Source organism: Ammospiza caudacuta, chromosome Z (genome assembly GCF_027887145.1).
Source record: "Ammospiza caudacuta isolate bAmmCau1 chromosome Z, bAmmCau1.pri, whole genome shotgun sequence".
Classification (NCBI taxonomy): Eukaryota; Metazoa; Chordata; class Aves; order Passeriformes; family Passerellidae; genus Ammospiza; species Ammospiza caudacuta.
In genome coordinates this window covers 2031481-2162123 of record NC_080632.1, presented here as the reverse complement: position 1 = coordinate 2162123, position 130643 = coordinate 2031481, and the positions used below count along the sequence as shown (strand labels likewise).

General features: G+C 41.8%; 1 protein-coding gene across 1 annotated transcript; it reads right to left on the bottom strand.

Moving 5' to 3' along the window:
• Nucleotides 1–36689: 36689 nt before the first annotated feature.
• On the bottom strand, nucleotides 36690–126397 carry VCAN (versican). Its single transcript, XM_058823621.1, has 12 exons — nucleotides 126328–126397; nucleotides 121218–121589; nucleotides 110281–110455; nucleotides 109584–109711; nucleotides 100357–100650; nucleotides 62155–62268; nucleotides 60617–60730; nucleotides 53101–53259; nucleotides 51634–51716; nucleotides 38902–39046; nucleotides 38237–38419; nucleotides 36690–37404 (listed from the first exon to the last, which is right to left on the bottom strand). Exons 1-12 carry the CDS (start codon nucleotides 126395–126397, stop codon nucleotides 37274–37276), a joined length of 1968 nt encoding a protein of 655 aa, XP_058679604.1. The 3' UTR covers nucleotides 36690–37273.
• Between the last annotated feature and the right edge of the window lie 4246 nt (nucleotides 126398–130643).

Here is a 130643-nt window from a genome sequence, read left to right as displayed (position 1 = left end):
GAGCAGGTGCTCGAGGCTTTCTGAAAATTTACTCCACTCATGGTGTCTCAAGCTGGATATCCAAAAAAATAATAATAATAATAATAAAAAAAAAAAAGGCAGGGAGGCCACTGATTAAAAATATCTTGGTCTCGGGTAATCTCTTCAGCGTTTTTTGATGTTCTCTATCCAGTATTGGTTCTACCACTTAAAAATGGAGAACTCTTTTTCCTACTCTACTCTTGCTGACTACGAAGAACTCAGAGGACCAACATTTGTATTTACACCAAGTTTTATAGCTGCCCACTGTTTCCATAATTTAAACGAGGTATAGTGGTATTTATCCAACTAGGACACAACCTGTATGCTTTCATGGATGGTTTGGTGTAGCTATTTTCCCATGGATGTGAGTAAATAAATCTCTTTCCCAGAGTGGTTGTGGCCCTTTTTTAAGACTCTGTGAGCAAGCCAGGGACAAGGTATGGAAAGGGGCTGTAGCGTAAGGTGTATTTTATTGGAGTTCATTCCCACTGAACTCAGAAGCAAATTTCCATCCATCTGGGGATATTTGCATCCTCTGTGTTTATCTGTTCATACTTTACTGATGGAGCAATCTCAGTGCCAAACCCCCTCCTTTTTTTTTTAATCCACAAGGAATTGGATTTTCTCAAAACGGTATCCCTTAGCTATAAATAGAGACTTACTACAGATCGAGTCCCTAAAATCATGCAACCTTTCTTGAACAGCCATTTCTTAAATCCATGCCCATTTCACACATTTTCTCTGGCCATTCAGAGCCTTCTCTGAAACCTTTGGAGAAAAGCAATGGAAATGGAAATAGAAATGTTAAATACCCAACAAGGAAAAGGGTGTGCAAGAGTGGACCATGATCAAGAAGAATACATGTCATTCCTCCATCCAACCTTCAGAAAATTTGAAAAAATGCAAATTATTCCACAGTTTTTCTTCTGAAGTTTGGACAGGGAGGTTGTGGGGTGGGAAAAGCTGTAGAGAATATCCAAGTGATTACCACAGCTAGATCCAGAGTTGCTGTAAAGAGGGGAGCCTTACGTAGCTGGCTCTACCATCCCCAAAGATCTGCTACATCTGGAGGAGGCTGCATGGTTTTCTTATTGCACAGAGGTGAAGAGACCCTCATGAAATTTTTTTTTTTTTTGTACCTCTCCAAAGAAACCCCCCAGAGGGTTTCACCCAGACACAGCATCTTTTTTTTTAATTTTTTTTTTTTTTTTTTGCAGGAATGGGGATTATATTTTGCCTGCATTAAAAAAAAAAACTAAATAATAACGTACACATCCAACCCACTCGTGGGGCTGGCTGAAGTGCCCTCACTGCTAGACCAAAGGCACTGCTGGAAAGGCCAAGCTCAGCCTTTCACCAGCTCTGCAACGCTCTGGAGATGGCTGGTCAGGTCCTAAATCACAGCAATCTCAGGCTTGCTCTTGTTTTTTGCCTTCTGTGTCCACACCTTCCCCGGGCAGGCCACGGTCCGGGCGTAGCATCCCCGACCCTGCCCCGCTTCCAGCATCCCCCAAAGCCCAGCACAGCCCCAGGAGGGTGGCTGAGCAGGCTCTGCACCACCCACCCAGGAGGGCAACGAGGGGTCAGGGCGTCCAGAGGGACGCCGAGCTGACCGCGATGGCCAAATTTTACCAAAACCGCTGGTTTTTTGTCGCTTGTGAGCTGGCGCGGGAGACGCCGCGTGCTCGGGGTGGCGAATCCCGCGTGTGGAGTCACGGGGTGTGGGCTCACACCCGCCGTGCTGCCCACCAGGAGCTCGGTAGTCTAATTTGGGATCAGGCTAGATTTAGGTCTGTGTGTCAATATGCAACGCTATTATAACAGCTGATTGGACAGTTTGGTGAAAACGCGTTCGTATGGGAAATAAAGAATAAGTGTGTAAAAAAATAAAAAAGAATTAGCTCTAATGTAAGCAGGTGTAAAAACCGTATGAAATGTGTATGATTACCTGAGAAGTGGGCACAAATGGACAAAAAGACACGAATTGTATTTATTTTTACAGCTAATGTCTCCATTTCCTTTTATAATGTCAAATGTCAGGATGTTTTCTTATTTTCAACTAAGCTAGCTAGGTGCTTGAATAAAAACTTTGAAAAGCAGCTTAATAACTGGATTAAAGCCTGTGCTATTTTCTGTTCATGAGAGAATACTGTTAGCGTCGTGTTCTCTATCATTATCTTCTATTTCACAATGTATCAGAATTTTAATGCCCGTGAATTAACAACAATTAAATCACATTGTTCTTTCCAATATCATGATTTCTCCTTATTGACTGACCATTCTTCTCCTCCTGTCTCAGAAAACACAAATAGGGCAAATCAAAATACAAAAACATTTACTTTGCCATATTAAACAATATGATTATGAAAGGGTGGGAGGGGAAAGACTACTCTGTGAATATGATCCACAAAGAAAATAAAGAGAAGTGCATTCCAAATCCTTTGGTTTATGCTTCTTTGAAGCATTTTTTAAAGTAGAAGTGCAAGTACCAATTTCTTCTTTGTGTTTTCTGCCATCTTCTAAAATAAAATAAACCATAAATAAAGAAGGTGCTTTTTAAATTATTTTCATAGTTATGGTTGATGTGACACTGCACATCCATCTCTAGAAATTGGATGCAGAACAGCGTTTTGTGTATGAGAAAATTCATTAAATTATTTATATAATCCTCCAGCCTTAGAAATTAAAACACAACAAAAATCTCTCTTTGTAAAGTGAAATGAGAAAAATTTCCAGCATCAAGCAAGAATTAATTATTCAAAGCAGTTGGCCAGCTTTTCAGCTTCTGTAATCACACCATTTCTGCATTCTCTTATTGATCTGTGCCAGAAAGTTAATCCTGAAACTTGCCTGCACTGCACCATTTTGCTGGGAAACACTAATATTCCATAAAGTTTTGGTACTTTGGTAATGTTTAGACACAGGAAAAAAAAGCTTTGGAAAATTTGTCACTCAGAACAAGGGAAATCTGCGTTATCATTTATACATGGTTGAGACTAATGCCCTTTACTTTCCAACAATTTAGTTTTAAAAAAATTTAAAACTTGCAACAGTTCCACTTCACAACATTATTAAAACTGCCTTTTGAATAAACAGTGACTCGGTAGTAAGGATTTTAATTAATAGCAGCAGACTCCCTGCAATGATATTTTGCTGCTCAAAGTAGAGTCACTGTCTTTGTGCTTGGAAGTGGCTGGATTTAAGACTTGATGGAACTACTTCAAAACCAGAAATGTGAAGATTTTCACCCAAACTCTCAGGAAATGATGGAGAAGACTGCCATGGTGCTTAGCCCTTCTCTCATTTAATCAGAAATTATACCAGCAGCTTTCTGTTCAGCAACAGCCTGTCGTCCTTCTTGAAGGTTACTTGAAGATGAATTTTAAACACATTTCTTAGCTATTTTCACTCTTTTTCAGAATTAGTTACGCCAGATTAACAAATAGATCATGGAGCAGAAAAATATCAATGCCAGGGAATTTGTTATATAAAGAGACAAGATTTCTCTGGCCCTCAAATTAAAAAAGAGAAAAAAAGGAAAAAAAAAAACCTTTTTAAAACCAAAAGGAATTTTAAAAACCAAAGCAAATCAAAACAACAACAAAACAAAAAAAAAAACCACAGCCACCACTGCTAACTTAAAATTATTGAATAATAACAACTGAAAAATAATTTCTCTTCTTCCCATGCCATGAACAGTGATGTTCCCTTTAAAACATGCAGGCTTCTGGAAGGCTCCTGAAGAAGAAGGAAAGGCAACAGAAAGTAATAATTTAGTTTCCCATCTTTCACACAGGGTATATTTTGTCTAATAATAATTATCGGGTTGCATATTTAATGTAATAATTTTTTTAGAAAACCCATCCAGATCAATGGTAAATCAAAAGTTTGGAAGGGATTTCTTCTTTTTCTTTGACAAGCCTTGATCTGGAGGAATTTTTTCGGGGAAGGGATCTAAGAATGTCTCAATCCATAAAGCTACACCAGTGTAAACTGCAAAGCCCATCCACTTCTTCAATATTTTGCCAGAGGCAAGCACTTGTTTAACAAAGGGCAGCAGCCCTAACAGAGGCCTCAGCTAATGAATTATTCACTGGTGTATCTTCCAGTGCACCCAGTGGGTATTTAGTGGATTAATTTTTTTGAAATGCCAGCAAAACAAACCGAAAATGGTATTTCTTGGTACTGAATGAGGACAGTTTGGGGTTTGTTCTTTGCTTAAAAGATACATTGTAAGGCATTTCAGCTCCTTACTTCCTACGCAGATATTCACTGTACTTATATACATGATGCTGTTTTTGCTTGCCACTTAATTTCATCCTGATTTAATAGCCGGAAGAAATTTAAGTTCCTTGTTTCCTTTTATGCAGAAAAAGGTCACGTTTAAAAATTTTGGCGTTCCAGCTGAAACACAAGAGAGACAGATTGAGAAACCTTCTTCGCAGCAGAACTGGGCCTGCCTCTTACAATTAATTAGGATAAAACTACAGCATGAAATGAATTCACATTCTGTGTTAGCAAACTTGAGCCATCAGTGATGCTGCACTTCCCTCACTGCCAAGGATGTTTTTCATGAGGTTTTAGCTCTTTGTTAGCACCCCTGGTTTGGAACCTTTGATTGTCACCAGGAACAAGACAATCATGCCTCGAAAAAACCACACCTAGAAAAACCACACCTCAAAAAGCAGAGGAAAGCATGACAGGAGGAAGCCAACAGCATTTCTGTCATGTTGAAATTCACATTTATGTCATTAATGCTCTCCAGTGGAAGAAGTACTTAAAGTGATCACTTGACCCTGCTTAGCCCTTTCTTGGACTAAAACATCTGCTAGCTAAGTGCTTCTAAATGTTTGATTATTACAAAAATAACAGTGATCTCCCTAGTTAGCCAACAATTTAAATGCTGTGCACACAGGTTCAGGTCAGCTACATATGTGCATTTAAAAAAAAATCAGTACAATCAATTGAGGGCAGCTCTGTGGTTTTGAAGTGCAGCTCCCAATGAACTCCACCTTTTTGCCCTTTTGTCTTGTTTAATACAGTTTTTGTGCTTGTGATTTAGGGGTGTTTTTTTTTGGAGGAAACTAAATTTGAAGCTCAGGATGAGGTGGGACATAAACGCATCCCATCTGCAAGGGGAATAGAGCAGCCGGATCCAATCCTTGAGCCCTGGGACATTTTCAATCCATAGCGTGGATTTTTGTTTCAGGGCCTGAACTAAAATGCAACCTGATGGGAAAAAAAAAAGCCCCAAAACTCAACACTGTGCAGGTGCAGATGTGTCTGGCTGTGGCCAGTGCTGAAGATCCAGTTGCTCCAGGCTGGAGGGCAATCCAAAGAGCCTGCTCTCCTTTCCAAGCCTTCCCATGGACAGGTGTTGGGTTTGGGGTTTGATGGCAGTGCTCGGACACTGAGCGCACCTAAAAACACCCCAAAAAATTGTTTTTAAAATTGTGGGGTCTTTTGCAGCCTACCAAAACAGTGATACAAAGAAACAGAAAACAAAACCAAAAAACCCCAAAGTTTTAGAGCTGCTTTTGAGCTCATTGACAGCGTCTGCAAGCTGGCAGCACTAAACTGCAATCATCCCACTTTCATCAAGCCTCCACACCCTAATCAGCTCCAAAAGATCCAGGTAATCTGGTTTCTGTCCGTTCTTTATGGGAAACCAACAAAACATTTCTTTGTTTGGAGATCAGTGCAGCACAGTGTGATTAGCATGCACCCAGCGTTGCTTTTGTGCAAAGCCAGTTAAAATAAGATTTTATGCTGTTACTGACTGCAATCAAGTGCAGCTCAGCTTTACTGCATCAGCTTGTCTCAGGGGAGTTTCTTGGGATATTTAGTTCTGGAAAATAGAGTGCTCAGCACAAAACTAACATTTGGGGTATTTTTAACCCTTTTTTATTTTTGTTTTTTCATTTCTCTGCATCTCAACTCCACAGGACCGCCTTCACCTTTATTAGCCCAAAAGCACATGAATATCCCCAAAATACAGAGCTAAGAAAAAAGGTCTTCAGTTCTCACAGCTTCTACAAACACTTCTCAAGATATCACAGGGGCAGTTATCAAAAAAGGGCCGTGTCAAGGATGGCGCCAGGAAAAACTGACTTTCCCATTTTAAAACATGACCTTCAAGGCTGAACACTTCCAGAAAAGTTGATACCTACCCTTAGAAATTTCTAAAGATAGCATGTAAGTCTCAGTCTTCTCTGCAAAAAGGGAAATAAATTGTAAATAAAAAACTTTAAAAAAAAAACTAGAACTAAAAAACCCAACCCAAACAAACAATAAAAAACAAAGCAGAAAGAAAACCCCCTGCAAAATAAGCACACTCCTAGAATTTCTTTATAATAATTCTTAATCACAATTAACATTATTTATAGAGATGTTAATCTTTCCAATGCATTTTTCAAGGCTAAAGTTTCAGCACTGATGCACAATAGAGATGAATTTGATAATTTTCAGCCAATCCTGTGACATATTCTTTAAAAAGGCTTTTCTTGGGTATGTCTAACTGCAGCAGCAATGCAGTAATCATTCAAGCAAGGTCAACTGTACAAGGAATTCAGTAGCATTTCAAGGGGGAATTTTTTATTTCTCACAGACTAGAAGATTTTTCATTTTATCTACATTGTATTTAATTTAGAAATTTCAGCAACAAGGGGATCGATATAATTACTACTGTGAATTTTCATTTGGATTGTCCTCACTTTTAAAACATAATTGGGGATCAAAAATATTAAGAGCTGAGAAACTTGTCATGGAGAGTCACACAGGAGCTACAGCACTTCTGCTGCCCCAGGTGGGGCAGTAATAACAACAACAAAAAGATAAAATATATAAAATATATAACCTTATGTGTTAGCTTTGGACGCAGATAGAGGATGATTTTGCTTAAAACGCAACTCAAGCAGGAGGAGTTGCAATGAGCAGTGTGGATGAAGTATTTCCCCATTTTATAGTTTTGTCAATCTCTGATGGCTACTGAAGATTAAATTATAAAAACCTTGTGTGTGAGGAAGAGCCATCAAGGCACTCAGCCCAGCCCACAGCTCCCTCATCTGATCTGGTGCTAAGGGGGAACATAATTTTCTGTCTTTTTTTCCCAAAGATCCCATGGAAATTGGGAGCAAAGAGTCAGGGGCAGTCAATCCATGTTGAGGGTCTGAGGATGGAGGTGTCTGAACACAATCCTGCATGCACATGCAGGTAATGCCAGGGCTCTCTGCCCAGGCATTGGACCTGCCCAAAATGCCAAAAATTGCCCAAAAATTGCCCAAAATTGCCCAAAATGCCTTCTTTAGGACTTGATGGAACTGCCTCAAAACCAGAGATGTGAAGACTTTCACCCAAACTCTCAGGAAATCAAGAACACTGCCATTCTCTCATTCTCTCAGGAATTGTACCAGCAGCCTTCTGTTCAACCACAGCCAGTCACAGGTTTCAAGAAGATTAATTTTACCCATTTTCAGCCGTTTTCTCCCTTTTTCAGAAGTTAAAACTTTGCCAAGGTGTTGATTCAAGGCTCTGTGGCTGCTCCTGGATCCCTGGCAGTGCTCAAGGTCTGGTGGAACAGGCTTGGAACACCCTGGGATGGTGGAAGGTGTCCCTGCCATGGCAGGGATAAAGGACCGGATAAAGGATCCTTGCCACAGACATCTTTTATGGAAAATCCTTTCCTTAGGATTGTTCCTCCTGAAAAGCTGGGAGGCCTCAGGAACAAAATGCAAACATTGATTATCTGCTGCTGTGGAATGCAACAGGTGCATCTGGGATTGGGCTCATGTGGTTGTTTCTAATTAATGGCCAATCACAGTCAACTGGCTCAGACAGAGAGTCTGGGACAGAGCCTTTTTTATAATTCCTTTCTATTCTTAGCTTAGCTAGTGTTCTGAGATGAAACCTTTTCTTCTATTCTTTTAGCATAATTTTAATGTAATATATATCATAAAGCACTAAATCAGCCTTCTGAAACATGGAGTCAGATCCGCGTCTGTCCCCTCATCCTGGGACCCCTGTGAGCACCGTCACAGATCCTTTCAAGCCAAACTCTGGTCTGACTTCAAGAGAAATACAATTGAGATTTTGGGGGTCACATCTGGACTTGTCAAGCCTCACCCAGGGCATGTCCAGGACATTGCTCAGTGCAGCTGCTGTGGAGCAGCCCCTTCCTGCTGAGTGCAGCCACTCCCGGCTCAGCCTCCTGCAGAAAAGATCTCTCTCTGCTCAGAGGGCTATTTCAGCAAAAACGGTGAGACCTGGCACCCCACAATCAGCACAGAACCATGCTTTGTGTGCACCTACATTGTATTTGCGGGGAATGCCCCAATGAAGGCAGAATGATGAATCTGACTCCATGTTCTCAGAAGGTTAATTTATTACTTTACAATACTATATTATATTAAAGAATACTAAACTAAACTATGCTAAAGAATACAGAAAGGATACTTACAGAATGCTAAAAAGATAACAGTGAAGAGCCCTGACACAGCTCGGCCCTGACTGGCCAAAGAGTGAAAACAACTCACAGCAGAATCCAATGGAACAATCACCCGTGGGTAAACAATCTCCAAACACATTCCAAAGGAGCACAACACAGGAGAAGCAAATGAGATGAGAATTGTTTTCCTTTTCTTTGAGGCTTCTCAGCTTCCTAGGAGAAAAATCCTGGGCAAAGGGATTTTTCCAGCGAATGTGAATGCCACACATCTAAGGGTCTCCCTTGTGATAAAATTTATGCATGTCAGTGGGAAGAGGAGGCCCTGACCAATCAGCAATTCACATCTGCTCCTGCATAGCTTTTTAAACTTCATTTCCATTACAAATTAAGAAATCATTCCAGTCCAGCTTTCACACAGAAGTCCATCTAGAGCCGTATCCTAAAACATAACCACTTTTATCAAAGCCTTTTCCTGGACCTTATTTAGCAGGCTAAAAATCATATACAGGAAATGTGACTTAGAGTCATGAAGGAGAACTCTGAGATCAAATATCTGAACAGCACTGTGCAATATTTCCAGCGTGGCAGGGATTAAAAGTCCACATTAATAAATCCACCACATCTCCCAAATGCAAAGCAAAGCTTTATTAATCAGAACCCTTCAGTAAAAAAAAAACTTGCTGCAACTATTTGCCATAAAGTTGTAACATTTGCTCTGCTATTCAAGGATTTCCCCATCCATTTGGTAAATGCCTATTTACAAGCATTAAAAACACAAAGCAGTGTGTATATTTAATTTTTAATTTTTTTTTTTTCTCCTCTGAAACTGTGACCTAGCTCACTGAGTGAAAGAAAACCAAGGACTCTCAGGTATTTCTGCTCCACCAAAATTATTCACACCTTTAGCACGGGTGCAGCGGATAAAACCTGAGAGACACTGCGAGGGTCACATTTTCACAGCCCACTTGCCCAGCAACACCCCCAGAGCCACACTTTCATCCCAAATCACTCCCACTGGAGCCTTCTCCAGCTCCTGGATGGACCATTGAGATTCTCAGCCAGAAACGAAGTACCCGAGGCTTAAGTGCTCAGAAAGTAATTTTAATGAGCTATGGTGAACTGAAGTAGCATCTTTACATCTCTCCCAGGCTAACATTGCTTTTCATCCTATTTCCAGGAGTCCTGAGGAGGGACTTTGCTTCATTTCCCTATATGGGTAACGGTGGTGCAGATTCCCAATCTGAACATAAACCTCGAAACGGAATAAAAGGCATTGCCTCCTTTTGGGATATGGACACCCAAGGAGTGTTGCAGCTTACAGAGATCCCAGATAGGGAGGGATCATTTAGGGCTCGCTGACAGCTGCTAATTGGCTAATTACAGTGAGCGATTTAGGGCTGATTAAAGCAGCTAGGCTGGGCTCTGGGTTTCTGAGATAACTGCAGAGTGGTGCTTCAGCACATGCAGGGACTTCACAGAGGGATTGGTGCTGCCCCATCCTCCCAATCTTCACCCCAAACCAGCCCACTTGGGAGAAATGTCCCAGAATGCAGGAAACAAACACCTCTCATCTCATTATTACTGCCCACTATGCTGTGTGTGTTAAGGCATTTTCCTACAGTGCTGCTGTAATTATATTTGCCATTAAAATCCTTGGCACTGCGTTAAATAAAGGATTATATTTGTATAGCATAGGATTATAGTTAATAATATTTATTTAGATAAATAATAAATATAAATAATAATATTTATATAATTATAATCCTATATTTATATAATATTTATATAAATATAGGATTATATTTAAAATCAGTTTAAATAGAATATATTAAAATATTAATATATCCAATATTATATATTATATTTATATATTATATTTATATATAATATAAAATATATAATATAATATATATAATAATTATAAATATAAATAATGCATTTAAATATATAAATATATTTATATAGTATTATTATATATTATTTTTATATATATTACATATAATTGCATATATTACATATAATATATATTATTTATATATTATATTTATATATTTATAAATAATGTATTATTTATATATATTATTTTTATAAAAATAATAATGTATTATTTTTATATATTTTTATATCTATTATTTTTATCATATATATAAAATATATTTTATATATATTTTGTATTTATTTTTATAAATAAAATACCGTAAATAAAGTAAAAATAGTTAAATATATAAATATATATTTAATGTATTTATATTTTATATATCTTATTATATTTATATAAAATATATGTTTGGATAAATAAATAAATAAAATTGATTTGTTTATTTATTTAGTTAGTTAGTTAGTTATATTAAAGTTTGCCTAGAGCCTAAAGTTTTTGCAAAAAAAATTACAGATTTTTTTTGCCAAACTCTTCTGGGACTTGTGTCCACTATACAGGGCCACCATCAAAATAGTGACTTCAGCTGGGATGGTGATGTCAGCATGAGCAGTGAGGCCTTAATTCCCTTGCTCCTCACTTTCTCGGTTGCTTAACCAGGAATGGTTAAGTCAGTGAGCATGCATGATGGGAACACAGTGAAAAACCAGAGTTTCCTCGCAGAAAAAAGCCAAAATTTACTGTTTTTAAAGGATGTTTCTGTCCACTTCCAGGTAAATGATGCATTAAGATGTGTGTCCTCAGTTTTAAACCAGGACATCAGCAGGGCTGGTCCCAGGGCAAGAAGGGTGAAAGAAGGGCAAGAATGTGCAAGAAGGGTAAAGCCAGGGCAGGGACTGTGCTCCAGCCTCTGCTCTGTCCTCCCACAGCAGTGAAACCTACAAGTGGCCACAGGATAATTATGAGGCTTAACCCAAACCAGCACCAGGTCTAACTCCAGTGCTCAACTCAGCTGAATAAAGTTTTATTTATAATCAACTATAAATGCATTTATTCGTTCATTTGCCTTTCCCCAAGCTGAAAGTTGCTAAATGTACATAACATGAAGAGTGAGATGTGCATCTTTGGTGCTCATCCAGACATCATGCTTCATCCCAGCGATGGTGACATTTCCCACCTTGGGTTAACAATTACGGAGCGCTTGGAGACCCTCTCAACACAAAAACCATAGTGTAAAAAGTACAGAAAATTATCCTTGCTGATAATTGTCCTTCCTGAATACTTCCTTCACATCAGCAGCACTATATTCGAAAGAAGGTGCTCTAAAATTTGGCTTAATGCAAGAATTAATTAGTGTAAGGTGAATATTTGGAGGGTTCGCTGGGTTAGGAGGGGATGGCACAGCAAGAGCTGGGCAAACCCAAACCTTCGATGCTGCTAAAAAAGGCCCTTTTATTTCTGAAGCAAGTGCCTGCCCTGTGATCCCTCAAACATCCCCTTTGTGCCTGAGGTGCTGTGCCATTTTTTCCCTCTTGCATAGGGTGTCCTTTCACTATTCTTCTGCTTCTTACCGAGGAGGAGGTGGGCAAGGACAGCAGGCTCATTTAAAGTGCTCTCCCAAGGCAGTGCAGCGTTTCCTCCTCTCCTTTTTTCCAGTGGCTGGTGAGCAACAGAGACAGTTTGTGAAGATGGAGTCAAAAGAAACCTCAGGGTTTTCCTGTGGGGCCGCTTGTTCGGCTCCAAACCCACGGCATCGTGTCCCGGAGCCAGAAAATTTAATGGAAATTGTTTTAGGGTTTTATTTCCTGCCACAGGCCTTCTGAAGCACTCTCAGAATTTTCCTTTCAGGTTGGGCTGGAGCTGTTCTGTATAAATATTTATGCTAGGGTGTGAAGGGGGAATCACCTTCCGCGCTCCACCCAGCAAAAATGTTGGAAAAAATGATGCATTTTTGGTAGTCCATTTCAAACATGTGGACAAGGGCAGCCTTTGACTGTATTTTACTTACTTTCTGGCTGGCATACACTGCAGTCTTTGCCAAAATCAAAAAATACAGAAAATATTATATTTTTTAGAAGCTAAGGGAGAAAATATTTTCTCTCTCCCTCTCCCCCACTCCTTTTTTTTTTTTCTTTTTTTTTTTTTTTTTTTTTCCCTAAGTTTAAATGAACAGCATTCTGTAAAAGTATGTCTTCTGCTCAGGAAGTCAGATCTAGACATGAGGAAAACACTACCCCAATCAATTGAAAGAAAAATGCCTTTCAATGATGTTTCCATACTGGAAAAACAAACAAAAAAAAAAAAACAGGCTGATTCTGTAATGTGCTTCAGCAGTCAGAGACTCCTTTTTTGCCTGTTTCTCTCTGATTTCTCAGAACACACGGGTTAGGGTCCAAAGGGCCAAGCAGATACATTTTCTGGTACAGAAGGAGAAACCAGAGGCCAGTTTTGCACATTTTTTTGAGCTTGAGGTCTGGGGATTCCAGGATCCTTACACTTCTGTCTCCATACTTGACTCTTAACCTGATTTACCTTTTGTTTTCTTTAGGTTGGAACCATCAACTCAATAATTTTGTTGACTTCACCTTCTTCACCCAACCGGCCAAAAGCTCTGGGTCGCAGGAGCTCTCACTAGATAAACACAAACCATGGAACCAGAGAATGGTTTGGGTCGGAAGGGACGAAAAATTTCATTTTGTCCCATTTTTTGTCCCATTTGCCATGGCAGAGACACCTTTCATTGTCCCAGGTATTCCCAGCCCCAATGTCCAGCCTGGCCTTGGGCATTTCCATGGATCCAGGGGCAGCCACAGCTGCTCTGGGCACCCTTCAAAGCAAGGTCACCACTGGCCCCAGCACTCTGGCACCCTCCAAAGTGGCCTTGAAATTGCTTTTCTTTATTCATGGAAGGGGAATTCGGGTCGAAAACTGATAATTGTGGTTGCCAGGTGAGACCACGCAGGTGGCGTTGAAGCCCTGTGCTTTCTGTCACCACGTTGGAGTTTGAGTCTGTCACCACTTTGAGTTGCTGATGTTCAGAATCTGCGGCTGAAACGTAAATTTGGTGAGACACAGTGAGATTCTGACTGAGCAGAGCCATGATTTAGTCCTGTGGCCTTCCTGGAGGACAGCAGAGCCACAACTGCTGCTCTGATTTCTCCCACCAGGCCTGTCCAACATTTTTCCCCTCACAGAGAGAGGGAAAAACACATGCACTGAAGCTAATGAGCAAAAGAATGAATGAGTCAGGATGTGCCTTTTAATTCCCACACTTCATTTATTGGCTTAATTTATTTTTGAACTTACATGGGTAAAACTCTATGCCAGCTCATGCTCATGGTGAGTTTAGATCAGCATTTAAGAACTCGCTTTGGACACATTTGAAACTCCTGTTACGTTGAGTTTATGTTGAATTAGTGACTGACTTGCAGCATAAAAAGTAATTATAATGAAAACCTGGCCATACAGCACCACAGTCTGAAGGCAGGGCTTCACAAAAGAGGCCATTCATTCTTCCCCAACTTATCCACATAAACAAACATTAGGCCAAAAAAATTCTGAAGTATTGTTCCAATCGGGTTGAAACCGATGAGTTTGATGGAGTTTGTCATTTGTGGAAGTCCTCCGTCAGTTTCAATTAATTTCCTAGCCTTTAAATAAAGTCCAGATGACTTCTTAACAAACAGCACTTAGCAAATAATTGGGATAGAACTGAAAGCCACCGGGCGAAACTTGCAGTTCTGTGGAGCCCAAATTCTGCATGAAAGGTAATGGAAATTGTCCATCCTAATTGCAGAGGGCCCTGCAGCCCTAATGGAATTTATGAAGGCCCCTGACATTTCTCAGCTGGAATTTTTCTGACCAGCCCTGGGCTTCTCCAGCCCTATCATGTATTCACAAGGACCAAGTGAAAAATACACTGGAAACCTGTCAGGATTGGGACAAAAGAAAGGGCCTCAATGACAAGGAAAGTCTGCAGGGAGCATTGGTCTCATTAGAACAGACAATGTAGCTGCCTTCCTGCCCTGAGAGTTCCAAAATAAAAGCTTAATTCATTCAATCTGGATCCATGTTGCCATACCTGGTGCAGGCAATTGGAGAACAGCTATTTCTTTGCAATTGCTTTTTGTTTTCCCAACGTGCTGCATGCATCTTGCAGCACAGGGAAATCCTGAGCTGGCACAGTCCAAAATGGAAATAAAAAGGGACCAGGTAGGGGTGGGGATGAAGGTTCATGAATCAGCTTGTTTTATTAAAAAAAAAAAAAAAAAAAAAAAAAAAAAAAAAAGGGAAACAACCACAAAGCTATTCTTGTTTCCAGGAACAATTGAACTTTTCAAACTCCAACTTTCTCACTCCCTTCCTTCCCATTTAGAGAATTCATCCTGAGGGAGGGGGAAAGGCTGCCCATAACTTTTTTTTATCCCAGTCCATTTGGAAGGGCACATGTTTACCACAAACTCATCTGTGTGGTGGTGTCTCCAGATTTGCTGTGCTGACTCTCACACAGTCCCAGGGCTTGTGCACGTCCTTATCTCTCCTGGGCTGCAGATGATTTCCTCCACTGCGTGCTCCAGACAGCTCCGAGGGCTTGAGCAATCCCCAGCCCCGTGCCAAGGAGAGCAGGGAGGAGGGAAGGGGCAGCATTTCACATCCCATTTCACAGCATTTACATCACATTTCAAGGGCCGTCTCTCACAGACTGCTCCTTAGGCGTAAGAGCCGAAATGAGGGGTGTGGGACTGCAGGGGGTCTCCAAAATGCAGAGTTTTGTTCCATCCAAGGTGTCACAGCAGCCCAGGGCTGTGGGTGACAGAGCTGTGCCCACAGCTGTCAGCTCCAGCTGCAGGCAGCCTGGACACCCTTTGGGTTTGGTTACAGTGCATTACAGACTTTTCTTGTGGTTACAGTGCATTATAGACTTTTCTTTTGGTTACGGTGCATTCTATACTTTTCTTTGCTGAGCATCTTAACACAGCAGAACCAATCCATACCTTAACTATTATCTGTAGCCCATCATAACTCCTGTAATTACCATATTCATGTTGCTGTTCTCCAATCACCAAAGTCAGTACATTACAGTTTAAGCTGGAAGTTGTTTTTCAGTTCTCTTGCAGTGGGAAATTCTGAGACCTTTTTTCCACTTGCCACATTTGCTGCCTTGTTTGCCTGTGCTCCCTTTCTGCTTGGTGAAAACATCTTCTTGTTTGGGGTGGGTTTATCCTTTGCTCTAAGCCATAAAACCCCTTCTAACTAACACACCCTTTGCCTCCTTGGTTATCCAGTGAGACTGGCTCAGCAATTCTTTTCTTCTCTATCAAAACTGGCTTCCATCTCTATTCTTCATCAGACTCTACATTTAAAAATCTTTCTACTAGGCACGCATATCTGTGAGACTTTCTTGTCAAACTTTCATCCTTCCCAACACTTAGGTCTGAATTTGTCTGGAGTCAGGAGAAAATGCAGACAAATCTTTCCACAGGGCTCTTGAGGGGTGGATTTTGCTGCACATTTTGGTGAAGAAAAAGCCTTGTGAAGCGGCAACTCTCCTGCTAAGCTGGCTGGTCCTGGAGAGAGCAAGGGAGGGTTTAAATGCAGCCCTAATGAAGCATGCTGCTAATTAAGCAGATCCCAAACCCTTAGAGCTGTGTCCCGGGCTCTAAGGGCGCAGCACTCCACTCTCCCTCACTTTTTTTGATGTTTTGCACAAAAAAAAAAAAAAAAAAAAATGTGTTGCAGGGTACAGCCAGGCTTTGGCATCTCTGCTGGCGTGCATCAGCCTGTCTGGCCTCTCTTTTTTTCCAGGCACAGTGAAAAAAACAAACACAAAATACCTTAAACTAAACACTTTTCAGCAGCTTGCAGAATGACAACACCCTTAAAGGCAAACTCAGCAGAGCAAAGCAGAGTTTCCCAATGAATCCACCCCACAAGCTTCACTTTCCTTTGGAACCAATGGAAGCTCTTCCCAGTTTCTGGTCTCGGTTGGTTGGGATCTCTGCTGTGGTTTGGTCCAGGGGCTGTCCACACTATTGCCATATGAGCATCCTTGAGCCAGGTCTCATGAGCTCTTGGAGGCCTGTAACACACCCAAGGTAGCTCAGCTACCTTTGGAGGCATGAAAATCAGCAGGATGGCTTCTGTTGCAGTGCTGGAAACAAAAAGGTTTAATAAAAGGCAAAATAACAAACAGAGAAAAAGTAGCTTCTCTCCAATTTGCCATCCTCAAATATGAAGTCTCCAAAGTCCTATGAAGTGTCTTTTTCACCTAATCTAAAAAAAAAAAAAAAAACCAAACTTCTAAGCTTCTTTCCTTTTTAAGAAAACAAAAAATAGTTCTGTCACTCCGTCAACAAAAACCACATTCCTGCACACCATCCCTGCTCTGCTCCCCCAAAGCCCCACAGGCAGCACACACTTGTATTTTAACATGTCTGTATTCCCAGGGCAGACTTGCAAATGCTCCAGCTGTGCACAGCAGACTCAAAACCAGCACCAAAACCTGTCTTGGTCTGGGTTTACCTCCTACAGAGCAGTGAGACTCCTCTAAATATTTTTATTTAGACGTCGAGTGGGACACGTGTCCCCGTATACACGTCCCACTCGACATCTAAATAAAAATATTTAGAGGAGTCTCACTACCAGGTGTCTGACACAGAGCGTGAGGGACCCCTGAGCACCATCAGCAGCAAGAACAAAAAATGTCCCTGTGTGGGACAGCCCCACGTGTGCCAAGGTCTCAGCTGAGCCCCAGATGATTCATTGCTCTCTGTGTGTGTGTGACTCAGTTTTCCTTGGCACCTCTGCCTGGCTCCACAACGTTCTGGCTCTGTGGATTATTTCATGAGAAAGAACAGTGGCAAGTCCCCTCACAGACTGATTGGGATGAAGAAAATGAGGAGGGAAAGCCAAGGAGCAAAAAGTGAAACACTTTCCCCATCTTTTTTTGGTGGAAAGCCACGGAGATCTCGATTCCGAAGGAGCAGCTGGTGAGGTGCCACCCACAAAAACGTGGCAGCATTCAGGGATGGGGCACCCATCCAAGGGAGATAGCAAGGGCCACCCATTGGTGGAAGAAAATTTGGAAAGACAGCAAATTCCTATTACTCACACCATCAAATCTGGAGCTTGCAGATATCTTATCTTTTATCGAGTGACTGCAGAACAAAATAAAGAAATCATGTTCTTCTCCTGATCAACACAGCACCAAGGGTTTGGGAGAGAAAGCAACCATGCCACCACCATGGCAAGGGTGGAATCTGGTTTTTTAAACATTACTGCTTTATACTGTCATTTTGATTTTTGAAGATTTTTTAAGCCTTCTGATGTTGACTTTCTTGTAACGAACTTTCTCGCACACTTTCTGTAAATAACTCGTTTATGGAGGAAGAGAAATTTGATGGACTGTAGGCTTGTCCAGTATCATTGGACAGGTGGCACTGTCACTCTCCAGTCCACTGTCACTTTTGAAAATCTATAAATGTCGGACCCAGAAAATAAACTCCCCTTTTTTCACCTTGAGAACAGCAGTGTGTGCACTCATGTTGTTTCCTGTCCTGCAGTGACATTATATTAGCACTGGATAAGTTCACTTCAGCAAACTAAATTCGGGACCTCTGGGGTAGAATGGGGCGCTTGTTTTGAACAAATCTCCAGCCAGTCACACCTCCAGGTGTCACCTGCTCTTTTTCCACAGTAACAGCCCCAAAATGGGCACATCCAGCTGCTCCAGGCAGTGATGTGCAGCACAGGGGACAAGGGACACCAAGTTCCTGACACATCCCCTAAGTTTGTTTCCTGATGGACAAAAACAAGATGTTTTTTCCCTGAGTCCATTAAACTCTTTGGGAGTCACAACTCAGAGTTTCCAGCAAGTTTTCTGTCTTAATTACAAATATCCCCAAGATTCAATGGCGTTTGGCCAAGCACTGTCTGAAAGCCACTCAGTCCTGGGTTGTTTTTTTGGTTTTTTTTTTTTTATTTTATGGTCATGGATTTTAGAGGACTCTAGGTCCTGCCTTAGTCAGACACCTCACCTGGCCCATGGGGAAGACACATGCATTTAAAACAACGAACAAGACCTGAAACACTGCATTTAGAACTCAGGGAAAAGACCTCCTTAGGAAGCGGAGGGATGTCTCCAACACAGCACTTACTCCAGCACTGCTATGGCATCCATTTCCCCCCCGGTCAAAAACATCAGGGTCCATTGCTCAGCTGCCAAATATTCACATGTTAGCTCACAGCATCCCGCTCCAATCTGCACAAAGATAGTGGAAGAAATAATAAGGACTCAACTGTGTAAGGAAAACACAGCAAATACCCCAAAAACAGATCACACTTCCCGCTGCCAAACTTCAAACACCACCAATTTCCCTCAAGGTCTGGGCATTCTGAAGGAACTTGTCAGGAAGATGACAAGCAATAAATTTCACTGGAAGCCACTGAAGGAGCACTTCACTTTTTGGATTGATTTCTTTTGTGATTGCCTCTCACTTGACCAGCAAATCCTCCTCCTTCTTGCAGTGAGGATGCAGAGAAGGGATTGGAGCAGGCTGGATTCTGTGCAGGCTCGATTCAGGCTGAATTTTGCTGTGCACAGCTCACTTGTGTGGCTTTCCTGTGTGTCACTCTAAATTGAGATAACTCGGCCTTGCTCCATGTGGGCTGTTATCAGACATTCATGATCCACATCCACTCTCCTCTGCTGACATGGGTGGGGAGAGGATGGAAGGGTGCTGGGCACAAAATATCCCCGTAGGAATCTTGGAGACTGATTTCTTTTTTTTCTTATTTTTCACTTGAGTGTGAGGGAGAAATTCTGGAGGGCCCTTTGGATCTCAGATTTCAGAGGGAGGATCAGGGGCCATTTGGAAACCAGCAGGAACTCATAAATCAGACAGGAGAGGGCTTTGGGCCTGCAGAGGGGAGAAAAGAGGGATCACTAACCCCTTCATCTTGGATGTTGACTTAGCCTCACTGGCTGGACACCTCAAGATAAACTGCCAGGCCTCTTTTGAAGAGACAGTCCTGCTGCTTGCTGCTTCTTGCCAAGAAATCAGCAAGTTTCATCTGCATCTCAGCTGGAGCTCGCAGCTGTGGTCACAGGAGCCACAGAAATGTCTTATCCCAATTTTTGTCTCACAATTTAGCACGTTGTGCAGCGCTTGATGGTCCCCTTTGCTGCCATGATACAGCTCCTCTGCCTCACGCCATTGCCGTGCGGTGTCCAGGGGTGTCTTCCAGAAAATTCTGTGCTTGGTTCAATGTTTCGAATTGTTCTTCGCCGCCTGATGGGACTGGGAGCAGCTGTGGGCCCAGCAGGATGCTGAGATCTGCCCGTCAGGGTCTGTCTGGGGAAACAGCACTGACCTTCAGGGGCAGCTGGATTTTTCCCTAAGAGGGCTTGGAAATGGTCTGAGAGCCTGTGCTGTGACCAGAGCTCTCCTAATTGTTGGTGAGAGCTGCTCTTCCCAACAGAGAAAAAATGTCTGTGAGGCTCAGGACTCTGCTCAGCACTGCCCTCCCCCAGTTTTTCATCAGAAATATCCAATATTCCTCATTAATTTGGTTTTCTTTTGCACGTACCTGCACAATAATATTAACTTTGAGCAATCATAAATGAACCTCTTTGGTATTTGAGCCCTGCTGAAGTTTGCCTGTTTCACCCACCAGTTCCGTGACCAAGAAATTGAGATCATATTAATCAAATTGCAAAAGAAAACAAAAACAACCAGCAACAGACACACACACACATATAAAAAAAAAAAAAAAAAGGCAAGAATCTAATGAAAATAGCTTCCAGGCATTTCACAGTAAACAAAGTTTAGATAAACAAATTTCACTCTGGAGGAGATTTTAGCTAGCAGAAGTAACCTTTGTCTTGGGGAGAGACCGATGTGTTTGGCACACCCAGATGTTGGGTTTGATCCTCAGCTCAATTCCAGCCCTTCACTCAATGAAAAGTAAAGGCAAAGCTGACTTGGTTTGCACTGAAGACATTCCTCTTGCAGGCAATGTGCAAATAATTGCACATTTCCCACTCTTTGTCTCTTTGACAAGTTTTGAGTGGAGATTGCGAGGGTGCTGCACTGTGGAAACGCAGCACAGATTCACAATTTTATTTCTACAATTTTATTTCTCTTGCAAGGTAAAACTCCAAAAAGCCAGTTATAACAGCAGCCCCATTACCGAGAGAAGAACACTGAATCACCTTCCACAGAAATCCTTTGCTCTACACAAGTGGTGCCTTTGGAGGTTTTTTTTGGAGACCTGTTTTTAGAAGAAATAAGAACCCATGTGAAGGTTGCAGAGGTCTGTGTCACGGACAGAAGAAACTGTGCAGATGCCATTGCTGATAATTTCTGCTCCAAGCTGCCTGCATGCCACTTTACTTGGGTAGAACATTGCAATATTTCTAAAATTAGGGGTCCAGCTTGGCTGGTTCGGTGCTATGCTTACAAAAAAAGTCAATATCAAGGTTTTAACAAAGTCTGAGGCAAAAGTGGGGGAAGAGTGAGCAAAGAAGAAGACATGAGGAGAACAGGAAAGGAAAAATACATCTTTAAAACAAAAAAAAGTATAAATCAAAGTAAAGAAAAATAATTGAAAAGGAGAAGGAGAAGGAGAAGGAGAAGGAGAAGGAGAAGGAGAAGGAGAAGGAGAAGGAGAAGGAGAAGGAGAAGGAGGAAGAAGAGGAAGAGGAAGAGGAAGAGGAAGAAGAGGAAGGAGGAAAAGGAGAAGGAGAAGGAGAAGAAGAAGAAGACGAAGAAGAGGAAGAAGATAAAATAATTGCTATTTTTTCCTAATGTTAGGCAATTTTTTGTTACTCATTAATAGTAGGTTGCATTCAAGCTCCAATGGGGTTTCAATCATGACCAGACAATTCACCAAACCAATGACACCATTCAATTTTTTGGTTTTTTTTTTTTGTAAATTCTAGCTACAAGGAAAGAGTTTTTACAAAAATAAATAAATAAGATTAATTTTATTTCTTCAGGTTAAGAAGAAATAAAACAACTACTATTCATTTAAAAAAAAAAACAAAAAAAATATTTTTAAATATAAAAAGTCTCCATGAAGTTATAAAAAAAAACTTCTCTCCCAAAATAAACTAAAAACAGACAATTCTAAAAATAGTAAACTAACTAAAATGTGAAGTTTTATTTCTTTACATTATCAATAAGGAAAAAAAGGCTATGAGGAGAGGAAAAGTGATCTAAAAGTTTCATTCTAATTTTTGTTACTCTTTGTTTTAATTGCTATTAATAAATTTTTTTTATACCCTTTTAAAATTTTAAGCCTACTTTACCTTTCTCCTAATCATACCTCACAACAAAAAATAAATACACTAATAATCAACCAATGTTAAGCACACCAGGTTCATTAACACATTAAACAAAAAACCTCAAAATTAACAAAATCTCAAATTAACAAACCAAAACCACCACAAACAGGAAAAAACAAAGCACAGCCAAGCTGTTATTATCACTGAGGGTTAGATTTGATGAGCAGTGGATTTCCAAACTGATCCTTAGGCGGTCCCACACGAACGCGACCGCTTGAGCACAAACACAAACTTAATCCAAAATTAATCGGAGCTCTGGCCAGCTGTCAGCAGCCCATGGAAAGGTTGTTTCTCTCCTCACTCAGCAATATCTCCTCATTCTGTGAGTGTGCTCAGGTTTTTGTTGGGAACACAAGAAGAAACTCCCTGGCTGGTGTTTGCCCTGGGCCACCACGTTGCGGTGCCGCTGGCCGTGCTTGTCGCTGCCACATTTTCTGGACAAATCCCTTTGCCCAGGATTTCTTCTCCTGGGAAGCTGAAGAGCCTCAGAGCAAAAGGAAAACAATAATTATCTGATTTGCTTCTCCTGTGTTTTGCTGCTTTGGAATGTGGTTGGAGGTTGTTTACCAACAGGTGAATTGTTTCATTGGGTTCATTTTGACTTAATGGGCAATCAGGGCCAAGCTGTGTTTGGGCTCTGGAAAGAGTCAGGAGTTTTCATTATTATCTTTTTAGCATTCTGTAATTATTCCTTCTGTATTCTTTAGTACAGTTTAGTATAGTATTCTTTAATATAACATAGTATCTTAAAATAATAAATCAGCCTTCTGAGAACATGGAGTCAGATTCATCATTCCTGCCTTCATCTGGGAACCCCACAAATACAAAAGTGGCTCTGCAGGATGTTTTGCTCCAGGAGGGAAGGTGTTCATCCCTAGCTGCCTCAGGAAGAGAAACTCAGGTCTCAACCAGGTCTAAACCCAGTATTTGGGTGAGGAGTAACTGGCAAATCCTGCAGAAAGTCGTGAGTAGCCAAATGGGCTGTTTGCCCCAAGGCTGTTTTCTGACAATTGTGGAGCATGGGTTGAATATGAGTCGTTTCATCGCTGTATGTCTACCCAAATCAAATTCATTTAAAATGTCACTGAATTTACTACAAATGGTATATTTGTCATTTGACTAAAACAAAATAAGGTTTAAAATACAGTAAAGATGTTCAGGTTACTCAAAACGCCTTGGATCTTGGCTGATGATGGAAGAAGGCAATCACCAGAGTACAGCTCTGTAAAATGAGACCTTCCAAAAAAGATCACTTAGTTATAAACCAAATAGAAATGTTCTTCTGCTTCCATTGATCCATCTCGGGCTCCAACACTGCCCTTTCCCAGTGACAGCTTTATTTCACTCCATCCAGTGCACAATTCCCAGGCGCTGGTATCATCACACGCCGGCCATGAATTATTAATTTGATTAAAAGGCTGACATTACTTGGCAGATAAATACATCAGCAGGGCACTCAGGCAAAAGGCATTACTGCCTAGCCCTTCCACAAGGCATCATATCTTAGGAATGACCTTTGTAAAGCCTGGCCACTGAGTCCTGGAGCAAAGGAAGCAGAGCCCAGATCCTCTCAGTGACGCTCAGTAACAGGAGAGGAAGCAAAGGGCACAAACTCAGCACAAGAAAAAAATTTATTTAATTATGAACGTGGTCAAACACTGGGAAACGACGTTCAGAGAGGTTATAAAGTCTCCATAAATTGAAATAATCAGAACTCCCAGTCAGCTTGGTCTGACTGACCCATCCTCAAGTGAGGAGGTTTGCACAGGGTGACTCCAGACGTGTCATCCCCTTCCCCAGATGTTGTGATTCCAACTAAATGAAGGTGTTACCGTGCCACATTTTCAATGAACATTGCAATAATGTCACATGAAGTTTGAATACAAACTCCTCTGGTTTGCTCTTTATCCTCACCTGTTTTTCTTGGAGTAATTAAACCACACTACCTGTAAGTCAACACCTCCTTCTTCCCCCACCAACCAGCTAATTGTAAAAAGTCTCAAAAATTTAAGGTTTCAGCTATTCAAGTCACCATTTTCTCCATAATTCATGACCCTGAGACATTATCTGGGAGATGAATGTGGAAACTGACATTCTGCTACCCTGAGACATGCAAGCCCAACTGTAGTGGCAAAGGTGGTGATTTTAATAGAAATAAGAGACATATCTGTATATATTATGTATATATATTGATTTTATCTGGATATCTGTTGATATGTATAATAAAACATAACTGTCCCCCTGCCCCAGAGTCTCCAAGATGAAGTAATTAAAGGATTGCAAACATGATTCGTGTAATTCTGCATAATTTAGGGTAAATTGAAGGCTCATACTTTAAAGCTTAGACTTTAACTAATAAAACTACTGAACTTTACAACCAGGGGAAAAAAAAAAAAAAAACCCTTAACAGAAGTTCTTTATAAAGCCATGAAATATTAGCTTTTATGACTCTTCTAGTAATTGCATAAAAACTGAGGATATTAATGAAAAGATGAACTATCCAAAGTTAGTCAGGGAATCACTCTGTGTGCAGAGGATATTTATGGTTTATCTGAAGCATCTATTGCAGATTTGGCTTCATTTGAATTTCCTGTAATTGCAGCAAGAGCTGCAACCTTCACCAGCAATCTCCAATATCTGAAAACACAATTTTAAGTAATAAAACCCCACAATTTTAAATAATATTCACCTTCAAATGGCACCTACCATCTTCAAGAGAATTTAAACAAGCCTAAATTAGAAAACAGTCATGCTGAAGTCTGGAGGTCTTGAGACAGAGAGCCCAGACCTCAGCTGTTGGTCCTGTGACAGGAGCAAGGGATTATTTTCCCCTTTGGATAACTCATGGAATGCAAAATTTTTATTTTTTTGTAGCAACCAACCTTCATGGATCTGCCGGAGTATCACGAGTTAACCAATGAGGTGAGGCTGAAAGAAGCAAAAATAAAGTGGAAGAGGAAAAAAAAAAAAAAAAAAAAAAAAAAAAAAAAATCTCTCCTGGCAGGCTGTTTCCCCTTGCAATAACCCTCCTGTGTGTGACATCTAGCGTTGGCTTGCTCTAAGGACAGGGCTCTGAGAGCCCTGAGCGTGCTGCTCTGCAGGAAAGAGGAGTCAGGAGGGCACATTTGGGGTGGTGGCACTGCTGTCCCCCACCAGTGTCACCCCTGGGGGCTCAGGGGGTTGGCCCTGCCTCGCTCCCTAAAGGAAAAAAAAGAGGGGGAAAATCCTGGATTTCAGGGCTCGTCCAGGTCACCCCAGCCGTGCCCATAAGTGCATTATTGTGATGCAATTACTTGATAACAGGCATGAAATTGCCTTGATCCAGTCTAGCAAGGCTATTACTGGTAATGAACCCAAAACAAATTAACCAGGTTAATTTCATTTAAACAGTGAATAAAAGTAGAGCTCACAGGTGTTCTCTGCGCAGTGCAGGCCAGGTCAGTTCATAACCAGAAATCCTAAAGGAAAGGAACTTCCCTGAGTGAGATTTAGTACTCTAATTTCCATACAAATTGCCAGGAATGCCTGAGTTGTGTTTCAGGTCCTTAATTGGGTACGAATGTAATGACCACTGCCACCAAAGAGTCGTTGACATTTGCAACTGAAGCCTTGTCCATTTATTGGACAGGCCCAATGAATAAAGTGCAGAGGAGAGGTTTTTTTCAGTATTGTAAGTAAAAAGAAAACCAAACCAAAACAAAACAAAACAAAACAAAAAAAAAAAACAAAAAAACCCAAAAAAATAAAATCCCAAACAAACCAAAAAACCCCCACTGAACAGAAAGCAAACAATTCTTGTGCCCCTCCATCCTCTGGGTACTGCTGTGAACCCACCCTCAGCTCTGCACCTTCTTTGGAATCTCACCTCTATCAGTTATTGCCAGGGAGAAATTCACAGAATTCACAGGATGAAAAGAAAAAAAAATACAAAAACCACAAAATCCTCAGGAGCCTTTCTTGCTGGCTAGCTGATAGGAAGAAGAAACATGCTTTTAAGCACATGGTTTTTAGTTTCCATTTGAAATGGTGTTTCTAGCTTAGGATTAAATTTGCTATTTTAACCAAGACTGTCAGGGATATATATATTTTAAAAAAAAGGGAAAGGTTATAGGAAGGTAGAGGAATTTTCATTTCTTTCACTGATCTGATTTAGAAAAAGACATTTTTACAGGGCAGGGGGAAATAAAACCTTTTCAATCCTCTGTTTCAACACAAAACTAAGAGCTTCTGGGAGTGCAGTGCTTTCTTTTCCCTCTCAACACAGAAGATATTTAGGTCAAACTGCAAAGCTGTGACTTGAATCTGCATAAAACCAAATTTTTGTGTCCCATCCACACATAAAGAGTAACTTGAAGTCCACTGTGGCTGCAGATCACTGTGGCAAGATCCAAGGATATTCCTCCTCCATGCAGGGACAAAACACGTGGCACATTTTCCTTGTTAAAAAAGGCACAAAATATGAATTCACAGGCCACACGAGGTCACTTTTTCTCACGAGGTGGAAACATCAACAGATGGAGAATTTGAGACTTTTGGGCTGGCCTGTCTCTGCCAGAAGCCAAATCAGAATCGGGGAGAGACACCTCATATTGCAGGGGGGCTGTAACTAATCACAGAGCTAATAAAAATAACTCTGCCCATACCCAGCTACTTACAGGAAATAAAACTCCAGAGGAACAGCAGGGAATCAGATGCCTGGGAAACTAATTTAGAATGTCTTGCCTTATAAAACACTGATATTTAACTCAAAACCCCTATCACAGCCCTTAGTTTGTTGTATAGGATTTTTAAAAAAAGCTAACATAATAACCTTACAGCCTGCGGGCACTAATCTTTAGGTAGAACCTGTTAAATTACAAATCCCTGTAAATCACAGAAATTTGGTTTTCCTTCTTCTCCTTAAATTCACCTGCACAAATCCTTGTCCACAACTACATTTTTATGCTGAAGGGGAACAGTTTTGTGTGTTCTCTCTGTGCGCTTGGGCTTGACCAATTTGTCCTTAAATGGGCCTTGTGTCACTTTAGCAAAACACACGGAGGGGAAGGGAAAATAACCTGATATTCCAGGATTGCTGTTGTGTGAGGACAGGCTGGAAGCTGAGAGGTTTTCATGTGGCTGATGAACAGGAGAAAAACATTCTACCCTCCTCCAAACTGGTCCTGATCTGGTCAGAAAGTCCAAATTTCTCTTGAGATAACAAATGTATGAAGACAGTAAAAACTCGAGCAGCATTTTCTCTGAAAATACACTTTTTAATGCTCTCATCAGTGTTCTCTGCTTTAATAAAGGATACACAGTGCCACCATGAATACTCAAGTAGTGCAGTAGTGCAGGCAAATAATTTTTTTTTTTTCCTTTCAGTTCAAGAAACTTTAACAATTGTCACAATGAAAAAAAAAATTATTTAAAGGCACTGGAGTTTCCTAAGTCAGTTGATGAAAAAATTACTAATAAAAATAAAGTTATTGCTGTACTACTACTACTACTACTACTACTACTATTATTATTATTATTATTATTAGCTACTATTCCAATTATTACAAGTTATTTAAAAAGTGCACACCATAGTTGTTGGTGCAAACCTTTATGCCTCAGATTTGACTTTTGAATGTGTCTGCCTATTACCAGAGAATCTGGGTTTTTTCCAGTGTACTATGAAGACATCAGCATCAACTCTTACACCACAGGCCTTGTAATATTTGAGGGGATTTATTGATTTCCCAAACACTCATCTGTGCAGACTTTCTTAAAAAGCAGAAATGTTCGCCTAGTAATTTCCTAGGAGGAAAAAACAACTTAAAAAGCCTTTAAAAAAAAAAAAAAAAAAAAAACTTTTTATGATTTCCTAGCAAAACCTTAAAAAAAAAGTAAAAATCAGTAACATTCCAGCATTTCCTTGTGTTAACAGATTAAAGGGATTGCTGCTACCATGGGAGGAGAACTGGGAAAAGCCCGACCGGTGACCATGAGGGAAGGGAGAATTTCAATATGTTCCTGGTGGGGGCTGAAAGACAAGGATGGGCACAGGAGCCCCCAAGGCCACTTCTACTTACAGGGAAGATTAAAAAAACTAAAAATTGGCCTGTGCTGGTGGCAAACACTCTCCTCAGGACACATTTTCTGTCCGAGTGTCTGATCTTGCTGATTGTGGTGTTTAGAGCTTCAGCCCTGCCACTCTGAGCACACAGCGTGAAGTCATGGAAGTCCCATCGTTTGTTTTTCACTTCTTATTGATAAATATTGCCTCTGGGCCTCATGTTAATCACACTGCAAAATCACATACTGTGTGGCAACAGGGAATTCTGGAGCAAAGCCTGAAAATCTCAGGTGTGCTGAAACATTTTGTGTTGGAAAGTTGTTTTCACAAGCCCAGATCTAAATGAAGAACAAGGGGTGTGGAAGTTTAAAATCTTGTGAGACCAAGTTCTTTATATTAATGCATTTCCTCAGGATCCTTGGCTGTAGGTATTTCTCTGCAGGATGAAAACATGGCTTTTTGCCATAGCTTGTACACTGATTAGCAATTAGTACAGCCATTCTTTAATCTATTGTATTTTTTCCTTCCTGGCCCTGATCCATGTCAGATCAGATTACGTAAAACTGGTAATGATATAAAACTGGCATTGTAGGCAGCCAAAGCATTCCTGTCAGCAGCTGAACAGCAATATTAATTATCAGTGAACAACAATATATGCTACAGGTCTGCAAGGCATCTCAAAATTCAATCTCATCTTGATAGCCTCCTAGGAATTAAAATTCTCTTAGTTACTTGGGAATCTATCATCAACAAGAATAATATTTAAGATAGTGAATTATCTGTAAAGATAGAAAATATTTCTTCTGTTCCGGTATTTTTCTTCATCTCGAGATTTTGGGAAAAACAATCCTGATTAGTTTTCCCTTTTTCCTGAGTTTTTTGTCTCTCTTTTGAATTTTCAGTAAGTAGTTTTAGTTTTTAAATAAATAATACATGGAAGCAAAGAAAGATTTTTCACGTTCCGCTCCACGAGTAAGACTATCTCAGATGTTAGGCAGCTGCAAGAAGGGTAAAAAACAGAGATACAGTCCCTTAAAATGCAAAAACTTCTGTTCTGCTACGGTGACCCCACTGGCTGTTTCACCCAGAGATGTTTTGCCCTTGGGCACAGGTATATAAGTTTAATTTTCCCTCATGTGTGAAGCTGAAGACGTTGTAATTGCGAATAAAATCCATGTTGTTCAATCCTTCCTGCAGTTTATCTCATTCTTGAGTGTGGAGAGGCTGATCTTGGAAGGACACTTACAAACATCCACCACAACTTAACTCCAGGAAATGAGCTTTTCATTGTATTTCTCCACTCTCTAGCTTCTCCTCACCTACTCATGAATCAGATTTGCAATACATTAATAGATGTGTATGATCTGCTTCTGAAGTTTCTGCAAAATTTTCCCCATTTTTAAGGAAAGGCTGCATAAAACACTTCCTTGTGCTTGAATTTTGTGATTTCACAGATTCAGAGAGGCTGGAAAATCCCTTCCAGCCCCTGGAGTCCCAGCTGCGCCCAGTCCCCACCTTGTCCCCAGCCCAGAGCTCCGAGTGCCACCTCCAGGTGCCACCTGCAGGGCTGGGCACTCCAAACCCCCCGGGCAGTGCCAAGGCAGCTCCCGAGCCCCCTTTCCATGGGGAAATTCCTGCTGTGCCCACCCTGAGCCGCCCTGGCCCAGCCTGAGGCCGTTCCCTCTGCTCCTGTCCCCGCTCCCCCCGGCTGTGCCCTCCTGGCAGGAGCTGTGCAGAGCCACGAGGGCCCCCTGAGCCTCCTTTGCTCCAGGCTGAGCCCCTTCCCGGCTCCCTCAGCCCCTCCTGGGGCTCCGTTCCCTTCCCAGCTCCGTTCCCCTCCCCGGCCACGCCGCAGCCCCTCCATTGCCCGTGTGAGGGCCCGGAGGTGCCGCAGCCCTCGAGGCGCGGCCTCAGCAGGGCCGGCCCAGGGACGGGCCCTGCCCCGCTCCCGCTGCCGCCCCAGGCCGGCACAGCCCCGGGGCCATCGGCCTCTGGGCCCCCGGGCACCCCTGGGCCGTGTCCGGCTGCTGGCACAGGGCTGGCACCCAGGACATGGCTCTGGCTGCCCTCAGAGCCTGGCAGGGGACAGAGACCTGGGCACGGAGTCAGACACCCGGGCCTTCGATTGTAACCCATGGAAACAACAATTACCAACTTTGTTACAAGCCACAAGGGTTTGAGTAGAATTTAGTGACTTTGGCACAGGGTGAAAATGGAGAATTTTGGGGTTTTTAGAATGAGGGTTCAGGAGGCAAGATGGAGGAAACTGGGCCTGTCCTGTCCTTCCTCCTGTTTCTTCATGGCCTCCATCTTCTGCTGGGATGGTGGCACTTCTGGATTGGTTTAAGGTAGAAACTCACCGTGTGACATAGGTGACATGTATTGGGAATTATTGTAAATAAAGTACACGTAGTTTTTAGTATAAAAAGATAATACTGCCCTGAGGGCGGTCACTGTGCTGTGAACAGACCTGCCAGACCTGGGCAGGTCAGAGAAAGAATGTTATAAATAAAAAACAATAAACAACCTTGGAAAGCAGAACTGACGCATCTCAGCTTCTTCTTGGGTCTGGCTGGGAAAAAGAGACTTTCTGACACCTGGGGGTCACCTCAACACCAGAGACCTCGTCACCACAGCACCCCCAGGGCTGTCCCTGCTTCCCAGCCCCTCTGCCCCAGCCTGGAGGGCTCCAGGGGGTTGGAAAATCCTTTCAGTGCAGAAATTGTTCCTTCTCTGAGTGTTATAGAGTGTTGTAATCCTGGACACTGAAAATTTCAGACTTTCTCTGCTGACAGAAACTGACCCCCAAGAGAACACTCAATTGACCTGAGGCCGAGGAGAAGCTTCCAAAATGGAATGATGAAACTGGGATTGTGGGTGTGGAGTTTGAATAGAAGTGTGTAATACCACAGGATGGAAAACTCAATAGTTTAGGGTTTCAGAATATAGTCATATATATAAGGCAAGATGGAGGTTTTAGGGCAGAGACTGGTCCTTCCCCTTCATCTTCTCCTTCATCTTCTTTTTCTCCTTCTTCTCCATGGGTTTGGGTGGTTTTGTGTAATTGGATAAAAAAGTCCTCATTGCAGCCACGAGTGGTTGGTTATTGGGTTAAAAGTAAAAATAACATAGGTGCCATTTCTTGATTAGATAGTTTTTCTTTAAAAGGCCTTGTAGAGAGGGAGAGAGAGGAGGCTCCAATTTAGTTTTGTAAAGTGCTGTAGAACTCACAGCATGTGAGATTGTGATATGGATAAGAATTAATAAACATCTGAGTCTGAACAGAAAACATCATCTCACAATTTAATCCTAACCTTGGCAGAAAAAAAAGCAAAGAATGCAGAAAAAATGTTTCCCTGAGCACAAAGTGTCAGCAGTGGATTTGAGGGAAAGGGGGAGAAGAGGTTTGCATTAGACGTTGGCGCTGCTGTGCCCCAAGGTTAAGGAACACAGGAATAACTCCCAAGGTGACCTCAAAACACTCCACAGGATGTGCAGGTAGGTCAGACTCTGAGCTGTGCTTGCCATAAAACAGCTCAGAGGGGTGAAACTGGGCCTTTCATGTCCAAAATCAAGTGAGTATGTATCTCCTGGTTTGGGGCCAATCCAGCTAGCCAGTATCCAGTATATTGTTAATTTCAAAAGTAGTCTAAACCCCAAATTTCTCATTAATTTTCACATCTGGGGTCTGTTCTTCAGGAAGAATCTCCCAAGAGCAGCACTAAGTGATGCTGGATGTCCAAAGCCTTTGTCTTTAGAAGACATTTTGCTCCAGCAATATCACTTATTAATGATAGTTAATGTTGCTTCAACTTGACAAATCCCTATGTTCACACAGCCTGTCATTTTAAACTCAAATGTTTGAATTTACAAGTGCAAACAGCTGTTCCTAACAATTTTCAAGGACTAGAGAGTGACAGGAAGTGTTGCCCACTTGAGCAAACATGGGCTAAAAGGTCTTGTCTTAAAAAAAACCTGAAGGATTGAAGTAGCTTTTTCTTTAAAAAAAAACCACCTGTCATTATAGAGTGCAAACAAAACACGTTTATAAACTGAAAATGTGAGGAAACCAGCACAACCTGTTCAGGTTGATGAGAGGAAAAAAGTCTTAATTTCCCTCAAAAGCTAAGGGGATCATCTGGCATTTCAGCCTTTTGCCATCACCTGTTTTCAAGCTGCAAATGTCAGCCTAGCTGCAGCATGGTTTGAAATTCACCAAAATCCACGTTTTTGTAACAGAGCACATAGTCCTGTGGAAACGCACTTTTGGGAGGCACAGGGGATGTTACCCTGCCATGTACTATTTTGGAATTTTGGGTCCTTGGTAAGAATTTTTGATCTTTGATAACCCAAGATCCTTTCAATTCCTGGAATTTGGATCTTTGCTAAGGATTTCAGTACATCCGGAAGCTGCCCTGATTTAAGCAGAGGTGGAAGAAGTTCCCTTCAGGAAGAACCAAAGGGATCCCTCATCCAGCAAGCAAACAGCACCATCAGCAATATCTGGTGCTTCTTCCTCCTTTCCCAAGCTTATTAAGAATATTTATTTTGACCAAGTTATGGCACTTGGGTGAGCCCAAGTTTGTTCTAACTCTGAGAATACTAAACTCCTGCTGCCTCTTGCAATTAAATCTTCCATCACCTGCTTAGAAAAGTCAATTTTTTCTTTTTCCTCTTTTTATTTTTTTCAGGCCTGTGGAAGAACAGGGCCTTTAGTGAACACTCAGATCTACCACAGATCTTTTTGTGTGACCTGTGCCAAACCTCTGCTTTCCCCTTTTTCCCCTACCAAGCAGGAACAGTACGTGCAATTATCACCTCGAAGGCTGTAAGAAACACAGGGCCCGCATTCCTGCCATTCTCCTGCTCCCAGAGACAACCACACCATTTGTTCCCTTCCCTAAACTGATTGCCCTGCTGTCTCAGAAAGGGCTTTTACTGCCAGGGGGCTGCTCACCACTGCATGATGTAACTTCCAGAGCTTAATCCCAGCAACCTTGCTCCTCACACTGCTGCATCCATGCAGGACCACCAACAGTGTTTGTCTTCCTTTTACTTTCTCCTCCAACCACCACAGAAATTGGCTGAAGAAATGGCTGCTGGGCCACTTTCAGCTTCATTTCATTTGTCCCACCTTTTGGAAATCTGGAGGCATTTTGGGGTAGTGTCACCAACCCGTCCCTGCCCCAGCAATAAATTCCTCACTCATAGAACTCAAGGTTCTGCTTTTTTTGTTCTGTCAGCATTTACACAGTGACTGCGCCTCTGCTGCACTGACAGCTGATGGCTTCCCCACCTGGAAATATTTATTTGCTATGGAAAACAAAATTTGCCATCAAGGCCTTAAGCTTCCTTCCAGGTCTGCTGATGGAGGGCTGAAATGAGACACCTTTTTCTGGGTGATGTGTCTGTCTTTACTTCTTTTCTCTGCCATGCTAACAGCTTTGGGTGGCCTTCAAGCTTTTGTCCATGTTTCCTCCAAGCACTGTTTGTATCTTTTTTATCATTCATCAGGAAGAACAACATGCTCATGGAGTCCTGCACACATCACTGCTTAAAATCAACAACACAAGTTGTGTGTTTTCTCTGGAAAATAATGGATTTTTCTTTTTGCACCAGCTGCTTCAACTCCCATGGCCCAGGGATGGTCTCTGCTTGTGCTTGGGGCAGAGATGTCACCTACAGAAATGAATAATTTTCTCTTAGAAAAGGGTATCACATTGACCTTAACCATACCCACATGGTGATCCCCAGTGTTCCTCCAGCCACTGCCCAGGCAAAGCAATTTCTGATGCCAAAGCCCTGATGCCAAAGCCCTGTTGGCTGCAAATCCTTTCCACCGACAGCCCCCTGCCAGCCTGCCTGCATCCTGCTGGCCCCTCTGCTGCAATTCCAGGACTTGTGTTTCCTCCTGCAGGGCTCCTCCATCCCCAGCCTGATGAGTTGTTGGGAATGAGAGGAGGCAGGGGATCCCATAAAACCAAAGTTCTGCCATCACAGAGATGTCTCTATCTAATTTCATGAACGTGTGCATCTGTTAGAGTGTAACTGGAAAACTGGAATATGTGCCCCAACCAGCTCCTTCTCTTGCTGTTTGGGAAGGTCTCCCAAAGGAGTTGTCCTGGCTGATTTCTGCCCTGTGGGGTGCACCCCAGGAAATCAAGTGCTGTCAGTGTCTGAAGGGACAGGGGGATGTTTGAAGCAGCACTGGGTACTCTGCAGAGACTGTCATGGGCACGAAAAGGGCAAAATCTGCATTTAGATCGTAGAACCATAGAATAGCTGGGGTAGAAAAGGGATTTAAAGTGTCACCCTGCCATGGCAGGGACACCTCCCACTGTCCCAGTGTCCAGCCTGGCCTCGGGCAGTGCCGGGGATGCAGGGGCAGCCCCAGCTGCTCTGGGCACCCTGTGCCGGGGCCTGCCCACCCTGCCAGGGAACAATTCCTCATTGCCAAGATCCCGGCCAGCCCTGCTCTCTCTCGGTCTGAAGCCATCTCCTTTTGTCCTGGCACTCCAGACCCTTGTGACATCTCTGGTTTTGTCTTCTCTGCCTCCAACCCCAGCATTGTTACCCAGACTGGAGTTCAGGGATGCTCCAGGTGAAGGAATGATGGCATTTGTCATGGCAGCACCTTGGCTTCACAGCAGAGCCACCCCTGTGACACAAGAGGTGTGTGCATTTTGCAAGGTGTTGGTACAGAAACATTTTGGGGTTTACATCAGAGTTATAAAAATTCTCCAGAGCTGAATAAATTGTCATTCCCTGTCTAAATAAACAAGCGTGGGTGACAGGTTTTTTTAGTGTTTTTTTTTTGTCGTTTTTTCTTTTTTTAATGAGGAATGTTGTCAGACCTATTTTATTATGCGTAATAGAAGGAGGTGAAAAAAAATCAATATAAGCACTGCATCTAACCTAATTAAAACTACAATCACAATGTTATCTGAATGTCTTACAACATTGTTAAATCCAACAAGTAGACAAGAAAACAACAAATCTATGCAGGGTTTTTTATACATATGGTGAGAAAGTTTGCAAAGTGTTAAAATATATTTTCTGTTCTGTGTGTTTCTGGTACAAGGAAGTGATGTGTAGATTAGTGTATATTTAATGAACAGAGCCTTGACTTTTACAAGCAATAATCGACTTCAAAACATACAATGTATATCTTAAAATATCCCCTAAAGCTGCTCATATAAAGTCAAATCCAGCACCTACTAAAGTTCAGCCAGCTGACTCTTTGACGCCAGTGGGCACTTGACCAAGCCCATGGTAATTGTGAAGTACCTGACAGTCTAGTTGTATTCATATGAAAAAAATCACATTGCATAGATTTAAACAGGAAGACATGCAATAACAAGACAAGTCACAGTATAGCAAAACCTTGTTTCTTTGGTGAAACAGAAGCAGATATAAAAGTTACAAAGATTTTAGACTTTCATTCACAAAAAAAAAAAAAAAAAAAAAAAAAACAAACCCCAGACATTCACATTATACACTATACAAGATAATAATATAAATAGAGAAAAGTATTATGTGCATTGTTTGGGGGTGAGGGGTGGGGAACCGACCGACCAACACAAGGAGGTCCTGCCACAAGTGTGGGCAGCAGCCCCTGCCTTTCCTCAGGGTCAGGAGATGTTGTCTGACTCTGCTTTCAGCTGTGGCAAAATCACGCCACGGGCAGCTCTGCCCTGTTGGCTGGGCTTCAATTCTTCTCCTTTCCCTCTCTGTTTTTTCGTCCCCATCACAACCCCACGCAAACACAGAGGCAGAAACCTCGCGCCTCTGTGTGTGTGGTTTTCATGTTACTTTAAAAGGTACATCCTAAGGAACTTACTTTATTTTCACGGGGTTTTTTTTTTTTTTAACTGTTATTAATTTTTTTTCCTTTTTTTTTTTAACTTTTTTTTTTTTTTTACTTTTTTTTTTTTTTTTTTTTTTTTTTTGTCCTGTGCCCAAAGGTGTGCAAGGCACTTTGCAGGAACAACAAGTCCTTTCCGTGGAGAGGCCGTTTCAAACGTCACCTCCTACACTCACTGTACACATCCGGGTCAGTGGTGGCACTGACCGGGGCAAGAAATCATAGCAGAAAACTCCTACGTACACGCTGCACCAAACTACAACCTAGAACCAATCTGTGCACACACTTCTTTAGAGAAAGCCAAGATCCTGATTCTTCTGTGGGTCACGCACAGCTCTCACCCATCTAGCCGCCAACAAATTATCCTGTTTAGCAGGAATTTTTGTTCTTCTGGGGAAAAGAGCAAGCTGAACTGAAAGATGGTTCCAAAAGTGGAGCTCAGGGGCTAATACTGCACTGGTGAGCTCTTTGAATCTTCTTTGTATGGGTAAAATAACATCCAATAAATTAAATCAGTATGGCTTACTTCATTTATTTATGTACGCTTCACAGCTGCAGCATTCATACACAAACATTCATTACTTTATAAAAAGATTAAAAAATGGTTATATATACAAAATTATTTACTTTTTTGATTTTTGTTTGTTTTCTACAAAAAAAAAATCCCCCAAACACCAGGTCTACCTCCATTTTAGAATGCAGAGACCTGTAATATAGACCTTGTGGTTAATATCATGAAAGTAAATTTTTTCCTTGTTTCCTTTTTTTTTTTCTCTTCTCAAAACAAACAAACAAACAAACAAAAAACCCAAACAAAAGAAAAAAGTGGCCCTGGTTGATAAAGTTAATGTATTAGCATTTGGAATTTTACAGGCTCTCCTTGTCATACACAACTCCTCCATACAGTCCTTTCTCACATGTGCTGAAGCTGGAATGGAGAGCAGAAAAAATGTTCCATATTGCAGTCCCTAGTTCATGCTTTGTGCCACTTTTATGTGCTCTGCCTAAACTTTTCATCTTATGGGACACAAACTGTACCTTGGGTGGGAATTGGCACAGCTCCCATTTAAAAAAAAAAAAAAAAAAAAAAGTCTTGTCACTTGTGTGTTTATCTTCACCTGATAATTTCAAATTTCAGTCAGTGAAGTCTTTATTTCAACCATTTCCAGCCTAGGTAAACAACACAGAAACAACGTCATAAATGACTGAAGACCTCTGAGGCCGTTCTAACCATAAATATGCCTGAAATTAGTGTGACTTTTCATTTTATATACAGGATTTTAAAAACAACACACAGTCAAACAACATTAAAATCATCTTATTTACATTTTCATTGGTGCTAAAATTGAGCTGTTTAAATATTGCAGAAGGCTGGTACATATCATAAAATGGTCCACACCGATGGCATATAGAAAACTAATAATCTTTATAGGCTGGAAATGGTTTCCTTTTATCCCCATAAGCACTTCTCCTCTTTTTTATTTATTTCTTAAATTTTCTGATAAACACCGCAATTTTTTTATTTTTTTCCTTTTTTTCTTTTTTTTGCAAAAACACGCCGTGAATACTGCAGTCCGTAGTTTCAAAATGATTCGATAATACTCCTATAAGTGATAGAAAAAGGCACAGAAAGTTATGACTTTGGCTGAAATGGTGGAAATCCCCAATTCACCATTTAGCTCTCAGCGCCTCGAGTCCTGCCACGTCCTGATCCAGCGGTGGTAGTGCTTGGATGAGTTTAACGACGTCCCCTTGCCTGATGAGGAGTGTTTGTAGTAGTATTTCTTAGAGTAAGTCCTTTGGTATGTGGAGGCTGCAGAGAGAAGGGAGAAGGAAAAAAAAAAAAAAAAAGGGGGGGGAAAATTTGTTTAAAATTAAGCTGTGAATGGGCCGGCTACACTTCACAACACAGTTGTGTTTATTCCTTGTTAATTAGAGGGTAAACAAATGATTAGCTGGAGCTGTGGCAGTGTTACAGGCATACACACAGTCATTAGCATTATTAGGAACCTGTTGATGCCAGGATTTTCTGACTTTAAAATAATCTTAATGCCTTCTGGAATGATGCCTTAAGATTTTAGCCTTTGTGTTTTTCAAATCCTGTTCTGCTCTAGGGTATAACTCTAAACTCAATATAAAGTGTTAGTTACTGTCTTCATATATTGGTCAGATAACTCCTCTAGGCCTGAGGACAGCCTCAGGCCCCAAAAGTATAAACCAAAGTGAATTGGGGGGAGCAAACTGGGGGTAAATGACTTCATTACCTGAAGCTGTAATTGGAGGATTAACTCCTGAAATGTAAATGGACGAAACTTATAATTGTGTGAAAAACTCGTGACCATTGTCCATCTTGGGTGCAGCCCATGGGAGGCTTCTGACAGCCCAAGATGCACCTATTGAGGGCCTTTAATAAATACCCACTTTATTCTCTTGATCTTGTCTAGCCCCTGTTCTAGGCAACCACTCCAAGGCATAAGTAGACACAGAAGAGGAAAATTTCCATTAGTTTTGGATGCTTGGTGTTTTTCCACCATAATCTGTCCTACCAGACTCGCTCCTCTCTTAAAACACACATTCATTACTTATTAATCTCAAATTAGCCCGCTGTTTCTGCTGTGTCAGTGTTTTTCTCTCAGAGAACTCACGATTCATGCAAGTAATTTTGGGCATATCCCATCGTCCGTTCCCCTGGCAGCGGATGGTGGGGATGTGGCGCTGGATGAAGCCATCCTTGCAGTGGTATCTGATGAGGGAGTTGATCTCATAGCGAGGCTTCATCTTCCCAAAGGTCTTTGCATTTTCCACCACAGGAGGCTGGCCACAAGCCACTGGAAAGAAGAGAGAGCATCACCCAAAACTTCAGTTTGTGAGCCCAGTGTGGGCTGGGACCAGCCTCTGAGCCCTGGCTAAGGAAGATGACGAGGGACCTCAGATGGATTCCCAAAGGAACATCCAGACAAGGATAGGGGGATCAGTCTGCTCTGTAGATCTCCAGTCTTGTAAACCAAAATTAATAGTGTTGGAAATGGGAAAATGGCAGATATTGTGGTCAGTCTTGCCTTTTTGGTTTAAATTCTAAATGTAAATTCAAGCCAAAAGTTGGCATACTCACACAAAGAAACCTAAAAAGCAGCGAAGTTACTACAAGCATTTAAGGAAACTGTCTTTTTTTCAGGGCTCTTCATGTCATCCTCAGTGACATGTTCAAGAGGACTGAAAACTGATGGATCCATCAAGGTCCAGAGAGCACGGTCAGAAGAACTGAATGGCAATTTAGCAAATTATGATTTTGTCACTGTAAAGGTTGTACCTGTTCCTTTCTTGCAGGTGTAAGTGAGGTGGTAATTGCATGGGACATCATTCCACTGCCCATTCTCGTGCCAGATTATAACAACACAGTCTTCTCCAGCAGAAAAGAAGCTGTCTGGCTGGTTTGGTCTCCAGTTCTCATATTGCTGCAGAAAAGAGAAGCAAAACCATCATTCCCAGGGCTGGAGGATATTTACATTAACAAAAGAGCCCATGACATCACCTGTGGCAAAAAGGAATCTCAACTGTTTGATTCAGGCTGGTAAGAGTGGGCTAAACAAAGGTAGATTTAGAGTATCTTCCCACTATATTAAAGACTATCTCAAGGGGAAAAATATTCTGGTCTAACTTCTCATTTACTGTAAACTGATGTGAGGTGAACAAAACAGTGAGACACAAGCAAAACTGGATCCTAAGTGTGTCTAAAACAATCTTTTCTGCATAAATATCATGAAGTATAATGCAAGAAAATAAATATCCCATTACCCTCATTAGAGCACATGTACTAAGTGAGAAATTACAGACTAACTTTCCAGACTTGGATTATTTATGGCATTGGATGATTTCATTCAGTTAATGAAGTCATTCCACAGGGATGACATGCAGAATTAGGCGCAGCATAAGTGAAAGAGCCAGAATTTGGCCCCCAGGACCACTGGAGATTGGTGTTTTCATTACAAATGCTAGGTGGCAGTCTGAGCCCAGACAGCAGCCTCTCAGCCTTAGAAATGCTGATTCAAATTCTGCCCTCTGTTGAAAAACCAGCCTCAAACATCTATGAAAATATATGAATAACAGCAGAAAGTGCTTCTTCAAAATGCACTACATTTAGAAGTAGAAATATGGGTTTTGGTATGTGCAAAACAAGCAAGAAATAAAAACTCACAAAAGAACCTTCAAACCGCTGTGAAATACCAGCACAATGTTATTTTGGGGTGAAAACTTGGGAGGATTCAGTGTGTTTTTACAATCAACCAGCAGGAAAAGTAGCAACACTTTAGTCAGACTGATTGAAACTTGGGCAGCAGTTCTTGTGAGGGGACATGCAGCCTCCTGTCCTGGCAGCCAGCACAGGTGGGACAATCCCTCACTTTGCTCCCAAACAAAGCACAGGAATCTGAGATTTGCATCATGTTATGCCAAGAAAAGCGAGAGAATATTTGGAAGTCACTCCTAATGATTTTTGATTTTCGCTGGGATTTCTGTTGTGTCACTCCAGGAAGAATTTAAGGAAGGATAAAAATAGCTATCTGTAAGAATTGGAATTCACATAAATGCCAGACATTACCCAGGCAGCAAGCCCCTTGTATGGGCAAAATGACACAGTTTTTACAGTGCTTATATTTTTCTCAGTGCTTACATCTTTCTGACTAAATCTGGCCTGTACAAATGTCATAAAAGTTTAGTTCTCTATTTCTTTGTGAAATAACCCCTATTCACTGCCTGGGTGAACACATTTTAGAAATAAAGTTAACAGACCCCACACAAGTAGTATTTATCTTACAATGAATCAAAGTATGAAAGGAAAATGAGTTAAATACTTAACCTTTTCCTACCACGTGTCATCTTACCCATCATAGGTTTTAATTATCCAGGCAATTTAACCAGCACAGTCTGAATAAATTTGTTCTGCACTGAATTTATTACCTCTAATAAAACACCCCCCTTTTCAGCTGGAACTACATTAACTCCATCTCCACTTCTTAGTGTTTAACAGTCCTAAATTACAGTGCACACCAACTAATTTACTCAAGTTTAGGATCCATTAGCTTTCAAGAATGTGTGCATAGATACAAAAATTAAAGAAAACCGTAAGGTTAGTGGCAGAAAGTTCCATCAATAATGTCCTGAGAGCCAAGGAAAGATTTCAGCAAGCCTTGCATCTGTTTTCTGGTGAAAATAACGCTTCAGAGCTGCTTGCTTCCATAGGGATGAGAGTGTGGGAATGGAGGATATTTAGGGGCTGTTGGGGGCGTGTGAGCTGGAGGTGCTCAGCAGCCTGCCAGCTCCCACCCTCAGCACACAGGCTCCATATGCTCTTGCTTGCCTTGCCAAAATGACTCCAAAATTCGTGTTTGCTTAGCTGGCAGGGCTGCAGCGTGGTGGCAGGGTATTACATCTAGGACCTGTGGTTTGTTCAGGAATGTCTGATATCCTCCAGCATGACTTGCTGTTACCTCACATCTGATACCGTCATTGCACAGATTTATTTTGGCTGAGGAGCTCTGGTTTTGCCTGGGTCTGGTGCCAAAATTGCTTAGCAGAGGAAGTTCCAGACTGCTGAATTGCTTTCTTAGGTCCCCACCCAGCCCCTCTGTAGTTTTCCAGTTCCTTATTTAGACACTGATAATGGGACAATGATACAAAGAGATTCTCACAGTTTGAGTGGAACAGGCTACTAGACAAATAAACTAATATTTTGCATTTCTCTTGTGGAATAGATCTTTGCATGAGCATAGGCATGAATCTGGTTTCTACTGGTGTAGATCTGTAGATCTCCAGTAAACCCATATCAGCAAAAAATTAGTGGGAAAAAGCCTTTGGCAATGCTGCATCATTCATAAGACAAAGCCTAAATAGAATCAAATACTTCATGAATACATGGAAGAAAAGTTACTGTAAGGTTTTTAGTCCTTGTCAGAAATATTGACAGTGGGTGATTGCAGAGTGACCTGAAAACCATCACTACTCTGTTCTTTAAGCAACATTACCACAACAGACATGAATTTTTTTCTCTGTATTAAAATGCAAAGCGCTTCCAGAATGTACTTTTCTTGACATATAATCTTAATTATGTACAAGGCACAAAATGTACCTCAGAGGAGCTTTGTCTGGCCACACTCCTGCTCCAGCTGTGGAGAAGGAGGCCCGGAGCAATCACAGAATCTCAGCATGGTTTGGGTTGAAAGGAACCTTTAAAATCACCCAGTGCCACCCCCTGCCATGGCAGGGACACCTTCCACCAGAACAGGTTGTTCCAAGCCCCGTCCCCGTCCAGCTGATATCAAAATCAGCTACATTTTTTTTTTATTCTCTGTTTCTTACCACAACCCATCTTTGATGAAGCACAGACCGCAGGCTCAGGCAGACACCACTGCGCCACCCACTCTGAATAACTCTCAAAACCCTCAGTGGCAGGGTGATTGGGACTTTTCCTCAAGAACCTGAGGTTTCTGTGTAGCCAGGTGACTGCAGGGACAGGGGTTTGGTCCCTTCCTTTGGTCCCTGGGGAGTCTGCCTGACCATCATTTCAGGACGAGAAGTGGAGTTTTATACCCTTTGGGCTTTTAATTTTACTGCAATAATTAGTTGATCTTACTTGTACTTTTTTGGTTTTGTTGTTGAAATCAGAGCCTCCTCTGTCACACTGGATTTATTTGTTCTGGCTTTCTCTGCTCAAAGGCCCTGAAAATTTCCCTGCAGAGTGTGGATGGTCTACGACTTAGAGCTGGAGCCCAGTCGGGTTTCAGCTCTTCAGGCTTCCTACGTGGCACTAGATAATGCACTTGGCTGGCCATCCACAGCCCATAAAACAAGGAAAAATCTATTCTCTTGCCTCACAGGAGGAGTTTGGATATGATGGCTTCAAAAGCCCATGAGGACATTTTATTAAGTTCCACATTTTTGGGGAGGATTTCCTTACATGGAAATTCACAGTCGTGTTGGGTGGTAGGCTGGCTTGTCACATAAAATCAGCTAAAAACGCCAGGACTACAGCAAGAGCTGTAAAGCAGAGAACTTTATTACCTATTCTCATTCAGATGGCTGCTAATTAAACAGAAGGGGCATAATCTTCCCATCATGGACAAGGTCCCACCTTGTGGGAGATTTGTTATGTTAAATCTCAGATAAGCAGCCTTTCTTGACGGGCTCATTTCCTCACTGATGGGTAATCCACTCAGCTCTTTCAGGTGCTTGCACTGCCCAGGTGGATCCAGGAGTATCTCAGCTTTGAGACACTCCTTGGGAAATTTCAGCCCTCCTTTTATCTCCAAAAGGCTCATCAAGTGCCTGAGATCAATCACTCCAAAAAAGCCAACAAGCTTTGTGTTTAAGGAAGCACAATAAAAAAAACCCACAGATGCCAACAAAGCTTTACTGCTTGACCTCGGTATTGTGTAAAGGCCAATAATCTTCTGTACAGGACTGAATCTAGGAAATAATTTACTTGAAATACATCTATTTAGATTTACAGGTCAAGGCTTTCCCTTCTGGGGAAAGGAAACATGTTTTCAGCATGTTAAACTAAGCTGTTTTTACAAATCTGTCTTGGCACTTTTTGGAGGTTGCAGTTGTGATTTTTATTTTCTTTCCTTCTGGCTACTTCCTTATCTGATTCCTCCTTAATGCAAGACTAATGAGGCAAATTAGAGAAAAATCAACAATGGAAGAGGTAGGGACTGGCTGATTGGATACTTTCTGTGCCATTTCATCTCAAAGTGAAGCAACATTTCCTGCCTGGTATTAATCACTAAGCTGAAACCACCACTGCAAACCTTACTATCACCATTTTCTTCTCCTGCCATAGCTCTGATAAGAACAGGAATACAATTCTCTCCCTCTTTTATTTTTTTTTTTTCTTTTTTGCAACACAATAGCAGAAAAAGTCTTAGAAATCTTTATCAGGAAAGCCCTGAATGAATCCCTCACGGTGGGGGTTGTTATAATTGGACAGCTGAAGTAAAAATTACATCTCACTTTCAGTGAGTCTCGGGAATTACTCACTGGCTGAACTTCAACAAGACCAGCACGAGGTTACAATGAGCACATGCATCAGCCCAGGAAACCCTCATTTGTGACTGTGTAACAGCACTGATGCTGTTACAGGAGACACTTGGGAAGTTTAAACAGGATTGCGTTTCTTTTCCATAGGGGGAAAAAAAAAATCAACCAGATTTCTGTGAAGATTTGGCCATGTATGAGATACTTCCATTAAGGTCACCTAGTATTTAAATGCATTTTTACATGGGGAAGACAATAATCTGTCTTACAGTGCAGGCTCTGTTCCAGGAAAATTCCCTCCAGTCCTGCAAAGGATTTTTCTGTTTAATTTTGTGAAAGGAAGCAGAGTGACAGAACTCACCAAAAGCATTCTTGAGATTAAAAACTCCATTCAGTGAGAGTTTAAGCACACACCGTGATTTAAAGGCGTGGGTCTTGCCTGAAGGGGGATGATCACAGGGAAGATCACACGCAGATTCAGACAGATGCTAAAATAATTGCCCGAAGGAGGCACCAAATGTGTGCATAAATCATTGCTGTCATTGCTGGGAGAAACTCAAATCAATTTGAAGACAGCTCCTATATTTAAACCTATCCACAAGTACACACAAAAATCACATGTCGTGATCCTGATATTTTTTTTTTTTTTTAGGTTCTGGTTGAATGGCTTTCCTTTAGCTCCTAATCTGAGTTTTATTTGCATAGGGTTTTGGGAAACTGGCAGAGTTTGGACCAGGCAGGAACCCAACACTCCCCATGACTGAGTCACACTGTGAGCAAGGCAAACTCCCAGGAGGAGCTTTGCTAAATACTTCTGCAAAAGATTTCACTTGCAGGGGTTGGGTTTTTTGGTTACAGAGAGATGGAATGTATTGGGAAACTTTTTTAGTCCCGTGCAGCAGCTTGCAAAAACAGAGAGGGACTCTGGAAAACACACATTCATGTGCAGCTATCCACAAGAAGCGATTTGCAGATTGAATAAGCAGGAAGAGCTCTGCAAAAAGAAATAATTTGGAAAAGAAATCTAATTAATTAAAATTCAGCCAGTGGGGGAAAAAAGTCTACCTGATGAAATTGGAACATAAAATCCCTGTCAGTCCTATAGTTTTGGGAAGAAATGATTGTGTGGTGGAGCAGATTGCTAGGTCTGGGATGTTTTTAAAGCAATACCATGGAATGACGATTTTTTCCACGAGAAGCAGAAAACGGTGAATGGGAAGTGAAACCCCACTAGGTGACGCTGTCTGCTTGCTCCAAAGCCCCGAGTTGCTCCAAAATTATAATTATTCAGAATTACAACTTTCAGTAACTCTTTCAAAGCTAAATGAAGACGTGGACTTTTACCTGCTCTTCACCATGTGTTGTTTTCAGAATTATAGCTTTCATCACACACTGTAGAGTTTAGTTTTGAGGGTATGCTGTGTGTGATGGGCTCTCAGAAGTCACTTTAGCAGCTGAGAAATCACATTAAAAATGAGAATTCCTGTTTGTTTTGGAGTCACATTGACATGAATATATATTAGCAGCACAATGCAAATTGTGTGGGGTGTGATTTAATCTTTTTGTGCACAGCTACCAGGAGAGAGAAAAAAAAAGAAAGAAAAAAAAAAGAAGGAAAATCCTGCACTTTGTCAACAATTACGGCAGGTTTGAAGCTGTCCAAGAATTTTAGCCCAGAGTAAGGAGTAATTTCAGCCCAGCAGTAACAAGTCTCTGAAGTAACTGCTGACCCCCCTGGTAAAAACAAGACAAAACCCCACTTTGTCCAAGAGGCCCTCGTTACGACATCCTGAACCAAAAATATACCTGTCATTAATAACATTATATAGTTCTCCTCCATTTAAACGTGGGTCAAATGAGCATCTTAAAAAGAGGCCGTAATGACTGACTGCAGCGCAGAACCAAAACATTTGGTAGGTTTAAAATCTCCTTCTCCAAGGATCCTGTGGGACATGGGCACAATGAGCTTTTTGTTTGCAGCTGACTACAGCACTTTTTAGTTTGTTTGCTTTACTTAACCCTCAGAGGCAGGCTCCTTCACTACAATACTCCATGACTTTTGAAGGTTTTGGGTTTGTGTGTGTGTGTGTGTGTTCAATGAAGTTCCTCTTTCTGAGAGGGGTGCAGTTACAGATTTGCTCAAGTTAAAGCCTTCTGATTCACCGACCAATAAAGGAAGGAAAAGAGAGGGCTTTGTTTTTTGCCAGAATTAAGTTTCTGGCTTGTTTTCCTTCTTTTTCCTAATTTTTTTCTTTCAATTTTTATTTTAACATACCTACCTAACACTGACAACCCGAGGAACCAGCTTTTCAGAACACAAAGCATAAACACCCCTGTGCTGAAGGGGAGGGAAAAAACCCAAGGCAGGGTCTCTGTACAGCTTTAAAAGTGGCAATATTCCCCATCCCTTTCCCGGCTGGCAGCATTCTCCCAGTGACAGACAATCTGGCCACAGACGCTGGCCAGCTCCTTATTACAGCACTAATCTTATGTAATGGCAGTGAGCTCACCGCCCTACAAAGCACTAATTATCAGCAGCGTTTTCCAGGGGATGTGAAAAGCCCCTCTCGTGGGGCAGGGGGCCCTGGGCACAGCCCCAAGTTGCTGTATGTGCTTAATCCATAACATGAATGGCTCCAAAGGGCTCCTTGTCTGCTCTGCCTGCTCACAAGGGTCCTTAGCAAACACAAAGGGGGAGCTGCCAAAAGCAACACCAGATTTTTTTTTTTTCTCTTCTTCGTTTTTTTTTTTTTTTTGGTTTTTTTTTTTTTTGTTTTTTTGGTTTTTTTGTTTTTTTTTTTTTTTTTTTCCTGCTTGGATGGGTGTGCTTTACAGCTGTAAGAGTTACCATTCACAGAGCTAAGTGAATTATTTAAATTTGATTTTGCTGGTGTATTTTCAAGCTTCCCGTTGTGTCCTCTCTCCCTTTGATCAATTATTAAATGCCCCAGCTGATAATGTAAGTTACGTTGTTCTGTAGTTTGTGTTGCATCACGTTTAAAGTATAAAAAGATCCAAGTAGGCAAATTACTCTGCTCACACAGTTGTGTGAGTGTTTGCTTCCTTCTCCTGCAACACTGTGGTTTTTTTTTCTCAAATGTGTTTGTTTTCACTGCTTAGAGCCGTATAGGTAATTGTGGGGTGAAGATTGTCCTTGGTACATACTCCAAAGTGTTGTTCACTGTTGCAGGAATGCTGGAAGAAAAGTCTAGAGTAAAGTGCAAGAACAATTTAGATTCTGTAATTTTCTCAATGTAAATAAAGACTACATATAGCCATTTTCATTGCGCTGTAGAATGTATATCAGAGGGAAAATAATGTTCTCCCACACCAAAGCCAACAAACAGCCCTATAACTACCCCGAACAGAAGAAAAGCAGAGCTGGCAAAACATGCTCTAAAAACCTTTACATTATTCTCCCCTGCCTCTTGAATCCATCAGTGTAATCATACCTGAAACATCTTGAGCAGAAATTGGCTTGATTTTCAGGAAGTCGTGATTAACAAAGCTCTAAAAGAGCTGGGGTGCTGCAAGTCCTCTGAACACACCTCGAGGGCTGCTCTCGCCACCTTCACTTTTGGGGCAAATTGTCAGAAATCAGGGACCAGGCAGGATTGCCAGAGTTTGCAGCTTCCTGCTGGCGCACACAAGCCCAGGTGATGCTCCCAGGCCGTGTCAGTGGTCACAGCTCTCACTGAACCTGCCCCACGTGTGAGGACCTGGCTTCCCTCAAAGGACACCCTCCTCTTTTTGTGCTGCACTAACACAGCTGCCAGCAACTCCTTCCCCTTCGTACAAAAAAAAAAGGTGCTGCTGTTTTGCCCCAAAAATTGTTTTGCTGCGTGTCTCATCAGCTCCGCAACGTGAATTCCGCGTCTCCCAGCCAACAGAACCACTGAGAAGTTACTTCTTTCAAAAACAGAAAAATAAATAAATAAGAGGAATAAAATTTAAAAAGTGGGCAGGGACATGATATAGATGAGGAAAGATTGTTGCCTGCCACCCAGGTACAAGCACAGCACATCAGAAAAAAAAGCAGATACATGTGAGCAGCCATTGGATCCCTCAGCTTACTGTAATTAAAGCCTATTTTTTTCTGCTCATAAGCTTAGCCAAGGAGCACTTTGAAGATAAATTCTGGTCTTAGCCAAAAAGATCCCAAATTATTTAAAAAATAAAAATTTAAAAAAGGAAGACAAATACAAGCAAATTCATTTGGCCAAAAAAAAAAAAAAAAAAAAAAATCTTGTAATGATAGACCAGTTACCTGAAAACCATTTTCTTTATGCAAAATGCCACCTCAGCTAACAATTAAACTTTAGGGCATGAGAAGTGGGACACAACCACCTTATTCAATTAATTTTGTTCTCTCAAGCCCAGTCTGTGTTTGGGTTGCAGTGGGTATAACAAGCTGAAAATGTGTGTTTCACCAGCAGATGGTGAGGCTTTATCTGCACAAGATTGTGCCATTTTGCCTGAAAGGCAGGAAACTGCTAAGTGGTGCTGAATTAAAACCACTTTACAGTTAAGAAATAAACTTGCCAAATCCCTCTGATATCTCACAGATAATGATGCATCAGACATTTCAGTGAGGCAGATCAAAAAGCTTCCTCAAGGTCTCTGTTCAGGACTGGAACCTCCAATACTGTGATTTAGGAGTGGGCCTGTTTCTATCTATTAGGGTGATTTTTCCTGTCCTCAAAGTTGGGGTTTTTAATGGAAAACAGGCAGACTCAATGCAAATATGGACAAAAGTCACATTGGCTGAGAAGATTTAAACACTATTTCTTGCTTTCTCACTGAATTTGGTTGCATTCACCTCATTTTTCAAGACACCAACATTTTCCTCCAGGAACTCTGAGAGCCATAGCGTGAATTTACAGGATCACTCTCCATCTTTTCCAAAACTTGCTTACTGGCATTATTTTTCCAAGTTCAACATAAATTCTAGTTGAAGCACAAAAAATGTGCACAGGAATAGAGGGGGTTTGGTTTTTGTTGGATTTTTTTTCTGAGTAGTGCTGCTGGTTTTGATGACTTGTTAAGAGTGAGTATTTTCTACAGGAGTGAAAAAGAAATAATTCCAAGGTATCAAAAGTGGCTGACTGTAATTAGTCCACTATTTAGTCCAACTAAACAGTCTTTTTCAGAAGGGCTGAGAGCCTGTCAAGGCTACTTTAAAATCAGTGTAAGTTTCCCAGCAAGAACCTTAATTCTGTATTCTCATTTATAGGCTTTGCCCAAATATCATGTTTAATGGTGGCTGGCTCTTGGCTTCAGTTTGAAAAAAAATCTGGAAAAACACAACTTGTCAGGGGCTGAAAATGTCAAAAAAATTAATGATTTCCTTCCATTGAACCCATTGGTTGGGAAATATTTTAGGTGCAAAGCAAAAAAAAAAAGGTATTTTATCCCTTTTCCCAAAATTGCCAATAAAATATCTGGCAAAAGAGTTGCTGCTGTCAGTGTGCTGCATATTTCTGTCAGTTTCCTTGTGTTGGTGGGAAATGAGTACCAAACTAATATAAACCTTTTTCTGTGTCTCAGTAGTGAAGCCTGTGTTTCAAGCATTCCCAATTCCCAATTCCAGGGGCTTGCTTTGGTTCAGAAAGAAAACTTGTGTGAAAGAGAAACTTGTCACCCACAACATATCTTGATGTTGTTGTTGTTGTTGTTAATTTGCTTTTTCTTTTAAGTACCTGAAGCATCAGAACTGTTAGGGGCTTATTTTTAATCCATAAAACCTCATAAAGTCACGCAAGCATGATTTTTTGGATTGGACCAAGCTGTTATTGGAGAAGATTCAAAGAAGTATCAAGATAAAGATGAATGTGCACCACTTGTAGCCGCACAATCACTCTTCTGATAGTATCTCCAAGAAAACTGATATCAGGGGGATCCCCAGCACACTTAACAAATTTTCCCCCATGCCAGAAGTCTTGAATGGAATTGTGGATAGAGAGTATTTTTTGGAGAGTGCATAGAGCTGGGAAACAAATTTAGAAACAGCTGAATACACATGCACCCTGATACATAAAACAAGTCAAGGCTATTTAAATTTTGGCTATAGGCAAGAGTCACCTCTAAACTCAGAAATTCAATTTAGAGCCTGAGTGTTGGTGTAATAATGCTGATTTTTATGATCACAAATTATGCTAATGAATTTAAAGCCATCATAAATCTTGCTCACCTGGACACCCATAAAAGAGGCAAATTTTCTACCTGCATAGTATTTAAATTCACTGCAATTTTAGGAGGACATCAGGGAAGTAGATTGGATGCGTATATTTAATTATGTTATCATTCTTGTTAATTAGCAGAGAAGTAATAAATCACTGAAATAACAAGAGTGGTTAGAAAGTATGAGAAATAAGTTAAAAGCCAGAGAAAAAGGAACAAATGAGGCAGCTGCTCAGAACCATGGGATCCAGAAACCATATGGAATAAGTTATGAGGAAAATCTATTGAAGCAATGAACATAAATGATTTCAGGAGACACCTAAATTGTTTCTGAAGGAAGAGACAGAGGGAAGTTGTTAAAAATGAAAGAAAAATAAGGTGGAAAAAAAGATCAATAAAAGCAGAAATCTGTTGGACAGATGGTACAACTCTGTTCCTAGAATATCTTAATTTCTTAAAATTGAAAATTACAGCAAAAATATAATGCCCATTCAGTCAGTAGCCTGAATTATAAAAATATGATCTCAGCTCTAATTTTAATTTCCTCAAATTTATAGAATCAAGAATGGTTTGGACTGGGAGGAACCATGGGCAGGGACACCTTCCACTAGACCAGGGTGATTAATCAGTGCCACAACAACTCTGGTTTTGGAATATATAAGCGTTATATATTATCTTATGTATATTTATCTTATTTTACACCTGGTGTCTGGAATCACTAAGGTACCACCCTGAGCCACCAGTGAAGCAACAGAAAGCTTCACCACCATTCCCCACCCCTCTTTGCTGTCACCTTTGCCATGTCCCCAAGAAATGTCTCATTTAAAAGCCACTTCAGAGCACTTTTAGGGTGTGGTTATTTACATGAAATGGCAATAATTGAAGCCTGCCTTGCCCCAGGTGTCTTTCTACACCAGCTGCAGCCACATGGTCTGCAGCAACAACAGGTGTGTCCAGATGCTCTCTGATTTAAAAGTTCACTAGTGGAAGGAAAATAGTAACCAGTTTGGGCTTTTTCTTAATGTAATGTTCTTCACTGGGTGCTCAACAGCAAATAAATCACCTGTTCCTCCTGCAGAAGAGATTATTTTGATTGGGGAAGAGTTTGATCATTTCCTATGTCCATCACCTCTTTGATTTAGGTGTGTTGATGGTGGGTGAAGATGCTTTCCCTCTCCTTCTGCTGATTTTCCTTTTTGTTTTAAGTCAGGAGGTATCAACAGCATCTTAAAATTTTATGGCTGAATTATGGGTTACAGGCCCCCTGAACCAGTTGAGGATGGCTGCTGCAGAGCTGCCCCACAGAGCAGGCTCCAGAAATGCTTGTGAGGCTCCCCTGTGCACCCCAGAGACACAGCAAAGGCAAGATTTGAGGGCCAGATCATCACCCAAAAATGCATCCTGGTGAGGGAGGAGAATTGCCACACACGGCCTTGCGCAAGGCAAGATCACAAACCACCTCCAGCAGAGGCCCTTAAATTACCACAGTCTCAGATTTTTGAGTATTTCTATGTGAAACCTTAGAGAGCTCCCACACATACAATAACAGGAACTGAGAACAAGACCTCAGAGCGAAACCACAAAATATTAGGTATCCCAAAAATGCATTTACTGACTGTTTGCTTGGGTCCACATTTAGCGACAGTGGGGGTTTTTTGGCTACTTTTTTGGGGTGTTTTTTTTTTTTGTTTTGTTGGGGGTTTTTTTGTTTTTTTGGTTTTTTTTTGTTTTGTTTTGTTTTTTTAATGCAGCTTCCCTCACTGCTAGTGGGAATTTGATAAGCCACCACAAAAAGAAATGAGTGAGTGATTTCAGCTCAAAGGCATCTTACCAGTGGGCTGCCATCGGTCCAGCGGAAGTCACGCTCAAACATCTTGTCATTGAGGCCAATCCACTGGTAGTCATGGCCAATACCTGGGGACCAGAAGGGCATTTCCATTAACTTTCCCATAAATGGACGAGGCTTCACCAAGGAAAATAATTTTATGCGGAATGAATCAGACATCCTGTTCTTAAGATTGTTCTGCTCTTTGTGCTAAAGGCTGGTTCAGAGGCTCTTTTTCAGCTTTTTGGTTTTAATTTGGGATGTGTATAAAAATGCAGGTTCTCATCTAAAAGTTTTAAATGACCCTGTCTCTTCACTCCCAGGGAAGTCTACCACAGCAAAGAGAATTCATTTCCTACCTGAGAATGTACAACAGGAAGAAAAGAAAAAAAAAAATTAAAATCACATATTCTAATCCACATTTTTCAAGCTTTGGTTAGGCTGTGGCCATTGTTGTCTAAATTTTACAGTACAACACAGTAGCTATTTCTTTATGGCTAATTATGGTGGCATTGTCTTGATGTCATCATGTGCACAAAAACATGATATGCACAAAATACCTTAAGTCTCCAGAAAAAAAAAAAAAGTTTCAAAAAGTCTCAATGCCAAAACAAAAGTTCTTGTTCTCATCCCTCCCCCCAAAAAGTATTTTCTATTTAACAAATTATAACTTAATAGTGATAGAGAACTTGTATTAACTGCAGAAGTAAACATTTACAACACAAAGTGTGCCTTTTATTTAACATTTTAAAGTATGTTTTAAGTTGGAGATGCAAAAGCTGGGTGGTGAGGAGGAGATCTCACTATCTCTAAACCCTCAGTGATCTCTCTTGCTTAGAGTCACAGAATATCCTGAGTTGAATGGGACCCACAGGGATCATCAGTCCAGTCCCTGTCCCTGCACAGACACCCCAACAATCCCACCCTGGGCATCTCTGGGAGAATATTTCAAATTATTCTGGAGTTCTGGCAGCAAAGGCTTTGTCTTTGCTTCCTGGAGCAAAGGCTTTGCCTCAAATCCAGTTGAACAAAGTGTTGTATGTTTTGAATTTTTTAAACAGCACTTCTGTGGAACCAAATCCACCAATCATCAGACATTTTTCCACCACCACACAGGCAAAATTAAAGGAAAATCCTTTAGTTTTAATCAGAAATCTAGAGCCTCAGGGCTATGCCCGTTCCCTGGGGAGCCTGGGCAGTGCCCAGCACATCCAGGATAAGAACCTAAACCTGCCCTGACACAATTTCAGGCCATCCCCTGAGGGTCTGACCCTGCCACAGGGAGCAGAGATCAGAGATGCCCCTCAGAGGATGTTGGACACCACGCTGAGGCCTGACCTCAGTCTCCTCTTCCCCATCCGAACCACCCGAGTGACCTCAGCTCCCGTCCAGACCCTTGCCCATCTCCTCCTTTGGACACTGCCTGGCACGCCCAGCTGTCCCTGGTGGGGTGAGGCAGAGGAGGGTACGCACGGTTGACGAAGATCTGCTCCTCGTGGGACAGGATGCTGGTGAGGTGTGCTCCCTGCAGGCGGCACTCCCGCTCCGCCGTGTCCCACGTGCGCCGGTGCGCGAAGTACTTGTAGCACTGCCCCTGGAACTTGTGCCAGCCGTAGTCACAGGTCTCCGTGTCTGCAGCACACAGACAAAGCACAAAGTCCCAGTCAGTGCTCCAAAATCAGGCACGTTCGGTCAGTGCATCAACACCAGGCATGTTTGGTCAATGCGCCAAAATGAGAGACACATTTGGTCAGTCAACCAAAATCAGGCACGTTTGGTGAGTGCATCAAAACCGGGCACGTTTGATCAATCAGCCAAAACCAGGCACATTTGATCGATGGACAAAAATGAGGCACATTTGGCCAATGCAAAAAAACGGGCATGTTTGATCAATCGACCAAAACCAAGAACATTTGGTCGGTGCATCAAAACCAGGCACATTTGATCAATGGACCAAAACGAGGCACATTTGCTCAATGCACCAAAACCAGGCACATTTGGTCAATGGACCAACACCAGGCACGTTTGGTCAACGCACCAAAATCAGGCACATTTGATCAAAGCACCAAAATGACGCACATTTGATCAATCAACCAAAACTAGGCATGTTTGGTCAGCACACCAAAATCAGGCACGTTTGGTCAAGGCACCAAAACCAGGCACATTTGATCAATGGACCAAAATGAGGCACATTTGATCAATGGAAGAAAAGGAGGCACATTTGGTCAATCAACCAAAACCAGGCACATTTGGTCAATGCACCAAAACCAGGTACATTTGATCAATGGACTAAAACCAGGCACAGTTGATCAATGGACAAAAATCAGACACATTTGATCAATGGACCAAAATGAGGCACATTTATTTGGTCAATGCACAAAAACCAGGCATGTTTGGTCAATCACCCAAAACCAGGCATGTTTGGTCAATGGACCAAGACAAGAATTATTTGATCAATGGACAAAAATCAGGCACATTTGGTCAATCAACCAAAACCAGGCACGTTTGGTCAGTGCATCAAAACCAGGCACATCTCATCTACACCAAGGGATTTTCTGCGGGACAAAGTTTCAAGAAAATCCCATCTGTGAAGGCATGCAAAATCAAAAACTCATCATTTCAATCTCATTTTCAGGTAGTTCTGCTTGCCCAGTCTCAGTACACCCATCCTTGAGACCTCACTTCCAGGCACTTCAGTTTACCCACTTCCAGCACAAACTGCAAGACTATTACTTATCTAAGGCATATAATCGCAATTGGAAACTTTGTGGATTTCCAGTGATTGAATTAAGCTGAATCTGGGCAATTTCAGGAGGACATCTACACCTGTCACCCTGGATGGATGAAACCCTGGATGTTGGATTGCAGTGAACCTTCATTTCACCAGTTTTCTGAGTCTGTACATGGGGATGGGAATTTTTACTTGCAAGGACAAAGCATTCTTCAAGTCACTGTACTAACTTAAGTTTGGAAGAAACTGATGATTCAAAATTATATGAGGGGAAATTATTGCAATTGTTTAGTCTGCAGAAGCAAAGCTGCAATATTATCTTTCTGAGCTCAGGCCTCCAAATCCTCCTCCAAAACCCATCTTCCTTGATGAAGTCAACTTTAGGCATCAATTTGTTAGGAGGTTTGCAAAGCTGAAATACAAAGTAATGAAATTGCACGTTGTCTGTGCTTGCATGAGGCATGGTGCTGATAAGAATGCATCACAGAGAGGATTCACACCAGCCACTATGCATAGGAGAAATAAACACAAGCCTTGGAGCAGGAAGAACAAGGATTTGACGTTAATTATTCTGTCAAGGTTAGGCAGCTGTAAACAGAATAGATGGCAAAAAAACCCCCCAAGAGTTTCAGTTCTAAGTTTGCTTCTGCAGGGATGAATCACAGGAAAAAATCAGCATTAGTAAGATGGGGAAAACAAGTGTGATGTCTGATTGTGTGACGTCTGAGCTGTGCTCGAGGATGGGAAGGACCCTGCCAGTGATAAGAGGGAGTTTTAGGGAGGAGTGGGAGAAATAACAGGGGAAAGGCAGGGAGTTTGGAGCCATGGCAGATGCAATGGCATCATGAAGGACATTTCAGTGAGAGATTACAGTGTGTTTCAGCCACAGCTATCTCAGCACGGGGATGGCTCGCCCTGAGGGGCCTCAGGATGCTGAGGAACAGAAGCACAAGGCCTGGCCTCCCCCACCCCACACATCCACCAGGAATTAGCCAATTCCCACTAAATTTTATCAGGCCCCTGAGCAAAACGGTGTCTGAAGCCAACTGTTCCAGCCTCCCCAGAGCTATGGAGATGTTCGGGGCTGGAAACTGGATTTCTCATTCTCAGTCAGTCAATGCAGTCCAGTGGTCAATAACATGCTTTGGCCAAAGGGCCTCTTTTTGCCTGAGTACAGAAACAACCAAATATTGCAGTACATGCCAAGGGCTGATGGCTGCAAATATCTTAACTAAGGGATTACTTATCTGTGAGCTGCTACCACCACCTAAAAAAGCAGTTTTTCCCAGCACAGGTTCTTAATTCACAGCAGGAAGAGGCCGTTTCCATACCGACACACCAAATTGTCTATTTTTCAAAAAAAAGGGTTTAAATCCCCCATGACACAAACTAGATTTTACATGTACATAAACAGATTTCAAAGTGCAAACAAAGTGTGCCAAAGCCACGTCTGAGGCTTATCAGAATTTCTCTGACACTAATAATGTAGTCATTGTCTTAAGAGTCTGATATCAAAATAATTTCCCAAAAGCCATCAGTATTGACATAAATGTACCAAATGCAAAGACATAATCAAGTTTAGAGTGATTATGTCCCTTCTATTTCCAGGAAGCTGAGCTGTAGAAAACTGCTTGTGCCTTGAGTCATCCCAGCTATGAAAAAAAGAATGTAATCTACACAACTAAATTGTTAGCTTTTTTATCTTTTCCCTCTTTGTATTCTGTGCGAGGTGCAGGCTGCAGACACAGCTTTAATCTCTGGCATCTAGGTAATTTTTAAAGTTTAGTCTGCCTTGGGCTTTCTAGAACATTTGTTTAACCACACAAAGCTGACTAACAGACCTATGTCCTCTGTGAAGGCACTTAAGATTTTATTATTTATCTTGTTCAGGGACTCCTTTGTCCCACAGGAAACAAGTCAGATAATAACAAGGAGCTGAGAAAAACGTGGCCAGAGAGGAATTCCAGGCTATTCTAATCAAACCTTCCCTGGCCTCTGCTAGGGAAGAAGCGAAGGATTTGAGAGAAATGTGGGGGCAAAGGGGCTTGAAAATACAAAACTGAGAGGACTGTGTTTCCTAAGTTGGATATAATGGCCTGAGCATGAATTATAACACAATTTCTCTTACAAAAAAAAAAATCACACAATTTCTCTTTGTAAGAAAAAAGGTGCCAAACACTGGCAAAAAGTTAAGTAATTTTCTGCACCTGTGTGTATCCCAAATCTAAAAAAAATCCCAAAACAAAACAAACCAGAACTGATGGCTATAAAATACATGATGTTTTTAGATGCTGGAAAAGAGGATTTTTTTGTTTGGGGTTGGAGAGTGGCTGGGGATTCTGGGGTTTTTCAAGGGATTTTGCGTTTGGTGGATTTTGTTTTTGGCATTTTTGGGGGTTGGTTTGGTTTTTTTTTAGAGGAGAAGTTGATAAGAAGAGGGAAAAAACATAGGGAAAGGGAAATTCAAGATGGTAGAGGATAAAAATGCAAACCAGGCTAGTAAAACTGTGGGGGCAATTTCATCTCTGCACAGTTTTGTCCTCAGTGTGCAACACTTTCTTAATGATGAAAGCTAAAAGGGTGACAAAAAGGTAAAAAGGTTCCATATGGATATAAATTTCCAGTACCTTTACTGAACCATTGAATTAGTGTCTCTGAATTAGTAGACACTAATTGCAGGTAAATTTTCTGACCCAACCACGGTGAGCAGAGTAGGTGCAAGCATTTATTGAATGCAATACTTCACATTCATTGTGTACCCAGCCACAGACTTGTGTAACCTTGCTCCAGCATGTGATGAAAGGACTGAAACACTGCTCACCATATTTGTGGTGTTTTAAAACTCATCCAGGGTTTATGACAATTTACAGGGGTTTTCACTGGTGTGTGCAAGGAGTTGGTCTCACAGCTTCTGTTCTCTGTAACTGCAATTGATCGTGTGTAACCACATCCCTTAACACTGCACTTAATAAAAGAGTTCTCAGTGGGTTTGATACATAAATAGGGACTGTTTATTCAATGCTGCTGTCAATAGGTCCATTGTCTTTAAAGAAATTCCAGAAGAGGCTTAAAGGAAATAAAGACTGACACAGGTACCAGAACATAATGAGAGTCTTACTCAGCTGTGAATTTTATCAGTGACTCTCTGCCTTCAGCTAATGAGGAAATGCTGGAGGCCACTTAGCCCCCACATCTTGAGGAGAAGCCCATTTCTTTAGCAAATAGCCAAAATAATCTCTTTTCAGCTGACAGACATTAGTAGGAGACCATCTGTTTTCTGAAATTACCTTTTCCCTGAGCCCTTCTCAACTACCTCAACCCCAACCAACCAAGCCCTGGGAACAAAATGAATTAAATAAGACTGGAGTAATCACAGACATTGAAGCAATGAACCTGGGTTATAAGAACACGTGATTCCTGATAGGGTGGTTAAAACCCACATTTGTTTTGTTTTCAGAACCTGGAAGAGAGCAGCTGGTTGAATTATCCCAAGGAGGCGCATTCGGTTACAAACACACATGTGCCATTTTTGCACACATGTCCAGCTGCAAGCAAGCCAAACCTTAGGCTTAAAATATTCCTTGAGAGCAGGGAGACACCAGCTACAGCAGAAACAGGAGAAAAAGAAAAGGAAACTCTAGCCAGCCAAGGAAGGAAGAGGAAAATCCACAGACGTGTTTGTCCAGTTCTCATAAAGAGAATTCACCCTTAAAATTGAGGCTCAAGTTGCAAGCCTCTACCATTTCCTGAGAGTTGTCATAGGGGCTTTTCACAGAGAGATGACAATGGAAAGACTGATGGCTCTCCCAGAATAAAACTCACACCAAGATTTACTGCAATCTCCTGTCACTCTTTGGGAAAGTGTTTGGGGGATATTTATGAATTTTAAGGGGTGATGTTCAAATGTCAGAAAGTGGCAAGCAGAATATCCATCTTTCCTTTGAAAAGATACAGGTGGTGGGCAAAAGAGGATATTGTCCCTTTTAATCTCACCTGCACCAGAAGTGATGATTAGCTTAACCAAGCTAACAATCTAGTTTAAGGGCAAGCTTCTGAGGGAACTTTCAGCTGCACTATTTCTAACATCTGACACTTCCAGCTCGCTTCAGGAAGATGTTCCCAGGCTCGGATTGCTGAACTCTTTCCACCTGGCAAGAGGAAGGGCTGTCAGGGAGCCAGTTCCAGCTCCCTGAGCCTCAGGACTGATTTGCCTCAGCCTGGATTAGATCACCCAGAAGGTTCCTTTACCTTCACCACCTGCCAGGGCTCGCTGCCGTGCTGTCCCCTGGCCACGTCCCCTCCAAATGCTGACACAAGCAGGACACCCCTGTCGAATATCCCTCACTCCACAGCAGTCCCACAGGGGCATTTGGGTGAAATTCTGAGCTCTGCTTTTCCTTCTGCACCAGGGCAGTGGGTGCAGATGTGGTGACCTCCTACTCTGAGCTTCATGTCCAAGGGCAGTGCATGTTCCCTGCTCCCATTCCCTCCCACGGCATTTTGAATGCTCAGCACTGTGCCTAAGAAACCCCTTCAGCCTGATTTTTATTTTTTTTTTGAAACTTTCTAAAATGAATAGTATATTTGAAATTTAAAAAAAAAAAGAAGTAACGAAATATAATCTAGGTGTGCTGAGCTCCACCTTTCCTGTGGCACTGAGGTGCACATTCTGTCGTCCTGGCTGGTCTTTAAATCTAGTGAGGTCAGGACTGATGCCTTGAAATAAAGCCTGCTTGCCAGACAACCATGTCTGAATCGCCAACACAGTTTTATTTTGTCTGGTGGAGTGGAAATTTGGCACTAAAACCTTTTCCCAAGTCCCAAACCACTGCAGGACTTTAAGTGGAGGAAATTTAAATTCCAAAGCTGAGAGAGCACAGCTCTGGTTCTGATTGACAAAATAGGAAATGTTCCCATTAACCACCTAAAATGCACTCTCAGGTTGGTCATAAAAAGCAGCTTAAAGCTACCATGACACTCAGAGCCACTCGCTGCCATGGATTTGCTGGAATGAAGGGGAGGAGGAAGGGAGTGAGAACATTTATTTCTTTTGGTGTGAAAACACTGTCAATTTTTAATTTGGGTGGCAAGATTCAGAAAGCCTTCTCAAGTTACAAGGTGAGCCAGACTGATGAAAAGGTTAAACAGCAAAAATGCTGAAGCTGATCAGCTCTGAGATTTTTCACCTTTAACAAAGATCTCTACAGGTTGAGCTGGAAGAGTTTGCAAACCACTCTTCACTGAAGCTGAGAAACAAACATGAAAACATACAATATCAATTAAACAAATCCAAAAGTTTAGTTCATTCACCTGTGGCCAAAATCATTCAGCTGAAGGAAAAAGAAAAGCATATTTTCATAAGTTTAGCAAGCACCGTTTCTTTTTCCCATGGAAATGCCTCCATTAATTTTATTGACAGAACAAATGTTGCTACCCTATTCCTCCTCCCACATATTGAGTAAGCATCTTGCACTGCAAACGTTTTCTGTAAATTCTGTGAGGTTTCTTGCAGGCAGTTTTCTAACAACTACAGGAACATGGATATTCAATCATATTTCAGTTGTCCAGCTTAGAAGTCCTTTTACAACCTCCTTGTAATGATAATCCTGCACCTACTTTTCCTAAAAGAATCCCAGAACAAATAATTTTGAAAACTGTAGGATGAAATTGTCAAAGCTGTGGTCCCCACTGGAGGAATATTTAATCTGTCTTATTCACTAAACTATTCCTACATCTCACTGATGCTTTTTGGAGGTGATGGGTTCTGATATGTCCTTCACACCACATATAATTTTTTAAGAGAGAAACTCAGCCACAAAGTAACCCTGCTGCTACTCATTAAGCATCACTACAGTAATGAGACAGCCTCATTTTGTGTCTTCCCAGCAGTTTGCAAGGCAGCATCAACAACAAGGCTTGGAGCCACCTGAAAATTCTTGCTGAAAAGCAATGCCTGAGAGCTGTTGTTTTGACACAGAAATTGCCCCGCGTATCAGTTTATATTTTGTGCATGGCTTCCACTCAGGTTAGCATGTGGGTAGGGCTTGTGCAAAGTGAGAGATGGGAAAACACCCTGAACCACGAGTCAGGGAAGTCTAACAAAAATCAGGAGCTCTCCTCACCGCTGGTGACTTCCCGCAGATTTTTGCCAGATTCTTCCACCTTCTCATTTTTAGGAGGCTTTTCCCTGTTACTCCAGAAGGATTTTTGGGCTGGAAATGGAGCGTGCAGCAGCACAGGTGAGGGAGCAGCCCTTACCTTGCTCACAGAGAGCCCCAACGTAGCTGGGCAGGCAGAGGCAGGTGAAGGTGTTGAGGCTGTCGATGCACGTGGCTCCGTTGCGGCACGGGTTGGACTGGCACTCGTCGATATCTGCACAGAAAACAAAACTGGTTCCATCGCCCGCCCAGCTGCCAGCAGGGAAACGCTCCGCAGCCTCAGCCAGGCTGGTGACTGGGACCAGTCCAGAGCAGAGGAATGCAGCATTGCAAAAGATCCCCGTGGTGGCTGTGGGGGTGAGAGGGAGGAATGCCACGCAGCCTTCTCCGGGTGGAAAATCTGATTTGTGCGGGTCACCCTGGCACAACAGAGATTCCCATCGGCCACCAGGGGCCTTGAATGTGTTCACGAAACTCAAATATTGGAAAACTTATAATGTAGCATTAAACAGACTGCTAATTTCAGTCTGCAGAGCGGCAGGCTCTGGAATCTCATTGGTTTGCAATTCTCATTTCTTTCTTGTCTAATCTTATCGAGATAAGGACAAAACATCATAGCACCCATGGTCTTGCACAGTAAACAAATAGCATGTCTGTCCCTGCCTCCTCTAGCTGCTAAAATGCCTTGTCTTCACATTTTAAATTGGAGCACAAGTTCATTTTATACAAATATTTTCAGCATGGGTTGATTTCGCACAGGTTGTAAGCTAGTGTGTCTCCTCATGAAGAAGATCATATGAAGTTTCCTAATGAGTGCTGTTCCTCTGAAACAATCACAGTGTGGACTTCCACACAGATTTTTCAAACATCTCCATCCAGAAATAGTCGTGGTTCACTCGCTAAAATCTAAGAGAGAAGCTGGACATACCTACAAACAATCAACTAGGAATAATTGCTGCATCATACAGAAGGCTTAAAATATATATATTTCTATTTTAAAATATGCTCTGGTCAAATTTTATGCTGGTCTTACTTGTTCCATTTTATCATACTTTGCCTTCCTTTCTGGAAGGAAAATGGGTTATTCTGAACCACATAGGTGAATCTCTTGAAATCTACAGTCACAGGAGATGCAAAGATGTCACAAGCAACTGGAAGAGGTTTCTCAGCCAAAATTGTTACCAAAATACTAATTTGTACCAAAGATGCATATCTAAAATTTCCTGCAAAAAATTTCAAGTTTGTGTTCAGTTCTCAGCTTCCCATTCACATTTGGGAATATTTTATCTTATCAGCCTTTCAAATAACTATGGGAAGCTCTTAGGGAACCATCCCAAATACTAATGTCTATTTTTTTTATTTATTTGGTGTGGTTTTGAATTTCACGCTGGGAATTGCAGCTCCTGCAGTTAATTTACAGTTCCCTTGACCCCTGTGCGTGTGCACAGATCTATGCACTTTGTGGAGAGAGGGAAAAGGGGAGGGACAATGGGGATCTCTCCATTTAATTGTCCCAAAGTAAGGCCTCGGGGTGAAATTTTTCAAACATCCATGCAACCTTCAACTCTAAAGCACACCAGATTTCACGTTCAAGAGCTTTAAACTCGAGCTGATCAGCAGCAGATGGCACCAGTTTACCTAATTCACACTGCTCCCCGTTGAATCCTGGCAGACAGGTACAGATGTAGAAGGAACCACGAGGGTAGCAGGTACCACCGTTGAGGCAGGGGTTGCTCTTGCACGGATCTTGGCCTGTTAAACAAGGAGGAAAGGGAATTTGACTCCCTGGTTTCAAGGAAATTTTGTGGTTTTGATTTTCGGGAGGAAAAAAAAAAAAATCTTTCTTCATTGCTGCATTGGTGGTGCAGGCTTTACTGTAGTTACAGAAACTCTATTAATGTACTCAACTGCTCAAAATAAGATTTATAAAACAGAAAAGCTGGTCTTCAGGCATCACTACTTTCAACTTAAACAACAATACGGCATTTACTACATTGTAAATTACTCTTGGAATTACTTTTTTCTTTTCACAGCAATTTGTACTGTATTTGGCAGTCATGATACTCTGCTGAGGATGTAGTTTGCATGACATGACAATTAATTATAGCTGAAAACAGTTAAACATATGCAAAATGAATGGAAAATGCTTTTTTCTTGAACAGGGTTAGTTTATGCAGAATGACAGGGTACACAGAACATACTGACTGGCTGCTTATATTCAATCAATCAACCCCCACCAAGTCCTATTTCTTTTCTCACATGTGTGCTTCCCACCTGCCTTTCTTAAAAATACATTTAAAGAATACGAACAAAGGCTCTGAATGCATTTGACTCTGGACTGAATATTAAGATAAAAACTTACCTGCTGTGAAATCCTCGGTTGTTACAGGAGTTAGCGTTTAAATACCATTTCCTTGAAGAGCTTTATGCCTTCCAGTGATGTTTATTTCCACTGAGCTTACATACCTGGGTATTTGCATTTGATTTCGTGCCTAGGAGCACTCACTCACACAGACAAGTCCACACCAAACCATTTCTGAGAGTTAGTTTCTCACAGTGAGAGGGAAATCCTGAAGGCAGCCTTTCTGACAGGCAAAAATAAAGCCCTGGATTTGACAGCTTACACAATAGAGAAGAGAGTTCTGTAAATCTGAGGCACGAGAAAAATTAAGATTTTTTTTTTTTTGGTCATCCTTTCCCAAAGCAATCTGACTAGGATTGACCAAAAAAAAAAAAAATCTATTTTTTTCTTGCAGATTAGAGATGCAAATTCTTCCCTGTCTAGGCATGGGAATGCAGAAGATCCAGCTGAAAGCCTCCAGAAGAAAACTCTATGTGCAAAACTTCAGGGTTATGATTAAGTGAGTAAGGTTTTCACCTCGGAGGTTTTGGAAAGGTTCTGATCCCATCCGTTCAACAGGGTGCTTGTTTTCTGGCTGTTTCACTGAAAGTCACAAATGAAGGGCTCTGTTAAGCACCTTAATGGCATTTTTTGTGTGTTTGCTGTCTGTTTATCCTTCTACAGACTGGACATTTCCACAGAAAGCATTTTCAAATTTCCAGCTAGCTGGATTATTTGAGGAAAAAATAATAGTAAACCTATAAAATCAGACCAGTCCAGTTCTTTCATCAGATGTTGCTAGACAAAATATGAATTGAAGTGATACTACTGGCATCACCCATGTATTTGATGAAATGGTTCCCAATACCATCATGGAAAACAAAATATTGCGGCAAATTATGTCTAAAAAAAGTTCTGTAATTTTTAAGAGACTGACACTGCATCGACCACTTAAAGCTATATGTAGGCTGAAAAGATGATCTTGATTTGGAAAGCTATGTGGAAAGCTGTCTTGTAGGTCAAGAGAAGTTCAATTTTATAGAAAATTCTGATCCTAAGACATGCACTGTTGCTTTCTAGGTCAACTGCAAGAAGTTGAAAACAACCCTTCACAGAAAACCAATTGTGTAAGAACTATCACAAGAAAAGTCACCAGATAAAATCATCTTTTGTAATGTGGCAAATGAAATCACTCCAGCTGATTTCCCTGCCACAACCAACGTTACCTTCCTGCCTTTCAGAACTGGCTGGTTACCTCCAGTCTGATCCAGAGCTCCACGATGGAAAGTCACTGGGCTTGGGGTTTTTTTTTTTTTTTTTGGCACCCCCCCATCCTCTTCCACTTTGTGGGGGCCACAGCCAGGCTGATTTCTCAGCCGGAGGGTGACGAGGTCCGTTGTCACTTCACGAGGAGCTCTGACTGTCACACCCCTCACCAGAGCCCAGGCAACCCCTCCACAAGGACCACAACACACGTAACACCACAAGGGATCGCGTTTTGGGGAAGTTACCTGGAATTTGCACTGCCGTGCCTTCAACTGAACCCACACTGGTGCCAATCACGAAATCTGATCCGTTTGTGACTTCCGGGAGGGAAAATGATGAAGTCACGGTTTCCACAGTGCTCGGCTCCTCGGAGCCCAGCGCTGATGGCTCCTTTTGGTAGGGGCTGTTCCCAGGGGCGATGCTGTTGGCTGCAATGTTAAAGGAGGTGGTTGTGATCTCCCCCTGGCCAAACAAGGCCGCCTGTGTTTCTGTGCCTCCATCCAAAAGCTGGGAGGGCGAGGTGACCACTGTAGCTGCGTCCTGGCCAGGTTTAAATCCTTCACTTTTGATGCTGTTGGGTGAGTCTGAAACAGTTGTGGGCACGAGCCAGGGGTTCTGCCTCTCAGCAGTCCTGGCTTCCTCTTGGTGGGGATTATTGGCTCTCCCTGAAGAAGCTTCCACTTTTGTTGTGCTGACTTTTGATATATCTGTGCTCGCTCTTTCTCCGAAACTCAGAAAAGCAGTAGGCAAGACATGTATTGATGGAGAATCTCCAGAAACAGCAGCGTCTTCCTCAGCAGGTAAATCAGTTGCAGGGGTTTCTGTCTCCTCCGTCCCACCTGTTAGAATCCTGCCAAACTGAGGAGTGCTTTCCGTGCTTGTGCTGTCCGAAACAGGCTCAGGAGAAAGCTCCAGCAGAGGGGACTCTGTTGCCTCCAGAAGGTCACTCGTGGGTGGTTTATATGTTGCTGTAATATCAGAACTAACCTCTTTGAAGATTCCTCCTGAGGAGTGATTGGACTGATGTGAATCCCTTGATGATGATGATGATGGTGATGTGCTGGTAATGATTACCTCAGGGTACTCAGATACTCTGTTTACTAAATGAACAGTTACTGAGGATTGAGGAGCTTGAGAAACAGAATAAAAAGTCACTGGATCTGTCTCCTCATACTCTGCTGATGCTGATTTTGTGTTTGTGTACACCATGGGACGATTCCCTGCACCCTTGGTGGGTGACACAGTTGTCATCTGGGATGCTGGCTGTGTGGTGGCAACACTTAACTCAAGCTCACCAGTTGCCAAAGCCTCTTCTGGCTCACCAGTTACAACTGGTGTAAGAGAAGGAGCCACAGGCTGATTATCAGCCAGCTCTTCTTGGCCCATCCCAGAAAAGCCAGAGACTGTTTCGCTTTGCTCTGCTGTTTCTTGGCTGTTTGCTGAAGTACTCGGCTCATAGGTGTCTTCTGTGGGGCTGGTCACAACAGGCTGGGACTCAAGAGGCACCTGGGGGCTTGCCAGAGATGGCACTGTGGGAAGGAAAATGCCCAGTTCGGAGGGTCCCGTGGTGGTGAGAGTTTCTGTCGCAAAACTCATGTCATTCCCTGAACCCAAATCCACATCACCTGAGGTTGGTCTGTGCCCAGAGGTCACCAGCTCTCTACTTGGTGGACTGGAAGTAGTCAGAGGAAGAGTGTCACCAGATCCAAGTGTCTTTTCTGTGGCTATGGAAAACCTGGGAGTGGAATAATATTTCTCCCCTTCAGCTGTCGTGCTATCATCATAGCCATATGTTGACTGTGTGACAGGATTTGGCATAGTCTGCACACTTATTATATCCTCAGGCATTGATGTAGAGTGATCCATGTCTATAATAGTTGTTTCTTCTGGTGGGGTTTGCAGTCGTTCTTCAATCAGGGTAATGTCACCATAAACAGAAACGTTCAATATTACACTTCTTTTATCATCAATCATAGGAATAATTTTTTCATATAACCCAGTGTCGCTCGTTAGCTCCTCTGATGAAGCCGTCTTTGGGTGAGCAGCAGATGGATTTACCAAAACCTCCGTTTCTTCTGTGAAAAGGGAGACTCGTCCCGTGATTGCAGTCTGCGATCCATCTCTCGGAGTCTCTGTGGTCATAACTTTGGAATAAACAGGTCCAGGAACACTAGATGATACATTTAGTTCCACTTTGGAAGAGGTGGGTATTGAGAAATGGGAAAACGTATCAGGGGAAGATGGATCTGAAACACCAACCCAGCCAGATCCTTCCCCAGAGCCCTCAGGTAGCACTCTGCCCAGAGGTTTTGTTGCTGATGTTACAAGAAATTCCTCTGTTTCAGGACTGGAAGTCCCATTCAGTATAACAGATACAGGAGTTGTGCCTCCTTTAATCAGAAAATGTGAATTTTCCTCCTGAGAAGCAGCTTTAGACGTGGGTGTTGTCTTATCTGTTTCATTTTCTCCTCTCCCATGGTCAGTTTCCTTTTCCTGTGGTTCTTCATTCGCAACAAAATAATGTGTGGTGTCTTCAACCTCTTCAGAGATGAAGCTCTTGGAGCTGTCTTCTGCTGAAGCTGAGGAGCTGGGGAAGGTGGAGGTGGGGAATGGGTCTCCAGTTTCTGGCAGCAGCTCAGCTACAGCACTTGTGACTTCTTCATTAACTTCAACATTTGCTGGAGTGCTTCCTCGTTCAAAGTCCTGGGTCATGTCAGTGGAAAGCCCAGGTCCCATAGTTGCAGGGTGAGAAGTTTCAGGGCTTGAGGTACTCTTGGTTTTTTGGACAACAAATGGCACTACAGAAGGAAGAGCAGCAAGGTCGTCTCCTGACCCCTGTCCTGAAAACAGTGGATCACCAATGAGCTCATTATTTGGCTCTTTTTCTTCCTTAGGTGTCAGGAATGTTCTGGGAATATCTTTAGTAGGGAAAATGTTTTGTACCAGCTCTTCCTCTTGCTCTACAACTGTGACTGGAGAGCTTACGTATTTCCTTTCAATTGTTACAGCCTCAGTTACTCTGTCATCACTAAATGGCAAAAGTGGTTTTTTGACAGGTTCAGTTTCTAATTCCTTTTCTTCCAGGTAAGGACTGGGAGTTGGAACATTTAAAAATCCCAGATGTTCATGGCTAGTCTGTGTACTTTTAAAGAACGAGTCTGTTGTTGTTTCCTCAGAAGATTCCGTAGCTTTTGGTGAAATTTCGCTTGCCGTCTCTTCCCCAGATTGTATCTCTTCCATCAAAGGAATCTTCGTTGTAAAAGTTCTCACTGCCAGCTCATCAGCAGTTTTCTCCTCAGTTCTCACATCCCCTGCAGCCCCCATGGAGGTTACCTCATGTTCAGAACTTGTGACCTGCTCATCAGGATCTGTAGTGAAGGCAGGATACAGAGGTGATGTGCTGACAGCTTGCCTGTCATCCTTCTCCCACATTTCTGGTCTCCCAGTCGGGGCAACTGCTGTTTCTGCAAATGGTCCAGTGGATGAGTCAGGTTCTCCAGATCCCTGGTCAGTAATTGAGAAATGACCTCCAAGTATTTCTTCCGTAGGTCCATTAGACATAAGTTTTGTGGTGCTGCTGTCATCTTTGAATTCTTCCCCAGAGCCGTGCTCAATCAGTAAAATCTTGCCCAAGGAGACAGTTGAAGAACCAACTCTTGCATCTTTGCTTTCTGTAGATTCAGCTACTGCTTTTTCACTGCCAGTACCATGTGTCACCAAGCCCTCATGAGGGTTGTTACTGACCACAGATGCTGGAGATGATGTGGCCTCACCTGTTTCTGAATCTCCGGTTTCAATTCCTGGTGCAATGTGAGATGCTATCTCTTTCGTGGAACCAGATTTTATGTCAGAAGGAGCTGTGTAGGTTGGTTTTGTTTCTGTGTTGAGTAATCCTGGGTTTTTGGTACTAAACATATCCAGGGACGTCTGACTTTCTGCTCCAGACCCTTCTGTGAAGCTCTCTGACCAAGTACTCAAAATTGTTACTGCAGGTTCATCTGTTCTTGCACGTTTTTCGTACTCTGTTGTTGCATCCTTTGGTGAAGCATCATCTGTGCTGTCAATTTTTCCTTGATACATTTCTGTTTGTGTTTCAGTGACAGGCCTTAACGGGACTGAAGTCAAAGTAGCGGACTCAACAACAAAATCTGTGTCTCCAGAACCTGGATCAATAAATGGGGAGCCAATACTTACCACTCTGCTTGTGGAACCCCCTGAAAATATGTCTGCAGGCTCTTCTGCTGATCCTTCATTTACAAAAAGCTTCTTCTCCCTCAAGAGAGGAACGGTGGTGACCTTTTTGATTTCAGAACTTATGGTACCTGGTACTGTTTTTCTGACGGGCTCGTGACTTACAGTTATGACTTCACTTGTGGTGCTCCCAAGTTCATTCAAATCCAAATTTTCCTCTGCAGCAGTAGCTGAATTTTGGTGACCTGCATAAACAGTGGTGTGCATTTCTCTTTCATCATCAATATTCTTTTCAGTTACAAGAGAACTGGCAAGCACTTTTTCCGTAATTAGCTCAGACACAGAGTTGGTGGCAACAGTTACTTGAGGACTTTGATCAAAGGCAGGATAAGGAGTACTTATAGCTCTGGGCAAAGCAGAGGTGATTCCTGAATCAGTCACAGAAAATTCTGTCAGTAGTGCTGTGCCGGAGCCCAAAGAAGTGTCTTGCATTGAAAGTGTTTCTGTTACTGCTATTTCCTCTGTTACAGTGATGCTGTCTTTCACATCTCCAGAGCCTTCCAGCACCATAAAAGAAGCAGCACTCATCTCAGGCTTTGCTGTATGACTTGTTTCCAGAATGTTTTCAACAGGGGAATTTGCATTAAGTTTAAGAGTTGTTCTATAATGGTCTCCCGGAGCAGGGGTTGCCTTTTCTGAAATAAGGTCAGTTACGGCATTGTCTACTGTAGCAGGAATAAAAACTGCCTCCAGAGAAGCAGTTACAGCAGAACTTTCCACAGTAAATGCATCAGGAGAAGATGTTATACCAGAACTTTTTTCATCATCTTCCTTTCTTGACCCTGTCACAGCATCTAAGACCGGAGTGGACAGATCAGACTCAGTGGAGCCATCTCCAGAGAATTCACTAGGAGCCAAAAGCAGGTTTTTGCTATCCTTAGTGGAGCTCTCCTCAGTTCCCTGCCAGGCCATGGTCTCTCTGCTGTTTTGCACAGACTGCTCGTGTGAAGAAGTGGTGGCCACTGATTTATCTGTTGTCACAACTTCAGACTCCCCACTATAGACAGGTTCTAACATTGCAGCCCCTGAGGTTGGTTGTGTGACCTCAAACGGCCCCATCACCTCTCCAGCTTTGCTTGGTTGCATAGTACCAGAAGCTTCAGGTTCATTAATGATGAATGTGTTTGTCTCGTTGATTTGGGAAAAGGTTACGTTTTTGGAATGGGCAACGCTTTCGATTTGGTCGCTCCTGGCTTCCTCAGCTTTTGTGCTCTTGGGTGCGCTGGTGACCTGCTGCTTGCCATTGATGAACTGCAAAGCTGGAGGGGTTGTAACATCAGTAGTGTTTTCACAGTCTTCGTCGTCTTCAAACTCTGGATAGTTTGGAAAGAAAGGATCCAATATTATATATTCAGAGGAATCCTGCACAGAGTCTGAAGTACAGGGTTCAGTCTGAGCTGACTCTGCATCAATGTGGGTTTCATCTATTGCATGAGGAAGCATGTGGCGATTGAACAGATCCAAAAATTCATTCACCGGGTGATCTGCAAGAAAAAGAGAGTTTTTCATAATCCCTAAGTAACAGCAGACACACGAAGTACAAGCAATCCATTGGAGAAGAAAAAAAAAAAAAACCCAAACAAAAAAAAAATCTGAAATTCAACAATTTGTTGCAAATTCAGTGTGTTCTCCTGTTGACACAAAGTTAAACTCTGCCATGGGGTGTGATTTTCTAGTTGGAGCCTCTCTGTATATTGAACACATTGGTTATTCAGGTCTGCTGATTGCCAATGCCCTTGGTCCCAAACCCATGCCTGAGTTACCTGCTCCTACATTTTCAGCAAAGATGAGGAATGGACAAGATGAAAACCACTTTTCAGACCAACTTGCTGCAACTGCTTCCAGGGATTTAGAACAGTAACTGACCTCTACCAATAACTGAATCTAGGCAAAGCTAAGCAAGGCAAAGTCTAAAATAAAATAAGACACAAAAAAACTCCCTCTGCATCTCCCTTTTCCTTATACTATAGAGTAATTCAGATTACTAGGAACACCATAACATCTACATCAATCACTCTTCACTAGACTTGGACCCTAGGACAGTGAATAAAGTCTTATTTTACATAGCTGCTGCTACTTGGAATTTTAAAGCATTATGCAGCAAATGAGAAAAATTATCACAGATTCAAAGGTCAACTCCCACTCAGAGGGGTAACATGACTGAAGTCAAGTAATTTTCTTCTGTTTACCACTAACTTTGAATTATTTACATACTCCTACAGGTTGCAAGCCTCTCAGTTTTTTTCTAGGTGGCATATAAAGGGGAAGAAAGAAGATTAAGAAGGCAAGATTTTAGCTGCAGAAAGCCTCGTGAATTCCTCCAAGATTTATGATCCCAGATTCCATAGACACTTTTTAAACTTGCCCTTTCAGCACAAACATTGCTTCAAACCTTCTGTTCCAGACAATGGAAACTATCCTAATTAAAATGAAATTTAAAAAAAAAAAAATTAAAAAGAAGGACACAACAGACTCAGAAACAAGCCCCAATATTTCAAGCTTGGCCAACTGACTTGAAATTGTAAACCTTGTGCTGAAATCCTATTCCATGAGTGTTTCTTTCTTCTGGAGCTATGTTTATAACCCTTTTGGCCAGAGGGGATCACTTTCTTGCTGGTACAAGCTGGAATGGCCAATGGAGCTTTGCCCACATCAGCCAGGAGAGGATCTGAAGCAATTGACAGGACTCCTGCCCGAGAGCACTGTCAGCAACCACTGCTTCCTGAAAAAATATCTGCAGTACGTGACACAGCTCGGCTCTTAAATCAAATCTCCCTCACTAAAACCATCCACAAGTCATAAAACAATGAGAGCTTGAGGTAAAGCACTTCATCAATTTGGAGTAATTCCCCCACCTATGGAGATCATTTAACCTCTGTGACTACTGAGTCCGCAGAGACAGAGCCATCAGGTGATCATTCTGGAAAAGAATGTATTCTATCAAGTCAAACTGACACAGAGCACTACGAGGGGTTCGTGATTCTCTGGCCTGGGCTGGCTTGTGTGTGCAAATTGACTTCAATTGGGTTTTGAAAAGGTCACTGCAGCTCCATTGAGAATTAATGTTCTAATACCTCACGCTGTGTTTACAGCTGAACTCATGAAGTATTACTGGATCTCAGCTTTGCTAAAGCTCCAGCTGAAGAATACAGAGAATAAATCACCTTCAGCATTGTTTGTTTCAACTACAGTGTCAAGTCTGTGCAACACTAAGCTCAGGGCTGCCAGTGCAAGCAAAACAAAGGTTGTTTTTAACCTTGTGCCTGCCTGGCTGTTGTGCATTGCTCAGAGAAGCCTGGTGTTTGCCATGAGCTATGACAGCTCTATTAGATGGCTACAGAACTGAGATTTCCTCTCCGTCCCTCACGTGTGCTTGTTGGGAGTTACTTTATGCAATGCTTGCAAAGAATGAATGCTCTTCTCCAGTAAATTAGAAATATTGAGAGAGGCTGCCCAGTCCCGCAGAAGAATAAATTTTCTGCAGCAATTTACTTGAGCTCTAAGAGATCTCCCTTTCAAATTTTGTGAAAAGCAGGGATTTGGTAATCTCTCCAAGACTGGCAGCATGACTTTGAGGAGCATGTCTAACAACACCCCTTTCAGAATCCATGAATTTCAGCAAAGGGCCACCCTGGACACACTGAGAAACCATGACTTCATAAAAGCAGAAGTTTCACTTCAGACAGAATTTCACACCTTCCTTTCAAATCTGTGCATGCAAGAACCCACGGGAATTCAGTCAGTGAGAGAGGAATGGTGAGGCAGAGCTGATGGGGAGCTCTGAGAGCCTCTGATTTTTGGTAGATTCACTATAAAATAACTGCACCCACACACAGAAATTCAAATGGCCAGGAAAGAAGCCTTGTGCTGTGTGAACTGCCAAGGAGGGATGTGCATAAACACCCTGGTATGCCTTAAAGATTAATTATGATTTCACACACAGCAATCAAGACCGTGAAACAAAGCGTGCAGTTTTGCACAGAAATTGTACATTTGAGAAAAGAAATAATTCATAAAGCCTGGATGGGCTGTAATTTGTAGGAGGGCACCATGGCTAACAAGGTCTGACCAACATTGCAGAATTTTTGCAGCGGTGCACACCTGGGAGTCCCTCAAATTAGTAGCTCACACCAAGTCATTTATGGTAGGCAATAAATTTAGTGAACAACATCTGTTCCAAACTCACCTAGAAGACAAATACAAATTCTTACACATGCAGAGATCTCTATCAGACCCTGCTTTTACTTTGTTAGCTTTTTCAAGATCTCACATGCCAGAACAATCCACATAAAAGAACCTGAGGAAAAGGTATGATATTCTGATAATAAGCTTTCAGGAGGCTCTTTCATTAAATAACAAGCATCTTTGGAAGTCTTTTTTTTCAATATTTTTCCAAAGAAAAAATAACAAGATTTTCAGGAGATAGCAAAGAATGTAATTGATTTTTTTTTTTTATTCTTTGTTTTTAATTAGAAATTCTTTTGCTTCCTACAGGTTTGATTATTCAGTGTTAGGATTCAGGTTGCTCAGGGTTAAGAGCAATGAAAAATGCTCTATAACTCCTGAGATGACAAATAATTTACATAATGATGTGGCTCATACATCCTTGTCAACTGGGTATAAAACACTGGGATGAAAACCTACCATAAAACATTAATATAGAAGAAATACTAATACAGAAGAAATATTTATCTGTTGAACTGGTTTGTTAGACCCTGAGGGTAGGCTCCTGTTTATTTCACACCCATTCCTGCTGCAGGTAAGCACACACAGACCAAAGACTACTAAAAAAGAGACAAAACCAGGACTTTAAAGGGAAGGATTTTGTCTATCAAATATGCCTATCAATAGCTCATGGCAAACAAGCCAAAAGGAGCCCTTCTTCAAAGAGGTGCTTTGTTATTCTGGCTCCAAGTGAAGGAAAGTGAAAACAAGTAGCTCAAAAGGAGAAAAAGCCAAGGGCTGTCAGCTCAGAGTGCCAACCCAAACAAGTCCTGGGAGAGATTTATCAGCAGAGCCTCTCTTGGAGGGAAGTGATGAGGGGTGCACTGGAATGGAGATGGAAAGCATGGGTGTATTCAGCCTGGAGTGTTCCTTAATCCATTTAATACATCTAGGTGTTGTAAATGACCTGCAAGGAGCAGGCATCCATCTCAGTAACAGCTCCTCTATGTGAGAAATGGAAATCCCTCTGGCTACAGCAGGGTGGTTTCAGCCTGCTGCTGCACATAACCACAGAGCCACGGACCAAGGAGTCATTAATTCTCCTCACAACCCTCCCAATCCACCATGGCTGGTTCCAAACCCACGCCAGTTTTCCAGTGGATCACACAGAAAAGCTGCCTCCCTGTTAGCACCAGATAATGCCTGCACACATCCAGAAATGTGTAATGTGCAGCAATATTTCTTTTCTTGAGAAGACTTTTAATATTCTGCAGAGAGCTTTTCCAAGACCATCTTTGAGGGGGCAGGCAGTAAAAAAGCATTTTCTCTCTCAAAACCCATCAGATAATCATCTGAGGAAGAATTAATGGGGAGTTAAATAGAAAACATATTATGATGTTTTCCAAACTTTCGAAACACGAAATATTTCATTCAGAAGACTTATGGTTTTGTGAAGTTCCCTTCAAAATGGGGTTCTTAACATCTAATCTGGCGTCCTGCAGACATTGGAATTTCACACTTCTGCAATTCGTGAACTTATTTCTTCTCAATCTAAACTTCTGCTCAATTTTTTGTGAGCAGCAGTACAGCTCAGTCTTTTGTAGAAGGACTAGAGGTCTGATAAGGCCATGAGACCTATCAGAGGCTCTAGGATGAGGAAAGACTTAAATCACCTTTGTGTCGTGCCCGGACTCCCCTGAACCTCAGCTCTGCCAGGAACCTGATCCACAGCCTGCAGGGATTTGAGAAGCTTTATGACCATGGCTTGCTGAAATTCCTACAGCAAGGAAAAAACCATCCAAAGCCTCAACGAATTCCACAGGAATGCGTCAGTTTCATTGAATATATTCTGTTTTAAAAGCATGGTGAGGAAATAAAAAAGGGATTTGAAAAGCTGTGCCCAGTACAAAAAAAAAAAAAAAAATCTAAACCTTTCTATTAAGTAGGATGTTCTTTCCCCTTAAGATACTGCATTCAAATTGGAACAAAACAATTCAATTTCACAAAAATAAATAAATCTGATAATATAATTTGCGCTGTTTTGCTTCACAGAAGAGGTTTGATTTTGTTGGTATTTTTCAATGTATATTGTTCTTTTCATTTAATTTTTTACAATAAATAAATAAAGTATTTTGAAATACAGATATTTCCTGTTGAACCAAAATCCCAATGCGATTCCTCTACCTTGTGCCATATTGTAGTATCATTATCCCACCTAAGCATGGTCAAAGTGCAACAGTGCTCCAGGCATAACCCTTCTCTTCAGGAAAAAGTAGGAATACTGCCAAGGAGCTGGTCTAAGGCATTAGAGAAACATGCCTACTATTATACACACCTAAGCCAAAAAATTTTTTAAAAAATTTTAAAATCCAGAAATATTTAAATTTTTTATGCTTTTAATCCTTCTAACTCACATTAACATGACTAGTATACATGATGAGGTCTGGTAAAATCCAGGTCTTGATTACTGTTCTCTCTAAGTAAACAAAAGGTTTTATTTAGTTCACTTTAAAATGTTTCCCAGCTGGACATATATATTTCTAAAATTTTGTTACCTTTGGCTCCCTTTAAAAATCCTCAAGGACACAAGGCAGGTTTCAATAATTTGAGGTTTGGATTGTCTTGGGGTTTTTTTAACCTTCTAAATTTTATCAAAATTTACATTTTGCTATCGCTCTGAGAGTCAAGAGAGATTATTACATTACACACATATGTATAAATTTACCTTGCACAAAAGTCTCAGCGACTCAGGTAAACTGCTGGGAGAAAGTATTTGTAAGGAGCGACTTTTGCACAGCTGGCTGGGTAGGAGTTGAAAGCAATTCAAGGTGGGTGGTCAGTCTTGCCTACTGAAATTCACTTATCCAGTCCTTCTGCTTTACCATATTTGGGGCTTTTCATGCAAAATCCATGGGTATCACTTTCTGGCATTTCTTTTTACGGACAGGACCCCAGGCTGGAGCTGGAGGCCACGGCCAGAGGCACCTGTGGGGAGTGGGTGTCACTTAGGGGGACATCTGCTCTGCACAGGGCTCTGGGTTTGCCCTGCCGAACTCCAGAGCAGCAGGCAGGATGATGCAGAAACCATGTCAGAAGGAAAGGAACTGTTTTATTATAAAAGCATATTACGGGGCCCTCTGGCAATTCCTGGTGTTTGCTTTGTTCTTCTCCCCCGCGCCCGACAATAAATTTGCTAAAAAGAAGCAGACTGAGCAAAATGTCAAGTTGTTAAAAATGGCAGCTTTGCCGTGAGCCCCAGCACGGGCAGGGTACAGCTCCCTGGGCAATGCCTGGAAATTTGTCATGCAGCATTCTGAGGGCAGTCACATTCCCACTTCGTTTCTGCTCCAATGTGTCACCAACTAAACACGACTCCAGCCCGTGGAGCCTCCTCCCGGGCTCGAGCATCCTTCCAAGGGCAACATTTCCCTCACTGCCTACAGAGAAGACAATTCTGCAGCTCTGCAGGGCTAAACAACCCAAACCCAAACAGCTGCCGTGCGATAAATAATTTTTCTCCAGATGGAGCCCAAAACAAAGCAAAGGAGTCAGACTGCATCTGACTGAGCTGGTGTGCCCCAGTGTGTGCAGAGGGAAGTCCAACTCTGCAGGAAAAGCTGGTTGGGAAAGAGCATCTGCTCACCAGAATGACTTCATCCATTATTTCATGCGTGATATTCCATGACTGAGGTGGAAACACTGAGGTACCCATGAATTTTGGGCTTTCCTGTGCCACTCCACCACCATCCCTTCGTTACATTTACATCCTGCTAATTGTTTCAAATGTTTCTGCCACGAGACAGCTGGCACAAGAAAGAACCAGTTCTGGCCTTACCAATACGGGGAGAGAGTGTCCCCTCCAGCAAGAATCAAAAATTGACTTACCACAACATAAATTTGGGCACAAGTCAGAATTCTACACTTAGAATCTCAAGGCATACGCCACCCTTTGACTGCACCTGTGGATGCTCAGGGCTGAAAGAAATATTCTTTCTCCTCTTCCTTTTTCCAGTAATGCTGGAAAAAGGAATCACTTGGCATTAGGAAAAAAAAAAAAAAAAAAAACTTGCAGTACACTCCTTAATGTGGCAATTTGGGGAAAAAAAGTAGATTGACATCATATTATTTTAGGAGTAATAAAGGTTGGTTTATGTACAAGGCATGTACTAAATTTTTCTTTCTTGATTTGTCTCACGAGAGGAATTTTATGTGGCAGAAATAAAGCCAGAGAATATTTTACAGTTCAAGCTCTAAAACAGACAGTGGTGTTTGTATAGGTGAGTGTGAGTGTATGTGTGTGTGGGGAGAAAGAGAAGAAAAGAGTAAAACAGCAAGAAAAAAAGGAAAAGGAAAAGGAAAAGGAAAAGGAAAAGGAAAAAAAGGAAAAGGAAAAGGAAAAGGAAAAGGAAAAGGAAAAGGAAAAGGAAAAGGAAAAGGAAAAGGAAAAGGAAAAGGAAAAGGAAAAGGAAAAGGAAAAGGAAAAGGAAAAGGAAAAGGAAAATACACAGAATGTTTTTTTTCCAAGAACTGAAGCTATGATGACAATTACCCCACCTGCTCTACCCCAAAATGCTCTTTTTACAGCTATCTGGTGACATTTATTCCACTTATCATTATGATTTTCTGGCATTTTATCCCCTACTATTTCTCAAGCATTTTTTCATGTACCTCATAAGCACACTTTTAATATAATGCCTGCACAAGCCCAGTGGTCGTGCAGCAAGGAACCAAAATCACATTCTTTAGCTGCAGCCCCTGCTCTTTTGGGGCATTATTTTGAGAAATTAGTCATGTCACAACACCAATCTTTTCCCCAAGGCAAATATATTTTTTTAAGTTTCATTTTTCTTCATTGAAATGTGACTAAAATTTTGTTTGGGGCAGATCAGTCTTGGCACGTGCAAAAGTAATTGAGTTTGTACAGAAGTGGCAGTGGTAGCTCAAGGTACTGCTGTATCTACAAAACTTCTTACGTGCAAGTGAGTGTTAGAATTCATATTTAGAGTGAATACATACATAGATATTGATATATGTGGCAAAAGGATTTTTGCATCTAGATCTTAATCCTGTACTTTGCAACTATTACTCAGGAGATACAGAGTGGATTCTGGAAAAATTTAATTGATTATTCTCAGTATCATCCCTTGCTTCTGAAGAAAAAATAAAAAAGGTGAAAATGTTATAAATTTATCTCCATGCGTTAATAAAATTGTTTTGGTTATAAAACACCTGAAGCAGCCCAGGGATAAACCAGAGGTTCTCAGTTAAATCAGCATAAATCTGTAAGCTCCCCTCTGCTGCAGCTGGAGTGACACAAATGTGTCTCCACCAGACACAATTTCAAACAGTGCCTACAGAACATGAGTGTTTGTTTAACCATAGAATCACATAATTTTTTCTTGCAGTAACTTTTTTCATCTCGGTTTTCTTTTCTGCTTTGTTTTGGTTTTTTTGTTGTTGGGTTGTTTTTTTTTTTTTTTTTTTTTTTTTCCCTGGCAAAACTGGAACATTTGTTCTGGAAAAATATTAATTTGTTTTTAGAAAGACTTGGGTTTTTTTTGGAAAAGGCACTTGTGCTGGACAGCACTTGAGAACAAAGGTTTTAAACCAACTACAGCTAAAAATAGATGCCTTGCTGTGGTAATATAACTGCACCACTGAAAATCAGCAGAGGGAGACATATTTGTGACTGTAAGGTACTGCCACAAACCCCATCATGTGCCAACATGGTAATACTGCTGCAGAATTAGTTCACACCTGGCAGGCTCTGTATGTGGTCAGAATAAACTGAAAAAAAAAAAAAGAAAAAGAAAAAAAAAATTGTATATATAGGCCAGGAAGTAAAACAATTCAATTAAAGTGCGAACAAATACTCTTCTGAAGAACATTTTGGGTTAATCCTTGGTCCTGTCAGTTGGAACAAGTGCCCACAGCATTTCCCAAGGACTCATGAATTTTGCTTCTAATGTTCACCATTTAACTAGACATGTGACTGGAAACTCACTTCAAGCCAGAGTGGTGAATATATAAGTAAGCCCAGAATCATTTTACTCACCACTTTCAAGGAAAAAAAAAAAAAAAAAAACAAAAAAAGCAATGGTTTAGGAAAAAATCCCACAATGAAATACAATCAAAAATCTCAGTGCTACTCTGTGTACTTATAGGCACATTCTTTGCTGCTATTCTGGCAAAAAGCAACAAAAAAATTACATCAAATATGTGGAAATTCCTTTTCTAATGCCAAAAAACCTCCCACTGAAACTATGGGATTCCTGCTTGATGAGGTGCTACATGTAAAATCCAAGAGTATGGTTTAAAGTTAAAAACTAATATTTCTTGTGCACTCTTTGAGCTAATGATGGGTATCAAAAAGCTAATGGAGTACAAGCAGAGGTAATGCCCAGGCAGGCAGGGACTACTGCAAGACATTCCTGACCAGGAATGAAATTCCAACTGCTTTTCTCCTCCTCAGGAAGCTGAAAGCTTTCATACTGAATCCTCTTCATTCAAGAAAAGCAGTAATACATGACAAACGTAACACTTTTCTTGTCAGAAAAGTCCTAATGATCAGCTTGGAAAAAAAAAAAAAAAAATTAGTCTATAAAGAAAGATTAATAACTTCAGCAACATGTTCCCAAAGACAACACAAAATATTATCCAGCCAGTCTGCACACATCCTCACTTACAGCAGGAAAATATTCTGAAAGACACCAGTGGGCATTTTGTATATTACTGATCAAATTTATCACTTAATCACTTCAAAAAACAAGGAAGATTTTAAAAGGCTGTCTGGATTAGCAAGGAATAATCCACTAATTAAACTGAAAATGTGAAAAAAAACCCCCACCACTGTAAATTCCATATTAAGAAAGTTACAATCTGGACACATTCAGAAAAGTTTGATACAGAAAAACACTTTCCTCATTAAAAAAAAAAAAAAAATTAAGTCATATTGCATCACCATGTAAAAGACAGCTCATCTTTTCTGCAGTAGGACTTTCTCCACATGTAAACAAAACCTCTAAAAGGAATTCCTGTTCTTCACAACAGAAGTATGAAAAACTACATTGTACCTATGAATAAAATTCCTTCATTTCTCTCATGAATAAACAAAGAGCTATAAGAAAGCTGGAAATGTGTAATCCCTGTGTCTAGATCTGAGGCGTCTCCTTGGATACAATGCAAAAACAGCTGGGAATGTGTAGGCATCCTCTGAACAGCATTAAATGTGAGGGCACTGTTCCTTGTATCTATGGAAGTCCAGCAAGGAATGTGGAAAGAGAAATTATTGTTCTGTAATAAGTCTTTCTTCAGGAAGAGCCAGAAACAGTGGCCTAAAGACCACTTGTTAATTCAGTTTTAGCTTCTAGTGAAAATTTCTAAGCATCAAGTTTCAGCTCTGTTGGATATGGGGCTGGTGGGGTTGGTTTGCTTTTTTTTCCCTTTGTTTTGAGAAAAGGAGAAGTGCACAAAAAAGCTTGAATTTATTACAATTACTTGGTTAGTATTTTTGCTTTCATACAAGACATCGCTGCTGTTCCGTTTTAAATGCAAATTATATGGGATGGTGTACAACCTATTTTAAAAAGCCCTCCATATCACCAGCTTAAAAAAAAAAAAAAAAAAGACTATTCTAATATGGAAAACTCCCAATGGGTTTAGTTAAACAACAGATCTACCAGTTTGGATTGAACTCAAACGTGTTCTGAAGAAAAATAATCACCTAATTATACAGTGACCCAGAATCTGCAAAGTGTTATGAAGACACTGTGATAGCTACTATCCCCACATCCCCACCAGCACAGTTCTGCTCTCAGTCACCTCATTGGAATTACTGTGGTGTAATTACGCTGGGGAAGATGAAATCAGGATCTGGCCACGCTGCTCAGCCTTTAACACTTCAGTTACTCCAGGCACAGGAAGAATGTGGCCAACTCTACAGCAGGTTTTATGAAGAATAGAGGGAGTTCGGCCATCTAGGATGTGAAAATTACTCTAGTCAGACCTGCTTCCCTGGGAAATGAAGTTTAGAACATGACAGTTGATAAGGAGACAAGCCCAGCCCTACATTAAGGAAAAACAAAAAAAAAAAAGGAGATTTTTGCATTTAATAAGGTGGGAAATTGGTCCTGCCCATGTGAGGCCACTTTTGCTGCTGCTTCAGGATCCCACCAGAAATTAGTTCAGGTCAGCCTAGCTGCAAGACAGAAGCTTTTCTTACAGTAAACCTTGATTTGAAATAGGTCCTGTAAAGAAACCATGGCTTTCAGTAGAATATGCCCTTCATTTGGGGAAAAAAGAAATGGTGGTTTCAGCACACAAAAGACAGAGAGAGACTTCTGCTGAAGGGGAGGAGAGTAACACAATAATTAGCAAAAAAAAAGGCACACCAAAAATTCCACCTAGCTCATGTGTGTATACCACAAAAATGGTATATAAAATATAATACATATAATATAATATAATATAATATAATATAATATAATATAATATAATATAATATAATATAATATAATATAATATAATATATAATGTAATATAGTGCAATATATAATGTAATATAATACAATATATAATATATGATATAATATATAATATATAATATATAATATATAATATATAATATATAATATATAATATATAATATATAATATATAATATATAATATATAATGTATAATGTATAATATAATATATATAATATATAATATATAATATATGATATATGATATATGATATATAATGTATATTATATTGTATATAATATATACTGTATATTATATTATATATAAATATATCTATTAATTATATATTAATTAATTATTTGTGCTTGCTGGCAAATAATCTCTGTGGTTATTGATATATTAATATATAATATATAAAACAATATAATTATATAAGATAATATATAATATAAATATATCTTAATATATTAATATATAAATATTATTATATTAAAATATATTGTATTATATATTCGAAATATTAACATATATTAATATATAAATATATTGATCTATAATGTACAAAATAATTAATATATAATATAAAATAATTAATGTATATAATATATAAAACAACCAGAGAGATGGCTGGCCAGCGAGCACAAATAAAACACCTTAAAGGAGAACAGTGTGGGTACAGATGAAGAGAGATGCAAACCTGGATGCTGCAAACTTGCACGGTGTCCCTTGCAATGCCTGGAAGAGGCACAGGTCACCCCAGCAGCCCCAGGGCCTGAGGCAGGGCCAGCATCTTCCCTCCCAGCACATTCCCACTCTCCCATCAGGAACCACCAAAAACAGGGGCTGAGCAACGGGACGTGGTCATTCTCTGAGACTGAGCAGAGAAATAACAAAAGTATCAAGGGATAAGTGTCAGGAAGAAAAAGGACCTATTCAGGCTAAAGACAATGCTGGCAAGCATAAACACGGGTATAAACTGGCCAAGGAGCTCTTCAGGCAAGATATTAGAATCAGGCTTAAACAGAGCCATGAGGATCTTTGACAGCCCTTGTGAAGACAAGAAGATTAAATGAATTTTAAGGCAAGGCCTAAGATGGACCTGAAAAGACTCTATTCTGCCTCCCTTGTTCATGTTTATGACTATGACTCATTACCATCCTGCATTTCATTCAAATTCTGCTTGCCCTCTCACACTGCTAAGACAGAAATATGCATGTCAGGGAATTACATGTTGAAACACAAAGGTTTGTAACCTCTTTCCATAAAAATCCACATCCACAAAGCACAGGTTCCTGCAATTTCACTCTCTTCAAGGCTGGAGGGGACAAGAAACCAGACAGAGCTGGTGTGAGTCCCAGGGTCCAACAAACACTTTGAAACATATTCACTGAATAAAGACTTTCAAATATCTCCAAAAAACGCAGGTGTGCAAATTACTCCTGATTCAGACAGGAGTTATGTTTCCAGCATCCCCTCAACCACTGTTAAACAACACCCCCACAAGCATTTTTCAGCTCATAAAAGCTTTATGAGCTGAAAAGTTCCTTCAGGTTTGGTTGGTTGGGCTTCTTTTTTAACTTTTCCCAGCTGCTAATCCATGCCCTTCCAGCACCAGCAGCAGCACTGGGAAACATCAGAGCTGTGAGGATACAACAGGGCACGAGGTGGCAAATCCTGAATCCTCAGAGAAAAGGACAAAGTCCTGTGTCCCAGCTGATGCCATGGGAAGCTCACACTGCAGGGGTGTTTGGCTTCCTCACTCTCACGATTCCAAGGGAAAAGCTCCTGGTTCCACTCCAGTGGATGGAGGTCCCAGGCCCCTTCCGTTCTGAAACACGTGTGTGGCCCTTTCTGTAGCATAAAAAGGGATGTTTCCTCATGTGCAAGGATGTTTTCCTCATTAATTGAAATACCTTCCTGAGATCTGCCCGTGGGCTGTCAGAAAAAACAAGTCTTACTACCCAGATTAATTTGTGCACCCGCCCCATGTTTGCCCACATGGGAGCGTGTGGATTGTTTGTACATTTTCTCAATGAAAACTGCTGTATTCCTACACAAACCAACAACTTTACCTGTTCAGCTCTATGTTCTTATCAGCCCTAGAACACGTCCTCCAGAATTCAAACTGAGTTTGACCTTCCAGAATTCAAACTGAGTTTGACCTTCCACCAGGCCTTCAAATTATTTCTGTTTCCATGCCCTGTTTTGTTTTTTTTTTTTATCTAAAAGTAAACTTCCTTTATGAGAGTTTTCATTGACTGCAAGCATGCATTTTAAAAGCTAAGAGTAAAGTTATTTATCTCTAGAATAAGAAAAAGTCCTCTAGAAGAACCTTCTTCCGGTCTAATAAATAAATGTAAAGTCTTAGAAATTATAATATTTAATATCACCTTCCAGTTACTGTACTACTTTATATTAAGGGGGATGTGTGTATGAGACAGAAAAATATCCTTGCCCCTTTATTTAACCTAATTTAACTCCACACCTTTCGAGTGCAGCTTCAGCCTGCAGTGATAGTGAAGAATAACATCCCCCTGAAATTCCATACATCCATAACACGTTCCGTGTATCAACAGCACATTCCAGCCCAAAGACTTCAGAGGAGTTGGTGCCAGCCTGGTGAGGGTTTGAGGAGGAGGAGGAGGAGGAGGAGGAAGGCACAAGGAGTCCTTCCTGCCTCTCCTCCCACCTGAGCTTGGCCACAGGTGAGCTCACCTGAGCCAGGGCTGCTCCCACCACCGCAGGCTCTCTGTCCTGCTTGATGGAAACTGCTAAAAAATACCTCAAAACTGCTAAAAAATACCTCAAAATCTCAAGAATTCACACGTTTAGCACAGCCTTTCTCTTCCACGTGGAATGTAAAACACTGCTCCTGCCTGACAAAGCCTAATGGCACCTCCATGGAGCACTTAAATATTATTGTGCCCACGCTGTGGACGGCAAATGGAGCTGCAGGGAGCAATATTCAGCTGTGTAATAGCAAGGTTTTTATTGTAATTGAGTGATAGGAAACAAAACATGGTGCTGAATTTCTGCTGAGCCCTGCCTCACTGTTAAACTGTTGCTTCTGGCAAAAGCTGAATAACAAGGAGGTGAAGAATGAGGGGGAAAGAATAATCTCATAAATAGTTCCAGCACTTCTGCAAACACAAAAAGGAAAATATATTCGTTTATAGACAATGCCATCTATATATAACCTCTCATTATAATTCCTATTTGAAACAGTTATTACTTCAAGGGCTTTGGTAAGCAAGCTGTCCTTTCTTAGGAGGCACTTTTGGACTCTTGAAAATCAGTGAAGGCCTTCATTTATAAACCTCACAGATTAACTTTATCTAAAAATGCTACACTGTATTACCTTGAAAACATGCCAAAGGAGGAAAACCCCTTTGTTTTATCGGAGATGTAATGATGTAAACTGTATTTACAATTTCCAAAGAGCTAAGAATAAAAAGCCGGAAGTAAAGTTTATGTAGTTCTTTATGACAGTGGATCAATTCTCAAATAAAGAGTGATAGAATAAGAAGTTAAACTACATCCCACTGAAAGGCATATGTTGGTAAAATTTGCCAAATTCATTCCTCTTCATTACTCCCTATATGGATTTCCTTCAGTGCAAAGAAAACTTTATGGACTAAGAACAATGAGGGGAAACTGGGTCTGACAGGATTTTTCAGATGTTGTCTTTCATTTCTGTAGCAATAAAGTAAATCATTCCAATCCCTCAGAGAGAATAAATCTTTGGCAGTTCTAACTGAGTTTGGGGTCAGTAGGTAGAGGGTGCCTTTAGTCTGTGGATAGCCAAGTGGGGGAATTCCCACTGCCAGGGCCTGAAAACAGAAAAATGAAGAAAATTCCTCTCTAAAATTGCACTAGACACATGATGGGTCTCTCTGTGTTTAAAGAGAGCACAGACAGTGCCATATGACAAATTTAATAACATTTCAAGACTATGAACTTCTTTCCTCTCCTCACAGAAGAAATAATTCTTAAAGGCAGATTTTTAAGGATTTATAACTTTATGTCTGCTTACACACACCCTGACACATGCACATCTGTACGTGGGAAATGCATGCACAGCTTTGAAAATTTGTGAAGATGAAGAAGACAAACCCTGAAGAAAGTTTGTCCTAAAGACCTGATCACCCAAGGCAGAGTAAGAAAGAGCAGTTACGAAAAGTATCTGCACGCTCTGTCCTTCAGATAATCCACTTTGAACCAAATCTAATTTAATGAAACACAGTACCCACACTATTCTGGAAAAAAAAAAAAACAAAAGGTGTAAAATGAGGCTCTTCTCAGTGTAGATGCAGAGAAATCCTACATCCACACCCTTCCAAACCATCCTACTTCTTCCCATTGCCTGGAACACGCAGCACAACCCACTCCCCTGTAGGAAATAAACTGCAGCATAACTCAAACCCCTACTACTCATCATTAAGTCAAATTAAATGAGTTTCCATAGGTGCAAAAGGACTTAATATGTGGGTTAAGTCTTGTCTTCAGAAATTACCCTTCTGCTCCTGACTCCCAAGGCACTGGTAACATCTAAAGACAAAATAAAGATAATATACCACAGAAACAAAAGTTTCAGAACTATCCTTTTCTGAAATAGAAGGCTAAGCTACAATTGCTATAACTTGTGCAGATTTGCACCCTGTAAACATAAAGTAGGATAACAAGCACAATGTGTAAAAAGATACCAAGCCAAGGTATTACATGTCCAAACAGGATATGGCACATCTCGAGGGAAAAACCACTACTGGTTTTTGATTTTTGAATGGAACCCTACCAAGAACAAACCTGAAAAAACCATCCAAAAGACTCCCATAAATTATGAATTCTGCTGGATGAGTTCTTCAGAGGCACGGACGTTTTGGCCAAGAACCAAAGAGAAAACAGTTTCTGACACAACCATTCGAAAGACATGCATGTAGTTAAGGTATATAAGAACAAAAAAATCCATTTTTTTACTGTGTTCCTTCAAAAAAAATAAAATAATTATTATACAAACATAAGACAATTAAACACCATAAAACATTGAACCTAACAGAAATTCTGTGCTTTGACTGCTTGTCAGTTCCTTTGCTTTTTGTTTTAAAATAAAATGTTTTACCGTGACATCTTAAATAATAGTCAATTGACAGGATTCTTTGATGTAAAACTGCACACCCTTCCACATTTGCATTATGGAGACATATTCATCATTAACCCCAACAGTTCATTGCTACTTAAGAAGTTTCTGTTCTGGATACCCATGGAATTGAAGCTACATACACATGTACAGAACCATCAGCTAAAAAATGTGGCAGAATTAAATATTGCATCAATGTGCACCACATATTCCCTAAGGTGGATTTTAAAAAAATTCTATGATATGCTATTAAAAAAAAATTTTAAAAAACCCGTTCCTCCAAATAACAGGAGGCAGTAGAGTGCTTTAACCATTTTTTAGCTGACTACACTGTACATGGCATTGTTAATTGCTACAGACCAATGGAATGTTAAAATAATCTAGTGCTTCGTTTAGGACTAGTAATGCATGGAATGGAAGCTGTGAAATTAAAATGCTTGTTTCACAGACAGCTGGAGTTAAATTGGTGACTTGACAACATTAAAAAAAGAAAACTGGACTGTAGCCATCATGACTTTTAAAAAGAAATAAAACAGTTTCATATTCATTCTTATGTAGAAATAATTCTTACCACACAGCAAATTTAAAATACATTTCTGAGGGGCTTTTAACGGACAGAAAAATAGACCTACCAATATTCAGCAAGTGGCTGTCTAGACAAAAGTGGTACTTTGCATCCTTCAGTGATCCAAGAAACATCTCCAGCACATCCTAAAGCACACCTGTTTGACATGACAAACTGTCCACTCTGATGGACTGCGGGTCTAAAGGGCAAAATCTTACCTGTGTCATTGCCTGTGATTTGAATAACATACAATCTTATGTCATTATCAGGGTGTGGAGTGGAAGGAGACACCTCCTGAGGTTGCAAGGCCTCTGTGGCCTCCTTCACTTGGGGTGGAGCAGTGGGTCGTGCCACCGCCGTGGCAGTGGATGCGGTGAAATATTCCTTATCGATCTCCGGCTCCAGCATCTTCCCTGGCAGATCATCCTCAGCAGTGGCTTTGCTGGGAGACACAGATTCATCAATTATGATGATGTCATGGCTCGTCACCTCCTCCTCTTCCTCGGGAATGAGGCGTGGAGACTTTGGAGTGACAAAGGGCTTGGCGGCAGATGTAGGCTGAGCTTTGTCTGCAGCACCGAGGGAAGGTGTTGCCACGCTGCTGGGAGTTGTTGCCTTGTCTGTTGCAAATACAGCTGGCCTGGTTTCCTCAGGTTCTGTCGTCATTCCTGAGCCTTCTGTAGCCCGGCTTGGAGAAGCTCCCAGAGTCAGGTCAGTAATGCTTTCCACAGTGGGACGTCCTGCTGGCATCGTGTGGGAGGGGGGCACGGAATCCCAGCTCACTGCATCATCTTCCTCCCTGGTGGGGGTTCCTGGGCTCTCCTGTGTCTCTGCTTCGGTTCCAGCAGTTATGGGCATCACCTCAGTGACCTCCTCATCCTGGTCAGGAGCAGTTCCAGCTGTTGGAGTCGCCGTGAGGTGCAACCAGGCGCTGGTTTCCTCAGGTGTCAGAACTCCTCTGTGGTCTGTGGATGTCACTGCAGGCACAGGTGCCTCTGTGGTTGGGTACATCTCCTCATAAGCTGAGCCTGTCTCATCCAGCGTCTCCTGAACTGCTGTTTGAGCCCATTCAGGTCCTGGTGACATCTCTGGTTCGTGTGTGTGGGCAGATGTCATAGACAGTGTGGCAGTTCTTGGCTCCAAACCTTGGTCGAGTGTGGAGAGCTCTGGGAACACCTTGCTATGTTTTGCAGTTGTTTCTGTTGCTTCTGTATGAAAGACATCATCAAAAGGAGTCTGATCAGTAATTGGCATATCTCTAGTGACCTCACTCTCTACTGTAACTGGAACTAGGGAAGCATCGTACTCCTTCTGTGGAGCTGCAGTATCTACCTTGGTCACACCTGTAAATTTAATAGTTCCCTCTGTCCCTGATGTCTCATCTGCTTCATGCTCAGTTACCCCCGCAGCTGTGGGCACAGCACTTGGCAATACAGTTACACTTGGGGAGCTAAAAAACCCTATGGTTGCACTACTTTCTTCCACTGGTATTTTGGATGCTGTGGTCGTTTCCAAATCCAAGGAGCTGCTGGTATGGGATACACTTGCAGTGTCTCTGCTCTGACCAAAATCAGATGATACCACTTCTTCATCCCCTGTGGTCTCTGCTGCCTCCCTGCTTGTCTCAGTAGCTGCTGAAATTGGAGCTCCTGGATGCACTGTGGATTCCACAATGTGCCCTGGAGATGATGTGGGCTCCATTCCAGAGAAGCCATCCTCTGTAGCAAACTCAATCACTCTTCCAGTGTGAGATGACTCTTCTGTCATATACCCCTCCTCTTTATCTGTTGGCAGCCACGTGCCAAAACCTGGAGGGGCCTGTGTGATCTTCTCCGTTGCAGAACACCCCTCAGATTCTCCTGCAGTACATGGAGGAATGGCAGCTGTGGAAAAAGGGAACTCCTCATCTATTGTCCTCATTTCTGGCTGTTCTGTTTCCTCCTGCTCCTCCAAGACAGCTGATGCTTCTGTCTGCTGAGATGAGGGGATAAGAGATATGGTGCCTTCTCCAAAAACTGGCAGGGCATCAGTACTTCCTGAGATGGCCTCAGATTCTGTTTGATCAGCAGCAGACACAGAAAAGGATACAGGTGTTCCAGATGCCACGGTGGGCTGCACATCCCTCAGGTCCTCTCTGCTCCCTTGAGCTGAGGCCTTGCTGTCAAATGCTGTTGCAGAGCTAAATTTAACCCAGGGCGTTGACTCTTTCACTGCAGAGAACTGTCCAGTGGTTACTGCTTGCTCATCTAGGAGTGTCTCTGATGCAGCAGGCACTTCTGCTCTTGGGTAATGACCAGCAGCCACCCCAGAATCTGTGCCAGACATGCTCTCACTGCCCTCCCTCTCTGCAGACTCAGCAGTGAGCAGAGCTTTAGGGATCACAACAGTCGTGAGTTTCTCGTCAGATTTTGCCTCCAGTGATTTTGTCGTGGGTGCATTTTTGAGGTGGGCACTGTGAGACGCTTGCTCTTTTGTCAGTGAATCTGCAGTCCCTGTCCTGGCAGCCTCTCTCCGAGCAGTCTGCAAGAAGCTATCTGTAGCTGTCCTCAGAGGGCCCACTTCTATTTGCTCAGTCTGATTGTCAGCATCGTGCCTCTGCGCATCTCCCGTCTCAGCATTTTCCCAAAAACCAGTGGAACTCTTAGCTACAGCTGTGCTATCCTGAAAAATTACAGAGGTCAAGAAAGCGTCCTCAATGCTTTCAGACCTACCTTGTTCCTCTGCTTCAGAGTAAGTGTGATCCAGCTCCACGTCTGGGGCCGTGGTGTCTGTTGGCCTGGGTGAGACATCGTGCTCAGTCCTGCCCAGCGTGTCGCCGGTGAACATTTCGCCGTCGGTGACAGTCTCAGGTAGGAGGGTGGTGAGAGGAATGTTCTCCATGAGCACCTCCATCTCCCTTTTCTCCTCAGCCACCTCAGTAGTGATTTCTGTGTCCTCCTCAGACTCTGGGGTTGTTTCCTCCAAAGAAACCGTTTGGGTGGCAGGCACTTTAGTGAGCAGGGTCTCAGAGATGGGAGGCCCGAGAGGAGCTCCAGCAGGTGACGATCTCATGCTGTCAGTTCTCAGGGATGTCACAGGCTCAATAGTTGTGGGCTCTGTTGTGACTTTTTTAGCTTTAAAAAAAAAAAAAAAGACAAAAACAAAAAAAAAAAAGGTACAGTCAGTACACAAGATATTCTAGTTCGTTAGTTTGAATGTCCCCAACAAAAAATAAATGCCATGCTGAAAAATAAGTGTTTCAAAGGCTTTAGGTAGTTTTTTGGAGCATTGAATGACATGCAATAAAACACTGTAAAGCTGCAGAATGCCTAACTTAAAAGTCACTTTCACTAGATGAAGTGAAAAAAATTAGCAATATTCTTCATATTTGTGGTTTATATAATTACCCCTAGAAGCCCTTGTGTTACATGAGTGACCATCAGCTTGCCAGGTACTGATCTGGGGACATAAAAGTTTATTTCAAGATGTCACAAATGAGGAGAGCTGTGGGTTTTCTTCAAAGCTTGATGCAGCATCCAGCTCAGATGTATAAAACAACGCTTTAGCTTATTTTCAGCACATAATTACAAGCTACAAAAAAGGAATCCTCACTGCAATGAGAGCATGCTCAAGCAGCAGGATCAAGCATGCCACTAGAAAATTCTCCTGCCTTTAAATTATGCTGGGAGAAATTTACTGTGGGGAAAGGTGAGAATGTTGAACCATAAGATCACAAACTTAATGCTACTAAAATGATGTTGATCTTTTGAAAACACTTCAAAGATGCACATCTGAAACTCCTCCACAGACAGAAATGCCTCCATGGGAGTGCTGAACATGCAAAGGCAAAGTGCGGAACCCTCTGGATGGTGGAAAAGGTGAGGGAGTTGCTATCCTAGATGAACAGAAGGCACAAAGAAAGGTGATTCCAGTGAACCAAATTGTGATGTTTTAAACAGCCTAGTGGCCTTGCTGCTTTTCTACTCCTTTTAGCCCACATTTCCTTGCCATCTGAGGAGGAAATGTGTGCTAACACTGCAAGGTGTGTCAGCAGATCTTAAATTCCTGGAAAAAGTGGATGCTCAGAAAAGAGATTTTCCTCAGGAAAAGGCCAGGTTGGAACCATCTTCCCTTCTGCCAGTTTTCCCAGGTCAGTAATCTTCAGAAGGGCAATAGGAGCACATGGGTGGAAGATGTGAATGTCTTAAAGCAATGCTGCTTGCTGCTAAGTGACTGAGAGTCAAAAGCCTTATAAGATGCAAATAAAGAGAAAAATACAGCTTTTAAATCACACTAAGCATATGAAGAATGCATTAAACAGTCTGTGCTTATGAGAACTCACTGACTACACCTAGAACTTCTTGCAAAATAAAATCTTGCTTAGAATGTAATAGATCAAATAAGTCTCTTCCCCTTGCAGACAGAAATCAAAACAGTTACATTATTTTACAATTTATCCTCGAGCATAAGCAACATGCATGCAAAAAACCAGTTTTTTTTCAAATGCCCATGGCTAATTAGGTGCCCCTTTGATAGCTGGAGATATGAATTCTTCATGTGCCACTCAGGGTGACACAAATACTTGTTCAGGTTCACACACTCAGCTTTGAAAATGCCACCTTTGCAAAAGACCAGGACTGGTCAGAGGATGACTGCTCAAAATTTCTAGAAGGACGTGTAGAATTACAGAGTAGGAAAATGAGGTAAAAGGGTTGATATTTCAGCTTTCCTGAATGAGAAGTGAAAGTGAAAAGGAAATTGTGAGGGCAAGAAAATATGACGTCGCCATGTTTAGAAGTGGTGGTGTTCTTTGCCAGCAGAAAAAAAAGGAGCAGATTCTTTTCCCTACCACAAATTTAAATTTTTTGTGGTTTTACAAAGAAGATTTAGCTACATATTCTTGTATGCTTTTTACTTATTTATTTTAAGTTAAAATATTTTTTCCTCCCCTCTCTGCTTGCATGGGTCTGGATTAAACTTCACAATTTTTGCTTCACAGCTTGGGAAATGAAGGATGCACACAAGTCGCGTGTGCTGCTGAGTGGTAGCCGTTAAATCTCTACCAAAGTATTCATTATTTTCCTCAACAGCAATTTTTACTCTTTTTTTTTTTTTTTTTTAATGGCAGAATGGAAAGGAGGCAGCCAAGTCTCAATCTCTCCCTTCTAATCACAGGATCAGTTTCCTTAATGTGGATGGAATTGGTTTTGCAGCCAACACAAACACTCACTCAGGCTTCAGCTGCCACACTTGCAGTGACCATCAGGATCACCCTCTGCACAAATATTAAAATGTTAATACCCTCTAACAGAACTAGACAAAAATGAGGGCAGTGTAGATAATTTTTTTTAAAATCTGTGGAAAATAAAGGTAAGTTTATTTCATCGCTGCTGGGAAATTGTGTACACTTACTCACAACCACTTACGCAGCTTCCAGATTTCCAAGAAATGCTTGGAAGTCCCAAGAGTTCAGATATTTATGCCTGGGATGCAGATATTTATTATTCGTGACTTATTATCTGCTAATGACTTGACAGAATAGGTACACATTTATTATGCCAACCTGAAAAAACACCAAGCATATTTGGTTTGCTTATATTAATAACTGAATCAATAAATATTACCTTTATAGAGTGTTATAAGTGGAGCCCATATTTTTTAAGAGTTTATCAATAAACAGCCAGATTTTCTCCCATGGAAATTGTGTGCAATTCAGCTCTGGATAAAATCAACTAGAGTGACCCTGAAATCACTTTGTCTAAACAATTACATGCAAGTTTTTTCACTCACAACATTCAGGAGTGCAAACTTATTTAAGTGGCTAAAAAAAAAAAAAAACCCTGACAGTGCTTCTTCAATGAGAAATATATCCATGTTATCCTTTTTTTTTTTGTGTGTGAAAAGAAAGAAAGAACAAACAAAGGGAAGGTTGCTTTTTTAGTAGACAACTCCAGTTTGAGCTGTCCTCCACTCCACCCAGATGTTTTGCATTACTGTACTCCTTGCATCATGCGTGCAATATGCTATCTCCTTTGTCCTCCTTCTGGTTCAAGACATGAGGCAGATTTTCCTAATAAAGTGCATGAACATATTAGCAGCAAGAAAGCAAATTATCTCACCAGCAGCTGCTCATATCAAAGACTATCTATTTTTTTTGTTTGTTTGTTTTAATCTATTCCTTCTACATTGAACAACATGCATTGCTGATTTTGTGATTTTGGAAGGGCTGTATGACTTTGCAGAGATGTTATATGTTTTCACTCCCTATTTATTTATTTTATGCTTTTACTGTACAGCATTTTCTTCTTCTTCTTTTCCACCATGACTTAAACAAGGATTCAAAATTATGGAGCAATATTGAAACTTACTATTTTTTCAAGGAAATCAAACTGCACAACTTCGGACATGGTTTAACTTTGCAATTACCAGATAAGAATTTTAGTAAATTCTGTACTGTTTAATTTGGTATCAGTATTAGTGGACTTTATGGAGCAGAAATGCTTATTTTAAAAATTATATATATTATAATTTGTACCCATGGTTTTTCAACATTACCAGCTCTACCCATGTACCTAACTTCAACTACTTGAACAATTTTTCTGCACTCAGAAATATTGTATATTTGTTTACATTTAGCTAAGTACCTAAGAACCTGGAAGGACATAGACCCAATAGACATAGACCCAATTGTTTTGAGTCATTGCTAACAGCCAAAACAAAAAAATTTGCTTTAAGTTGGAACAAAAGCTGGAAATAGTGAATTCTTTCTGTGAATTACAGCCAAAATAAATTATTACAAAACATAAATAATGTTGAGACACTCAAAATTAATGGTTGAAATCTTTGAGCCCAATTTAAGCACAATGCCAATGCAGAGAACTGCCTTGCTTTGTTTTTGCATATTTTTTTAATGTTAATTTGTTACGTTTCTTCTTGGTGTTTCTTCCTTCCCTGCTACCAACCCTGGCAGAGAGGACAGCCTTGAATGTTCCCCTGAGTCCAAAAGTTTTGCCAGCTGGAGTTTAAATTACTGGCAGAGCCTTCCAAGCTGAACAAGTCTAAGATTAAGAACAGATAAAAAAAAAAAAAAAAAAAAAAAAAAAAGAAAAGTAAAGAAAAAAAAAAGAAAGAAAGGACAAAAATTGGTGCTCTGAGTTACAGAATGAGCAAGAAGCCTCTGATCATGGCACTGATCCAGCACCTGCTCATTCACACTTTTCCAGAAGCAGTGGTGCACAGGGCATGTGGGATTTCGTTCATAAATAATGAGACTTTTGGTAGCAGAATTCAAAATCTGACAGTGCAGCTGTAAGAATTTCTCTGTAACTCCAGGTGCATACTCCCACTCACCTACACTCTGTTCTGACGTCAAAATCAAAAGCCAAACATAATGAGAAAAATATGAAAACTTAAGTGCAGGATCTGTTCCTGCTTACAAAGCATGTGCCGTATCAGAGAAAACCAACAGGATTCTTAAAAAATACCCAGAAATTTGAAAACTATCAGGCTGTGTTATTTGCAAGAAAGACTTATAATGAAAAGTTTTGCATCATCTTCGCACCACTGCCCAAGGTCTTTTCTTCCAGTTAACAAAACAGCAGAGGCAGCAGCTCTTTTAGCTCTGTGAACACAAACATTCTTAAGTAAAACCACTTGCTATTTCATAACTTCTCAAGTCAGATGGTTGAAGGGGGAAAGATATGTTATCTCCTGGTTTCCCCATATGCAAGTGTAGTTCTGTGAACCAATTATAACCTGCCAATCTATCCACAAAAGAACAATAGCAAAAAGCATGTCTCTTTCCACATTATTTATTATGAAACTGCCAAAGAGGACAACAACAAGAACAACAAGAACAACAAGAACAAAAAAAAAAAAAAAAAAAAAAAAAAAAAAAAAAAAAAAAAAAAAAAAGCAAGCCTCTTTAGTCAGCTCTTCCTAATTAAATCTGTAACCCAGCACCAAAAAATAAAAGCAATAAAAGCAATAATCTTTGCTTTGTGACCACGAAAAAACAATTGAAGAAGAAAAAGGGCCAAGATTGCAAGATTGTCGCTTGGGTAAGAACTGAGAGCAGAATTCTTGGTGCTCTGCTCCCCCCACCTGGTGTGGAAGGGGGGAAATCACCCCTGTGTGCCATGGGTGATGCCCAGACCCCACAGCAATGGAACAAAGGTGACAAAGAGCAAAATCAATTAATTTCTTCTGCACTTGAACACTTATAGGGGTGGACCTTCCACTTCTTCACATTGTTGTTCCTCATCCTCTCCTTGTTACCTGACCTACCCAGTGACCTGAGGCAATGACAGGAAAATGCCTCCAGCTGTGTCTTCTTCTCTTTCCTCTCTCTCTCTCTGGCCACAATGTCTGCACTAAGAGGTTGTTCTTAGAGCCTCCAGTTTTGAATCACTCAGGCAAATGCAAGTTCACTTGCTCAGGCAAAAGAAGCATCTCCTCCCCAGCACTTCATGGTGCTCCAAACAGCTGCTCCTCACACATCAGTCAGGCAGATAAATCTCTGCTCCTACCTTAGGCAACATTTAAAAGGTTAAGCTGCACCCAGGAACCAAATCCTTCCCCTCCTTCTCAAGGTGACACACTGCTGAGATGAACAGCATGGGCTGGTTTGGAGTGGATTGAGGTCCTCTTGCAGCTTTCAGCATGGTCTAACCGAGCTCTCAAAGCCCTGAGGAAGAGTGGGGTGAGGAAGCTGCAGGGGGCTGTCGGTGTGCTGCTCACCAGCAGGGAGAGGCAGGGATTTACCACAGCCACACCTGGGCCAAGAAATTACCAGGGATCTCTGCAGCTGTGAAGGACTTGACAAACACCATATCTGAGAGAAGAACATAAATCTGCTTTCCTAGGAAGATAACAAAAGGCTGGAGAATGTTGGTTTGGGGGGGTGATCTCTTTGCACTCTTTCACCTTCACAGAGAGGCAGCCTGAGCACAGGCTGTGCTCAGTGCCCTGACCTTGGGATCCTCACCTGCCCAAAGGCATTTCTCCATTCTGATACTGGACTCTGAAATGCTGGAGCACACTGGGTTTGTTATGCCCAGCACTGTGCTTCCTCAGATATAAATTTCTTTTTTTGAGTTTTTTTTCCCCCCTTCAGCTTGGCAGTTCTGCTCCTCGTGCTTTGCCACGCCCGAGGTCTTAATCATTCCGCGTCGGGTTCCCAAACTGATCAGAAATCCACAGATCTCCCGTGACACAGCCCCTGACATCAGGCTGGAACTAATTCCCTCATCCAGGAAATAGCTGGGACACGCAGCTACCGACGGTTGCTGTGGAGAAGGACAGAGCTGCCCGGCTATTCAAGGTTTTCCAAGCTAAGTCACATGCAGCAGAAGGGGAAGACAGCGTTCCTCCTGCCAGCTCCTGAGCTGTGCCCAGCAGCCCCTGTCCTTTATCCTGCTGCAGGACAAGAGGAGCACTGTGGATGCTTCCTGAGCTTGCCGTGGTGGTGCTGCAGGACACCTCAAAGCCCTGAGGAGGTCATAATTTCCTGTATTTGTCCTACAGAACAGATTTTTGAGCTTCAGATGGATGAAGCATCAAAGCAAGAGGGCCTCAGCCCCGACTTGGACCCGCTCTTGACGGGGCTGGGTTGGAACAATCAAAGTAGCGCGGACTCTCCATTCCTGAGGAACACGCATGGCAACGCCAGCCCAGAACTGGAATTTTCCAATCTCCTGCTAAAACAGAGCCGTGATGCCAAACCCAAGTGGTGTAACAAAAGAGAAGCAATAAAGGTGCATGAAACGAAGTCAAAATGAGAGAGGAAAATGGGAAAGAGAATGGGCAAATCCAGAGCAAAACGGTCAACACGTGTTTTGAGTCAAAGTGAAAAATGTTTTGCTGAAAGATTCGCCAAAACCAATACAGGTCTATGAAAGAATTCAGCTTTAATAAATCAGTGTTTCTCAGCAAAAAGGGGATTTGTGTTTCAAAAAATCCAACCACCTCTGTGTACAGAGCTCATCAAGTTCAGCTTTGTCGCAGGCATGTTAGTTAAAAACCTGAATGCATTTTGATTAGTGCATTTCTGGAGTGCAGTTTGTTCAATGGGTGCTTTGGGATAAAAAGGTCCATCCCAAGTCAGCTGAAGTCTGTGACAAGATTTCTTGAATTAGCCCTGGAGAGACTGGGAGGCTGAAGAACAGGATTAAGTAAATCCTCTATGGCTCTCTGAAAGTATTAATTATTAAATATGTATAAAAAGATACATTTTAAACAATTGAAATTATATTAATCATTTTCTTAATAATGAAATATTTTCATCTCTTAGAAATTAGCATAAGTGCTCAGCAACAGCTGTTCTTTTTTGTTTTTTTTTTAATTTAAACCTGTTAATATAAGTCCTATATGTTAACACTTGAAAAATTTTCCCTCTGATGATGACCTCCAAGGAGCTGCAAGTACTTAGTCATGTGTCTAACCTGAAACCTTTTCAGGCCCCATCTGATATATGATTAGGTATCTCTCAGAGAGAAGAAAAGAAAAAGAAAAGAAAAAAAAAAGAAATAAAAGGTCTGGCTAAAGCCTTGGAGGTATGAAATGAAACGCACAGATAATGTTTCAGAAACTTAGACCCAAGTGGTTTTTGAAGAGTGAAAAGCACTTGTGATCAAAGGGGAGAAAGTTTCAGGGGTTTTTAACAAGGCTTTTAGATTTTAAATCATGTATTATTAGTCTGGGCCACTCTTATTTTCATAAAGTCAAGACATTTCATACAATGTAATTTTGTACCCATAACACTGCTGAAGTTAAAATCCTGAACTTAACTGTACTTTAAAAGTTGTCCAGGTTGGCTGCTCTACTGAAACTAGCGAACATAATTTTAAAATTGAATTTACTGCGTGTGTTTTTCATGTATTTCAATAAATACGATTCCTCTTTACAGGCAAACAAAATGCTCAAAATACAGATTGAGGTTTCTTAAGACCGCAAATTAAAATTAACATTTTGAGACTTTCCAGCAGAGAGACTCCTAATCACAAAACAGGAGTGAGGAGCCTGAGCAGGATGGAGGAGATATCTCCTTTCTCAAATGCACAATTTGTCTTGGTGAGGACAAGAACAGCTTGAATAAGCACAGAGGTGCTGTGGTGTGGCTGCACGTCCAGGTGAGGAGGGAGAGGTGTGAGACACGCAGTGAGAGCTGTGAGCAGGGGTTTCGCCGAGAGCCCAGGTGCTGGGCAGGGCAGTTTTGTTGTCAGGCGCTGTGGGAATCCCTGTGTGAGAGCTTAATGCCATCCCCAAAGCAGGCAGAACTCGAGGACAACAGATTTTGTGGTGGGCTGAAGCTTTGAAACTGAGATAATGGGAAATTTCGGAAGAAACTTACAGGCAAAGGATGATTTGAAACAAAGGGCTTCAATTCAAGCCTTCTGCTCTCATGCAGAGCCTGTTTTGGTTTTTTTTTTTTTAATCCTCTCCCTTTTTCTGCCCCAAAGAAGAGACTGCTCCAAGGCCCCAGTGGGAGAGAGTGACTCACTCTAAAGCCACTGCACCAGGCAGCTGCTGGAGATGTGGACGACCAAGATGCTGGGCAGGGAGGCTCATTACTCACCACTTGCATAAATCTTTTAGCAAAAGCACTGAGGAGCCACAGCTGGTTCCTGTGAGATCCCGAGCACCTTCTGAGAGGGAGAGAGAGCTTTCAGTAACTTCTGAAATTTGTGGCACCCTGAAGGAGGGTAGTGCATGACACCCCTGTATTTCTCTACCCAAAGGCAGATGTGTCTGGCAAAGCCTGAGTCCTCTAGCCAGCAGTGTTCAATTAATTCTGATATTCCATTGTTTGTAATTAAAAGTGTTGGAGAGCTGTTCAGCCTCTACCAAATTGTTTTGGTTCTGTTTAGTCTTATTTTCTCTTGTAAAAAGCTTGATAGCCCTGAAGTGTCTATTCCCGGGTTGCAAAGTGATGAAATATTTATTCTCTATATACCAAGGGCAAGACTTCTCAGGAAAAGCCTTTATATAAAAGGCAACAACCCAGTACCTTTTGGAACAAATGGTATGTTACCACCAACTTTGCTAACTAAAACTTCTGGAAAGAACATTGTAAAGGCGCATCTTGCTTGAAAGCAGAGAAATTCACAAAAACAAACAGCAGGTTGGAATTTGTCCTAACTAAAGACTAGATTACAGGCAAAATGCTCAGTTCTTACCCCAGTCTTTTAGAGAGACTTATGAAATACACCCTCATTAAAGTCTTTTTTATCCACAACACTTTAAACAGGTCATAAACAATTTGGAGTAGGAACAGAAGGAGTGATATGACAAAATGCTGCTCTGCAGATTAGAGCACAGACTCCTGAACTTAAGTCCTTTTTCCTGTAACCAGTTCCATTAGGACTATTTCCACATGCAAAGTTTTGGAACATCATACCCACAAACTATAAAGGAAAATTAAAACAACAAACCAACAGTGTCTGAGAACAGCCAGACCATAATGTTGCAGCAGATGTCGGGATTTGTTCTCAAAGAGTAAGATTTGCTCACAAATGGGTCTTCAGTGCCTGAGCTGGAAAGATCTGCAGCTGCAGTAAGTTCATTATCCACAAAGATGGGGACAGTACAAACTGCACATTTCAAGTAGTTCTGAGTTACAGTCACTGGACTGAGTCCAAAAAACCTAAATATTCATAGTTAATGACCAAGTTCTGAACTTTTAACTCAACACAGTGTTAATGTCAGTCATGCTATTTGCAACAAGGAACTTCCTTGGACAGAGAGGCCTGCAGGGAAATAGTTGAGCTGTCCAAAGCCCCCTGTGCTGAGGCTGCATGTCTCAGGGAAGCAGGATATTCAGCTGGGGAGCTGGTGAACCTTTTGGGACAACAGGAACCCATTCAAGGAGAGGTTGCACCATAACAGAGCCAGGTGGCTGGCACTGAAGATAGAGGAGCTTACAGGACAATATCTGACCCCAAAAGAAAGCTGACAGGTGTGGAGGACATCTGGTTTAGATTGGTGAAGTCTACCATGTGAATGTGCCTGTGAAAATACCTGGAGGGAAACAAGCAGCAGTAAGAAAGGCACTTTAGACCACCCACTGGCCCATGAAACACTGAGTAAGAAAGAGAAAGAAAGTGATGGGACAATGTGCCTGGGATCCAGAGACAGGCCCCAAATTACTGGCATTGAGAGACCTGAAAGTGGCCAGCCTTGTTTGCAGCCTGTGAACAGCTTCTCTTGCTGCCATCCTTGGAGGGAGAATATCCATTGTTCACATTTAGGACATTTATCACGGAGCCACAGAATAGATGTGGTTGGAAAGGACCTCTGGAGATCATCTAGTCCAGCCTCCCAAGGCAGAATCATCTGGAGGAGGTGACATGGTCAGGTGATCTTTGAATGTCTGTCTGGTGTCCATTGACAAGATGCAAAGATACCAAGGTGTGCTCAGGCACCAAAATATGAAGCACGCACAGACTCACAGTCAAAACACTGCTCAGGCTGAAATCTTACCTTAAAACTCTGCCCGTCTTCCCCTGCCAATGTTGCTTTAAGACATTGACAATGTTGCTTTGACAACAACATTTTAGTTCCTGAAAACCCGCGCACGCCACAAGAACTGATGCAAAACGCGCAACTGAGGAAACGCTTTCTCGCGGCGAGCATGCTGCAAACCACCACCCAGAAAATAAAAAATAATAAATGCTTACGTTCATAGCAGTAGGCATCAAACTTGCTATCGGGGTAAGGGAAGCCTGTCTGGTTCTCATAGCGATACAGGGTTCTCACCCCAAGCAAACCCCCGCCGCACTGGGGCCGCGCCACCGAGGCCGGGTAGCGGACGCTGCCGTCCGCCAGCCAGCCGTAGTCACACTGGTCAAAGCCGTTCCTCCAGGCCACGTAGAGGTTCCCCACGGAAGCCAGGACACCTCCTCGCTCCTCACACATCTCCCTGGCTTCCTCGAAGGTGAACTTCTGGGGGGCTGAGACATGGACCACTTCATCTGCGGGAGGAAACATTAGAGAAAAAAGGTAACGAAGGCTGAGTAGCACGTTCCGCCATCGATCAATTGCAGAGTCCTGCAAGGTTGAGGATCTTTTCCCAAAATGCGAGTATTTTCTTTTTTCCTTAAAGAGAAAAATAATCAGATGCTGTAAACCAAATGTTCCAGGCCTGGATTTGAAAGTTAAACTGCCACAAAGCATGAGCATTTATAAGCAAACTTTATGCCATGAAGCACACTATGGCTGGACACCGAGTCCCTTCCTTGGTCTCTAGCAGAGGTAACAGCAGCCCTGAGGCTCCACTGTGACCCCTGTAAGAGTAGAATTTGCAGCTCAATTGAGTAAATTAAATCCAGTCCATCAGAATGTACTTTTTCCATAAAGCAAATTTTCTACTTCTGCAAGCTTCCTATCTGGCCCTTTTAGGCATTGCTAGAATCTCGCCTCAAACACTCAAAAAACAGGAAATATTCTTCACTGTCTACCCTAGAGCAGTTTCTAATGTTGGATTTCCATCAGTTTTCCTCTTGTCCCATTTGGAAACAAAGGTGAGGAAATGCACAAGACGTGCTGCATGCACAAAGCACTCTTTGTGTAGAGAAGCTGAATTAGTCTACAATGTTGATAGCATAGTTCAGCTTCCAAAGAATAACAGTTTGTAAGCAATAGCCATCCAGTTGGACACTAAAACAAAGCAAATAGCACATCTAATATTTTGCTTCCAAGGAAAACCCCCATTGTGCAGTTGTCTTGGTTGCCTCATTCACACAAACACTCCAAAGAAAAGTCAAGCCTCTCATGTTCATGTCCTGGGAATGAAGCAGTAAAATGACCCTTTTCCAGTTTTTGCTTAGACTTCAGATGAAACCAGACAGACCTAAAATGAGATGCTTGTGCACAAAAATCAAAGTATTTGTTGCAAGACAGCGATGCCCTCCCTCAGCCCCAGCAGGCCAGGACACAACAGCCAGTGTTGTGGAGAACACTGCTTTTCCACGCCAGCCAGTCTGTCCTACCCTTGCACAGGTCTGAAGGGAACACAGAAAAATGCAGACAGAAACTACATCACCCCGAGCAGTTTCATTCACATCAATATTACACTTGTTAGGGGCCTGAAAGGAATGCAAGTGTGAAAGGAGGCAAGGTGCCAGCTTTCTTTTTCCTCCTAGGTAGAGGCTCTGATTTGTTATTACAGCTGTAGCACCAATCCCATAGTGTAACTTGCTTTATGCACATTGTGTGCAGCTCCCAGCTTGGAGGTAGAGGGACAGACAAGGGAAGCAAAGAGCCGTTTGTCCTCAGAATGGCTCATTCAGCTCTTCAGACCACACAGAAAATGAGTATTTTGTGTTTTACATCCTTCTGGCATCTGCCCGCCAGCTCTGCTGCCATATCCAGCGCAGTGATGGGTGCAGCTATGCCACAGTCCTGTCCCAAAAGCAGCACCATGAAACAGGGGAGCAAAGAAAGGCCTCTCCAGAGCAGCCCTCTCTGCTCTGAGGATTGCTCACTGATTCTCTGACAGCAGCCATGATGTATATGAAAATTAATAGCTAAAATGCAATTTAATTGTAATTATTCAGCAGATATCAGTCCAGTTAGACAAGTGAGAAAAGTGAAGAAGAACAATGAATTTCCATGACTTCTGTTAACAAAAAAATAATTGCAGACAATCCCACAACATTTCCTATGAGATAAACTATAAAATATACAGGGAAATGGGTAAACAGTGCAAGATTATTAGAAAAGCAATTTCTCCATCAAGTGATTTGGATCACTGGTTCCAAATGGAGCTTGTACACCCCTTCATTAAAGTTAGTGCTATTTATTCATCTGGGCTGTCATCTGCCCTCAGCTAAGGCAGATAAACTTAGTGAGGGGTTAAATCTTGGTGTAAGATTTCCAAATGGTTCCTCTTTAAGAGAGGTCACTCTGCAGAGAACTGACTTACCCAAGCTGCACTTTCTAGGCAGAAGTCTGCCTCAGATTTGCCTTGGAGTGTGCCTGTGTCTGCAACAGTGATAATCCTGCACACTTAAAATATGAGTGTCATACCTTTCTCTGCACTGAATATATTCTACCGACCCCACATGGGCTTATTTTGTTCATCTGTCAAAATCAGCTGCTGTCAAACAAACACCGTCTTTGTCAAGGATTGTTTTACAAAAAAATGAAACCAAACCGACACAATTAAAAAAAAAAAAAAGGGGAAAAAAACCCCTTACATATTTAAAGAAAAACACATCTTAACCAAAACAATCCAATAGAGAAATCCAATGTATTTGACACATAATATTCAAGAATTTGTGACAATAACCTCACAAAGAAGGCAAAAAGGCAGCAGGGCAATAGGCAAAATTCCATCATATACCAATTAAATGTGCATTTATTTCAGGAATGCTAGTGATAAGATAAAGGGCAAAGATGTTAAAGCATGTAATCTTGTAATTGCTCTAGTTAGAGAGCATTTTTCTATGATTCCACAATTCTTATTTCTGAAAAAATCAAGTAATGGGCAAAAGTCATATTGCAAACAGCAGTAAATTACTCTAGGAGCTATGACTCCTCAATTTGTCCCTCCAGTTTGAAATAGATTCTCTGTGATTAAATGTGCACTTAACGTGCTTAATTGTTGGGATGAAATGTGGAAAACAAAGAAAGAGCTTAATAAAGGCCTTGCTTGATATGTGAATCCAGAAACACATGAAAGTTTGTTCTGCTTCTGCAAGCTTCTCAAACCACCTTACAAAAAAAAAATTAAAATATGTGAGTTTCCCTGGGGCTTCTTGATCTCCTTCACTTCTAGCATGTGGCTGAAACATCCTGACTGCTTCAAAGTATCAGAGACAAGGACTCAAGCCTTGCAAGGAATCTTCTTCTAAAATGCAAGAAAAGTAATTCTGAAGTTAATGAAATGTATTTAATCCACGCAGTCTCTACAATTTACTCCTGTTTTTGAAAGCACAACAGCTTCCATATTTAACAGCAGGACAGATCCCACCACACTCTTACAGTGTTTTTATTAAGATGACTGGAAGCCCCTCAATTTCCAAGCCAAAACCCTGAAAATAAGGAAATTAAAAGGGAAAACTCATCTGCTCGATAAACAAATGACATAGCCACCAACACCAGGCAGGGAAAATTCAATTCTGTGTGCGTTAAACAGCCACGTGCGTTGTTTTTATAGCTGGAGCACACCCTGAGTAACTCAGCAATACTCTGCAGGCAAAGCCCAGGGCTTAGGCCAGCAGATGAAGAAAAACTGGTTCAGCAGTACCAGGGGGTGGGGTGGAGAACGTGACAGTGTTTAGGCTGCAGACAATAATGTAATGTGTGTTATTGCTGGCTCCTGCTCCAAACCAAGCCTCAGGCTGATGGAGCAGCCTCAGCGGTCACTGCACTCCAAGAATCCCCAGGATTTTCCTCTCACATGTGTTTGTTTTGCTTGGTCAAAAGAGATACCTGGTGAAAGTCAGGCTTTTTCCATCTCTTTACAAAACATTGGGGCAGATGAAGAAGTCAGATTTTTCTCTTGAAGACAAAAGCTCGTTCATCTGCAATCCCTGAGGAAACCATTTAAGTTCTACAAGAATCAGTTCTAAAAATCTTATCAGCTGATTTTACAGCAAGTTTCATTGCTTTGAATCACTTTCCTCAGGAGATGTCTGGGTGAGCTGGGCACACTGGTGGATGTGAATGTCATGAATCACACAACATAAAAGGAAGGTGGGAAGAAGGGCAGGCTAGAACCAAAGCCACCTTTGTTGACTGGGGTAGTGGTGCTGAGTTGATGGTTGGACTTAATGATCTCAAAATTCTTCTTACCCAGCCTTAATGATTCTGTGATTATTACTGTCCCATTTGGAATTTGGTGCTCATGAGCTTTACATTGTGGTCAGGCGCCCAGATTCTACAGCCTTCACAGTCGTCCAAAGCCAGGCATTAGAAAATGCAGAGAGATATTGATTATACGAAAAGTCAGTCATTCCCATAGGAGGAAATGCTCGACTCTCACAATTACAAAAACCAAAAAACCAAACCAACAAAACGAAAAAAACCCAAAACTCAAAAACCCCTCAAAAAATCCCCCAAAAACAAAACCAAACCAAGACAAAAACTTTCCAGTGCTTTTTCATTTTAGTTCCGTTGTGATAGTTTTGTTTGAGAAGAAACACTACCTCCCACTAAGAATTTGAGAGATACTCTTTTTTCCTTTTTTTTTTTTTTTTTTAGCATAATGTGCCTGTGGTGAACTCCAGACCTATTCATTTATTCATTTGTTTCTGACACTTGGAACCCACCAAGTTCACCAAGCAGAGATGTCCTTTGGCAGTGTTAGAGCTCCTGGATTCTGCGAATACAGCTGGGTAGAGACAAGGGTCAGAGACAAAATGCCATCTTTCCTGATGTTTTATAGAGCATTCTAAGGGCATTTTCTCACCTGCCCCTATAACCTGTGGTTACTGCTCCTCACCTGGACACATCCAGCAGGTCAAATCCCAGGCAGTCATGAGGCACTGCCATCACAACTTTCTTTTCCTCAAAAACGTGGAATCTGTTCAAAACCTCATTCCTAGGACATGGTTAAGTGTGCAAAGAAGCAGGAATACCATGACCACTTTGAGGACTAAAGCACTTACCCTACCCTCGTGCTTTGGGGACCAAGAACTTCCTCATCCCCCTCCTCTCTTTCTCTGCTGCTCAGGGCTGGTTCTCTGACACACCAGGGGAATAAAGAGGTGTCCTTAACAAAGTCACTAATTACCAAAACCACTCTGCAGGGCTGGAAAACCACAAACATCTAAGCAGCTCGCTCCAACTTTAAAGCAGGAGGCTGGACAAGATGAAGAAGTCTTTTTCTCTTGCACGTCAGAACAAGTCAGCTGATTCCTTTTGATGCACAAGCAGCAATGATTTAACTACACTTTCCTGAATGTCTTGAGTCTACTCTGTGCAGACCCATTGGCTGAACAGGAATCCTCTTGAGAACTTAACCCTGCATGAGGGGTTAAGGTGGATAAGTGTCCAGTAGAATGGAAAAGATGAGAATTCTACCACATGCCCTGAACTAGAGAAAAAAAACCCTAAGTTTTCACTGTGTCCCAGCTTTGAAAATTAACCTACTTGCTCCAGAATCAGAATAGACCCCAAAGAAGATCTTTAGCTGCCCAAAACACAGAAGAAACTTCTCACCTGAGGCCACATTTTAGACTATGATTCCTTTAATGATGACTATCACTCTCACAGAAATTTCCATGACAACAGCAAAACCGCATGAGAGTAGGTGGAAAGTATTCAAAGGACATCTGGTTTTGGTTTTTGTCCTTCTTCCCTGCTCTCCCTGTGGGGGGGAGGTGGTGCATGGAAGGAGGGCTGCACAACCTTCCCCACAGACACCCCAACAATAACTCTGCACGTGAGGGAGGCTTGTCAGGCACACATGGGCTCTGATTGCTCTGGCCAGCAGACAGTCCTGATGGGGTGGCTTGTGCTCTGGCTCTGCACAAGCTCACCCCACCAGTGGGCTTTGGTGGTGGCTCTATCTCCATCTCTGACACCAAATAACCACACTCTGCTTGTCTGAAGAGCTCAAACTCTTCCCCACCCAACACTCATCTCCATCCAAGGGATCACACCACAGGAGAGACCCCTTCAGCTGGTAAAGAATCCCCACTCAAACCTTTGCAGCTCAATCACTTTAAAATATTCACTCATAAATCACTCCCTGCAGTTAAAAGTACCCTAAAGGTTTCTGCTAGTGTTTGGTACACTGAAATGAGTGATGAAATACGAGGAATGTAAAACAGCTTGTAATAAAACACCATGCCTGGTACCTTTTTAATGATACTTTGACTCCAGGTTCTCATTTTTATCTCCAGGAGCTCAGAAATTTTCAGTCCTTCCCACAGTTATTCTTCTGACTGTCGCAGCAAAACTCATACTATTTAAATTAGAATTGTGCAGCCTTTAATCTCTCTGGCTTTCCTCAGAACAAGGAAATGGCAAGAGTTAGCCTAGATAACTGTTTTCAATTTAAGCTAATAGTTTGTGATTTAAGGAGAAATCCATGTCTCTGGCTAACTTCCTGATTCCACACAGCCAAAAAGGAATAAAATCGAGATGGAGTTGCTCCTACAAATCCTCACTGCAAATACCCAAATTAGTACTGCAAATTCAATGCATATTTATTTTAAAATGTATTGCAAGAATTCCCACCACCATTTATAGCCTTCTGGGGTAACAGACCAACAGCAGCCAACAGACCAATAAGTGTTCAATGACTTCCATGGTGAGACCCTCGTTATACCCCAAATTTTGATATCATTAGTCAGGCTTGTGCCATGAATAGTCATTCCACTGACACAGACCCTCCAAATAAGGACCTCTTTAGTGCAAGCAAGTCTAATAGACTTGGCATTGAATCATGGCAGGGTACACAGATATGAGCTTTAAAACTCACATGGAAAAAGTTGTATTTAAGCACACCCTAAGTGCCATGGATTCATTTTGCTATGAATTAAGTTAAGGTCACACCTTGCAAGATCAACCTTTGGAGAACAGGGCCATCAGAAATCTGGCACAATTTTAGCTCTTGACCTGTAAGTTTCCTACGCACACAGCAGTCTAGTTTAATTCAACTTTCCAATAACTCCACTGACATTCTAAATTTCCATTTTCTGTGGGTGAGTTGTTATGAAGTATAAACTCACAGATGCTGTCTATCTCCTAACATGTGCCTGTTTCTCCTCATGCAAACATAATAATTTAACTCCTCTGCATGTCAGCAGAACCTACCTACAATGTTTCTATGCCCTGTACCCATAAACTCCTCCTGGAGCTCATAGAAGTTGTTGTCAGACCCCTGATCATTTTAAAACTTCTGAGAATATGAGAAAATAATAAAATCTCTCTCACATGCACACAAAAACCAACAAACAAGACAACCAACCAACCAAAAACACCCAAATTGAAATAAAACAAACAAAACAAACAAAAGGAACCCAAACCAAGCAAAAAAAACCCCCAAACTCAAAAGCAACAAAAGGGAAAAGCTGGGGAGTGTCTTTGGCTAACTATTATAACAATCTGGCATTAAACTTGTTCAATATAATGAATGCTATATAATGAATCAAATCACTACAATATTGTGTTCTAGCTTATGTATTTCTTAGCAGCTGGATGTTTTCATATAAAAGCAGACCATGCCACCACAGTCCAGCTGCACAACAGTGGGACAGAAGTGTAGATGCATCCAGAGAGGGAAACCAGGTCATAAACCTTGGCAAATGCAATTTTATAACAAAGAAGAACCAATTAATGTCCACGAGAGAAATTGAGGACCTGTGGATTTTCATCCATGAGGACTGCACAGTCACTGCAGCCTCTTAGAGCCACACACCGGTCTGGTTCCAGGTTGTCCCAAGCACAGACCATCAGCCTCCGTGAAAAATGCTTCAGTTTTGACTCAAGCTTTATTTTTGGAAGTTTAGTGATAAATTTTGACCCTGAGAAACTGATGGCTCACATGCACCCAGGACAATCTGCTCTGCATTAGTTACACTTCTCTGTTCTTGAAGAGGGAAAAGAGCAAGAGATTGTTCTTCACCCAGGAATTATACAGGTTAGGTTTTTGGCTAAACCTTCTTTTTTTGTAGGCTAGGAAAGACACAAACTGAATTTAAAAGCAGTTTAGAGGAGATTCAGAATCCAATCCCATCAAGGACTGATGGAGGATCAAATGTCATGAATTGTAGATGTTCACAGGTGCTGCTTACTGGCAGATGTAAACGGGGCATAACTAAAATTAAGACAATGAAAAGCACTAACCAAACTCTGTCACTTAATTTTCAAGTTGAAGTTACAAATTCTCAAGTATAGATGTTTTCTGGAGGGTTTGCAATACCTGTGTTGCTTGTATTGCATAAATATCCAAGTGGTCTAGGACAGATCTTCAGCTACTAAAAACACTTACTGATTTCAGTAACTAAAATCTCTCCAAGTCACCAGCAGGAGAAAAATTTGCATGACCTAATCTATATATTATCTAAAACAGATTACAAACAAACATTGAGCACTTGCATTTTGCAATTGCTTTTTAAAAATATATGTACACCTACAAAGGCAGGCTTGCTCAGAGCCAAGGCTAATTTATTGTTCTGCTGACTTTAAGAGCACTAAATTAAAAGTGTAACAGCCAAGGACCATCCCTGAGGATGTTTAGTTAGGAATTATCAGGGTTTTTAGATAGGAGCTGTGGAACTGGCATGGAATAAAAACCTGCCAAACAGACAGCATTGTGACACACTCAGGCCACTGTAGTAAGTGGAAAATATAATTTAGTCCTGGTTGTGAAGTACCTCTGTAATAATTTTACTAAACTATGCTCAGAAACTACAAAGATTTTTCATGTCTTTTTATTTCTGAGCCTGAGATGACCCATTATTAGAAAGATACTATTAAACATAGATGGCAATTCAATATCTGTCTAATTTTATGCCATGGACATATAAAAGGACTTAATCACATACTTTATGAACTGCAATACAGTTAGCACATGTACTACATCTATCTTTGTATATACTTATATATAGCATACATAGTTTCTCAAACATTAAATGCATTTCTTTGAAAATATTTTTACATAACATTCAAAAAACAAGACACTTCAACAGCAACTTTTGTGACATCTACTGCACTAACTATAGGCAGCTTGAACCCTGACTGCCTCTCTGTAGACTCCACACTGGCCTTTAATTAGGACCTGCAGGACCACAAACTGTAGGTTCCCTCCATTTGGCAGCTCCCTTCAGATCCAGAGCAGCCAAAACCTATTTTAAATGGAATTTTCTCCCTCTCTGCTCTCCCACATTAGGCTCCCCAGTCACTTTTTAAGCCTTGCAGAGCACTTCCAGGCTTTGCAGACCCATCTCACCTTCCATGTGCTCCACGTAGCAATAAACATCATAAGTCTCGTTAGGGAAGCGGCGCCCATAGGTCCTGACTCCTTTCTTTCCCATCTTATCTCCAAAGCAGCCAACTCTTGGATGTCTAATTGGATACCTGGAAATGCAGAAAATTTATCGTTATGACCCCTTAGGATTTCAGCTTTTGTATTTTTCAAATCCTGTACTGCTTTAGGGCGTAGCTCTGAGCTCCACATAGAGTGTGAATTACTGTCTTCACATTTTGGTCAGACAACACAATCCCTCTGGGCCTGAAACTCAAGGACAGCCTCAGGCCCTGAAAGTATAAACAGTATAAAAAGTATAAACAAAAGTATAAAGTGGGTTGGGGGGGGGTGAGAAAATTGGGAGTAACTTACTTCATTACCTGAAGCTGTAATTGGAGGATTGACCCCTCATATGCAAATGGACCAAACTTATAATTGTGTGATAAACTTGTGTCCATTGTCCATTTTGGGTGCAGCCTCTGGGAAGCCTCTGACTGCCCAAGATGCACCTTTTGAAGGCCTTTAATAAGTATCCACTTTATTTCCTTAATCTTATCCAGCCTCTGTTCCAGGCAGCCACTCCAAGGCACCAATTGTGGCAAAACAACAGTTTAGGTCTGCACAGGCCAGGCACACAAATTTTGGGTAAAAACGTGGAGGGGCATTTTGAAAGCCTCACCTGACAGTCTGGTCAGACACCCATCCAGCATCACACTGCTCAAAGCCATCCTCATAGGCTGCTTTCAGCTGCTCTGGGCTGGCCATGACAGCACCATTGTCCCGGCAGGTCTGGTGGGCCTGGGTGAAATTCAGGGTGTACCTGCTCGTGGCAGCCCGGTAGTGAAACACAACACCTGGAAGGCAAACAAAAACGCATCAGAGGCACATTTTGGGTTGTTTCCACAACCATCACCACTCTGTAAAACAAAAACCACCTGTTAGTAGCACATTTTGGCTTGTATCTGCAGCCATCACTGCTCTGCAACCCAAAAACCCCCTGTTAGTGGCAAATTTTGGGTTGTTTCCACAGCTATTGCCACTCTGAAACCCAAAAAAACCCTGTTAGTGGCACATTTTGGATTGTTTCCACAGCCATTACTCTGTAACCAAAACTCCCTATCAACGGCACATTTGGGGCTGTTTCTGCAGCCATCACCACTCTGTAACCCAAAAACCTCTATCAGTAGCACATTTTATGCAACCATCACCACTTGTGATGTTGTGATGGTTGTTTCTGCGGCCATCACCACTCTGTTTACCTCACCTAGGTGTTGTCACAATGCTGAAAACAGGTGGGCAAAATGAAAAATAGTACAAAAATGTGAGATATCACGGTATAAATTCTGTTCCCCCTCTAGTGGCTGCTACCAGTAATGACAAAATACCCCCAAAAATGTGCTTTTTTTAAAGCAGATTTGCTAATCAGTGATGGGCCTGGTGTCTGTTTCTACTCATCAAAGATCACTACAAATACATCATTCATCATTATATAGATTTTAGTCATTTTTCCATAGCCATATTTTGCTGCACACACCACAGATGGTACAAGCAAAACAAAGCATTTTTATTTGGGGTTTTATTTGGGGTTTTTCTGGTTCTGAAAAGGACCTCGACAATTTCAGCAGCTTCTGGAGCACGTCAGACCTTTGGAGAGGGAGGCCTGGTGTGAAGATGGTTTTGTTTAAAGCAGGATCTGTCTAGAAGCCACATTCTGTTTTCTACACACAGACAATTCCCACTGAATCTGACAACAGCTGGAACAAACCATAAAGGGCGCTGAAGTGGCAGAAAGCAGCCATCCCACCTTACAAAATCATTTCCCCCTATTACCACTGTCTTTTACACTTTAGCATCAAAGGCCTGTCCCTTGCAATACCTAATTGCACTCTAAAATCCTCAAAAGTGTTCCAACACCATAAAACAACCAGAGAATGGAAACAAAACAAAACAAAACAAGCCCCTAAACCATTGAATGTTCCTTTTCTCTGATGGTTTTACTGGAGTACTTCATGAATGAGGAAACAGCGTAATGTAATATAGTTTGGGAAAATAGTAATATTGTAGCAATAATTAATTTTACAACAAGTCTTTGCTGTTAGAGCATTGTTGAAAGATAAAGAAAATCTAGTTCACAAGCAAATAGAAATACAGGTCACTTAGCAAATTGTTGATGCAAGAATTTCCTACTTATTTAGAAATCTTTTTCTCAGGCAGACAAATTCAGTAAAGTCTTGCCAGCCACCAAAAATCTGCATATGGCCAAGAAGCAGAGAGTTCACATTTTTCTTCTTGTCATGATTCACTAAGAAATTAATGCAGAAGATATTATCTGAAAACTACTCAGCCATCAGACATCACTTTTTATCAAAGCCACTTGCAGAGAAACGGGAAATAAAAGAGGAAAGGCTGGGAATCCCCATGTTTCACCATTTAACAGGGAGTCACACAGCAGCTGCAGCCACTAACTGGAAGCTTGCAGACCCCCAGCATCCCTATAAAATGCCTTTCACAACGGACAAAACCCATCACAAACAGCTCCTTCCAAGCAACAGTGCAATTTCAGCTTCAGACGGATCCAAATGTTGTTTGGCAACAGTGACAAGTGAAGAATACACCCCGGAAAACTATGTCTGCGTTTGTATCATTACATTAAACTTTCCAGGTGCCTGAAATTCAGCCATTAAGGGTGTTAAATTGTTAGGTTATTTCACTGCATTATTTGGCTCGGGCCCCACTGCACCGTTCCAAACAATTTCTGGGCAGGTTTCATGAGCAAGCAGAGAACAGGGACAGCTTCCAAAGGGCATCTTCATCCTGTGCTGGGAGCCAAAGGAATGCTTCAGTGGGGATGGGGACACCCTGCTCCCCACAGCCCCACACCCCAGAACGCACAGTTAGCCAACATCAGCATTTGAAACTTAAAATCGCCAAAATATTATCTGATTATTAATATTTTTTAGCATGTGGTACGCATAAAAATATTTAATATATTCAGAATTTAGTAGCAGTGGTTGAAACTGTGAGCAGAACACCTGCTGGTATAAATCAGGATTGCTATATTAGTAGCACAGTAGTAAATAAAAATAGGATTTCAGGCAGCCCGCTGGCTGTTATGGATCTAGAATTTTAAAATGGACAACTTTTACAGAGCTCCCAACAGAAGCAGATAAAATATTTATCCTGTTTCACTGTGAACCCATAATAATAGTCACAAGCTGTGCATCTGGCTACTCTATTTGTTATTTTTGAACATATAAAAGCATTTCAAAACTTTCTTTTTTATGACATTGGTGTTTATGTACTAAAGCATGTTTGATTCTGAGTCAGAAATATCCAATTACATGAAGCAGTTTGTTAATTCAGTTTGTTGTTTTAATCCAAATTAAAATGTATTTTGTGTGAATTTGGATTAATTGTCTCTTTTCTACAAATTTTTTTTTTTCAAAAATTGTTAAAGGGATAGTCTATGACTTCAAACTGGGCACAAGAGTTTCTGCTTCTCAGTGCAGCCACCAAAAGCTTTGTTACCTTAGAGTGGATGGCAACATATTTCTGTAAAGCTGTATTTTTGTTAAGCTTCCCGCTGCTTAAACACACGAGTGTATTTTTCACAACCAGCTGTTTCACCTCTCATTCCTTCCATTTTTTTTTTTTCCCCCACGTTGGAAGCACCACCTGCCCTTCCTACCCTCGGCGTGACACCTGAAGGAGGCAGGACTAAAGAGTTAAAAATCCCAGCCAATTTAAAGTGGATTTCGCCGAGGCAAAGAAGAGCCTTTGGTCATTTGTAAATCCTGGAAAGGAACTCGGGGAATGCTTTGTTCTCCTCGCCCTGATCCACAAGGTAAACTTCACCTATTCTCTGAGCTGGAGGCTCCTCAGTTTCCAGCGAGGAGCTAATGGACATGAAAGAGCCTCCGAGGTGAATGGGAAGGAGGACTCGCTATGCATAAGCCTGTGCAACAGCTGCAATAATTAGAAGACCCCTGGGGCTAAGAAGATTAAAGTGCAGGACTTTCATTGTTTCAGTTAGACAGAGAGAGGGGGAAAAACCCATTGTCCCGGTCTTTGCACTTTAAAACATTTGTAAAGGAATTTTTTTTCTCTCCCCCCCCTCTTTGTCTATTTCCTCCCCGAAAGAAAAGGCAAGAAAGGAGTTGTCCTTGGAACAAATAAAGCAACTGGAAAACAGACTACAGCGGTGTAATGTTGCCACTGAACATCTGGCAAACAAAGTCGGTGTAATTACAGGAAGGAGTAGCAGCAAGAAGGAGCACTCATAGGAAAGCAATTTGTAGCATCCAAAATTCACTTCTGTCAGAGCAAGGGTGAACGTCTTTTCGTCGTTGATCTCACGTCTTAGAGCAGAAAATAAAAATGTGAGGCATTTCATTTTTAAGGAGCAAGGGTTTCCGTGGGTAAGAACCCGGTTGCATGGTTACACCCCTTTGGGCTGCTGCTTTATTGTGTATCATGCATCAAAACCCTGTGGAACTGCAGGGGAAGCTGGTTTATTAGCTCCTGGTATGGCTAATAAATTATAGTTCACTTTCACTAGCGAGCTCACGCTGCTGCCTCACGCAGTGTTGGATGTGGCAGCTTCTGAGCCTCAGCGGCTGCCTCACACAGCAAATACCTAAAGGGAAAAGATTGTGATGGCAGAGCTTGTTATCCTGTTAATTTTTGTCTCCAGACCTTGGGCACTGTGGTGCAGACCCCTGAAATAACCCCAAGCCCAGTGCCAGAGCTACCACACAGTTCAGATCACAGTTCAGATCCTCCCTGGGCTTGATGCAGAGGGCAATTTACATTACAAATACACCCCAAAAATATGGGTTACAGGGCTGAGCACTGTCTGAGAGGAAGGAATAGGGCAGCTTTTTCAGTTCTGTGCATGAATAATCCGTTTGTCTCTCTCTCTAGGCTCTGCACCCATCCTCTGATGCCTGTCTTGAGCTTTGGCAACCTGAGAAGAAGAGGCTTGCCTTGCCAAAGGCCTCAGGGAGCTCAGGGTGGGAGGGAAAGTGCCTTCCCCGGCCCTGCTGGGGCTCTCCAGGGACAGGCACCAGCTCACAGGTGCTCCCCTGGGCAGGATGTTTGTGCCCATCCTCACCGCACACAGGTGAGGGGGCACAGGGCCTCCTCTGAACAGCTCCAGGTGATGAGAGGCGGGATCAATGCTGAGCTTCACCTGTGGCTTTTGTCCTTTATTTCTCTCCCGCCACAGCTCCTGCACCCAGAACCACCCCAGCCTGTCCACCAAACTCCCAAACTCTCCAAGGGAAAAACAGCAGCTTGGCCAGGACATTTCCTTCCCTCTTCCTGGCACGCATTGCATGTAGACCCTGGGTCTTTACCACCCAGAAAATACATTTCCCTCTGCCATCCTTTGGTGGGCCATACCAACTGTGCTCTTCCCTTGCCAGGAAGATTCCTCGGGATCCATTAGGCAGGAGAGTAAAGAACGAGGTGAAAAATGCAGCAGCCCGTGATAATTTACACGGAAGTTCAACATCAAGAGGTGGTAAGGTTTCAAGACAGGTGAGTCCAAAAGATTAGGTAAAAGCACCTCTTCAAATGCCTGCTTAAGAGATAAAGAAGGGGATTTCTGCTGCAGAGAGAACAGATCAATTAGGTTGTCAGCACACAATCTCTGAGTGGCAGCGTTCCCACTTCGGAAACAACTTTCATTTATTATCATTAAAATGCTTGTAGGAAAGACAAGTTTGCATAAAAATGAAAATGTGAATTACCATCTACTGCTGCCTCCCTAAGTCTTGTTTCTTTCCATTAAAAAGATCAGTATCTTAAGCCTCGGATTGTCTTTACAGGCATTAAAAAGAAAATACACCCAAAGAAAGGAAAAGAAGTCTTTCAGATTTGCAGCAGAATAAAACAGAAACTGAGAAAATGAGGCCCATGAAAAGAGTGAATTCCCAAAATATCAGTTAGAAAAGAATAAAGAGCTCTCACTTTTGGCAGAAAAATATTCACTGAGGAGCTATAACAAAAGAGTAAGTAAACTAGAAGGATCCTGTTTTCTACTTTGATCCCTTTAAATCCAATTATCTCCAAGGAGGAGAACAAAAATCAGCTCAAATGAGTGGTTTGTTCTGACTTCTTAATATTGAATACGTTGGGTGATACATGTTCTTCTTAATTGCCCAATATCCTAGCACAAAACAAGTGTTTCACCAAATATTCAGAAATGTTCCAGAATGAAAATTACTGTGTCACTTCATTTCTAGGTCAGATTTTTACAAGGTAGCTCAAATGTATTTTATAAAAGCGGACTTCATTACAAGTAGAGAGAAGGAATAAATGTGACACAGAAAGGTACAGCAATCCTTTTCATAAAATCCTTCCTGGAATTCAACTCACCCAAGGTAGCTTTGCCTAAAGGCTACAAGCTGAGTCTAAAGGAGTCTTCTATAAATCTCCCTAACTGGTGACCAGGGATATTTAATGCAGAGAGCTTACCTCACCCAGGAATATCCAAAAGCTGAGAGGCCAAGGACTCCCAGTGTGAGGCAGTTTGAATTCTGGGCTTAGAAACAGCAAGAAAGGTTAGAAGAAAAGCACAACACACCACAGAGAGATGAAATTACAGAATCTTACAAAGAGTTGCTCATGAGACAAAGGGAAAATTTTGGAGGAACATGCACAGAAGGCAGAGAAGAGAACACGTGGAGGTGAAAATGAGTATGAATGACTTGTTCTACATATCCAGGACTGGACTTGGGTGATCCTAGTGGGTCCCTTCCAACTCAAAATATTCTAAGATTCTTCATTCCTCTCCTTGTGAGAAGCTGAAGCATCTAACACTGCCATGCTGTCAGATCCACTTTGAACACAAAATATCCCTGTCTGGGAGGTCAATGTAATTATAGCAGCAACCAGGGTGCCAGGAAAGCATTCTCCATGATTAATGACAGGAAAGGGGGTATCCAGTGTGAGGAAAGTGCCCCTCCACTGATCCTGCAGAGCTGCCTGCCCCAAGCACAGCCCTGCAGGCCTTAATAATGAGTAAGGCAAGCACCTGGCTGCCCCAAACTTCCTGCCTGGGCTAAAATTAAGCGTTTCCCTCCTCCCTCTTACAGCCTCACCAAGTGCAAAACGCCAAACTGATCTCAGGGGTGAAGTGTAGAGAGCACCTGGCCCCTGAGGATGGGCGCTCTCTGCTGAGCTTGGGCACAAGGCTCAGCACGTAACGGGGAGATGTGCAACGCCAAAGGAAAAGTGGATCAAGTAACCCAAGGTGTCATCCTTCTCCTGCCCCTTGCTGTGACTTTCCCAGAGCCCCAGGGCTGTGCACAGCAGAACACAACTGCTCACACCCTTAGAATTAAATGGGCCAATTCGGGTCGTCTGCTCTAAGATGAGACATCTGAACAGATACTCACATCAAAATATTTGATCTCTGATGCACACCAAGCAGCCAAGCGGTGCTCAGCAGACAAAAGATGACATGTGAACTCACAGTGTCTTGATGATGTCTCCGAGACAGAATCATGAAATGGTTTGGGATGGAAGGGACCTTAAAGATCATCTATTTCCAAATGTAAGCAGCTATTGATACCCCAGTAGCTTTCATCGTTAATTCCTATAATCAAGGCAAAGGAAAGCCACAGAATTACATCAATTTCCCAGATCCTGTCATTGTTTAGAAAACTCTCACCTGTCAAAAAATGATCTAGCAGAAATATGCACTGCAGAGACAAAGTGTGATGAAATGTGTCTTCCTTGTGAAGGATAACTAAAATAAGCAGCTGTGCTTAAATGGTGGCTTAACCAGGAGCTCACCCATGGATAATGAAAATCTACAGACATTCAAAAAACAAATGGGAAAAACCAAAGCCAAATCTGTTCAGGATAGAATACCCCAAGTCTCTGTGTGGGTAATTCCATCGCTGAGAGGTCTCTGACAGCAACAGGGTAAGTGTTTAAGTTTGCCCTTTGATATCAGCTGCTTTCATTGGAACAGGACTCTGGGACAGGCAGATCTTTTGTCTGAACAGTTTGTTGCTAATAACATATGAGTCTGACGTCAGAAGTTCATTTGGCATCTAAAACAGCAAATTAACTGGATATTTGCGTACAAGTTATCAAATTTGTCTGTTGTGATAGCTAAACAGAAAAAAACAATTAAAAATAGGTTCACAGTTACAGCTTTTGTACAGTCTTGGGCTTGAGACCCAGCCAAAAGAAATAATTAGGCATTAGAAGTTCTACTTCCAATGACTAATATTCACTATTCAGCTTAACCCAGGAAAATCTGTATGCTACTGAGAAAATTATCCTTCCTCAGAAATCCCACTTTTTGTTCACAATACATTCCATCACTGGTAAAATACATTAATTTGATGCACAGTGTGTTCAATAGCAGTTTAGTATTCCCAGCACAGCTAAAGGAGAGAAATGGCAATTACAGTAATTTTATCCAAGTTATCTTTCCCAGCCATCTATTACACTATAAAGGTTAATTTGAAAAACAAGCTGGCCAGCTGTCTAATCTTATCTTCCTGGGTTCATTGATGCTGCATTATGCTTTCTGTTTGAAAGCTTAAAATTAGAGATTGTCTATAAAACAAAAAGAGACCCCGAAAATACCAAGAAAAAAACTCTTAAATTGGTTTAAAAATACCCAAAGAACCAGAAAAAAAAACCCCAAACCACAAATTCATCATAATGGCAAAAGTGAAATTACACCTGCTTCAGTAGAACTCTTCCAAAAAGTTTTGGCCTACTTAATTTGAGCATAAAATGAGCAGAATAAAAAAACTGGTGATAATTTTACCAGAGCTTCAGCAGCCCCAGCTCCACCCAGGAGAGCTGACCAAAGCACAGTGCTGAACCAGGGTATTCCTCAGCTCTGGAATTAGCTCAGTTAACAAGGAAATACCTCCCTGCACCCCAGTCAGGACAGGATGAACAAAGGGGGAGAACAATCTCCTCAAAAGGTGCCACTTTGGGGTGCAGGTCCAAAGAGAAACAGCAGAAATAATTTGTGTTCGGGACAAAAAGTTTTTTTTTTTGGCTTAATAATAAAAGCTGAAATCATAGGAAATCATAAAGAACATAAAGAATAGAGCAGAAGATTTGAGCAGCAACATTCCCACGAAGTTCTTCTGAGTCTAATAAATGCCATTTGCTTACATAATGAAGAAAACTGAGAATGGATGGCACAAATGACGGTCTAGCAAACCAATTTTCCACTTGGATCAAGATTTAGCTTTTTTCCTCTCCTGAAATTCTGACATTAAAGCACTCATGGAAAAGAACAGTTGCAGAAAGAAAATGCAGCCTGTGAAGTTTTCATTGAGGTAAAATAATAAATCTAATCAGTTCAACACTTTGCAGTGTTTTTGCAGGAGCAGCAACTACAAAAGCTGCAGTATCACCATAAATCATCTGATATTTTATTGTCATAAACATCTGCAGCTCCTGGATATAGATATGTAGTCAAGGGAACACTTGAAAAGGGGTAAGGAATGCCAGGTACACTCGTTATGAAGTAATGTTCAAACCAGGATTTCTTTTGCTTTTGTCATTAGGACCTAACAGTTTATGAAGTTATGCAGACATTAATGGTTACACTGATTTACTGTATTTCCAAATTAAGGCCACACCTTCAAATCCTTTCATTGAATCAACGCCAACAGACTGTTCACATTAGGTTAGGCAGATTGGAAGAACAATACAGTGTTAAGCTCACCAAAAAACCCTTAGCCAAAGCCATGATTTCCAGCAGCAGATATTAATGTTTGCTTTGGGATTCATTCACCTGAGTAAACACTGAACTTCCAAAGAACACCGAGCTCCAAACGGGCATGCAAGGCAGGGCCCAAAGCAAGATCCATCCACACAGCTCAGTGCTGTTGTAAGCACAGGCAGAAACCTGGGTCCAGAACGTGCCTGTGCATGGCACAGGGCCCGGGTTAATGCCCTGCCTTTCAGCACAGCCCGTTAGGCCGGGCTCAGTGCCAGCCTGACGGGCTCTGGAGCACTCTCTGTGCCGTGCTCCCCCAGCGCGTTCCCAGGGGGGAAACACCCACACATCACACGCAGCGCTGGCCACTCGCTCTTTGGTTTTGCTGAAACCCATGGAGCACACCACAGAGGGGCTGGGACAAGCCCTGGGGTGCTGTGACACCAGCCCTGGGGGGCCCAGGTGGCCACGAGGCCCATGGCCCCTGGGCTGTGCCAGCCACAGGGCAGTGACTGTTCTGTGGGAGCACATCAGATCCCAGGAGAGCTCTGGGCCACCCACAACAACAAACTGAGGGGCTGGAGTGTGGCCAGAGAAGGGAATGGAGCCCCAGGAGGGGCTGAGGGAGCCGGGAAGGGGCTCAGCCTGGAGCAAAGGAGGCTCAGGGGGCCCTTGTGGCTCTGCACAGCTCCTGCCAGGAGGGCACAGCCGGGGGAACGGGGACAGGAGCAGAGGGAACGGCCTCAGGCTGGGCCAGGGCGGCTCAGGGTGGGCATCAGGAAATGATGAACTGCACTGAAAGGGTGGTCAGATATTGAAATACACTTGCAGAGAAGTGGGGGTGTCATCGTCCTTGGGAGAGTTCCAAAAATGCTTGAATGTGGCATTTGGGGACCTGGGTTAGTACTGAATATGGCAGTGCTGGGTTAAAGCTTGGACTTGATAATCTTAGATGTCTTTTCCAACATCAACCATCCTGAAACTCCTATCTCTTCTCTCTCTCAACACATAGGCTTCTCCCTCTCAAAATTTTGGAGACTATTTCCTAATAGAGATGGCAAGCAAACTGTTATCACTGCCTGCCCCACATTTAGCAAACACCTCCCTACTTATTTTCTTGCAGATGAGTTTTTTTCTCACAGATGAGTTTTCCTTCTGCCCATCCAAAATTTATTACTGGGCAAAAAGGAGCACTTCCTTCATGCTTGATATTTGTTTCCCAGAAAGAGTGGCTCCCACTTTTGGGGACATCAAGACAGGTCAACCACAGCTTCAGCGGCTTCTTTACATCCTAAACTTTCATCCTTTCCATCATAAGTTGCTTCTTTTCACCCTAATCTAAGGGCTGTGGCATTTTCAGGGTTTCCAGGACAAAGGAGGAATTGAGAATCTGACTCCATGTTCTTAGAAGGCCATTCCATTCCATTCCATTCCATTCCATTCCATTCCATTCCATTCCATTCCATTCCATTATGCTATACTAAAACTATACTAAAGAATAGAGAAAGGATTCAGACAGAAGGTTACAAAGTATGATGATGAAAACTCATGACTGCTTCCAGTGTCCCGACACAGCTGGATGGTGATTGGGTGATTAAGGCAAAACAATTCACATGGAACCAATGAAACAATTCACATGTTGGATAAACAATCTCCAACCACATTCCAAAGCAGCCAAACAGGGAGAAGCAATCAGATAATTATTGTTTTCATTTTTCTCAGAGGCTTCTCAGCTTTCCAGGAGAAGAAATCCCGGTGAAGGGATTTTTCAGAAAATATGACGGCGACAAAGGGCAAATTGCTAAAGACACTGCTGTAAATCCTCTCTAATATTGTGTTAATCACCAAGTTTCGTGGCTTTAACTGGAATTACTGCTGTCTAGAAATGAAACTGACAAAATCCTTACCCTCAACAGTCAGAGAGACGATGCCCTGCGTGTCCTCCACTCCGTACATGACGTCGCAGCGATAGACGCCGGCGTCGCTGGCGCGCAGCTTGGAGAAGGTCAGCGAGGCGTCTCCGCTCTCCTCGGCGTGGCTGGGCACAGACACCCTGTCCTTGTAGCTCTGGCCTATCTTGATGTTGCCATTTTGGGCCACCAGGACCGTGGTTTCCTTGGCGTCCTTGCCGCTTTTGTCCAGTTCCACCTTGGACCATTTGATGCGGAGGTACTCGGCGGCGTAGCTGGAGGAGATGGTGGGTGTGGTTGAAAAGAAGCACGGCAGGACTGAAGTTCCAGAGAGAGATCCCTTGACCAGGGTTTTTTTTTCTGCTTTAACTAGAAAAAGGGAAGGGAGCGAGGAGAGAGAAAGGAGAAATCACATCAGTGTAACAGCAAAATCAGAAACAGATATATTTCGTTGTTAATTAATGATTCACTAATGCAAAGCTTGAAATCTATGAGCCTTAGCTGATTTGTAACAGGACTGGGGAGTACAAACTGAAAAGAAGTTTGCATCAATCTTGGTACATCTTAGGCTGATGATAGAGCACGTTTCCCTTTGGGAAAATTTCATTCTGACTTATTTTCTCTATTTGTTATGGTCACCAAGTAATTAAACTTTGGCAACTGCTCAGAAATTTTATGTGACAGATGAACTGTAAGAGCTGTTTCTTCAACTCACAGGAGGAAGACCACTCTGAGTGAAAAATCATGAGTTACCTCACTGGCCAAAACCCTGAATGCAGGGGAGCTGCTGGAGGTCACACCTTGCCTCTCTCCTCAGAAGGAAACACATCCCATGGCTTTGCACCCCTGTCCCCACTGTTCTCTCAGGGGTTAATTCTTTTTTACTGCACACGTGCTGAAACAAAAGCCTTTCCAGCCAGAGTCTCCCAAATAGTCACTCTTTCAAAGTTGTTTCTTTGCAGCCTCCGGGCCTTTAACACATCGCAGAAATGAAATATTTCAGGATGTAAAAGCAAAGGAAGAAGTAAAGCACGCAGAAAGTCCCCGCTTGGCTCAGACTTGACATGATCAGGACTTCTATCATTTTTTATGTCATCTCCAGCTGCAAACATTTCACTGTGAAATGCTTCCATCTGACAATATCCTGAGGGGGAAGTTGACTACTGTTCATCCAAGCTGTACCCTGTGACTGAAGAGAGGGTTTCTGATGGATTTGCCTTTTTTTATGTGATGTTATTTCATCACACATAATGGCTTAATGAAGATTAAAAGCTGATGCTCAACAGGAACTGTTTTACCTCTTTCACAGTCCTTCTAGCATTTTTGAAAGGTAGAGCATGGTCATCATTATTTTGAAGGGAGCTGGGATTTATGAAGTTTAGAAATATGATAACTTAATAATAGCCATCAACAGAGAGATACATGAAACAGGAGACACCAGCACATGAAAATTATCTGTTTACCTATGATAAAAAGTATAATCTCTCCATAAAGAGTAGAAGATTGGAGGGTGGGATGGAAGGGTGGGCAGAGGAAGACAATTAAAGAGGAGCAAAAAGGGAAGAGAAAAAAGAAGAGGGAGCAAAAGAAAGAAAAAAGAAAAAAAAAAAGAAGAAAGAAAACAGAAAAAAGAAATGGGGGAAAAAGGAAAATGGAATCAAAAAGAAAAGTTCCTCATTAAACTAATTATTTTTAACAGAGACCACCAGCTTTTAGTGAAGATGGCTTTCCACAGGACAAAGTCTTAATGGTATTATCCAAACAGGTTCAATACAAGAGTCATCAGCTTAATGCCCAAGCATTTTAGTAATAAAGTACTAGCCAGAAAAAAATGGGCCGACAGGGAAGACTCAGAATTCTCAATTGAGTTCTTGGGTCCTTTTCATCCATGCCTACCAAACTAGAATTCCTTAGTTACACAATTCAGATAGAGTCAAGGTGATGGTATCAAAGCAGATGAAACCAGAGATCTTTTATATCACCTTTATTTTGTGGAAACTTCACAGAGCTACAGTGGTTAGAGATAAAGAAATAGAATGAATTCTCAGTTCTATCAGTTGTGATGGAATTACTGCCAAATTGCACAGGTGGGAGATTAAAATCAGTCTCAAAATATTCAGAATTTATTATGATCTCTTGTCATCTATACACCTTACAGGAACTTTCTTCTTAATTGAAGAATGACTAAATTATAATTATACTGACTGACAGAACTTTAATAAACTTTGTAAGAACATTGTTTATGACTATGAGTGATCTGGAATATCAGCACTGAACCCTGAGGAAATTTCCTCCCTTTAAAATTCGTGTCTTCACATCAGCCAGCTGGAAGACCTGGCAATCAACAATTTCAATCCTGATATAAAAACTAGACCCAGCCTCCTAAACTGTGCTACTTCCCAGAACAGAAGATTCTGGGCAGCTGCAGTTCTGCCCAGCTTTAGAAAGCATTATACAACACTTTATAAAAAAACTATTTTTGTGGCAAGGTGAGGGAAGAAGGAGGAGAAGACAAGAAGAAGGAGAAGAGGAATAGGAAAAAGTGGAAAAGAGGAAGAGGAGAAGGAGAAAGGAGGTGGAAGCTTTTCCCTACAGAAAAAGAAAATGTCTGGCTGACATAATATCTGAAATACAAGATTAAGTGATGTTCATGCACAGTTCCAAAAAAGCTTGATTTCTTGACGCACTCCAAATTAGTTAGTCTAGCAGAATTTACTGACCAATGTAGAAGCTATCAGTACTTCATATTAATCCATATAACCCTTTTTTTACCCCCTTTAGCATTTTTGCTAAGCTTATATTCCGTGTCAGCCCCTATCAATGGGATGTCTTCCTTTTGAAGAGGGAAGAAAGGAATTCTTGCTTGAGAACAAAGTCTCTTTCTTCAAAATGTGTGCACTTGTTCTGTGGTAAATGTTATAAAATTCTTAAAGTAGGAGTCTTGATAAATTTTTTAAAGGACAGAATTATGCCCTTCTGTACCACATTAATCACAATGACCAGGACAATAGGTCTGCAGTGGACAAGGAGTCTGAAGAAAAGAGTAAAACCTTCCCTGCATGGTGTGACACTGCTTAGAGGAGTGAATTTGCCACATAATTGAGTTTAGCTGAACAGAATGTTGCTACTGACTATGCAGACAAATCCCACATGCTTAAAGAATAAAATATTCTATTTATTTTTAGCTAAATTTATGAGGGGGAAAAAAAAAAAAAAAAGAAAAATGTTGCATCTCATTTTTCAGTTCATCAACAACCAGCTGGGACATATGGTTATATTGCCCTGTCTAGCAGCAGAAATAGAAAGGATCACTAAAACCGTGTGTTTTGTCAATCCAGCTACTAGCACTGAACCTACGAGAAGCTATTTCATTAACCACCAGTCTTTTAGTGAAGATAATTATGAATTTAAATGAGTGAGACTTGTAGGAAACATTAAACGGTAATGGACTGAGACCCAACAGTAACCTGAGTCACTCACTAGGTGGCTTGTGGTCTGAGCAAGCAGAATGAGAGAAGGACACATAGAACGATGAAGAATTAATTTTATGGTCTACAAGACACTCACAAGGAGCCAGGCAAATGTAAATCTCAGCTGCAGAACTCAACACCACAAATGGCCACCCAAAACAGGTAGGAAAAACTGCAGTGCTGGTTATGAACACAAGGTCCAGCTTGTAAACCGCAATAGTAATAAATTGGGAATTGGTGTTTCACGAAAGATTTAAAGGCTTCAATTTTGAATCCAAACTAAGGATTTGATAAGAAAAGGTTGAAATGTAGGGTGTCAATCTTTCAGAATGCTGAGATACATTTTATTTTGGAGTATTTTTAAACAAAAGCTATACTTATAAAGATTCTGTGAAGTCTTCTAACATTCATTCTCAAAATATTATTGCACCAACTGACTTTTCTACAAAAGATAAGGGCATGAGTTGCACAGATTCTCTGGGATCACGAATTAGAGGAATTCGTGAAAAAGGAAATTTTTTTCATCCTTTTCCTCTTCACCATGGTCATAGTTTGAAAATGGTTAAGACTCTGTAGGCCAAAAGAATGGCACTTGACTTAAAAAGCAAACCTCACAAAATTCACAGCGTGTTCTAGGAACATCAGGGTCTTTCTGAATTTCTTCAAAAAAATTTGGACAAATAAGGATGGGTCACAACCTGATCTACATTCCAAAGAATGGGACGTTCATAAAGATCTCTCAAGTACCAAAAATTCCACTCTGGAGATAAATTACATTTATGATGTAATAAAAGGTGGAGTAAGTGAGAGGACATGTAAAGATGCCATCCCACATTCTACAGCTCCAAGGATCCATACACTCCTCCCCATTTAAGAGTGCTGCCCTCTCAAACCCAATATCCCTGAATTCTGCATTTGTGCAAGGCAGTGAGTCAGGTCTGTGATCTGATCCAGACCTTTCTTCCATATAGTCAAATCTATTATCCTTTTTTTTAATTGTTTCCACTAATGAACAAATTCTTTTCTTTATCATTCAGGACTACCTAAACATGTTACTAGCAACAGTGTTCCAGCTAGGTGGGAAAAAAAAAAAAGTGGTAAATTTGATTTTCCTTAAGGTTAAAATCAGTTTGAGAAGTACCTGGAAAGAAGGGGGAAAGAAAATAAAGAAAAAAATCTTGCTTTGAGACTTGGGAAAGCTGCTTTCCCACTTTTGTTGAATCTGTAGCAGTTGTTGAGATATTTTCCATACTGAAGGCCTGACCCAAACTTTCAAATAACCAGGGCAACCACACATGGATACATACTTCAGTCTTGGCATGTAATTACCAAGAGAGGCAGTAAGGGCTCCTTCCTTTCCACCCAAACCTGCAGCTGCTGTAACACCTCCTTGCTAAAGACCCCAGCAGCCAAGGGACCTGCCCCAGCTTAGCTCATGGCAGCCCAAGCACAACAGAAAGAAACCATTAATGCCTTGAGGAGGACACAGAAATAAAATCAGTAACATGGTGCAGCATGGCAGGGGCAAAGAAAGACAATTTCCTGAGCTTGGGCTGTTTCCTCAGTCCTGTGAATTGCCCTGCCAATTAGACCACTAAATTAATTTTAATGAAATGTTCTATGTACAGAAGACTTACCTTTAGGTAGCATATATGTTATAACTAACGTAGAGTACATCCATAAGATACTTTTTATACTTAACAACATCTTGACCTAGAAATAAAGAACAAAGGAGTAAGTGGTTAGTATTGCACTTAGCAAATGTTGTAACTCAGCACATCAGTATTTGTCACTGGTATCAGAATCAGTCCTTCCTGCTTTCAGGGCATTTCATTTAGCAATTTATGGTGGAGATTTGTTATAATGACCACATGCCTCCATGGAATAGAGATTTGTAATGGGTGTTGAGGTTGTTGAGTCCTGAGTGATGCCCTGACATGTCGGTTCCCTTTGGGTTTGCCTCTCACTTTCCTTTACAGGCTCCACCTTCCAACAGCTGGAAAGCTCTTCACATGTAGCACATGTACACAGCAATAAATTGCACGTTCACAACATTATTTCACAGTTTTCATTTCCATTCATAGTTACACACGTTGAACCTGTAAATATCCCCAAAGTTACAAAAGCATTGCAAGACACACAAACACCAGTGACTACAAAGGGTTTATAAATAGTCCCTCATCCAAACAGTTACATGTACGTGCCATGAACATCCCAACACAATAAATTACTTTCAGAAGCAGTTTGTCAAAACGCCAACAAATTGTTATCACTACCCTGATTTTCCTGATATTGCTGCAAAATCTGCCACCTGAGCTCTTCACTAGGACAAGTAACCAAGCTGACAGTGTTTTTCCTGTTCAAGAGAGCTTGCAGTTGAACTGCCTTAAGTGAAGGAGAGATTTAATAGATATGTACCTGTGTTATAACCATGGAACCTGAACTGCACACGTGTACAATTTGAAACTTCTACTTTTAAAAACTCCACAGGGTGCTCTGAACACGACAGCAAAGACACACGGAGAGGCAGCTTCAGAAAACTCCTGGTGACGTGTTCAACCTCAGGACAGTTCTCTCCACAGCTCACAGCTGCAGCCCAAGCTCCACAGGAGTCTGTGTGAACTGGCACACGTCCTGCAACGTCTGAGCAGCACGGCAAAGACGCAAAACATCTCCAACCAAGCCTTTCCAGTGAGGCAAGCTAAAAATTCCCACCCAACAGGGCTGAATACCCCAGAGCCTTTCATTCTCTGTACGTGGACAGCCAGAGCCAGCTGACTGCACAGGGAAACATGTGCTACAACCTATTCCCTGGGCGTGGAGGGAGAAATGCAGCTGCTTTCCACAGAGCAGGCTGCACGCTGCCAAGGACGCCCCACGTCTGCTGCAGCCATTCAGGACAGCTGAGTGCAGAGTGTGATATCACTTATTTTGCAACGTGAACTTCATGGAATTTGCACTTTTCACAACTCAGTCCCAAACTAGAATCAGGACTTCATTCAGTTTAAGCCCTGCAGGCCATAAAACTTCTTGTGAAGACCTTAACACCTACCCCCCAAAACCACTCAGCCAGACTTTTATCTCTTCCTACATTTACACAAGCCAAGCTGCATGTGAAGAAAACAAAAGTGACTATTTATTAGCTACCTTTAAAATTCTATACTGTCTCTGTAGAAGGCTGTTATGAGTGAGGAGGTTGCACAAGATCAGAGCTTCAGACATCCAAGTCCTCTGAATGCAATGGATGAGCTCTGAAATAGTCACATGCTTGCTTAGATAAACACTTAAATGATCCTCATTATTACACAACAATTAAAAGAAAAAGTGATGTCAGTTTGAGCCTACAGAAGTGCAGAAGAACCTTCAAGCAACCAACCCTTGTATCCCAAAAAGGCTGGAAGCCTCAAGCACCAAAACCACTGCAGTGAAGCTCCTTTGGTAACACAAGAGCTCTGATGACAGCATGAAAAGAAAACTGACTGGAAGAATTCTCCACCTTCCAAGGCGCTGGGTGAAGGACCTGCCAGACAAAGTTCTGGCACCTGTGGGAGCTGAGTGGCTCCAGACCCTCTGAGATGTTCTGCCCACATGTGCTCCCATGCGTCACACACCGGCTGCATCCACAGCGAAGCCAAGGTCCAGAACAGAATGTTTACAAGTTCAGCTCTCCATGTTTACCCATGAGTTTTATCTCCCTCCTTCCCCTGAAGGCAACCTTGCCTTTTGGGACCAGAACCAAGGGAATCAAAGAAACCTGACAAGAAAAAGAACAACAAGTATTTTCTTTTTCCCAACAATGGGGGCAATGTTGCACCTAAGCAGGGCTGGTTGCATTTTGCACCTGGCCCACTTCCCTGGCGTACCTGGGCGTCTGGCACGTGTCACTGGAAGCCTGTTGCCCTTGGAAGTTCATTGCAATTGCTGTCATAACACAACTGCTTCCATGTTTGGTAAGAACACAAACCCTGCTGCTACGCTTCCAGCTCACCAAACACAACACACACACCCACCCACAGGGACAGATGAAAACAGAAAGGCAAATGTGGAAGGGCAATTTTCAACGTATCCATGGGAACAGAAGCGGACATTCCTGGATGTGATGGCTCCTAACCTTTTACTGAGAAGGGCGGGAATTACACCTGCTGCACCAAGGGCTTGGATAGCTCCAAAAAACTGCACTGTTTGAGCACAAAGCTTAACATGAGACTCCTGCCCAAAAATCCCTACCTGACTCTTAGAAAACCACCTCCTGACTTTTTATAAATCTTCTTTATCCTGAAATGCTCACTCAAGCAATGAAAACCCATGGGAGGATGGTCCGATTTTCAGCCCCAAGGGTCAGGAGTGTGACTCCCACACAACCCTCCACACCTGAGGGTTGGTTTTCATGCCCCAAGGCCTTGGTGGGTGCCCATAAACACTCCTGGGTTGCCCAGTGCTGCTCCACTCCAGCTGCCAGAATTAAACATGGAATCACCCCTGCCACCCTCTCCAAACATGCAGACCATAACAGCAGCACCTTACTCAGCCCCACAGGGCATCCTGCCTCAGGAGGAGACAGAGCTCTGCAGAGCTGGTGCCAAAAATCCTCCTCAGGACCCACGGGTGAGGCAGAGGTTGCTGCTTTACACCTCACCCCGATTCCCACCCACATTTCCAGGCTCTTGGATGTGATTGCTCCGGTCTCCTGCCCTTCTGCTGGCAGAGGCTGCAGAGGACTGAGCTCTCTTGTAGCCCCCAGACCTAAATCCCTGCTCTAAAACAGGTTTGTGTTTCCCATTCCTGCACCCTGCAGCTCGCAGAATTCTGCTGTCTGGCTGCTGTGCCGCCCCTAAGTACACTGCAATTAGCTAAAATCCATCCAACTATACCTTTTTCCACAAGATTTTTTTTTCCTCCCTTGGTGTCACTACACCCATAGTAAAAGAAATCCATAACACAGTGAGCACATCTTGCCAACTCAAGCTGCAAGACTTGAGTAAGTGTTTAATTTCCACCTTCTGCTAAAAAAGTGCCTCAGTTGACGTGACCAAACTTGGGTTGCCTGCTGGCTGCTTTCCAACTGGGCTGATCCATTTTATTAGGAGCTGCTACAGGCAAATGGATCTACAGCAGGAATTTGTGTTACATTTCTAAATGGGACGCAGCCCTGAGTGCAGCATCTTTAAACCAATAGATGCAAAACTGCTGGGCAAACTTCACATCTTTAAAAATTAGCAGTAGGGGTTCTCTCTGTGGGGAAAGAGAGAGCTCTCCTATTTTTCCAGGCGCTGCTACCTTCTCTTACTACAGCAAAAACTCATAGGAGCAGTAAGTTCTGACCAAATTCCAGCTTGTGTTTAGTTTGCAGTGTGTAAGCTTGATCTCACACCAATGCTATTTTAATTTAACCAGATGAGAGAACATCATGTCTCTCTTTCTGTTTAAAACTCCAGGTTCAGAAAGCAAATTGTCCTGATGTGGAAGAGACTAAAGCTTACAATCCAAAAATACTCCTGGTTTCTCTGAAGCTGAGACAATGAGGCATTTGCCATATTGGCCATTTTCACAGAGGTAACAATGTCTCTGAAACCTGCAACTTCTCAGGTCACACTGAGATTGGTTCTGCACATGCTCCACAGCTGCATTGGGAAATCTGGATATGTTCCTTAAACATGTAAAAAGCAGCCTCTGCCCATCTGACCCTCACAGTGAAAGTCAGAATGACATAAAAGATTAAAAGAAAAAAAAAAAGAAAAAGAAAAAGAGGGTGGGACCCAACAGAAGCCAGCACTAGAGAAGAGAATGAAGGCTGCTCATCCTAATGGATAAAACAGTAAATTAGAGTTTCCAGTGGAACCCCAAAAAGGTAGAAATGACCAATCCCAGTCACAGCACATCCCCTGCTACCTTCCAAGCTCTGAAAGCTTCACAGGTACCATCCTCCCTCAAAGGCACACATTCTGCACTTTCC

Coding starts and splice junctions, on each gene's coding strand:
- VCAN (XM_058823621.1), bottom strand. CDS start 126,397: ATGTTGTTAAGTATAAAAAGTATCTTATGGATGTACTCTACGTTAGTT. Junction 60,731..62,154: donor CGGGGAGCAGTGTGAATTAG/GTAAACTGGTGC, acceptor TTTTCTGTGCAG/ATATCGACGAGTGCCAGTCC. Junction 39,047..51,633: donor GGACCGATGGCAGCCCACTG/GTAAGATGCCTT, acceptor TCTTTTCTGCAG/CAATATGAGAACTGGAGACC.